A 128,478-nucleotide genomic window follows, 5' to 3' on the forward strand; every position below is an offset into this window, starting at 1 on the left:
CTGTACCTGTCATTGCCTACCTATCCAGCCCTTAGAAAAACATCCTGATCTTGTCCAGGGAGCAATACCAGTGCCAGTTACCTGCACCCGGAGACCCCATGGGTTTGGAGCTGAGCTCTGTGTTTCTGCTCAGCTCAGTGTCTGAGGCAGCAATGGCCTGAGCTGCTGAAGTGTGGGCACGGGCTGCAGCTCCATCTGCATGTACTGCACTTCTCGGGTTGGGAGAAGCTTCCTTGGCAAACTGGGAAGGAATCCAGCTGGGGAGCCGGTGTGATAGGAGCTGACAAGGCTGGAGATTTGATTTCTGACTGTGCGTGCCTATGTGTTTCTTGTGAAAGAAGAGGAAGGAGAGAAAGCCAGGCATACTTTGAATCCTGCAATCATTAAAACCAATTCCACTTTTCCTGCCCCTGCCCACCTCCTGATATGTGTGTGAAACAATCTTTACAGCTACACAGCCATCAGATGGTATCGACCCGGCAGTGGAAATTGCTATTGACTGCTGCTGGTGCTGCTCTCTGCACTTCCGTGGCTTTTAAAGCGACACTATCCAGGTGATTTCATTTTGCCTGTGATAAAGCCTGGGAAGCCGAGCCTGAAACAGGCCAGAATGGGGATGTGTGTGATGTGTGTGAGCAACAGAACGCTGCTCACTGCTGCACGGACAGGGGAAAGGTGTTAGAGCCAGTGGGGAGAAACGCTGACTCCAGAAACACTTGCCTAAAGGGGAGGGTCAGGAGTGTGCTTCTGTCTACTCCAGCAGGAACGGATTCCTGCACCCTGCTGCAGATTCTCCGTTTCAGCTCCACTGCTTAAAACTCTGCTGCAATTCCAGCATCAAAACAAGACCAGCCCCCCGCCCCTATGAAGGATCCAACCAGTCCTAGAGAGACTGAGAGACTGGATGCATTGATTTCTTGTTTTAAGGGACCCCTCTGATTCTGCATTATGAATTCTCTCTCATCTGCGTTAGTTTACAAAGGAAAAAGCAGGCCATAATAGTGTTTGCCTTTTAGCGCCAGTGGTTTGTGCAGCCTAAAGAAGTCCTTTCATCATGAAGCATGAGAACAGTGCTGCAGCTCAGAACTGTAAAAATGTGCATTTTGCTTCCTCTGAGGCAATTTAATTGATGGCATTTGGTTAATCCAGCATTTGGGGTTGGAGCTAATTGTGGTGGTGAGGGGAGGTGATAGAAGAACAGTGTAAAAGCTAAGGTTGGAGTCTGATTCCAGCTCCACAGAGTAGATGTGGTGGATACCCATTGCATGTCAGTGCTTGGTGGATTTGAGCACACTGCAAAAGATGCAAACACATTTTATTCTGCGGGTTTTGCTCTCTCTGAGAGGTAACCACAGCTTGTCCTTTCTGGCCTCCCTTTGGGACAACTGTGTCTGTTCCTAGGGAGGGCAGTGCACTCCCCCAGCTCCCTGCCAGCCCCCTTCCAATGTCCCACACTAACAAGGTGCCACTGGACTGCGGATGTGCCTTTATCAAACAAGCAGCCTTGAAGAGTTTTTCTTTCTTCCAGGCTCAACCTGCCTAAGTCTTTCTGGGGGGAGATACGATATGTGATTTGACAGCAGTTCTAGGTGAGATTTTTTCCTCCTGGGAAAGCGTGGTAAGAAATTAAGCTTTGTGGGTTTTCTGCCCAGTCGACCAGGAAAAGTGAAAGTCCTTGGTGAACCTGGGTTGGGTTCTGGAGGCAGGAGAGCTGCTGCTGTGATTTGTGGTTATAATCTCCTTCCTCAGAAGTGAGAAGCAAGCAGCTTTGACACCTCTGTATGACCTGGGAGCTACAGGGAAGCAGCAGTGACATGTTCTGGGAAGACAAGGTCGTCAGCAGGGGTGGTGTGAGCATCTTTGGTCCGGCTGACTGTACAGGAATCCAAAGAACAAGGAGGAATTCGTGAGAATTAAAGTGAAATCTTTGGTTTGGCTTGCTATTTCTAACGTAGCGCTTCCCAGAGTGGTGTGCTATACAGCAAGGTTACTGGGAAAGCAAAAGCAGCAGTGAAAATGGATGTCCAGTCGTGAAACCTATCTATCTGTCCTGCAACCTTCAGGGCCTGCCAAGGGACATGTTCCATGGGCTGTGAAGAACCAATATGGGACATGACCATATATCAGTGATTATATCGATCACTGTCTCAGACCCGCTCAGTCAAGGGCACCGGCACCTTTGCAAGGGAAGTTTTGCTCCTGCTCTGGGAGACAGGGGAGTGCACTGAATTTCTGGCAGTGGCTGCGTGAGAGGGGAAATGACCCTGTTTTAGGGAATGCTGTGCCCGTGCTCCAAACAATTAGTAGAATGGAGTTGAGTAAAGTACAGGAGGGACCGGGCTGATAATAAGCAAAGTGCTGAAATATGGGAAGTTGGGGAAGAAGCCAAATGAAAATGAAATGAAAGGCTAAGGTCCAATTTCGGCAGCTGCATAGAAAGAATGGGACAGCTGATAATAGGAAAGCCTGCAGGAACACTGGGTCAAAAACACCGCTGGAGGAAGCCATGGGAAAGCCAAGGGGATGATTTTATCGGGAAGCAAGATGGCAAATTAGAGTTGTTGATGACTGACAGCCACAGAGACCCAAGTGTCACACCGTGACCTCTCTGCTCACTGCTCCGTGCTGATGGCCAACCCAAGGCGTGTTGGGTAGGTGGGCTATAGCTTGGAGAGCAGCAAGTGTCCCCTTGGCTGGACGTCTTTGCACAAGAGGGGCAATTCCTATGGGATCACCTTGGAGTGATGAGCAGCAGCTCTTGCCTTGTTCACAAAGGTGAAGTCCTTCCTGCCCCTTCATTTTCCCATCTGTAAATGAAGGCCAGGGCCGTGCCTGTTTTGCCAAGTATCTGGAAAAGGGCTTGCTATGAAAACGAGCCCATAGTGCCCATGGTGAAGAGGAGCTCTTGTTTACCTGGCTTGTGAGGTCTCATGGAGAAGCTTTGGAGTACAGTCATGTGCTTGTCCCTCTAATGTGGCTTTCTCTTTTAAAAAGTACCGTGCAGAATGTGAGGCACACTCGATAAGAGTGAATTTAAGGGCTATTTCCTATCCTTTGGGGGACATCGGTATTGGCTGAAAGAGGGAAAAAGGCCGTTGTTGTCGAGTCTGGAATAGGCCTGCTTTTACTGGAGGAATCAAAGTGCTTTTGCTGATATTTCCTCTGATAGTTTTTACCTGACTTGTTTTCAAAACGCACGTTGAAATTTTTCAGTCCTAGGAAACCGTATTTCCTCGCTGACATTTAGGTTGGAGATCTGGAATGGCATCCAAAACAACTTGGCCAATGGCTGGCTACAATGTCAGAGCCCCAGAAATAAGGCCATTCCGCAGGGTAAGTCACCTGCTCATTTCTGGGAGGGCAGAGAATATGTTTCAGACAGTGCCATTTGCTTTTCAGTCACAGGCACTTTTGTGGCTGGGGGTGGGGGGAGCATTGCAGCAGCCTCCAAGCAAAAGCACGTGATCACAATTAAGGGATGTGTTGCGCTGTATCAGAAGGTAGCATTTCAAGCAGGGAAAAGACTGAATATTGGCTATAACTCATTGTAATTATACCATCTATTTCAAACATGTAAGTATGTTTGGTAGCACTTAACATGTTTATGTCAGCTATTGGGAAAAGCAGTTTTCCTTTTTGGTGAAGTTCTGACGATAAGAGTTTTGTTACTTGCATTTGAATAAGCAACAAGCAGCGAGTTCAGGCACAGTTTTATGAGGACAGAGGTTGATGAGTGGTTGTAGCGTGCAAAGGTTGTTTGTAGTAATATTGTGAGGAGGAGATGGTAATGGACAATGAAAAATAGGTGTATTTTAATAGAACACACCATTAGGATGTTGAAGTTGGTGTGATGCAGAGGGCTGGATGCGAGTGAGGCTGGGGATCCACTTCTGACTCTCCCGGTCCCAGATGAACACCAGCAAATCCCATCCTTTAACTGGGAAGAGCCATATTGAGCTCCTTTGGAAAAGGTCTTGCGGTCTGTAGATCAAGATGACTCCAAAAACTCAAGCACTTTGCTGAGGTCTAATGTGTAAACCAAGCAAAAAGCTTGAACGCTGATTTAGCCTGGCATGGTGAGTGAAGTCGTGTCTCTGCTAAAGTGGATGAGAAAAGTCCCTTAGCTTCTGGGGACCGGGATCCTTCGCCAGGGGAAATTATTCTGAGCCTATTTCCTTTCCCTTTGACATTTTCTGTCTTATCAAAAGCCAGATGAGTAAGGGAGAAGGATAATGACTGAACTGACAAATAAACAATCAGTTCAAAGAGGGGGGAAAAAAAGCAACACAACACTTCCAAGTAAATTTAAGAATCTTCTTTCAGAACCCGCTTGGAATTTCAGCCCTGCCACGTTTAACCCAAGAGAGACCATCCACCCAAAGCTCAGTGTGCTACCAGGGCTGTGGTGTGGCCTTGAAGAACAGAGAAGGGTGCCAGTATGGAGGTGTCTATGTTTTCAGACCCCAAAGCAAAAGAGCCCATGGAACTCAGGCTTTCCTCACTGAAAGAGCAATATTTAAGGAGCCACGGGGCAGGAGAGGAGTTTTCATCCCATCGTGATGCGGGTGTTGGGGATGCTGACGGGGACAGCGCTCTTGGCCTCAATTTCCCAGGGCTTCTCTTTGCCGTGGGAACGATGCATTAACAACAGCTTGCTTTTTCATTTAATAAGTAATAGGAATTACGTCACGACAGAGCCGAGATTTTAAACAAGAGGCTCCCATAAACATTTTCTTGAGGAATCTGTGATAAACCAAAGGCAGCCATAGACCTACTCGCAGGGAGACGAGCCGGCAGGCTTGGAGCCTGTCCATCTGCTTCAGCATCGCAACAAAACCACTTTGCAATAACCGCAGAGGAAAGGAAGCGACGCAGCTCGGCGTATCCACTTATACTATGTGTGGTGGAAATGTTTATTCTTTATTTCAGAAAGATTTAGTGGGTGTAGAGATAATAGAGAATAGCGCCTGCTGGTGTGCTGGGGAAGGAGGGGTGATGGTGCTTGGGCTTTAAGGGAGCCCGGTGTCAGCTCCCAAGGGGAATATTTTCAGTAATGCCTATTGCAATCTCATGCACTTGGAAGTGGAAGGAGACAGAAGAATGAAATGTGCTTTTCGGGAGAGGTGTTGCAAAGGCCCCAGGATTAGTTATCTCTGACAGGAAGGATTTTACAGACTCCGGTAGATGGCAAAGAGTCCTGGCCATGCCTGACTGCTCCTCCAAGGCTCCGTGCCGGGTGCCTGCCTTGGAGCAGCCCCTTTGGAACTAGACTAGACTTGGTGTGCGAGTGAGGGGATTGACTAAGTGTCTGAAAGGTTGGGCCTTTGGAGAGGAGTCCTTGGCTCTTTCTTCCTTGGATGAAGTTCCATTTCCTGCGCAGCCATGGAGATACTGAATATTTTCTCCTCGTTTTTGGCCTTTTCAACAACAACAACAACAAAAGACATAGATACATCGCGGGTGAAAAGCTGATGAAAAACATTGGCAAGCCAAGAAACAAAAAGGACGTGTCGAGTGAAACGCTTTGCAGCGACAAACATCAAAACATCTCGCTTTGCCTTCAACCGCTTCACAACAGCCGAGCGGCTTGAGAGGAAATTTCCAAGTGGAAAGCTGTGTTTTGCTTCAAATATTGGAAAGCGTTTCATTAGAAAGGAAGGGCAGAAGCAAAACAATTGCCTTGTTGTTATTATTTTTATCTTTCCCATAAGCTGGATGGCTCCATCCCCGACCTCAGCTGAGGTCAGGGACTGGGGCTGGGCCTTCCCTTGTGCTGAGAGAACAGCTGAGACCACCAGACCTCCATGGAAGCCACCTCCACGGCTGCCTGGTCTGGTGTATGGCACTGCACCAGGCCTGATGATCTCAGAGGTCTTTTCCAACCTTAACAGGAGGCATGGGGGGCACGGATTCACTGCACGGGAAGGCCCCACCGGTGGGACCTCGTGGGTCGGTGGAGGAGATAAAGCACAGCGAGGAGATGAGGATGGCTGAGGTGAGAAGGAAGGAGCTGCTTGAGGCACGGAGTGGGGGGACCAGGGAGGCGCCGGGGGTGACGGCGGGGCCGAGCTGCTGCGAGCCGGGGCCGTTGATGCCCGAGAGGCCAAGGAAGGATCCCGGCCTGCAGTACCGCACCGCGGCGCTGCTCGTTCCCACCCGCCCCAGGCCGAGGCCGCTTTAAGGCGCGGGCGGGGCGCGGCCCCCGGCCCACCTCTGAACCCGGAGATTGACGGGCGGCCGCCGGGAGGGCGGTGCGGCCCGTGTGGGCCGGCCTTCCCTCCGCCGCCGCCAATGGGGCCGGGGGGGCGGAGAGCCGCCGCTGCCCCTTCCTCCCTCCTCCTCGCCAACCCCCCCCCGCCTCCGTCCCTCCTCCTCGGGCTCCTCCGTGCCACTTTGAGGAGTCCGGAGCCGAACAAAAGCGGGAGGCGAGGGCCGGGGTGAGGGGTGGGTGGGGAGCGCCGCGTGCAGGCCCGGCCGGAGGGGAAGGCGCCGCTGCCGGGCGCGGAGCCGAGCGCGGAGGGTGGGGGAAAGTTTGGAGCCCACCCCCGCCGCGCTCCCGCCGAGCTCCGGCCCCGCGGCGCTGCCATCGCTGGGGCCGCCCCGCTCCGCTCGGCGCTGCGCTCCGCCCCGCGGCGCCCGCTGCCCGCCGGCCCTGCCCGCCCTGCCCGCCCCCCGCCGCCGCCTCCCGGGCCGCGCCGCTGCCCTGCTTTCGGAGTCGCCGCCGTTTCCCCTCCCTTCCCCAACCCCCCCCCTCCCTCCTCCCTCCCTCCCTCTTTCCATCCCTCCTCCTCCTCCTCCTCCAGCAACCAAAGGGATTTTTTTTTTCCCCTTTCTTTTCTCTCTCTCTCTCTCTTTTTTTTTTTCCTTTTTTTTTTTTTTTTTTTTTTTTTCCCCTCTCTGTCTCTGTGTGTGTGTGTGCGCGTTTTTTTTCCCTCCTCCTCCTCCTTTTCCTCTCCACCGCCGAGCTGGAAGGCAGCGTGAAGGATAAATAATAATAATAAGAATAAAAAAGCCAAGAGGAGGAAGAGGCTGCGGGGAGGAGGAGGGGGGGGAAGGAAAGAAGAAGAAGAAAGCGAGCAAGAAAAGAAAGCGCGGAGCCAGGCGGGCAGCCCAGCCGCCGCGGCCGGCAGCCAGCAGGGAGGCGGCGGAGCGGGAGCCGGCGGCCGGAGATGGACGAGCAGCCGCGGCTGATGCACACGCACAGCGGGGTGGGGATGCCGGGCCACCCGGGCCTGTCCCAGCACATGCAGGATGGACCAGGCGGGGCGGAGGGGGAGGCAGGCAGGAAGCAGGACATCGGAGACATCTTACAGCAGATCATGACCATCACGGACCAGAGTTTGGACGAGGCGCAGGCCAGGTGAGCGGAGGGCGGGCGCGGGGAACTTTACCGGGGGGAGGCGGCGGGGGGGAGAGCAGCCCGGCTCGCAGCCCTTTGTGCGGCTTTGTTGTGCGGCGGGAGGGCGGCTTCCCCGCTCCCCTCGGCTCGGGCTGCTGCTTCCCATCCTCGTTTCCATCGGAGTGGGCGTTAGGAAATAATTTTTCCTCCTTTTCTTGTAACTTTGGGGCAGTTCCTCGCAGCCCGCTCGCTCCCGCAGCGCGGTGCCGCTGCCCGGCGGGGCCCAGCGCCGGCTTGGCGAGGCCGTGCTTCTCTGCTGGCAGGGTGAGCGCACCGCCTGCCTTTCTGCCTTTAATTTCCTTACCCTATTCTTATTTCCCTCCCCATAAACCCCAGGGTATTCTTAGAGAAGGAGGGAAAGGAAAAACTGTAGGGTATGGGGTGCGAGCGAAAGTTGGGGAGAGAAGAAAACACCATCCAACTTAAAGGCAGGGTTTGAGGGGTAAATAATGGGAATTAAAGAGTCGGTCGGCCTTGTTGGGGTGCACTCAGAGTTCACCCAGCGTGAGGCCGAGGGGTGCAGTGCCACAACATCCCCTGCTGCTGGGAGAAGGCATGGAAGCACAGCACAACTTCGGGATAGCTTGCATGGGGAGCGCAGCCCTCACCCCACTGCTGGTGGTGCTCCTGGGAGCAGGACGACGCAGCACACTTTCTTCCCATCTATAGGGCAGAGAGAGCTCTCTTCTCCTGGAAGTTATGGGAATTAAGAGCATTTAGGGTGCTTCTTCACACTGGTCCAACTCAGCTGCCCAGACCCGAGCAGCCTTAAGAGGTGGTGAGGTTTTGCCTCGCCGGGCAATTCCTGCACCATCTTCATAAGACTTTTTGCTGCCAAACACTCATTATTTAGCAGAGGTCTTTGGCTTTGCATTTCCTGCACCCATCCAGCTATCATAGGGGTGTTCTGCTGCTTTTTTACTTCTTGTTGTTTTCCTCCTTAACTTTGGGGCTCGGCCTCTTCCCCGCAGTGTGATTTGCAGCAGGGCCCCACTGGTGCCCCTACGTGATTTGTGCACCCCAGTTCCTGCTCCCATCTGCTAAGGGGCGCACCGTGGCTCCGCGAGGTTTATCCACCTTTGGGGATGCTTCGTCGGCCGCATAAATCTCTCCCAACATGTTGTGGGTGGTGGGGGGGAAGTGGTGTGAATGTTTGCCAGATGTTCACATCGGCTTCGCGTGTTGTTTCGGTTGGTAAACAGAAATCCCGTAACCGGCGCCTGCTAAGAGCAGCCCTTCGTACCACACAGCCCTCGGCCGAGTCCTCATAGGGCTGCAGGAGGAACCCACAGCCATCCCGTGTTGTTGCTTTGCAGGCATCCAGCGGGCTGTGAAACCTGTAAAACCACCCTTAAAAGCTCTCCATTGCCCCAAACCTACAGGCGGAGGGCGGCCAGCCCCGCAACGCTGACCTGGAGAAGGGAGCATAGAGCGCATAGAGCGCAGTGCCACCGCTTCCCAGCAGCACCAGGCTGTGTTTTGTAAATACTTCCTGCCCCAATTGAAAGGAATTCAACCTTACCACCTGCAACGAAGCTGGGTGCACACAAGGAGTGCGGCACGGGTGCGGAGAGCCGGATTTATTTCTCCATCTGCGCGCGTGCCTGTGGCTGTGCGTGTCGGTGCTCCAAGTTGGGCGCTGAAATTGCCTGGGTTGACAGCTCTCAGCAGAGGATGTTTCAGCACTGGGGGGAGGTGAAGGAGGGGGGGGCTTTTCTTCCCTCTGCTATGCAGGATGAGGATGAAACACATGGCTGGCTTTAGTTTGGAGGTGGGAGACGGAGGTAGCCCGCCGCGGTGCTGCGTGTGTGTGAATGAGAGTTAAACCAAGCCTGGCTTCTGAGCTTCCTGGCTCGGGGAGCTGCTTGCCTTGAGAGCAGCTCAGTAGCAAATGCTGCATTGAAAGCCATTCAAAATTGGCCTTATTTCTTCCCTTTCCACTGGGGAGATGGCTGCTGGCCGCTCCGGTACTGCACCCCCGAGGTCCTAGCAGGGCTCTACCCCAAGCATCCCCCCACCCTTGGGGCACACCAACAGGCTGCTGTGAGTCTGGGGAAGTTGTGGCTGCACCTCATCCTAACCTCACCCCCTTTTTTTTTTTCCCCTTTTCTCTGCAGGAAACACGCTTTAAACTGCCACAGGATGAAGCCGGCTCTTTTTAATGTCTTGTGTGAAATCAAAGAAAAAACAGGTAGGGAAGCCACGCCGTTGGTTTTGCTTTCTGCTCTTTGAAGGTGTTATTCCACAAAGTTTGTGACCCCCCCCCCCGCCCTGATCCTTGTGTGTGGGAGTGTTTAAGTGGGGAGAAACAGCTCACTGGTATGCAGTGCTTCTGGCGCTGGACTCGACTGATGTGGTTTGTGTCTGCCGGGGAGAATAGCTTGGTTTAGTTCCTATTGTGGAGCCTCTTCTTATGTATTGTCTTTTTTTGGGGGGGGGAAGAGGAGGGAAATCAGTGCAGTTTCTCTCTTGCTCTGTTGGTATTTTTATGTTTTTCCCTTCCTTAAAGCATGGCACTGCTTTAAGAAAAATAATTGGCTGCAGAGCGTTGCGTGGAGGGGGGGGATGAAATAGTGCAGCGTTCCTGCTGTGCGTGCTAAGGTAAACCTAAAGGTTTCTCACTTTTCCTTTTAATAATTTTGAAGGAAGGGTTAAAATGCTCACGTCTGCCAATCATCCATCCTGGCTGGTGTAAGAGCAAGTTGTCAGCTGCCTTCAGTGAAAGCAATATATTAGATTGTTAGTTACTTTAGGGTACTGTTGTTTTATGACATGGGGTGTTCTCAGGCTTCTAAAGAAGCTAATGACATGAGAGCCTTGGCTCTGCCGTTTCCCACTTTCCAGACCTCCTACCATGTACTAACACACTTATAACACATCCCAGGGGGGCATTTAAATTTTAAAAGCAACAATTAAAAAATAGCAGTCATCAATCAAGGGTGATCTTAAACAACAGATGCTCAGGGAAGGACATTTAGCAACATGCACCACTTATTTATTTATTTGCCGGAATCCCTTTATTTTTTTTCCTTGTTCTTCTTTTTTTTTTTCCTTTATTGAGAGGAGGGGTTGGGGGGTGGAAAAAGGGCAGAGCAGGAAGGCGGTGTGGAGGGCTGACTTGTGCTAATGCCTTTCAGGGCCAACCGAGGGGTGCTCAGCGGGCTCTCAGCTGCCTGCTTTCAGCACGCGGCAAAGTATCCTGCTGCCCCCCCCCACTTTTACAACGAGGACTGTAACAGTCAATAATTCATATCTAAACCATATAAGCAAGGGCATGACATGAATGAAAGTGACAATAAATATGATTGCGCTCCGGGTTGATATACATTGATAGTTACACATAAAAAGGGAACAGCTTTCGGAAACCTGAGTCTGGGTCTTACTTTCTTTTTTCCTTAAATATATATGAAACCTCCTAGCGCGAGCAGCTGATTGAAAATACAATTACTTGACTTGTGCAATATATATGAAATGACTAAACGGGCCTATTGTTAAATGTTGTTTGTGCAGCTTGTAGCCCAGACAAAGCACTACGATGGCATTCAGCTCCAAGCCCTCACCGAGCAGCCCTTCGTTGTGTAGTTTGCACAGTAACACGCGATGGGTTCCATAGGGGAACCTCTGCGGAGTTGGTGCTGTGTGTGAAGTGGTGGAGGCTGTGTGCGAATACATTTTACGGCCGCTGTTTAGGATTTTTGCTGTGTGCCCCTCTCTGAAATAGGAGCTGTTGGGTTCCTCTCCTTCTTCCCCTTTTATTTTGCTTTAAGCAAAGAAGATGTTTGCTGGTGTGTGTGTGGTGCTGCGCTGTTTGGCAAGGTGACGGGTACTGATGCCAGGGTACTCATAAAGTTATGGGGTGGGGATAGGCACGGGGACTGGGCACGTTCATTGCCTTTAGCAGAGTGAAACCTGGTGAGGTGGTGAGCAGAGCTGTGCTGCTGGGGATGACTGATGTCCAGGTTGGGGCTGTCTTGCCTTTCTAAAACTGTTTGCTGCTGTTGTGTGTGGGTTAGGTGGATGCACTGCTTGCTGTACAGCAGCCTCTGAAGAGGCTGAATGGAGGTGCCTCTTGGAGCACTGTTTATCTCCCTTTGGATATGGTGAATTTTGCTTTGCAAATTAAAGAAACCTCCTCCCCTTTCCCCCTTCTGCATCCCCAAAAGTCACACTTTGTCAGTGAGCAAACGGCCAGATGGTATTTTTCTTTCATTATTGCTCTGCGGGCCCAGCAGTGGCGGGAGGTTTGCCTGCTTTTTCTGGGGCCGAGGGCCCCGCGTTCTCCCCTTGGTTGCAGGGTCTGTGTGTGCAGGCAGTGCCGTGTAAGCTGAGCTGACCTCTCCCTCTGCTCTTCCCCTTTGGGTTCCCTTTCTATGTCATGAGAGCTGCTGCAGGAGATGCCGTTGGTGGGCACCGAGGGGTTTTTGACAGTGCAGCTTCCCCCGGTGCTGTGGTGTGCGATAGCATTCGCTCAGTTGCCCGCTGCCTGATTTAAGTGACTCCAGAGCCTCACGGAGACTTTACCACCGTCTCTCGCAGCGTTATGGATAATATTTCATAGTGCTAACGTTGCCTGAGCAAACCCAAAGTGTCTATAAAGTTTTGCAGAAAAATAGGTTGTCTTTACTGGCCGAAGAGTTCCCTTCCGCGCTCAGCCCTTTCAATGACATTAAAGCACTTATAATCATTCTCTGGTTTCTTTTCTAAAGCCGAGCAGTTGGAAGCCATCAGTTGTGTTTTATCCTCAGGCTCTCTCCTTTGGGTGATGTTTGTTTAGAAGTAGTAAAAGTTGAGAGTGTTGGGGAGCATGCAGGGGAAGAATCGCCGCTTGGATCTCGGAGTCGCCGGCGCTCATTTGGTGTGCGTTCACTTGCAGTTGGCTGCTTTGTTATGAGCTGGAGGGGCAGGACTGCCTTCAAATGGCTGGCTGGCTTTTTGGAATAATAATTATGGAAATGGGAGGCATTGTTGTCCGGAATACAATCAATTGCTCCATCGATAGGGTTGAAATCGGAAATTGCATTGTGGATTTATAGAAAGTTTGAGGGCAGGGATGGGCTCTGACTCTGTCTCCTCTCCCCCCCACAATCCCGTGTGTTTTTTTTCCCCCCTTTTCTTTAAGCTGTTCTCTGCATGAGCAGAATAGCTAAGCAGAAGGAGCAAACAAGGCGTGCAGACGTGGTGGGGTCCTTGGATGGCAAACTGGAAAATATCTGCTGTCAAAATGCAGCGGCGTCTCTCGGCCGCGAGCCTCCAGCGCCCATCTCACTGCTGGGGACCGACAGAGGCGAGCGCAGGATATAGGGCTGCTTAATCTCATTCCTTCTCCTTAAGAGCTTTTCCTATCGTTTCACTTTCCCTGCTCTTTTGGGGGAGGTGAGGGCGTAAGGTGCACGGTACTTCTGTCAAGGCCTTGACTTCTTCCTGCAGAGCCCCTGCTTGGCTTTTCGCGGCGCAGGGATTAGAGTTGAGCAGAAAAGCGTGCATACAGCCAATGGATGGAATTTACTAAGTGGAATATTTATAGACAGCACTGATTAGCTGTGCAATTGTTGTCGAATAATGGGTTTGTTTCTTTAATTTTAGAACATAATAGCTATATAAGGTGCCTCTCAGCTACCTTTCCCCGCGCATTATCTTCACCAAACTTAACTCAAATCAGATCTTTGGAGGAGGCAGGATTTTTTTTTTCCCCCCTACTTCTTCATCCTTAACACCCCTTTGTTCTCTCCAGCTCTGTGTTCAATTAACACCCCCATCACAGAACTGTAGCCTTTTTTTTTTTTTTTTTATAATGTCTGTTACTGTATTTCACTTCTGACACCTCTCTTCTTATCCTTGCCTGCCGTTTCTCTTTAATCTAGCAATTACGTTATGAGGTTTCTTTCTCTTTCTGCCCTCCCAATGGAGGCACTGCATGAGGGGCAGCATGCTGTGCATGGGGCTGGTGCTCCCTGGGGTCTGAGAGTCCCTATGGAGGGAGAGCAGAATGTTTTTCCCCCTTTCCTTTGGCCCTGCTGAGGGCAAGGCCTGCGTGTGCAGGGAAACCTCTGTGCAGCTCCGGGTAAATTGCTTCCAGAAACCCAGTGCCTTGAAGGGAAGGGAATGTGCAAGGGCTGAAAGATAGGGATGTTCTGGAAGGGTTGAAAGATAGGGATGATGGTATGGGAGGGAAATGATGCCTGGGGGACGTTGGCTTGAGGGGGTTAAGCTGCATGGCTGTGAGGGGCCTAGCTGTGGGGATGGAACCCAGTTGCCTTAATGGGAATGCTCCAGTGCAGCCTGGTGACTCACAGGGCAGCAGCAGGCTGCCTCTGTGGGGTGGGACTCCTTTCTTTGAGCTTTCCTCCTCAAACAAGGTGTTGTCCGTCAGGGCCTGTCGAGGATGGGTAGCATCGCAGCAGCGTGCTTGCAGCGAGATTGCTCTTTCTTCCTTTTAATTTTGTATTTTCTCCCTCTCCCCTGGTAGCATGTGGCTGGAGCTCTTTGAACGGAGCGGGCTTAATTAGTTTAATCAAAATTGGCCTCCTGCAATTCACCAGGGCAGGAGGTGGAAGCGGGGGCTGCCAGCAGGCTCCTCAGCCCTCCCCTCAGGCAGCACAGCGGGGCCATGGCTGGGCCTTATTGCTCCGTGCTCTTTGGGGAGAGAATTGCCCAAATGTCAGGGCTTTGTTCTGAGATTGGGATGTATTTGGGGTGCCTGGTGTCAGATCAGCTTCCTTGGTTGCAGTGGGTGGGGAGGCCTTTGGGGTTGGCTGCTGAGCCCCCTGCCCCAGCTCATTGCAGGCAAGGGGCTGAGCCCCCTGTGCCACACATCCTCCTGTCTCTGGTTTAGGGGCAGATGCTGGAAAAATGCCCACATAAACCACGTCTAATGGTGATGTCCTCTTAAGGATGTGTTAGGGGTCTTCGGCATCCTATGGGTTTCTGTCCACTCCCCCTGTGAGTGCTCTTGGCTTCCAAGTGCTGTGGTTACATCCAGTCTGGGGATGGAGGGTCTGTTATTGGGCTGTGTAGCTCCGAACGAGAAACTCAGAAGATCTTTCAGGCCTAAATTTCTCCAGGGAAAACAGCTTGAGTTCCCTTATTTGAGAGCAGCGAAGGGATTTCCCCCTCTGAGCGCTGACTGTCTGCAAGCAGAGCTTTTTTAAACGGTCTCAAATGTTGGATTTATTCCTGTTAGCAGGCTCGTGCTCTGTGTGCTGGCCCTAGCTTCGAGGGCAGCAGCTGTAAACAAAATGCAGAGAAACTCAGACAGTTTCATCATGGTTTTCTTTTTTTCTCACTCCTCCCCCCCCACCCTTGTCACAAGGAAATTACTGCATGCAGCAATTCTTTAGGGGAGCAGGGTGGTGTTTTAAATGTAAATGGGTTTGTTTGCAGTGAGATGCACTAAGCTCTGCTGCTGTTCGTGCTTCTGCTGAATCAGAGCTGGGGATCTTGGCAGGGAGAACAGAGAAATACGGGATTCCTCCTTTGTCACTGGTGTAGCACCTCATTTCCCAGCTCTTGCTTTAATCCAGGAGCTGCTGTGCTCTCTGTTGTTGAAGCTCTGCAGAGGATTTTGTCATCTTCTGAGAAGCTGCATTAAGCATTTTCCTGTGTTTTTCCCTCCCTGTGTTTGGAGTTGGGGTGCTTTGGGATGCAGGGAGCCCATGCTGTTGGCTCTGTGCACTGGAGGGGCTGTTTGCAGTGCGTGCACCTGGTGCAAAATAAAACTCTCCAGGCAGCTGCAGGAGCAGAGGGTGAGTTAGTGTCCGGATAAGTGATATATGCATATATACATGTATATGTATTTTTTTTTTTTCCCTAGCTCTTTGATTTTTCTTGTTCCCTTGTATTCCTTGGGCAGTTTTCTTAGTTAACGAGTTTCTTTATTCTATGCTTGGTTTGGGGGTTCATGTGGGGGGAGCAGTGTGTTCCTGGAGGGCTCCCCGCTCCTGTGCTGAGTGTTTTGCTTCTGGCTGCCAGAAGGAACACTCCCTTGCACAGCTAGGATATATGCTTTCCTGCCTGTACAGCACCTAACACAAGGGAACTCGGTCCTGATTCGGCCTTTTGAAGGAGGTAATGTGATTTACAGCTGTGGATCTGGTTAATAATCTATAGCAGCTTCTGTATACTCAGGGGCTGCTTTTATTCCCAGCCAGGTGTTTGCAGGCTGGATCAATACATCCCTGTTTGCGTGGGGACAGTCCGTAATCTAATAAACCTGGGCCCTTCCCCTCCTCAGCTTGTGCACCTTGGCTCTCCCTGAACGTCCACACAAACTGTCTGGGTTTGGTTGCCCTGGCAAGTGTTCAGGAGGGTGGCAGAGCTGTTTGGGAACGTTATCAGACCTCCTGACTGCCAGTCTGGAGTAGCACGTGATGCCTAAATGCTGCCAGGTTGCATTAGGTGCCAATATAACAACGTCTGCCCAGCCACCCAGCTTAGTGTTTTGGAGGGCTGGGCAGTCAGCTGCTGCGTACGGTCTGTCACAGGGGCACTGCATCCCCCAGCAGCTGGCTGAAATAACACAAGGTGATGGGCACTATGGATACAGACTGCAGAAAGCCGTGGCATGAGGAGGCTCTGGGCTGAACACATTATGGCATGGAGCTATTGGGCCGCCAGCAGGGCCTTCACATGCAGCAGTGCTTGGGGTGGGGAGCTGCTGGGGCATTACCTGTGCTGGGATTGTGTTGGAAAGAAAAAGGCACTGAAGAATTATATCTCTTGGCCTTGTTCATGAGCCCTGCCCTTGTGTGTTTTTGTTGTGGTTTGTTTTTTTTTTTCCTTCTTAAAGTCAGAACGATGTGATCCTGAGACACACAGTCCTGCAGCCATGTGTGAGCTGTAGAAAGGGGTGTGCTGGGTGGGGAGAGCCTTTTGTGCCCTGCTGCAGGACTGGGGGCCGTTCTCTGGTCCAGAAAGAAGCCTGCGCATCTGCTGCCTGCTGTAAAACATAGCAGGTTGGCCCTGAATGCCGTCTTCAAGCTTTCTGGGCTTTCACAGGGCTTAGCTACTTCTTCTAGGGACACCCCAAAATGGGCTTTAGGAGGGGGGTTTTGCAGCTTAGGGTGCTTCTCTTGTCTCAGCAGTGTTTTTCAATCAGGGTCTCCTCCCTGTAGAGTCACCTTTTCTCTGCTCGCCTTCTGTTGGCCGTTGCTAATCTCCCTTCCCCAGCCCTTAATAGCTTTCTTCAGGCCTGGCGAGCAGAGCTGGGGAATGGAGGGAGGAATCCAGGCGATAGCTTGGCTGGGAAAACCTCTGCATACAGATTGTGCTTTACCAGCTGCTTCCCCCAGAGCTGGCAGTGCTGTGCTGGGGAATGGCCTTGCCTGTCCCCAGTCCATGCACTGAGGAGCATTTTGGGGAGCTGATGGAGCAGATCACAGCAGTCCCATCCAATGCCTTGACAGAACGGAGCCTTGTCACTGTCCTCGCCCTGACCAGCGCGTTCAGTTTGCACGGCCTTTTATTTATAGAAGCCTTACCCGAAATAGCTTTTTGCCTTGCCCTGAGCAGCCCGAAGGGTTGTTTTCCCACCCTCTTAAAAATATACAGATCAATTGAACCCCCTTGGACCAGGCAGCGCTGCGAGGAGTCACAACAAGCTGAAATAACTTTGCCATTTTACTTCAGTCTCGATGGAAAAACAAACAGAGCTGCGAGTGGACCCAGCCGGACTTTGCTGCGGACGGCTGGACTTGTTTCTCATCAGAGTCCAGACTGAGCAACTCGGTTCCTTGCTTCCCTCCCTTCTCTCTGTGCACGGCATTTTGTAACTACACATTTGGTGTAGCCCGGCTGGGCTGCCTCTCCTTGTTACCAGAAGAGGAAAATCAAGTTTCTCTCCTGGTTGGATAACATTTTCAAATTCCAGAGTGATGTCGATTAGCAAAATTAACAGTGGCAGGTTAAGCGGCAGAAATACCGTTCCGGTTGCTAAGTGTGCATTGTTCCTTGCTGCTCCTTTCCCAACTTCAGCAGTCCCAGTCCTGCACACGTTTCCGCACTGCAGGTTTCTTTCCTTCTAATCCAGTGCCGCTCTTTCCTTTGACGCTTGATACGCACGGGGCTGAAGCCAAAATGAAAGTGAATCTGCTTGTAACTCTCTGAAACGTGCCTTTCTCAACCCAGCGTTAATGTTTCGAAGCCCAAGCTGCTTGTGGGTGTGTGTCTGCTTGTTTACACAGCTCCTTCTTTTCTCACGCATGGTGTTTCTCAGGTGAAACGTTAGGAATGATACAATACCTGGCGCCTGCTGGTTGCAGCGCCTCTGGGTGGGTTGGGCTCCATGTTCAGGCTTCGAATGCAGCTCTTAACTTGAGCAGGCTCTATCCTTAAAAAGGTTGCAAATGTATTGGCTCAGTCCTGAGTACAAGTCCTGTGTGCCTGCTAAGTACCGAGGGCTCTGCATGTCTCTGCTCCCAGCACAGGGAGCAGGTGGCAGCAATGGTGTTTCTGGGGGATGTATTATCGCCCTAGAAAATCCTGGCTGCTGGAGCTGGTCAGCAGATGTGACGTACCGATCAGGATTGGTGATAGGGGGGTTGCAATATACTTTGCTAATGGAGAAAAATCCGAGGTGAGATTCACTGATTTACGCTTCCAGCAGTGTGGAATGAAGCAGCGTGAAGCGCTTTGCTCAGCAGGCTCTTAGCAGCCCGCTTTTCCCTTTGTACCTCAACTACTCCTTAACTTCATCACACCAATACAGGTGCTCTGTTTGGAGGCACAGAGCCTTCTGCAGGCACCCAGAGGAGCAAAGCATCTCCTTTTATCTCTGGGCTTGTTGCTTGGGGCAGGCAGCACTGGCTCCTGCAAAGCCCTGCTGTAGTGCTGTCCCCCAGTGACCACAAGGTCACGTAGCACAATGGCATATTTCCGTATATATTTTGCTCTCCCTCAGATAGTTAAACATGGTTCTTCTGGTCCGGGTGCTGCTGGTGGAAGTGTCCCGGGAAGGATTATCAGGAGGAGCGCGTGGGCTGGGGCTGCTCCTCTCCCAAAGGTCCCTGGCTGCTATTTGCACATCCTGAGGTCTGACTGTGGCTGGCATTTCCCTGCTTGGCTGGAATTTACTTTCCTTCTGGCAAGGGCATTCGGTAACATTTGCACACCTGGGCCGCTTAAGCTATGGAGGGGTTGGGGGAATATGGCAGAGAAGGTCACAGGGCAAAAGTGATCTTTTATCTGTGCTGTTCTTTATTGGCGGCAGGCAGCGGTGGGAGCAGCTGTTAGGCGCTGTGTCCTCCACCCAGCAGAAGGAAGGAAGCCGCATTACAGAGCGTGATGGTGCCCGTGCTGCCATCTGGGCCCTGCTGGGTTGGATGCTGGGTGGATCATTGTTGGCCCAGGCTGCAGAGCTCCGAGCCTGCTTGGTTTCTTCCTTTTTGTTGTGGTGATGGATCAGTTGGGTAACCAGGTCTGTGTTGCTGCGGGTGTTTAGTTTGTTTTACTTTATTTGTTTCCTATTGCAGAAGGCTCGTATTTGCATTCGGTGCCACTGGAAGGGAGCAGAGTGAAGCCTGGAGTGACAAAAGGGGGACATGGATGATGTGTGCTAGTGTGGTGGAGGTTCAGGAAAACCATATGATATGAGACTAGATAAAACACAGAGAAGGACGGAGGTAGAGGAAGTCCCTGATCTTTAAATGAATCTGAGGCTGTTACTGTGCAGCAGAAAGGTGGCAGAGTCCATGCTGATGGCAGGACAGGCTTTCTAATCCCTTTTCTCCTGCTGGAAGATCCCTCCTGCTCCTTGGTGTGGCTTGGCCATAGCATGCTATAGGCCTGCGTGGAGCTCGCTGGGTCCTGAATATCAAGGCATGTGGCTGTAGGCAAGGGCGGAGGACAGACCTGCCTTATTATATACGTAGGCTGTGATTGAGAAAGGAACTGCACAATTAGGAGAGGTCCCTGCGGTTTGTGTTTGAAAGGAGCTCTATTAGGATAATTTTTGAGCTCCTGTTTAATCAGGAGGCTGTCTGCTGATTAAAATGGAAACTGCTCGCTCAGGTCCTGAGCCTTGCTGCTGCGTGTGGCAGGCCTCCATCGCTCCGAGTCCCCTCGTCCTGGTCCCTTCTGGTTTCCTCTGATTGTATTTGCTTCTCCTATTAGGGCTGCGGATCAGGGTGCTCATGGGCTCCTGTTAGGTGCTCTGCCTGCCCACCTTCCAGCTCCTCTGTGTTAGGTGCCTCTGTGTGCTCCCTCTTAGCGTGTGCTCCTGGGGGACGTGGAGGAGGCCGACAGCAGAGGGAGGACCCCATGTTCCCAGCTTCTGCGTATTAGCTGTCTCTTTGCCTGGATCCTCTGCAGAAATGAGCTTGTTTCCCATTCCTCTCTTCTCTCTCTGGTCTTTGCGTGCAGTGGGTGGATCTGTGGGAGGGCTGGAGCTGCGTGTATCTTTGCACAGATGAACCCGAGCCTTGATCCTTTCTGCCTCCACGAGTCCCAGCTCTGCTTTCCCTATCCTGCCTGGTACTGAGCACTCATCCCCCTGAGCAGACAGGCCAGGCTGGAGCTGCAGTCAGTTCTTCCTTGGTCAGCTCTGCAGCTCTCTATGTCCTGCACTGGATGTGCTGGGCATTACACGAGGAGTACAACTTTTGTCTTGATCAGGACTGTGTGTTCTGCGTGTTGTGCCCTTAGTTAAGGGAAACCACTCCCTTGCCTTCTGTGGTTTTGCTGCTTTGGGCTGTTTTGATTGTGTACCACGTAGAGCTGGCTGATGCAGGGTTGTTTGACTGCTGATAGGGAGCAGTGAGAAAAGAGATGCATGGTAACCTACAGCACCTGGTGCTCAGCAGATCTCTTGTGAGCACTGCAGGGCTGCACATGCAGATGCAATAACTGTCCTCTGTGGTGTGGCACAGGGCTCTTCTTGATCCCCATGCTGTGGCACTGGGGGGATCAACTCCTTTTGCCTCAATAGCTGCAGTGTGAGTGCTCAGTTCCCCTGGTTGGTACTGGGGAGGGGATGGGGAACATGTTTTGGGCTGCCTGGCCCTCAGTGCATCCCAGTATCCTTCCTCTGTGTTTCCAGGGAGGTCTGTGTGTAAGACAGCTCTCAGTGCTGCCAGCAAGCTTCCATTTAACCGTGCCACTGTGGGCCTGTTTTTTTTTTTTATTTAAAAAGAAAAATAAATTTATTAGGAAATTCCCATTGGGTTGCTTTAAAAAGCGAGCCCTTGTGGCTGGCCCCTGGCCCGCCGCTAACAGATTTGTTTGAGAAAAGGCTGCGTTGGCATCCTGCTTTATTGAACATGCCTCCTGGGAAGGCGGCTTGAATATCCTTCTGTCTCCTCGGAGCAGGGAGCTCTCAGGACTGCCTGCCGCCATGGGGATGGGGAATGCTCCACACTCCCTTCCCCTCCCACCCCTTCCCCTTGTTCAAGGCTCTCTTCTTTTTTTTTCTTGGTGGAGAGAGAGAGAGCTCTGCATGGTGCGTCCCACTCCATGCGGCTTTTCTCTTTCCCCACGGAGTTCATCCAAAGTTCGTATCCAGACGATGAACAAAGTGGCTCAGACCTTTTCCTGACTCCTCACCCTTTGTCCTCATCACTTAGTGACAGACAGGAATCAAATGCCACAGACAGGCTGATGGGACCCGGCTCTGTGAAAGTGGGGAGGGGGAAAGGTCCTGGGTGGGTGCGGGCTCATCTTTATTGAGGGGTGGGGGGGAGATTTAAGAGAGCAGAGCTGCTTTTTTGTTGAAGAGCAGTGATATTTTTTTGGCAGAAGCTGGATGAATTTTTAGTGACAATAGAGGTGGGGAAGAAGGACCGGATAAAGTTAGCCTCGGCTCTTAGCTCTGGGTGTGCCTCTGGTTGCAGGCAGGGGAAGGAAGGGGCTAAGGGCCATAATGGATCTGAGATAAGGGTGCCTTGGAGGCAAGAATGGAGGTCACTCTGCAGATGAGGCTGTCCTTGGGAATGGGGCACAGCTCGCCTCTTGGCTTCGCCATCTCAGCTTGGCCAGCTTTTGGCTTGTGCTTCTCACTGCAAACTTAGAATCGTACTCGATAAGGCTGGGAAAGACCCCTAGCATCATCTAGGCCAACCATCAACCCATCGCTCGTGCCCGCTAAAGCATGTCCTTCAAACTTGCTCCTTTCTGCCTGCTGCTGCTAGATGCTGCAGGATAGCACTTACCTATCTCGTCCAACTGTCAGATGCTTCAGATGAATCCCGTTGATCCCTCTTTCAGGTGTCTTCCCCACCATTCACCTTCTCTCATCTTTCTTTACATGAAAAATAACAGCTTGGCAGGGATGTCTGGAAGATGCGGCTGAGGAAAGGGTGGCAGCGCCTCACGGCAGGGTTTTAGTGGGTGCTTTCATGGAAGCTGTGGCACCGAGTTTGGCAGGATTGGAAGCATGGATCTGACAAGCCTGCAGGCAGGTGAGGTTTCTGTGGGAAGGCGATCATCATCCTTTGCTGGGAGCTGCTCCATGAGGGTGCTGTGGTTCTTCAGAGGCTGCTTAAGTCATCTTGTGCCTTGCTTCTGTCTGCATGGCACAAACCTGCCTGCTTTCCTCAGGGGTTTTGGGCAGAGGGCTGATGTCCTCTGTTGAAGGTATGGAGCCTGGACAGAGATAGGTGGAGGGCTTCTTGTACTGTCACACCCCCAGGAGCACAAGGTATGAGGCATATTTGGGGCTTGGTTGCTCTGGGTTAGCCCTTTTTGCAGGGAGACACAAATATCCATCCCTTACGCAGACAGACTCCATACCTGGCTGTTGGAGGCCCTGCCGTGAGCTAAACATGGAGGGGCCCTGCATGCCTCCTTGCAGCACTTGTGTCCGTGCTGGGGTCACCTCGGAAGCAGCAGGAAGGGGCTGGGGATTTGCAGGCATTGCCCTGTTTTGTTCCCTGGTCTTGCAGAGCTTGCCTGGCCCCCAGCCAGCTGCTCTGACTCACAGGGCTCTTCTTGTGAGTCTCCTACACCCTCCATTACCCGATCCGAGCGCTTCCCAGCGTGTCAGCTCTTGCTGTTGTACCATCGCAGAGCAGTGGCCATGAAGGGAGCTGTGCATTTGCACGCTGTGTACCCACTGCAGGCAGGTGCTGTTAGAAGGGACTGAAGCGTGGCTCTCTGCTGTCCTGCTGAAAAAGCCCTTTGCAAAGCATCCTCCTGCTTTATAGGGCCTGGCTTTCCTGACCCCACAAACGGCACATGTGTCCTTAGGGGCACTTGCCCTGTATGTGAGGCAGAATAAAGATCTCTGTGGACGTTATGAGAAGCAAACTTGGAGGCTTGATCTCTTCTCTATCTCTTATCTCTGTGCTGTGTTAATAGCAGCAGTTTTGGGTGCTGTAGGTGGTTCCAGGGTGTCCTTTAGAGCAGTCCCGCAGCAATGAGGGAAAGGCTACTTCTGTTCCTATGTGCAACAGGTAACACTTGGAGAGGGACTATAGCAGTGGGAAAGACCTGAAGGCTCCTCCATTACTCTCCAGTCTCTGGTTAACACAGCGTGTGAACAGGAGGTGACAAGAGCCGTGTCAGAACTCTGTGTGCTGATGCTGCAAGCCCCGAAGTCCCTGTTGAGCAAAGGTGGGTGTGAGATGCTTGGAAATCCCCTGTGTTGCAAACTGGAGCCTCCTGGAGTTCTCGGCTTGCTATTGTGCTATGGTTTTTCTGCAGACTTTGTCCTCACCCCTGCAGGGAAGCAGCCAGGGAGTGTTCACTCCAGATCTCATAGCTCTCTGCTATGGTTGGTTTGGCAACAAGCTCTCTTGCATCAGGCTGGGCTGTGCCCAGCACCTTCCTACCATGCTGGGTGTGGGCAAGCTCCCATCTTTCTCCCAGGAGGAATGTGCAGGGCTGGTGGCTCTCCTGGCTGGTGCCAGCGGAGAGAGGAGCCCTGCCTGCCGCCAGCTGAGAGCGTGGGAGGACTCACTGGGTGAATAACTGTCAGCTATATCCCTGGCAAAGAGTTTGTGGTCTGCTTGGCGTGTGCTTGCCTCCCTCTCCTTTGGGCTGAAGAGCATCTCCCTGGGGCTGAGAGCATTGCAAAAAGACACTGAGCTGCTGAGCTGAGCTGGGTGGTGCCTCATGCGGTCTGGGTGGACTTGCTGTTGCCCCAGGAGGGTTCCTGGTGGCCTGGAAGAGCCCAGTTTGGATCCAAAGCCTGGGTGGGAGCTGGCTGGTGCAGGGATGGGCAGCAGAGGAGCAGCATCTCCCCTTGTGCAGAAGCATTAAGAGCACAGTATGTTGTCTGAGGTTTGTTTCTTCTAGTCTGGGCTCCCCATTTGTGAGGCTTTTCTGCACAGCCCGTTTGAGAGGCAGGGTATCCTCTAAAAACACTTCTCAGTGACTTAAGCACCTTTTCAACAGAGCTGGTGTCCGAGGGCTCTTAAAACCACTTCTCTGTGCTTGCAGGCTGCCCCTCAACAGGACTCATGTGTGCAGTCCCCCCATAATCAGAAGGGATTTAGGGTTTGGGGGCAGCTGTGCCACCTGCCTCCCATTGTCCCTATTCCCATCAGACACAGCAGCATCCCACAGGATGCATGCTCCTCGGCTGGCCCTTTCCTTTGGGGATGCAGCCAAGTCAGCCTGGAGCTGAGGTCTCTTTTCTGTCTCTCCCAGCCCCTGCTTGCCTCCTCCATGTCTGTGTCTTCCTGAGCCAGCCGGCTGCTGTTGCCAGAACCCCCGGAGCTGAGCCTTCGGGTCCCGGCCCCCTCCCCGCCTCTGCCCCAACATTTATCAGCAGCCTCCCTTCCCTCTGAGGCGCTGAATTCTTTCTCTGTGGCGTCATCCTCCGGCCAGAAGCCGCCCGTCCCTTCTCTCCCTTCCTCCCGAACGAGCCCAGAACTGCTGGGCAAACATTTTGCCTGTTGTTATTACAGTATTCCCATCTGCATACTTAGTCATAAACCCCTTTTAATTCCAGCCTTTTCTGGGGCGGGGTTAAGAGTTCAAACCCATCATTTTTCTTTTGGGGCTGGAGACTTACAAAAGCTGCCTGCAGCGAGATTGTTCTGGAGGATGGGCCCAAGAGTGAGCTTAGGGGGAGGGAGAGGCGCTGGGAGGGGACGGGGTGCTGGGGTTATGGACCCCCACCCAGGAGGGCTTTGGCAGTACTTTGCTGGCAGTCAGGCTGAGGGGCCAGCCTTGGTGTGGATGTGTGTGTGGTGATGGCATGGGGTGCTTTGTGCTGTCCCTCCCTGCTTGTTCATGGGAGGTGGATGGGGCTGGCCTCTGCTTGAGGAGGCGTGGAGTCTTGCCTGCTGATGGGGTTCTTGGGGTTACAAACAATGGAAGCATTCCCAGATGTGTTCAGCCCCTATAGGAGAGCCCCTCCAGGCACAGAGCGGTTGCCACTGATGCTGCAGTGATGCAAACGTTGCTGCTGGGCTCCTTTCGGCCCAGCTCAGCGTGTTCTTCCTTCAGGCTGCTGCTGGCAGCTCCAGCACTGGCCGCCTGCTTTGTGATTCCTTTGCTCTCATCCCGTGCTGTGCAAGCATCCCCAGGACCCGATAAGCCCAGGTGTCTCCTTAAATCTTGCTTCCTTGGTTGTGAGCCTCTTCCTTCTTCCTTATAGGCCTGTCTGCTTTCAGCTCCCTCTGTCAGAGGTTCCTGGATGTTAGCGCTTCCTATCAGCTTGATTGACCCTGGTGTGGGGTCTCCCTGCCTTCCTCTGAGCTGCTTGCACTCACCAGGTGGTTCCCATGGGTTAAGCGTCTTCCTGCATCCCACCTCAGCCCTATTACTTTCTTTGGGCTCACAACCTTGTGAGCTGGCATGGCTGGGGCTGAGTGTGGGATCCTGCTTGTGCATTTCCCCATCCTTTCCATCCCTGCCTTGGGAAGCGTTGCTGTCTTCCCCATTTCATTAGGCAAGAGGAATTCATTTATTTTTATTCCTCCCCCCCTTCCAAATTAAAAGGTCTTGAGGAGGGAATGAAATACGAATGCATATTTGGGTTGACAGAAACGTTGTGTGAATTTGTGCAGCTCAATTGCCCAACGTCTTTGAGCAAAGAAGGCTCTTTGGGTTTGCTTTTGGGAAGCATAAAGAAGATGGAAACGTCTCATATTTACATTTGTGAAATTAAGCCTTTGCCTATATTTTTTTTTATTAAAAGCATTTCTCTGCAATTTGACTTCAGTTCCCTGTTAGGAGAACCTTAAGGACAGCTGTAACTCTAGAGAGATGCTGCTTAGAATAACAAGTCCTGAAACAAACAGGTATTGGGGCAGCTGTTGGAAAAGCTGCTTTCGTAAGGCTTTCGCTTGGCTTTTGTTGTGCTCAGGTTAGAGGGTTTTCCTCGTTTATTTGAAGGAGGGGTAGGAACAACCCTTTTGTCAAAGGCATAACCTGCAACCGGGAGATGAACGCGGCCGAGCTGCGCGTTCAAAGGCAGGAAATGCCAAAGCCAAGTTTGCACGAACAACCTCCACTGTTCCTCCCTGTGCATATCCTGCCATTCCGCCTTTAATTGTATGATCATACAGTATTACCCAATTTGGACTGCATGATGGCTTATAATGTGTGGCTCATTCCCCTCCCTGCTTTTCTCAGATGAGCGGAGTGAGGGTTTTGTAGCACTGTGGAGACTGAACAGCCAAAGGGAAATAACCCAAACAAGCAGTGGTGCTTCCAGACCATGGTGCAGGGCCATCCTTCCAAGCAGTGTGTGTGGGTACAGTGATCCTGCTAGCTCTGGGGCTGTCCCAGGCAGGATTAGTGCTTGGAATTTGCATCTAAATTAGCTTTGCTGCTTGATCCCCTGCGTTACCCTGTGAGAGCTGCACTTCTGGGTGGAGAGGTTTTTAATTCTTTTTATTTCTCGCACGTTTGGTTGTTAAGCTGCTGTAGAAGGAAGAGGGCTTGTCACGTGGGTGAGTGGATGTTGGTGGGAGCTTTACAAAGAATCGCTTCTATAGCTGTCAGTATTGTGTGATGTAAAGAAATACAGGGCCTGGGCAGCTGTGTCTCTGCTCTTGGAGCTTTCAGTCCCTGATGGAACTCCTCATGGGGTACGGTGGGTCCTGCGTGGTGCAGCTCAAGCACAGCTGTATCTTGCCATCAAATCCCTGGGGGGAGCAATGGCCATCCGCCAGCACTGCTCTCCTTTTTCAGGGGGTGCTGCATGCAGTACTTGGGGTTTTGGATGCAGAGAGGTGAAACGCTGTCCTGAGGCCATCAGTGCTGTGCTGGGTTGGATGGTTGGGGCAGCTCAATGGAGGCCTTGCAGCAGAGGCCCAGCAGGGTGCACGCAGCGTTTATTATGTTTTGCAGGAAACTTACATCTCCAATTATTCCTTTTCCCTTAGAAGAATTGGGCTTGTGTGCTTTCTCTCCTGCTCACCTGTGCCGTTTGCCTTTCAGCCACCCAGTGCACAAATGACAGCTCACAAACCCATGCACCAGTAAATCTTAGGAGAGGTCACCCCTGTCTCTCCTGGCCCCGTGTGTCACATTGCAGCCCCATGATGGGGATGTGTGTTCCCAGCTTCTCCCTGCCCCATGGCTCCACCAGCGTGTCCTCATCACCGCTTCTTTACTCTCTCCCTCTCTTCTTAACATGTTGCCTGCGTAATTGTTGGCTGTTTGTCCGCTAATGATTATAAATTAGCGGCCGAGTGTATAAAAAGTTAATGAAGTTCTGTTAGTGGAACCATTACGAGTTCCCAGGCTGGCACGTACAGGTCGGCTGAGCCGGTAAGAAAAGCCAGACACTGCGTCCAGCATTGCAGGATATCAGGTTTCAGCTTGCTCACTCTTTCCTGCTGTGGGCCCTTCTTACATTTTTGTGTTATTTTCTTTCTGGATGGAGCCAAAGTTAAGCTCTTCGGGAATGCCTGAAGGTGCCCAAAGGTGGCAGGTGATGTTTGCTCTGCTCTTAAGGGAAAAGAAATCACCAAAATGCCTTTGTGTCCCCTGCTCGCTGTGCCGTTGTTTCCTCTCCTTGTGTCCCTCTGTTCTGCTCTATGCCAGCATTTCTTCTGTGCGTGAGCTTCTCAACTTGGAACCAAACATCTCTGAGCCCTTCAGCTTCACTTGCTTTGCCTTTAGAGCATCTTGAAGTGGCTGTTTCCATCTCAGCACTCGGTGCTCACGGTCATGCTATAAGAAGGCTGTGCACAGGGCATGACTAGAGCTCCTGCCGGTTAGAGCTGTCTGCCCGACCCCTCCGGCCTCCTTATTTTCTCCCATTTTTCCATCACTCAGAGCTTGGCAGGACTCTTAACTGTGCAGCCTGAAGTTCCTCCAGGTGGAGGCAGATTTGGTGCAGCGCTTGCTAAAATGAACCGAGTGGCTCAGGAAGATGAGATGGAGGAAGAGAAGGTGGCATCCTGCTTGCAGTGCAAGTGGGATTTTGGTGGTGCTCCTGAGGCTCTGGCACCCTTACTCTTGGGAGGAGCTATGGGATCGTGGCAGTGGGATTGTCATGAAGATGGAGCTGAATTCTGCATGCTTACATGGGACTTTGCTGAGAGCCTTGCAGAAGGTGCCATCTTTTTTTCCTTTCTCCCAGACTCAGGTTTTTCCCAGATGGGATTCTTTGCGCTCTCGTGGCTCTCTTCCCATCTTTAAGGGTGTTAACACTCGTCTCCTGGCCCCATTCCAGGCCGAACGATCGCTTTCGCCTTCCCTGGTTTCCCCCTGCTGCTTTCACTCGGGGCAGGCGCTGGGCTTTGTTCTGAGGGGCTGCTGCCTGTGCTAAGGCTGAGAGGCCTGCGTCCCTGCAGAAAGCACCCTGCTCCTCTGGGGAACTGTGTCATAGGGTTGCTCAGAGGATGGTGGGAACATTTTGGGTGTTGCTGAACCCCACAGCTGTGCTTCACGATGGGCTTGAGCCGTGCCGCTGGAGTAGTGGATGCTGGGGCTGGCCTAGCAGGCTACCCAAAGCCTTCCCTTTGGTTTGGCCGAGGTCCACGTGGGCGCCTGGCTTTTGGGATGAGCATTGTGAGCCAAGGAGGGGCAGCCCTGTGGGGATTAATGCTGGGAGGCGTGGGTGAAAACCAGAGCTGGGAGCTATGCTGCAGGGGCCGGGCGATGTTTGGCACGTGGTGGGGATTACAGACAAACGTCCTCCTGTGCGTAATGTGTCAGTGCTTCGTTTGGGGCTGGGGGCGGCTCACACCTCCCCTACACCTTGGTGGGCTTAGGAGAGGTGTGTGAGTCTCAAATGTTGGGTCTGAACCCTTCGGAGGGACACAGCAGCCGCACTGTGTAGCAGCAAGGAGCAGTGCGTGGTGATGGGATGGGGTGGGCCACGGTGGGGACCCCAGCCCCTCATGGGGGGACCCACGCCTCCTTCCCTGCGGCTGGTTTTCGGAGGGCACAGGCATTCCAGGAATTTGTAAGGAATTACCGGGCGGGTGGCGGCGGGGACGGGAGGAGGGGAAGAGCGGGAAGCCTCCTGCAATAGGAACCATCTGGCCTCAGTCTCTCGGAGCAGCGGTGCCTGGGATAAAGGAACTGATCGAAAACAGACATTGTTTGAGACAATAAAACCGTATTACACGTTAATGAGAAAATACATTGGAGAGCCGAGGGCCTGGGGCGAGCTGGGTGTTCTCCTCCATTTCCTCTCGACCCATGCGCAGCCCTGAGGTCGCAGGCAGCCGGCTGCTGCTTTCCCCTCTGCTCCTGAGTGCTGGGGCTTTGCCCCTGCAGCGCTGCTATAGGGAGAGCCACAGTAGCTCACACAGTGCTGGTGCCTAAGCTGGGGTTCATGCAGAGTTTGGACTTGGCATGCTTTGCTCCATGATTTGGTATCGGCTGCTTGTTGCCTTATGTCTGCTTTGAGGGGGCTTGCTCTGTTTGCACCCCCTTCCTTACTCAGTTGAACGTTTATGTCTGCAGGGCCTCAGGCTCCCACATCTCTCTCTCTAAGTAAATAAAGCAGGTTAGAGCCTGCTTGCTCGCCTTGGGGCAAGCAGCACAGCCTGCCCTGCCTGCATCCCCAAGTGGGGCCACCTTGATGGGAGCTGAGCTGGGCTGCCTGTGGGCATGCACAGGATGGACTCTGCAGTACCCACAGCCTTGGGGTGCTGTGCATTGCTGATGGTGTTTACGATGTCCTGCAGGTCCTGGTTTCCTCCTTGCTGGCTCGTGCCTCCACCTGAAGGAACCCCGATGGGATGAGCTGTCTCTGCCTTGCCTCCTATGGGGCGTGAGGTGTGCTCAGGTGGCTGTGGCTTGGCAGGGCTCCTCTCAGCTCTGTCCTTCAGGGTATGGGCCCTAGTGTTCCTGTGTTTCTTCTCTCTGAGCTGGGTTTGTGTGTCCACGTGTCCTCTGCTCTGCTTCCCCTTCCTGCAAAGAAATTTGGTTCCTTTAGGAAGAAAAGCCAGGAGAAAATTCTCACCTGGGGGAACTCCTAGAACCCAACCACTTGGATTGGCTCAACTCATCCAGGCTTCAAGTTGGGCTCCTAACCTCATGTCATCTTGCAGCTTGCCTTCCTGGCCTCCCATCGTGTAGTTTTTTCCACAGGGCTGACCCCTACAAATAGGTCTGAAGGAGGATAAATCAGCAGAAGCCTGCCCCTCACAAGCTAAGGAGAAGCAGTGATTTGGAAGGTGGGAATTGGGGAGAGAATGGGAATGGTGCTATGAGGGGAGAGCCTGGAGCCCGTAACTCCCAGCCCAACATTTTCCGAGATCTTTCTTCACCTAAGGCAGGAGCAGGGAGCTGACAGTCCACAACAATGGCCCCTTTTCTTCTCCAGCGCTGGTGTTTTCATAGTGTTGGGTTACATCCCCCTCTCACTGGGAGAGGGAGGGAGGGAGGAAGGGAGGGAAGGGGGCATTTATGGAACCTGACACAGGCTACATGATGTAATGTTATTTTTCAGTACTGAAACGAGGCAATTTTTCACTCAAGGTCAGCAGAATTTATGTCAAGCCCTGCTGGAGGGGAGGGAGCGTGGGCTGGGGGTACAGGATGGGGTCCTGCAGCCAGGCCCCTGGTACCCGCTCCGCTCAGAGCTAACACACATGTAACCCTGGCCCTTCCCTGCTCCCGCTGCCCCTTGCCTCGTGCTTGAACTTAAATATTTTAATTAAAATAGATTCTGCAGGGAGCGTGGAGCTCGGGAAGCCTGCTGCAGACCCCGCTCTCGGTGCTTGGGCCCTCAACATCTGTTTCCTATTGAAAGCTCTTTGGAAAGGAGAGCTCACCCCTCCTCCCACCCCGCAGTCTGAATCCCTTTGGAGACCCGCTTGCAGGCCTGGCTTTCCAGCACTCCGTCCCCCTTTCAGCCTTCCCCAGCCTCTCAGAGCTTGAAGTTTTGCTCAAACAAAAATAAACAGAGTTGATTGCAGGGCTGGCAGCAGGGAGGCTCTCATGCAGGGGCTTTGTCCATGGAGATGGTCCCTCCAGGAGCCATCGAGGCATGCTCTGAGCGTGGTCCATTGCACTTGGGTGCAAGGTGGCTGGGATAAAGCAGCCCAAGTGAGCGGGTGGTTGATGTGGGCCCCATGTGCTACCGGAGCATCACTGTGATCTTCCAGCAGCGTGCCTGTGTCAGAATCGTTCACGGTTGTAGGAGGCAGCTCACTGTGTATCTGCTCTCTGATGTAAAGGAGAGCTTCCCTGATGCAATGTGAGGCCTGGACGTGCTCCAGGAGCACAAATAGCGGTGGTATGCTGTTTATTCAGAGAAGTGCAGCCCGGGCAGTGCTGAGCTGCAGTGTTGTCAGCGCTGGGATTGCCTTAACGCTCCTTCCAGCCACAGCCTGTGGTGGGCCGTGAGGCTTCTTTCCAAAGGAAAACCAGTAAATGGTGACTGAGCCTGCAGGATCTGCAGGAGTTCTGGTACATTCCTACCAAAACACACGGGACTTTGCTGTGCTCCCAAGGAGAAACTCATCTGGAGCAAGGGCTGCCTTGTCCCAGGCTGGACAAGGTTGTATGGATCAATTGCTGTTGAGGCTTTTTGTTTCAGTTAGTTAAATCTTCTGTTTTGCTCGCCTAAGTCAGCCTGGTAAAAACTTCTTTCTTGTGTAGAGTTGCCAGGCTGCACAAAAGGGGTTCTGATCCTTCATGGCAAAGCTAATTCTCAGTGTGTTTTTAAGCTGTACTTTTGTAGTTAATGTCCGTGCCCTACCTGTGCAATGTCGCAGCAGAATGTGCACTTCCCTTGCATGGAAGGCTCAGCGAAGGGATTGGAGATTGAGGGGCAGTAGAAGGGAGATGGGAGCACCAGGAAGCTGCTTGGATTGTGGGTTTAAAACAGGGTTGTCTCTCTTCCTTTTCCTGGAACTTTTTCTTGACCCCTCTCAAATCAAAAAGCATTATCAAATGTTAGTGGCTTTTCTTTTTTCTTTTTTGCAATTGTTGCTTTTGGCTTGAAAGCCAGGAAGCAAACAAAAGCAATATGTGCCGTGCTGCCTGCTGCAGCCCCCCTCTCCCCAAAGCAATGGATGGCTTCCAGTGTCCATATTTCAGCTGAGTGCTATGGTTGGGGTGGCAGGAAAGGGAGATCGCTGAATGAATGCATCTGCCTGCATGGAAAGATCTCCTGCTCCTCCCCTGGCTGCAGAAGGACCCCAGAGCATTGCTGACCCCCTTGTGAAGGGCTTGGTGAGCTTGGTACCTGATGTACAAAGGGAGAATTGGATTCCCTTCCACCTCCCTGAATCCTTGGCAACAGGTTAGGATGGACCCATGAGACCTACGTGGTGCTGATGACAGGAGTGAGGCACGGGCACCCCGTGGCTCTCCCAGGTGTGGGGAATCCAGCCCCTTCCCTGGGACTCCCATTCCTGCAGGCTGCCAGCCGATCCCACATTCTCCTGCCCTGTGTTTTATCTTGCTGGTGATAGTTTCCTGGCTGTGATGCTCCTCTGGTATTGGGACCAGCTGCCGTGTGAGGATGCACGCATGTGCGGGGCGCAAAGGTTGTGTGTATGAATGAGTGAAAACTCAGAACGCCACGTTTATCTCATAGAAGAGGAATGTTTTGATGAAGCCTCGCAAAATCATCCATCATCCCCATGTTGTTCTGGCAGCGGCGTTGCCCACGAGGTGCATCCTGCCCATTTCTTAGGGGCAGGGGGGATTTGCTTCACATGCATGTGAGCGGAGCCCCTGGGCTGCCTTTGCAGAGCTGAAGTCTTTGTTCTGATAAAAGTTCTCTGCTGCTTCATATTTCCAAGCTGTTGCGGTGGCGGCGGCGATGTGAGCTCTCAGCAGCTGAAGAAAAGCTCTTGGTTGTTTCCTGGTCTCCCCCCCCTCCCACCCCCCAACCTTTGCATTAACATCTGGATGCAGATAAAGGCAGGCGGGCTGTTTTCACTTGCTTTGACTCCTTTGCAGCTTCAAATGAGAAACCATCTTTCCATTGGAGGAGCGGTGGCACAGATTGCGCTGGGGTTTGCTCCCCTCATCCTTCCCCAGACAGCGGCGTGTTGAGAACATACTCTGCAAACTTGGCACAGGCAGGGGGAGCGTAAGTGAAAGCTAATTGGAAGCAGCCCTAACTTACACTCTGCTGGAGCTATTTACAATATCTTTCATGCGGTGACTTATTGAGTTATTTGCTCAAAGGGGAGGGAAAAAAAAAAAAAGCCAACGCTACTTATTTATAGCAACAGTGGTAACCACTGATACATGAGCTGGCTTGGACATGGAAGCATCTGTCCTGGTCAAACCTTGGGCTGTTAATTCACATCCGTCACCCCCCGGCCTTGGATGCGTCAAAGCACACAGGTGTCTGTTGTAAATGTTGCTGTCTGGGTGTCCCATTTGGGAACATAAGTCCTTTCAGGCCTTTCTCTATGCTCCTCACCGAGGTCCCATGCCATGGTACCATCTTGGGCTGGTCCTCCAGCAGGTTTCATCTCATGTTGTTTCATGCCTGGTGGGTGCTGGTCTTCTGTCATTGATAGAACTGTGCTTGTTGCTTGGTTTTGCTCAGTCTGAGCCAGCTGGATGGAGGTGCTGGCTGGTGCTGCAGTTGTAGGTAGGGCAGAGGGAGCACTTCTGAAGGAGGAAGGGATGTGCATAAACCACAGTGTGTGATACTGGGCTCAGGGTTCATGCTGAGATGGTGCTCCGAGGTGGAGGGGTTCAGCTGGAGGTGCTTTTTGTGCCGTCATCTCACCATACCCGGATTTATTTCAGTGTAGATGTACAGAAAGCTCTCAGCCAGCCCATGGCTCTAAATCCCTGCAGACATCTTAGCCCAAGGCTGCGCCATGTGCTGGTTTGGGTTGATCTCCTATATGGCTCCTTGCCGTAACTTCCTTTGTTTCCAAATCCTCATGATGGTGGGTTCAGGGCCATCATTCCCATTTATCCCTGCCTTGCACCATCCCCAGATCACAGGGCTTTATTTAGGCCCAGGAGCAGACACCGTGTGTGTGCAGTATCTCCATGCTGGCCTATCTCCACATCACCTTGCTTTCCCAGAGGTTGGCTGCTGCCCTGCCTGCCTCCCCCCTCCTTGTTGTTATTTTTTCAGCCCAGCACTAACACTTTTGATGTTCCCAGCCTCCCATCTCTGCGCAGTTCCTGCAGCATCAGCCCCGTGCCTTTCATTACCGCGTTAACAAACTCGAGTCGTGCCTAACGAGGACGCCTCATACGTTATGCTAATGATCAAGAGACATGTTAATGATATTTTAGAAGCCTAATTAGTGGAATATATAACTATATGCAATTTGGTAATGGACTGTGACAAGAAGTTGTTAAAAGGGGGCTTGACAAATCCAGTTGTATGTGGCCTCAGACAAACAGTTGCTGGAAGAGATGAGCAGGAGCTGGGCTGTGCTGCCTGGCTGTGGCCAGGGGCTGGGCTTCGTGCCCATCAACCTGACTGACACAAGCTGCTTTGTGGCTCTAAATTTCCATTCTGCTTCTTGAACTGACGTGACCAAAGCTTCAATTTATGGGCACAGTAATTTTCTCTCTCCATCTGTCGATAGCTGCACGCATATGTATAAAATACAGTCGGGCTGCCTGTGTTGGATGTGCTGCACTCCACCTGCAAGTGAGCAGAGGTTACAGAGCAGCACCACATCTCGCGTGCTGCCTGTGTCCCATCAATGTCACCTAATGGCAGCCCTTCCTGAGATGCACACATAGAATCACAGGTTGGAAGGGACCTTAAAGATAGCAAAGCATCGCCCACCACCATGGTGGGCTCCCTGCGTGACCTGGGGCTTCCCATAGGGCAGCAAAGGGACTGCCCTCCTTTGAGAGCAAATGGTTAACAGTGTTAATTCCTGTTGTTCGTGAAGCAGCTCCAATTAGTAGATCTTGTTTCATGATATCAAGCCTAATCTTTGTCCTTTCTTAATGACTTCACGCTTTTCCCAGCTGTATCCTCAGAGATGCACTGTTTTGTTGCTTTGTGCATCTTTATATGCAGGGCTTCTCAAACCTGCCCTAAAATTAAGATTTTAATACAAATGCATTCTCATTTAAACTCTCGCTACTCCACAGAGCGATGGTGCTGAGGGATGCGGTCAGTGGTGGGCACGGGTTGGGGTTGGACTTGGGGATCTCAGTGGTTTTTCCCAACCTTGGTGATTCTCTGATTGTTTTGATGTGGGATTCAGCTGAGTTAGCATCACACATTTCTGCCCTTCAGCATGAACTGCCGTGTGCTGACCCTTATGGAGCTTCTTCCTAAGGCACCCCTTGATGGGCTGGGTGCAAGGAGTGGGGTCAGCCGGTGCTGCTGGCACAGAGATGTGCTTCTGTCTGGGCTGTGTGTGCTCCATGGGACCCTGGGCAGGGAGCAGGGATGGATCCGTGATCCCAAAAGTAGAGCGCTGCTGGTTGAGCTGCTTAAAGTGTTTGAATTGGGAATTTGAAGCCACTTTGAAGCTTGGAGGACTTTCATCCAGTTGGTTTTTCCTTTTCCCTTCAAATACATATATACATTTTAAAAACGTTGAAATTCTTCTACTTATTTGGTTTTTTTTTTCCCCCCCTTGCTAATAACTAAATTATAATGAAGCTCCCAGTGGGATCAAAGAACAAGAAAAAAAGCCCACCAAAAAAAACCAACAAACCCTCGCAGAAATTATTCCTCTTCCACCACCCCCCTTCTTTTTTCCTCTCTTTCCACTGAAATCCATTCTGCATAATAGCTCTTTGTCTTGCTCACTGATAGGCACGGGGGAGGCCAGGAGCCGGAGCTGAGCAGCGAGGCTGTGCAGAAGAGTTTGGGAGCTGTGCAGGTTGCTAGATGTGCCCTGGAGGGTCCTTACCCGCAAGTGGCAGGGCCGGGTGATGGTGGGGATCCGGGCGGTTGAGTGTTCTTCATTCATTGTTACCATCTCTGTAAGGGAAGGTGAAACGTGAGGGAGGAGATGCAGGGAGCGAGCTGCAGTGCTGCGTGTCCTCCTGGCTGTAGTATCCCACTGGGGTCCAACCAGCACCTAACTAAATAACACCAGATTCTTGTTTCAGGGTGATTGCGGGCTGTGTGCCGTGAGCCATAGGGAACCTGGCTCTGTGTGTGAGTACCACCGTGCCCGTTCAGTGCTGAGGCAGTGGGAGAACTGGGATGGCCCCATCCCGTACTCACCACAACCTTCCCATAGCTGGGCAGGTGCCATAAAGCAATGAGAATCTCTCCACTCTGTGATTTTATTCCACAGATCAGGGATCAAAGCAGAGGACTACACAGCAACCATAAAATTAACTGCTTTTTCAATTTTACAATGCTTTCAGTGATAAAGAATCATATAAATTTAATATTAATTAAACACTTAGCTTTTAACCTCCTCCTGCATCTACTTTTGGCTCCTTGTTGGGGAAGAATTAATTGGGCATCTTAAATCTTGCGTTACTAAACGCTTTGACGGGGAGGGGTTTCAGAAGCACTTAGAACTTGAGCAGAATGTATTTGCACCATCCGTCCTTCCACTCACCTAATTGAAAAAGGGCGGGGGCATTGATGGGGGGGTGGAAAGAAAAAGCTGGGTTTTATGGGGCTCTTTCTTAAAAGGGAAAAAGGCATAACTTATAGCTGCTCTTACAGGCCTTGCTTTAATTCAATCCCCGCCACACTTAACGCCCGGCGCAATGGAAGCGATTGATCTTGATCTATCGATCAGCACCGCGTGCTGCCCGCTCCCACGTCGGGCACGCGGGGATGGTGCAGACATCAGTGTCTCTCTCCCTGCCTACCGCTATGGTAATGTATGGTATTAGCTTCCCGGCCATTGGAACGCCGCTGCCTTTGGGGTAGAACCCAGCAAGCTGCTTTTTAGTGGCAAACAGCCCCGCTTCATAAATGCGCGAGGAAGGAATTGCAAAATAGCGCCGTCGCCATCCAAACCGGAAAGATTCAGTGGGAGGAAAGCTCCTGGAAATCAGTAATGTTGCAAAAGACCTAAGGAGCACAGCGGAGAGCAAATTAGATGTGTTATTTGCAGCGTGGCTTGGCAAAAAGAGTGCAGCGGTGGGCTTTCTGGGCTGCGCAGCCACACTTGATAGAGCAGCAGAGATCTTAGTTCCTGTTCCTAACTGCCTATGGCATGTGTCTCCAGACATCTTATTAATATCAGTAAAACGGAGATGGCTTTGCAACTGCATGTGTGTGGGGCTGGGGAGCTCCCGGGAGGAATTTTCCCTTCCTGGTGGAATCTTGTTAAGGTCCATAACAAACAGGGGGGATCTACCACTGCTGAGAGGAGACTGGTGTTGGCACTGTACCTCTGCAGAGGTGTATGGAGGCTCAAGCTTGGTAAGGACATGGCAAGGGGTTACCTGGGGAGCTGTATGGTGAACGTCAGATCAGACAAGGCATGAACTGACAAAGGCAGAAGCAGGTCCGTCCCCCATCCCATTCTTGGCTGATTGACCGCTTGTGTTTCAGGTTGGATATTAGGAACTTATCAGAAAGAGCGGTGAGCACAGGCTGCCCAGGGTCATCATCCCTGGAGGTGTTCCAGAGCCGTGGAGACGTGGCCCTGAGTGATGTGGGCAGTGGGTATGGTGGGGGTGGGCTGGTGATTGATTAGATTATCCTAGTAGTCTTCTCTAACCTTAATGATTCTCTGGTTTTTAAGGGGATCCCATACTAGAGGCTGACCCTGGAGGGGATGCTGAGCACCATCTGGTCCAGCACACTGGTGTGAGGACTGAGCAGTGAAAGGACCACTGACACACTGCTGAAAGGGGCATCCTCCATGCAGGGCAGCATCCAGACAGCAGCAGGGCCTGCAGGATCTTTCTTGTACCACTGTAGGCTGTGATGCCAGCCCTGGAAGGGCCCCATGGGAAAAGAGCTGCTCCGAGTGATTGATTGATCCTAAAATACTTGGGGCTGGATGGGTGGCAGTAGGGAAGGGCTGGGCAGCATAGAATGTGCTAATAACTGAAGTCGCCCCTGAAGTTTGGTATTGGCACTTAAAATGTCACTTGCTTCCGTCTTCCCCTGAACACACAGGTGCTGTGCAGGGCCTGGCGGTTCCATAAATAATCCTTAGCTACCCCAAATGCTCCATATGCAGCTGCAGAAGCACTTTCATATGCTTTATCCTGCAGGATCCATAAGAGAATTCATTGAGAAACATCACGGTGCCGGTGAGGGCTCTGTAAGTAGCCCTTTGTGCTGCAACTTGAGAGATAAACACTAAGAGCAAAGCGTGGCAGCGCTGCTCCCTGCAGCATTGGGCCAGGGAAGCACTGTGGGGCTGCTCTGGGCTTCCCTCTCCCCAGCGGCTGCAATTTGAAGGTTTTAATGTCTGTAGGATTGCTGGCGGCAGAGGAAGGTCTCGTGGGTGTAGCGGTGCCCCGGAGGCACAGATTGAGACCCTGCTGCCGTACAGGGGATGCTGCGACGGCGCAGCTTTGCACGGCTGGGGAGAGATGCTGTGGGGGAGATGTGTTGAGACCTGGTAGGAGACCGGGAGGGATCAGCAGCTGGCTTACAGCAGGGTGTTCCGCTGGTGCTAGGGGAGCTTCACCGATTCGTACCAGCTGGGACTCGTCTTGTTTTTCTGCTGCATGCCTGAAGCTGTGTGCGGGCAGCGGCGCGGAGCTGCTGGTTTTGGCTTGCTGTTAACCCCCTTGGTGACGTGTCGGAGCTGCCCGAGCGGTGCTCTCGTGAGAAGCCTGCTCCTGTGTGAGCAGCAGATACAAGGTGATGTGTGGGTGTTGGGCTGGGGGCTGTTGGAGGTGCTGTTGCTGCACCCAGGAGCCAGGCAGTTCTGCAGGGCTCTTTGTTCCCGCTGCTCCCTTTGCTCTGCTCATCACATCCCACTCCCTCCTTTCGTTTTGATGTTCTGCTGGTGCCGGGGCTATCATTAACCCTGCCTGCTGGCTTTCTCCCCGCTGCTCTCAGGCTGAGGCCTGCAGGCAGGCACAGGGCAGTGCTGGTCACTTTGCCAGCTCTGACAGTGGGGGGAGAGCGTCTGAATTTGGGTCAGTCACTGACCGGTGCTCCTCAGGGAGGGTCTGATTTCAGTGCCGGGTTATGTTTGCAGAGGCTCGCTGCTGCCTTGCAAAATGGGCGGGAGCTCTCGTTACCTGCTCCAGCTTTGGAAAATTAACTCTATGCTTGCAGTTTGCTCTGGGGAACTTTGCAGTCTTTTGCTCTTAATTCACGCTGTTTTCATTAGCTTCTCCCTTTTCTGTGAAAGTAATCAAGAGGACGAAGGCAGCAGACGGGAGGAGATGGCTGTGGAAGGGCTGATCCATCAGCGAGGGAATCAGACCTACCTGCAGACATGCGTCCCACGCAGGGAGGTGGGTGGGAGCAGTGCACGCCGTGCCTGCCCATGCTGCTGCCTGCCCTTGGGCACGAGTGTGCACACACACCCGGCTGTGCGCTGGCAGCAGGACCACAGCTGCACCCTGGCCAATAAATACGTACGTCAGCGAGCAATGCAGAGGCCCTGTGCTCGTGTTTTGGGCTCAAATCCCTCCCTGGTTTGTTTGGGAAAGGTGTGGAAGCAAGCTGGGCTTGATTTGCTGTTCATGCGCTGCTTTCAGGGTCAGGCTGCTTTTGGATGGGGTTTATTTGCACGTATTGTTTTCAGCCCCTGTCCCCACTGGCAGCTTGAGGTGGCTGTGGGGAGGGAGCTGTTTTTCTGGTTTGCAGCTGGCCGTGGGGCAGGGAATGAGACTCGCCTCTGCCTTGTTTCTGCTCCTTGGCAAGTCGGTGCTATTCAGACCTGAAAGGGGAGTTGGAACCAGCCTCGTCCCAGCATTGCAACACCTCCGGCCCAGCCTTCTGCATGCCACAGGCTGCCTGCCCAGCTCTTACATCCTCATCCTCCCCCGTGGTCAGTACTCTGCAGCCCTGACTGACATAGCAGTGCTTCCATGCGGTATTTCCACACGTGGAGCAGAAGGCCTCGTGCTGTGAGCAGAGCAGGAAGGGATCCCCACACCATCCCTGTGCCCTGCTGGAGCACAGCCCCATCCCCAGCCCATGGGGACATCACTGCTGTGTCCCCTGCCCTCTGCCCACCTCCCCCCGCACAACCTCCTCCCTGCCATCGGAAGGAGGGGAAGAAAAGGAGGAACAACCATATGAAAAAAATGTTAATTTATTAATCACGGAATATATAGCAGTTCATCTGAAATGCTGTTGCTATGCCAACACCCTGGGAGTTTATTTTCTTAATCCAGGAGTGAAGCGTTTGGTCCCCCGCTCTCCTGCTGAGCTATTTGAATATGTTGCTGCTGCTGCCGTATCTGTTTAAAAGGGGGGAAGGAGGGAAAAAGGGGGGTGAAAATAAAGTAGGCTAAAGCACCAAAGCAGTCAGATGCAAAGCAGTAAGAAGCCTTTCTCGGTGCGACTTAGTAAAAATGACACAAATTAATATACTCTACTTAAACCAGACCAAGATTAATGCTTCTCTTTCAGAGCAGCTTAGTCCAACTGTCACTCGACAAGCGTTCGTTGGACAAAATCAACACTAATCAACATTTATTCCTCTCTTGCCCTTGGGTCTGAGGAGCGTAGAGCGGGCTGCGCCATTCTCCGGCTCGTCTCGCCACGCTTTTCACCCTCCATCCAGCTTTGCCATATATCACCCTTCCTCTCTGTGCTTCTGCTTGTACGGATCCACACGCTCAGCTATCAGGCTACATTAGAGGCATGATAGATTTTCTGTTTTAATTTACATCTATTATATTACAACATAACGGATCTTGATTCAGTGGAGACCAGTGTCTCCTGTAGCCACGCTCTTTGGGAGGATTTCTGCATTAACTTATTAAGGCTGGTTAGAAAGTGGCTTTGGATGGACTCTCCTTCTCCTTTTCTTGCCTATGTGCTGAGCTGAGTGTGGCCGTGCTTCTCGCCTGCTGGGAAGGGCTTGACTTCATGGGCCTGCCCACAGTGGGATGGGATGGGATGGGCTGCCGGCAAAGCATGAATCTTTTGGGGGACGTGAGGCTCATCCTGTGGTGAGTGTCCCCAGAGCAGGCCAGGAGAACATGAGAGGTGATGGGCTCAGGTTCACACCCAACCACAGGAGGTTCAGGTTGGGAATGAGGCAGAACTTGTTGGAAAGAGCAGAGGTGCTTTGGCACAGGTGGTGCAGTCACCATCCCTGGAGGTGTTCAAGAAACCTGCAGATGTGGTACTTAGGGTTCGGTGGGGTGGGTTGATAGTTATCTAGATGATCTTAGAGTTCTCTTCCAACCTTAACGAATGATTCTGTGAGCATTATTAAGGCTACTCTTGTCCCAGTGCTGGAGCTCAGGCTGTGCGTGGCTGCCCACCCTTTCTAGCTGGAAGATGGAGCAGCAAGAGCCTGGCCTAGTGTTGGATCTCCCAGTATGAGGTAGGTGCTGATGTGCTGAGGATCAATTTGCTCCTGTTCCTTGAGGTTGTTCTGTGTTTGGGTGGGGTTAGGTGGCACTGAATCAGGTAGTTGCCCCATAGGTGCCGTTCCTCTTCTCTGGGTGTCCAATACATGACATGCACGTTGTCGCTGCCTCGTTTGCATGCTGTTAGTGATGACTCAGGTCCTGAGGACAGGATCCAGTTGGAAAGCAGGTGCTGGCTTCTCAGGTCAAACCAGAGCTTGATGCTTCTGCTGTGTGCCCTGTGGCTCTGTTCTGCCCTGGATCCTTTTAGCCCGTGTTGCTAATTCTAGCTAGAAAAGTTGCAGTTTCCTCTTTCTTCCTGCAAGCTTTGATACGGTGGCTTTCATTGCCTTCTCCTCCCGTTTCAACCTCCATCACATCGCATCCAGGCTGTTGGCAGCGTGCAGGAGTGTTCCCAGCCCGCTTGGAGCTGGTGGGATCTCTCCCCGCCTTCCTGTCTCCCTGCTGGTGTGAGGGAAGATGTGATTGATGCGGGCACTTTAGCACAAGTGCCATTTTCCAGGCCGTAGCTCTTGGCACCGGGAGCGCTGCCGGACTGGAGCAGAGGGAGCTGCAGGCAGCGAGTGCGTGCCGAGCGCTTTACGATGCGCTGGGAGGGGAGCACCCGCATCCCTCCCCAACCCTTAGTGCTCAGCAGTAAAGTAAATGATGCTTAGTATAACTTTGCACTTAGAGGACTTGCAGCTCAATTTGAACAAAAACAAAACTCCGGGAGCGGGAGGGGCTCTGTAGCGAGCTCTGCAAATCCACCTCGTTAATTTTAACAGGGGGAGGATGGAACGCTGCGGTGGGGGTAGCAGCAGCCCAGGGCATGGGGTGGGCTCAGGGCAGACCTCGTTGGGGAGCTCTGGCTGCTTCTGTGACTCGTAAATTAACCATCCCCAAACAATGGTCTTGGGCAAACGCTGCCTGCGCTGGGGAGCGCTCGCTCCAAGGCTCCCTTGGTCTGCTGGGCTTTGCCAGCTCTTCAGGGAGGTTTTTGGAAAGGAGATAACGTGCCCAGGAATGAAAGCTGTTTGTGAAGCACTTGGAAGATGGAAAGAGCTATAGAAGTGCTGTAATTAATAGGGACTGGCTAATTTAATGTTCTGCCTGGACATCATCTCCGCTGATATATATGTAAGGAAAAGCACCTCCATTAGTGCTAGGGAAAATCGTTCCCCCTCCTGTGCTGGGAATAAAGGAGCCAGATTTATTTCTCTTAATTGTCTCCAGGAACTGAAGTCCAAATGTCCCTGCATCTTGGATGTGTCTGAGACAGCAGAGCTGTGCACAGCGCCTCTGCTCCCATCAGCTGCCGTGCTGCCATGAAGGGACCAGGTTTGGGGCCAGGACGACCTGTGGGTTCATACAGAGAAAGCTGTGTGGGTCTGCGGCACACGGGACACTTGCAAAACTAAAAAGGTTCATATGCTTCCTGTTTGCAGCCTGAACGCCTTGTATTGAGCCAGGTTTGTGCTGCTTTGAATGGCTGCTGCTGCAGTAATGACACCTGGACTTCAGGAAGTCTTGCTTCTATTTTGCTTTTCATTGCTCTAGATCCTCTCTTTAGCCTTTTAGGCACCGGTTCTTGCAGCCATATCTCCAGTGCTGGTCAGCACAGCTCTCCCAGCCTCTCCTCCCTGCCTGCAGCTGGCCAGCCTGCTCTCCACACTCCATATATAGCTTGCAGGGAGGTTGTTGGAGCTGCTGCTGCTTTGTGTCCAGCTTTGGATGTGTGCTGCTCACCGTGTTCCCTTCGCCTGAATATGGTGTTGGGACCTGCCCAAGGCTGAAGGGACTGGCCTTATATGCATCGGAACATGTTGTTTCTGTATAGATGTTTTTATAAGGGCCGTAAACTGGGGCACTTTGCTGCACTGTGGGTTCAGGGGGAACTTCCAGGAAGCATTATATCCCAGCTCCATCTCCTGCATGCTTGTGTGCTGCAGGATAGGGGCTTAGGGCATAGGGAACCAGTCCCAAAGCACAAAGCCAGCCTGGAGCTTTCCAGCTGCCTGTCCTGGTTGCTCTGTGTGTGTGTGTGTGTGTGTGTATGTGTGCACAGGGTGACAGCAAAGCTGTACCCAGCAGGGCTCGATGATCACCTTCCTACCAGGGCCAGCTGGCCGCCGTGCTGCATTTTGGAGATGCTTTGCCCTGCTGCTGAAAGAGCAAAGGAGAGATCCCTCAGGAGCAGGGTCAGCTGGCAGCCCTGATGCTGCTGTGTGTCCTGAGCCTGAGCCAGCCCTCGGGGCTGCCTGTGCCTCAGTTTCCCCACGGATAAAAGCGATGTTCAGTCACTTTCAAACCATCTCTTTCCTTTCAAGCCGTGCTTATGAAGCACTAAGGGAGTTTTTGCAGTCTGTTGGCACGCTGTGGCAGGTTGCGGAGTGGTCCCAGCTGCTGGGCTGGCTTTTGTCCTTAGTGGTGCAGAGCTGGGGCTTCAACATCCAGCCCTGCTGGAGCCACCCTGACCCTTCTGTGCTTGGGGACCACCCAAAGGGCAGCTGGCCCCGAACCAGAGATGCTATGGTAACTTAATAGCGCCCTGCAGGGAGAAGCAGTGCTATAAAGAGGTACTGATTTAAACAGGTATTTAAGGAGCTGGGGCTGTGCTGAGGTGTCTTGCAGGCTGCTTAAAAGCTGCATGCAGTCCACCTTAATTGTCTGCCCTTACATGTTCGCAAATTGCCAGGATCATGTTCTCTGACGAGCCTCTGGCCAGAGGCCACAAGGATAACAGGTGCCTCCAGGAGGGGACGAGCCAACCCCAAAAGGCATCCATAGGCTGCGCCAAGGGGACCTGGGAGCCTGGCAGCAGGGTTTGCAGTGGGGTGGACGTGTGGGTCACAGAGGCTGCTCCGGTTTCACCCGAGGTGCTTTAAAGCCTGGTGACGCTGCACAAGGTCCCTGTGCAGCCAGCACACGATGTCCGTCCTTGGAGAAATGGGTTAGACACCAGAGATGGTGTGAAAGGCCACGCGTATCTCCTTCCCTGTAAGAGGGCAGGGACAGGCCCTCATGTGCAGGGGGCATGGCGGGGGCTGGAGGCTTCATGTGCATGTGGGGTGAGGCTGGGTTTGTGGGTTACCTGGCTCTGGTGGTGGCCTGGCCCAGCAGCTGGGGCCATGTCCCTGTATCTGAATGGGGGACACTGGGGGAGCTGGGTGGAGGTTTATGAAGCCAGACCTGCCAGCTGGGGACATGGGGGCCCCAGGGACACCGCCAGCCTGCAGGGTGCCAGAAGGTAACAGCTTTCTGTCACCGTGGTCTGGGCTTGGGTTGAACTTGTGACCCAGAGATAAAAGCCTGTCTCCTCCCTGCCTGGCTCCACTGCCCCTTTCCTCCAGTTACCCAGGCTCTCAGGCTCGCATCCAGCCTCGCAGTGAAAAAAGGTCACTGATGGTCGTGCCTGCCGTCTGCATCCCCTTCCACCTCAGGCTTTAACCACAAGGCCATCTGGCTCCACTGAAAGCCTCTCCTCCCTCATCCCCTGCTCCCCACCCAGCACAGAGTGAACACTGGTTGGCCTTTGGCTTTCATGGGAGCTTCTGGGGCACCCTGCTGTGGGGGCAGCTTCATGAAATTCACCTGGATTTGGGGTTTATTGGGTCGTGGGAGGGCTTAGCAGAGCAGCATAGAGCTGGGCGAGGGCTCCATGCATGTCCCCTCCCTGCCCACCCCATGGAGGACCCGTGGGGTTGGGGAGGCAGGAGTTGGGTTTGGAAATGTCCATTATATCTGCTGTTAATTTCGTGATTGGAAACGAAGCAACAAAGGGAGGTGGTGCAGCGTGGGGATGGTTTAACCTTGATAAAACAGTGATTTCACCAAGGATGATGTTCTCCCATCTATCTTCATCCATCAGGGCGCCGCTGAAATATGCTGATGAAGCCTGTGGATAGGAGTACAGTGCAGTTAAATGGGGCGTTGCAAACGCTCTCTGCACCCCCGTGACAAGGTGGTGTTACTTACTGTCCAAATTTAGTGCAGGGAACAGCACGAGAGCCGCGTTTTGCTCTGGGCGGGGGCAGGATGCGGCCAGGGCCATAGCCCTTCTGCAAAGGAAATAAAGGTGGCAGTGGCACCTGGGCCCATCCTTTAATTTTCCCTTTCCTATTCAGTTGCCACTGAGAGTCGCAAGCGCAGAAGCAATGAGCAAATTCAACTTCCCCATGCGGTTGTCTTCCCCTCCCCAGCAGATGGAGAATTGTGGTTGTGGAAGGGGTGTGCTTTGCAGGTAAGGAGGTGGTTGTGCTGGCTTTGGTTGAGCGTCAGCTGGAGGGTCTGCTTGGTGCAGGAGCGGGGGAGTCGGGGATTCCCAGGGCTTTGTTTGGCTCCATGTGTTGTGCCTGGGTGTGCTGTGTCGGAGCAGCAGTAATTAAGCTTTATTTATATGGGGTTTCCCAGCTTACGGGGTGGGAAGTCTGTGTACGTGGGTTTGAGTGGTGCTGCATGCAAACTTCTCGTCAAGTTGGGGGATTAGCAGCACAGGCCTGTGCGCTGCAGTCTTTTTTGGTCATGGATCTAAAGCTGGTTTGCTGGCTGCAGGAGGAGATGTGAGTGTCAATGTGGATAGGTCAGCAGTAACTGAGCCCTGTAACCCAAGCTGCTGCCCTACCCGGCCCTGCTGGGAATGGTGGCATTCTGCTGGTGTTACGGCATCACGTGTGGCTCCAGCTTTTCCAGTCTGGACTGGGAGCTGCTGGTGGCGTGGGGCCATCTCTGTGCTGAGGAACCAAGGGCTCAGTGCCCTGTCCCTGTCACTGCAGCTCCAGCCAGCTCGTCCTGGTGCAGCCAGGTTTTCTTCCAAGGAGCATTACCAGCAGGCCTCCTTCCGGACTCGTGTTTGCATTGAGGTAAACCTGTCTGCAGAGCTTCTGTGATCCCCAGGGCTCTGACACAGCTCCAGAGTTCTCCATAAATAACCCAGACGGGCAGATGCCTCCTGATGGACAAGACAGAAGGTTGGAGAGCTCTCTGAACCCAGAGGCTGCTGCAGGACCATCCCCAGCTCACCTGCATAAACTTTCAGCCTGTGGGACTTCTTCCCACCAGCAAACTCGCTGTTCATGGGTGGCTCAGACTTTGTGACAGCCTCCCTCGTGTGACATCCAGGATCTGGGGGCCGGGAGAGGCCAGGTTGCTTCAGGGCATAGCTTAAAGCAAAGCTGTTCCTTCCCACCACTCAGCCTCCTGTGTTCTCCTATTGCTGCTTCCACTCCTGATGCATTTGGGAGCATTTGGGGAAGGAAAGAAAAAAAAAAAGTTGACAAAAGAAATGAATTATGCATAAGGAATTAATTTCCTTGATGAATAGGGACTTACAAACTCAATTGCCATTCGCTTTCAAGGGATGCTTGGGGGGGGGGAGTGGTGGGAGGGAAGAAAAGCTGAGGATGGAGGGAAGGGTGAGTGGCTGAGCCTGGAAGTGTTCCTGGCCTTTGAGTGGACTTCTGGAAACAGCCCTGGGTCATTTAAACCATATGATGGGTCCCGTATTCCCATCGTTGTGTGGGGTTCTTCACTGGGGGGAAAATCAGGGTGGTGAACATCCAGCAAATCTGGCAGTGCATCTGACAACGAGTGCCATCCTTTGCTCAGAAGGGGAAGAAGAAAAAGGGCCAGATGGGGATTCAGCTGTTTTCATAAGAGGGGAAACTGAGGTATGTGTGACTTGTTGAGGCTGGGTCTGGATCAGGAGCCATGACAGGAGCGGAGCTCTGGGCTCCTGTGTTCCAGAGGTTCACCTCCTTCCCCTCCTGGGTCCTGCTGTGTCCTGGGAGCAGAGCCAGCAACCAGGAGCATTAAAAGAGCCAGAGTGAAGATGCTGAAAGAGAGCCATCTGGAGACTGTATCCAGCCAGAAGACGTTACCCCCAAAGCCAAGGAGAGAGCTCAAGCTCCTGATGGGGTGAGAGTATCCATCACCCCCAGCTGTCTGCCTGGTGGGTGATGGATGTGGGTGAGCTCTTGTGCTGTGTGCTGCTGTGGACAGGAGGTCTCCTCTCATGGTGGTGTGATGGGCCAGGTCTGTGCTTTGTAGGACAGCCTGCTTTTGGTGGCAGTCACCGTTGCATTGAGAAGCGTTTCACTTTGCAGAGCATCAGGGCCCCTGTGTCCCAGCTGTTGCCCTGGGAAGTGGTGGGTGAGAAGGCTTGGAGCAGAGCTGTGCTGAACCTCGGAGTCATCCCAAGATGGAGCAGAGTTCATGCTGGGAAGGCCAGCAGCTCTGTCTTCCTTGAGAGCTGGTTTCTCAAACCTCAGCATTCTTCAGAGGAGACTGTGAGGGAAGAAAGCTGGGGGCACTTGTGCACTGCTACCCCTGCATAGAGCCTGGGCTAATGCCCAGCCCACAGGAAGGAGGTGGTACAAGCAGGGCTCCAGCTGCAGGAGCCAGTGGAAGGGGCACGTGGGTCCTGCTGGGGTGGTTTAATCACTCATTTCTTTCCCTTCCCCATCTCCCCCACCCTTTCACTTTCCCAAGCTCAGGGCAAAGGGGAGCCGCAGAAAGAGGGCTGTGGAAGCTGTCGCTTTGCATTGAGCGGATGGGGAAAGGTCTCTACCTGCCTTATTTTGTCCCTTTTGCTGTCAGCGCTGACAGTGCTCATGTTTATTTCATCTGGCGTGGCGGCTGTCTCGTTTCCCTATCCTCCGATGTCATTAGCGCGCTGAGAGCGGGCCCTGCAGTGCTCAGCCTAATGAATTCCGCTGTGGCTCTTCTCTCCCCACCTCGTTACCAAAGCTCAAGGTGTCAAATTAAACCCGGCCTGGGAAAGGAGAGCAAGAACAAGGCGTTGAGGGGAGGTGGGGAGAGGAGAAGGGGGGCACTGCGTGTTGTGGGGGTTCACTGCCTTCCAGGTTTCCCATTTCCCAGCTGCTTTTATGTTTAAGCTGTTTCCTGTGCAGCTGGGATTTCTCCTTGAGGCTGGGCTTGGGATGACTTTGTCCTTGGCCTTGGGTGCCCTCCTGATGGGGATAAAGTGTGCAGAGACCCCCGGCCTTGCCAAAGCATCATTACAGCAGCAGGCCTCATCCTTGTCCCTGGCTGGCTTTATGGATGTCACCTTGGTGAGCACGGAGGATGTGTCCATGGGCTTCTTTCTTTCTCTATCCCTGTCTGGATCCACAGCTCGTGGCAGGAGGAGACTCGTTCCCACTTTAAATCCTAGAGATCAGCAGTGGCAGAGAGCCAGCTGCTCCATTCTGCTTGTGCTGAGCCAGCTGCACTTCATTAGCTGTCCTCTGCGTTGGTCACAGCGGCCGTGCTGGGGGTTTGGCTGCACCACCCTGGCTCTCAGGGCTGCTGTTGGCAGGAGATGAAGACCCCAGCTCTGCCTCCAGCTGCTTGGGCAGGCTTGGAGTGGGAGGAGGAAGACGAAGAGGAGGACATGCCAGACGTGGCTCTCCCCATCTCCATGTATCCATCCCACCATTGGGGTGGGTGTGCTCAGGACCCACAGGCTGCTGTCCCCAACCCTGGGGACACTGGGGATGGCTTTAACCCACTCGGGGCACAGCTGGGTGCGATGGGAAGTGAGGAGCAATTTCACGTGCAATTGGAACTGCAGGGGGTGAGTGGAGGGAGCAGCCATTTAATCACCTCGGCTGGCCTTGGGCCAAGACCACCAAGGTTAAAACACCTCTCTGATGCAGGAGGTGCCAGGGGAGTATTAATTGTCATAATTCATCAAGCACTTGGCACCTGGTGGCGTGCTGTCCGTGCACTGTCCTGCACTTGGGTTGGGGTCAGCATTGGGTGGGACTCTGGGCAATTTGGAGGCTTTACTGGGAGGTGGGTTAAACCTGGTGGCTCCCAGGGTAGTGGTACTAGGGGCTGGAGGAGGGAAGGGCCTCCAGAACCACCTGTCTGAGGGTGAGCATGGGAAGGTGGCAGGTTTTGTCTGTGCAGGTTGGCACACAGACTGGATATGGGTTCAGACCCAGCCTGATTCTCTCTCTGGCCTGGCCTTGCTTGCTTCTTTGGAAGGACTTGGTGCCAGGGAAGGTGCAGGGCAGGATGGCTCTGTGCTGTGGCAGTTTGCTGGCTGGGACACCTGGCATGGCGAAGAGGTCTGAAGAAGGAGTTAAGTGATGTGAATGCTTGCTAGAGGAACAGTCTGTGATAAAACAGAAATGTTTTCCCTGCAGGTATCTCCTTAGGGATGGCTCTTTGGCTAAGGGCTCAGCCTGCTGAAAGAAAGACAACCTGTGCATCAGAAAGGGGTGAGCATAGCCCAGAATGGACTCAGTGCTAGTATCAGTCTGTTACATGGAGGTACTGCTACTTTTCCCTTCCATGGGAAGCACTGAAATGCAACCAGTTGTTCTGATGTAAGCAGTTCATGTTGTATTCTATGTTTGCTGGGGGTAGTGTAAGTAGTAGGGAAATGAAAGGCTGTGCATTGGTTGGGAGAGCAGGAAGCTGCGGAGTGGAAATCACCTCTGTGACATCGGGCTCTCCAGGTGCTTCAGGCTCTCAGTGCCACATTGCATGGTGCATGCAGCCCAGGAGGCCAGAGAAATAGAGCAAAAAAGAGCCACGGGAAAGGGGGGACCCTTCCCCAGTGTCCCCACCAAAGCTGGGTGATGCTCATTGCAGATACAGGAATTGGCTCACCCAGCCACATGGCTTCTGTTTTTCTTCAGAGCACAGGAGCAGGGTTTGCACTCAGTAACACTTGCTGGCTCGGTACTTATTCCTGTTAATGCGGGAGGATTATTGTGAGATCCTCCTCATTAGCACAACGATGTGGTGCTTCAGTTCCCAGCTACCTGTCTCAGGAATCACGGGGCCCTCATTCAGTCCTCACTCAGCATTGCTAAGTGCAGAAGTGCAAAGCTTCTTGCATGGTAGGGTGCAGGGCACCCATCAGCATGCCTCAGTTTCCCCAGTGTTACAGAGGTTGACGTGCGTTTGCTGTGGCTCCGTGGTATGGTAGAGATGAGTTCGTTCAAGCACATTGAAGTCCTCTGATGAAAAGCACTGCAGAAGGACAGAGGCTTATTAATTGTTGTTGAGAGTATCTGTCAATCCGGCACGAGGAGCTGCTTGCTGAATTTCTGCTCTTTCCGTCTGGAAGAAGATAGTGACAGTATTGAGACAATCGGAGTGGGGCTGTCATTCGTATGGAAATCAGTCCTGCAGGCTGAAATCCTCCTGGTTTATAGGGGCTGTATATCCCAGCTGTGATGAGAAGTAGCTGCCCTGGTACGTTCCTGTGAAGGCATGGCTGTGGTTGCCGTCCTTTTCCAGGAACTTGCTGCTCTTTTGCCCTCTTTTCCCCAGCAGTGAAGGACAGAAGAGCTTCTTGTTGTGTTCAACTGCTGAACTTTCTTGTTGGCACCAGTTAGACTTGAAAGCTGCAGGTGCTAATGGGGAGCTGTCATCATGCATGCACAACCAAATGCTCTTGGGGGGTGATGAGCTTGTGCTTGACCCATGCCCAGGCTCAATTACTTGGAAAACCTGGGTTTTATTGCTCTGGAGAGGCTTCTCTGCAGGTATGCTGTATCTCAAAGGCTTCCGCACTCCTTGGAGCAGGCTCCCATGCGATGCACTCGGGCTCCGGCGCTGAGCCCGCTGCTGTTGAGCTGATGGGTCGCTGCCAGCCCAGATGGTCCGCGGGCCAGATTTCCTTGGCTGGTCAGCTATCAGCAAACCAAACGGCGACGGCTTGTATGTCCTACAGCAACTCCATCTGGCAGAGCAGGGGCGGCATCCCAGCTGTCTCAGCTTGACGTCAAAAATCACCCGCGGAGCCACGCTGCGGGTTTGTAGCTGTGGTTGAGCTCTCTGTATTCTTATGGGAGGGCTGTTGGAAGGCTCTGGTCTCCCTGGCCTGACCTGGTGTGGAGATCTCCCTTTGGTTGGGAGAGATGTGGGAGATTGTCCTCCAGTGATGGTGCATGGCCCAAGAGAAGGTAGAAGCAGCTCCCTTCACCCTCTCTGATCTCCAAGACATGGAATAAGGTTGCCCTCTATTTCTCTGGTGTCCTTTGAGTCTGAACTCCTGCCGTGTGAGTGCTGCCCTTTTGCTTATGACTTGGGGAAGGATCCTGCTGATGTTGGTGGAATGGGCTGCCAGGGGAGGGCGAGCTTTCCTCCCTCTCAACACATCATCACCTACTTTACCACCTAGCCAAGGGCTGCAGGGCTGAGGACTGATAGGGTCTAACCCTTTCTGATGGGTTGGATTGTCTTGCTGAATGCAATGCAGCCCAAAGTGAATTTGGAACTGGGAACTGGATGTTGCTGATGGTGTGTCTTGTGTAAGCATAGAGATCTCTATGCTCCGGAGCTGGGCAGATGGGTTGCGGGGGTGCTCCTTGGTGAGAGGTCTCAGTAGGACAGCAAAGTGTCCCTGATGTCACAGAGAACTGTCTGCCCTCAGACACCGTGTGTAGGTACTGACCACGCACAAGGCTCAGCTTAAGGCCCTCCTTCCTCCTGGATGGATGCTGCCTTGCAGCTGCACATCCACTGCCCCAGCCAGGCTCTGGGGGGCTCTTTTGGCACCTTCTCCACCCACGGCCAAGGGGGACAGACCAGGACCTCCCAGACTCATCACTTCCCAGTGTGAGCAGCCCTGGGTGCCGTCTCCTTTCACCCAGCTCCATCTTGCTCCTCCCCACCTTTGCTATGACATGGAGCATCTTTCTGGCAGATGAGCATGGCAGTGCCAGGCTGGGCTCTCGTGCCAGTGTGGCAACAGCCACAGCTCCCAGCTTGTTAGACTGAAAGAATGTGCCGTTTTAATTAATGATATGTAAATATCCTTGAATGGGCCGCATTTGCATATTAAGAGAGATTTGCGGAATCTGCGGAGTAATATATTTTAATTAAGGATTAATTAAAAATAATGGGAATTTCATTTCGCCTGGCAGAATCCGTTTAGATCTTAGCACACGTCTGCTCTGGAGTCTGGTCTGAGCGCGCTGCTGCCGTGGTCGGGGCTGTGACTTGGGTTCCAGTGCCAGTCCTCTCCGGGCAGGTCCCAGAAGCAGCAGCTGAGCTGGCAGTGGGGTGAGCGGACGGTCCCCTTGGCCACACCACCCGGCTGTGGGTTTTCGGGCTGTTTTTTGATATTCTTTATGGCAAAATAAGCAAATGGCTGTGAGACACGGAACACTAGTTGTGTTGGCAATTATGTTAATAGCATGCTATTAGGCTATGATTCTATATGAGCAATTGGGGAGAAGAAATGCCTTACTGAGAGAGAATGATACAACAGACGTCTGTCTTATTGATATAGCTCCAGAGGAGCTTTCTGCGTAATTACACTCGGCCACTTTTCAGAGGTAGGGGAGAGGCTGCAGCCATGGGATGGAAGGGAGCGTGGCCCCCGGGGGCTGGCCCTGAGGCAGGGATGCCCTTGCAGTGCTGCTGGCAGGGATTTGATACCCAGAGATGACACTGAGCCTCCAAACATCCTTTATGCTCAGATCCTGGGTGGATAGGTCCAGGATAGGTCCTGCCATTGGTGGCCCGGTGACTGCTGTAGGGCATGTCAAAGTTTGGTGAGACCCCAGAGCTTGGTTGCAGTGTTGGAGCCTCACAGGTTCCTGGTCACAGTTGTGGCACTGATGGAGAGTGGAGAGATGGCGCTCGGGGCTGGTGAGGAAGGGATGAGGTGGGCGGGAGGGAGAGCAGGGGCAGTGAGGGTGCTGCTCCCTCCATCCCGCTGCATTTTCCATACGCTGAGCTTTCTGCGGCGTATCGAATGCAAATGGAGAAAATGCAGTTTGTGGTAAGTGTCCGCTAATAAATAACCTCAGAGTCTTCTCCCTATCAGGCGGTGACATCCTGCATTTCTCTTCCCCGCCGCACCAGCCCAAGACATTAATGATGTGGTGCTCCTTACGGGATGTGCTGTCCATGCTAAGCATCTCCGGGCTCACAAAATGGTGGGAAGGGAGCCCGGCCCCAATGCTGCAGCCCCGGGCAGAAAGGTCAGCGCTGTCCCGGCGTCCCTCCGCCCCACAGAGCCGTCTGCTCCAGCTCCCAGTTGCTAGAGGATTTCATTAACCGAATGAAGTAAGAAAATAATCAATTTCAGATGTTCCCAGTGTTTGTGGTAATGGTCTCTCTAACCATTCTGATTAGCCGAGTGAAATGGAATTTTTCTTTTAAATTACAACACGTTGACATTAAATATAGGCAAACTTTGTGTGTGCAGGGGGGAGGGGACCTGCTTTTTACATCCATCCTATCCTCCTCCCTCCCTCCCCAGCCTCTGCCTTATCTTGCCATCACTCCTCCCCAGCCCTGCTGAAATCCCCTGTGACTTCTCCCTGCTGCCCACCAGGCCATGATGTTTTTTCCCCTCTGCTTGCTGCAGTGTTTCTGAAGGTTCGGGGTCCAATGTGTTGCAGTGCTTTGGGGCCTGGCCAGAGCCACGAGGTGGGTTTTTCCTCCTCACTTGGGTTCTGCCATGACCCTTTCATCTTTGTGGTTTTCTTCCAGTTCCCTGAGCTCCATAGTGGTGCTGTGTATTAGGGCCAGGCTGGGGCTGTGTCCCCAGGGCTGCAGCCCTTCTCTCACTGCAGGGTCCAATCCCAGCTGTGGGCCGGTTCCGGACCCATTCACCGTGCCTTCCTTCCCTACCCACACCCTCCTCTCACCAACACCCCAAACCAGCCCACAGTGGCTTTTCCATTATTAATATTTTTTTCCTTCTTATTTATTTTTCATGCCTTCCCCCCCACCCCCAACCCTTCAACCCCCCTTATTCCTCACCCGATCAGTGCATGGCTGCAGCATGCTCTCACTATGGCTGTGTGTGTGTGCTCCTGTACCCAGCCCAGTGCTTGCACTTCTCCTTTTGATAAGCTGTCATCCCCGGGCCCTGAGCAGGGATTTGATCAGAGCACTCTCTCGACCCCGTGGAAGACATTAAACACCCTCCCAGACCCTTTCCTCTGCCTCCATCTCTGAACCTTTCACTCTCCTTTAATGAGAATTTCTCCTAATTATTTCAGTGGCTGCAGCACAGGGACCGCAGTGTAGTTAGATCTTGATACCGGGACGTGACTGTTATGCTGATAAAGGCAAAAGATCAATAATTTAGGCCCTGGCGTTAATGGCAGAGCTGAGAGCTTAAGTGTCTGTATTCAGGTTCAGTCCTGAAGATTCCAGGAGTATTAATGGTTTCCAGAGGAATTCCCCCCCTTCCCCTCCACTTGTGCTGCCCTTGCTTTTCCCCCAAGTCCCGTGTCTTTCTAAAAGCCCCTTTTCTTCGTGTTTGCTTTCATTTTTGCATTCCCTTTGCAGCTTCCCCATCATTGCACACCCGCAGCTGCTCTGCTCTGCTTTCCACTTGCCCTGGAATTGCCCTCCTGCTTTTGGGCTGGTGGTGTGTTAGAAAGCAAAGTGGGGGGGGGAAAGCATTAAAGGGCTGAAAAATAACAACCAATAAAATGCACAGGAGAAAAGCTGGCTTTGGAGATGGCAGCACTGACCCTACTCTGGAGCTGAGCCATGGGTGTGAAACGCTGCCTCAAGCCACTGATGGTATTTTCTCTCCCTATGCAGTATCCCTGGGCTGCCTGGATTGTGCTTGGATGCCCAGGGTGGCACGAGAGGAGTTTGGTGGGACAATAAGGGAGAGGGGTGGGAAACATTAACCAGTTTTCCTGGTTAAGCACTTTCCTCCTTGGCTTTTTTTCCCTAGTCTGTTAGTACTCGAGGATTCAGGAAATACTGAGTTGATTTGAAAGATGACAAATGATGAAGGGAAATTGGGGGATAAAGACTGTTATTTAGCCACTAGCGGCGATGCCTGGGAAACACTGTTATATGCATTAGCTGGTTAATGGGAATTTTGCCTGGGTTATCTCCATCCTGATTAGGGGATGGATGCTGGGGGGGCTCAGATTTCACGACCTTCTGGTCCATGTGGTGGTCTATGGTGAGCATGAGGGGTTTCTTGGGGTGACTCAGCACCTCCTATCTCAGGTGCACAGGGTTTGAAGAGCTGAGCTCTTCTGGTTTCCATCTTTTCACTCTCAGCAGAGGGTCCCATTGGCACTGAAGAGACACTGTGCTCCTTTGCATCCCTGTACCCTGGCTGGGCTCAGGCAGGCAGTGAACGGGAGCTCAGCAGGACAGTGCTATGGTGCTCAGTACAGCTGGCCTCTCCTGTTCAGCTTGCGTTGGCAGGGCAAGCCAGAGTATAAATTAGTTTTAACTTATTGTAGTCACTGAAGTATATAAATATAGCTGGAGACATGCAGGGAGAACATCTGGCCAGTGGAACAGTGTTTGCTGGCTTTCGTGTGACTGTGTTATTTGGAGTTGGGAGCGAAGAACCTTTAAAAGTGAATTTTTTCAAGGAACGAAAAGGGTTGAAACAACATCTGATTCCACTCTGTTTGCAGATATTGATATGTACGTGTCTATGTATTTGTGAGTCAGTTCCCTACTGGTGTTAATCTGCTGCTCAGGCCAGGAGCTTGAGCACCATCTTTAAGGTCTCTTCTTGCTTTTCCTGGTGGGTCTCAGCTTCTTCTCCAGGGCAAGAGATTTTTCCATTGAGGGCAATGAGGCACAGGCTGCCCAGGGTGCTGTGGGTGCCATCTCTGCCTACAGCCAAGGTCAGGCTGGATGGGCAGTGAGCACTAATGGAGCTGTGGGTGTCCCTGCTCAGTGCAGGGAGCTGGACCAGATTTGCAGAGTCTCAGCAAAGCTTCAGAAGCCATACAGGACACACACAAATAGCTGTAGTAGATTTTATGGCCACCAGGATGTTGGTAGTGAGCTAAAGGAGGATTCCCAAAGCTGTGCTGGTATTTGTTGTGGGTAGCCCTGGGGAGCGGGTATTTGTATCTGAAGTGTTAATGGAGAGGCTGAATTGAATCGTGCGTGCCGTCGGGGGAGCAGTGAAAGCCATTTACAAAAGAAGCCAAGAGAAGATCAGTGGAAATGCACACAAACCCCTAAAAGTCCCAATGTGACGCCTGAATAATCGCCCATTTGTCTGGGGAAAGAGATTAATCCAGCCAGGGTTGAGTTTAACAGGATTATTGAACGTGGGAGGGGGGACAGAGGCAGGGGAACAGGAGTATTTTCCATACTGCTCCAGTCCATGGATCTGCCATTTCCAGGAGCCCCAACATGGCTGGGAAGCTGTGGGGTGAAGGTGACAGCTGGGCATGTATGGGTTGGCTGTAGTGGGGTATCTGGCCTTCGTTTCAAAGCAGAGATGGGGGTGTGGGAGTGGATGTGATGTATGGATGGGGTGTCTCTCTTTGGAAAAGCCAAGGCAGGGATTTGGGAGGCGCTGCTGGGATGGACACAGCCCCTGTAGCCTCTACAGGAGAGCACGAGACTTGTGATGAGGCCAGGTGAGCCATCAGGGATGCTGATGAAAGCCTGTCACAAGGGGTCCTGAGGGCAAGGAGCTTTCTGTCCTTTGGTGTTTTGCTGCCTGGTAGCTCTGATCCCAGCAGCTTTCCTGTCTTAAGCTGTTTTTTAGGCATTAATGTGTTTTCTCCTTTAAGGAGCTTTTTGCTCTCAGAAACAAGCAGGCACATAGACAAGCAGGGAGACAGTTCTGCTGCCTCTACAACATTCCCACAAAGCAGATCACACAAAGTAAAGCGAAAGGAGGAATGTTTTTATGGTATCGCCTGCATTTATGTGGAGATAGATAGGGGCGTGTGTCTGTGTGTCTTTGTGCACGCTTTGTAATACAAAGCAACCCCAGAGCTGCTGATGCGCTCTCAGATACCGGAACCTCTTTTAATTCTGTCCCTTGTGTCTGAGCAGAGAGTTTGGTGGGAGCAGGGGCTGGAGCTCCACTGTTCCTTTAGGGATGTGTCAGTGTATTTGAGGGGAGGGGTGGTGAGAAGCAAAACCCTCAGCAGGCACGTAAATGATGTCACTTCTTTTTTTAAAGGCCTCACTTTCCTGTTTCACAGTTTCCATCCATTTAACCCACAGATCAGTTGTAAAAGAACCTGTCATCCAGCAGCACACGTGAGAGCAATAGCAGGGATGTTGCCTTTCCAGCCCCTTTCTCCTCAAGTCAACATGCTCCTCTCCTGCAGCAGGACCCATTTTTCCCTGCTGGTGACAGACTGGGTGGTTTGGTAACTGTTTTGGTTTGGTAACTGTGCCTATGGCAGGGATTGGGACTGAATGATATTTGAGGTCCCTTCCAACCCTAGCTGGTCTATAGTCAAAGGAGAGTCAAAGGAGAGCTAAGGTGGCAGTGCTGTGTGTGATGTCTGTGTGCAGCAGGTGTTGGTGGGATTTCTCCCCATGCCCCTTGAACCCAAGGGAGGTTTTGCACCCTGAGCAGCCTGTGGTGAGGAGTTACTGCAGCTCGGCTGCACTCTTACAGCTCCTTGTAGCTGCAGACACTCCTGGAGCCTGTTTTGCAAGGAGAGCATTTGTGGGTATGAATGAATAGTGTGGTTGCCTTGGCTGGGGGGGCTGCCTGCCCCTGTGCCCCAACCCGCAGCCCCCTGCACTGCACTGTGCTGAGCTGGGGATGAGTGATGGGGGCTCAACAAAGTGTTTAAACACCAGAATGGAAATTAATGTCCCCTCATTGCTGGTGAGGCTGCCAATACATTACGGCAAGCACCTTCCCAAAGTGAAATGAATGTTTGTTTATCCTCATGAAATATACATCAAAACATGTTGGTGGGAGAGGTTCCTAATGAGGGACGGGGCCAGCTTACCATCAATTCCCGGCTGGGAGCAGACGCTGCTCCCTTGCTCTTTCTCTCCTCTTTCCTTTCCTCTCTGGCCTTTATTTCTGAAGCCCAACCTGTCCACAGCTGTGCATCCAAAAGCATTAATACGGCTTTAATGAAAACTCCGCTTGATCTGTCCAAAGATATTGATGAGTGGTCCTCCATCGTATTCATCTTCTCGTTGTGGGAGGAAATGAAGGCAGTGAGTGCATGGGGCTACCGGTGCCACTCGCAGTGCTGGCAGAGCAGCATGGGGACCTCACCACACCAACCTCAGGCACCTTCCCCAGTTCTCAGCCTCTTTTTTGTGACCAGAAAGAAAGCGATCTCTTCAGCTGGACTGCACGGTTAAATTCCAGGCCGGTATTTAACATTTGAATCATTAAGTTGCAGCCAATAAATCCATTACTGTTAATTATATTGAAGGGCCTAACGATCCGTCAACAGTATTCTCCCATTGATTTCCATTCACATCGAATGGGCTTCTCTCTGTGCTGGGGTGTGTGTGTGTGTTTGGGGTCTGCTCTCCCCCTTCCTTGCAGCACTGCAGCAATGCAGCGCAGCCGCTCGCCCCGCTGAGCCCGCTCTCCCCACGCACAGAACACTTCTCGATAGGAACAAGCTACATTTCTTTATGGCTTATGGCAAACTGCCTTGATTACTTCTACTGTTGTACCCATTATGTGAATTAAATATGTATTCAGTTGCATGCTGCTTGCGTTGTTATTGCAGGGTGACATATGGTAGTGACTCAATTAGAATGAAACTAGCATTAGATAACCCTTCTGATTACATGCATCCCAGCCCGCTCGCCAGCCTGCCGCCGCTCTGCCTGCTCCCTGCCCATCACCAGGCCATGGGTCTCATTGTCCTCCATCGTCTGCACCTGAGCTTCAGGTATGAGCATCCCGCCTGTGTACTGGATGAGGAGTTTGGATCCCACCTCGTGGCGTCCTATTGCTGCTGGGTTTTACTTTCTTTTGTGATAGCAATGGAATTCTATAGGTCATGTGGGTACCCGAGTGTGGGGGCTGCTCTGCTGTGGCACCACGGTGTTTGGGGGTGTCCTCACAGCAGCAGCAAACAAGGCTCCGGCTTAGGTTGTTGCAAGGTTGCATCTGGCAGGTAAATGCTACCACGCGTTTTGTAAAGGGGAGGAGTTGAGTGGTTGGTGCTGTTTCTTTTCTCTTTTCCTCCATTTAAAGTGAGCTCCAGGTGAGAAATGTCCTACAAACCCAGCCTTGTTGCCTCTCTTTGCTGGGTGGCTTTGTCACTGCTGCCCTCTGGTGCACGCAGTGACCAGGTCCCCGGGGAGCCCTAGCTTGGATCTCAGGGTGCTGGGTTAAAACTGTGGGTTTTGGGGTTTCCTCAGGTACCTCCTGAGCTGCAGAGACCAGCCCAAACCTCATGCATCCTGCAGCTGGAAACTGAGCCTTCCCCTGCCCCACATGTACCTGGAGTTTGGAAACTGGGTCAAAACAGTGACAAAAACCTGCACGCCAAGCTCAGTGGCTGGGTCTGGCTGCCTTTTTTTACCCAAAAGAACTATCTGTGTGCTTGCCAGCAGAGGGATGGGAAGGCCCAGGCTGCTTTACCCTTAGTGCCACTTGAGGTCCTCACGTTCATCAGCACACAGCGCTGATGCTGAGCCCTCCCTGCAGCTCCCAAATCCCCTGCTTTAATTTTAGAGTTTTTGTGGATTGTTTGTCAGCAAATCCTGACTCCAAAGCAAATAGGAAATGGATTAATGATATATTAACTGCAAGGCGGTTCTGGTGGCAGATCTCAGCTCGCTTGCTGTTTGCAGGCACCCCTGGTGCAGGGGAGCTCCCTGGCTGCACACTGGGGTCAGTGGGATCAGCACAGCATCTCCTCTAGCACTGGGCAGAGGGGCTTTTCAGAGCCCTGTAATGACTGTGCTCAGGGAGCAAATAACACGCTTGTCAGTGACAGGGCTTAGCTAAATACAAATTTTATCTGTGTATGTATATAGCTATTGAGGGATGTTTGTGAATGGAAAATAATAGAGTTCAACCCAAAAAAAAAGCGTTTGTGAGCTTTTCTCACATCAAAGCTGGGAGTTTGGTTTGTGGCTTGTGTTTGTTGTTCATTCTGTGTATTTCTCTTGCATGTTCCCCCTGTAAGTGTGCCTGTATAGGTATATATGTGTACACGTGGGCCTGCATGCATATTATGCTGTCAGACCTCTGTGGGAAGCTTTATTCTTGCTCTTGCAAGTGGGAAGTTTCTTTTTTCAGAGCAATGAAAGCCCAGAGCAGAACCAGGAGATGTGGCAAAATCGCGGCTTCAGGAGCCCTCATTGTGCATCCCCTTCCAGCCCCAACTCTTAGCCCCAGTCCCACTAACTCCCTGTGTTTCCCTAACGTGAAGCTTAGCAGGTTGCTTGGTGCATTCTCCCCCAGCCTGGTGCTTGCAGGGCGAGCTGCTAGAGCAGGGTCTGGCCCTGTTTCTTTACCTTGCTATCTCTTGCCTTGCTTTCTGCTGGGAGGCAGTCAGCTCATACGAATGACTGACAGCAGGCAGTGTCAGGCCTTGGCAGGTGTGTAAACAAAGGAGGGAACAGTTTTCTGCTCTTTCCTTCTTTTCTCTTATTTTTTGGGGGAAAGGCTGGTTTCAAGCATATGGGTGAGGTGCACGTGGTCACATGCATGTCCTCATTGGGGCTTGCAGTGGATCTGATAGGTTTCAGATGGGTCTCAGCATAATTTTGGCACCCTGGGAGCTAAAGAGACTGGGGAGAAGGATAAGCAGGAGGTTATTGCCCATGTTGCATGCTCCCCACCAGTTCCCCAGTTTCCCAGCCCTTTTGTTTCTCACCATCCCACACATTTCCTCCTTCTCTTTGCTGTTTGCAGAGCCTCCCTGCGCTGTTCTCTGAGCTGCCTGCCGAGCTGAGCCCCAGGTCTGCAGGGCTGTCAAGGGCTCTGTCTCTGTCTGATTGATGGGAAAAGTCCTTGTGCATGTATGTTGTCTTTTTCCCTATGAAAAGCACCACCTGAACGGGTCTCTGCTGGTGGAGCCTACTCAGCTCATTAGCTTTAAGCCAATAACTTCATAGTCCTAGCAGAGGAAACCAAAAATAAGGCAAAAAACCCAACACCCAAACAACCCTAAGATTATGGTTTGCTGAGGATGCTCAGCCCAAGGGCCAGCGTGGCCACAGCAATGCTGCTCCTTCCTGCACAGAGCTGCGTTCAGGGGGATTTCACAGCAGTGAAAGTAGATGGGAAATAACGTGAGGCCGCTAAGCCGGGTGTGGATTATTAAGTGGATTAGCAATTCCTGAGCAGGGGCTCAGGGCCATGGGCCGGCTCTGGGAGCAGGAGGCTGCGGTGAGGCCTGTGTAGCATCGAGGCCCCGCGCCCCAAACAAAGGCCATGGTGGGGGGTTGGTGCAGCGTGTCCCCTCCCCACAGCCCCGGGATGAAAGAGCAGGGTCAGAGGGTTCGGGGCTGGGGGCAGCGGGGCCCTCTTTGTCTGCACAGACTGCTGTTGGGGGAGGAAATTCCCTCCTTCCCTGCATGCTTTCTTGGCACTGCATGCACATGCTTCTTTCTCTCCTCCCACCCCCCTTTTTTTCTTTTCTTTTCTTGCTTTCCCTTTCTCAAATATATATATATATATATATATATATAAAATAAAATAAACCCCCAGCAGAAAGCAAGCTGTGATACTGTCGGGCCTGGCGTTGATGTTATTTATTTTCCTCAGTTGCTGCTCTGGAAGCCCGGAGTTGACAGAGCGGTTTTGTAGAATAGAAACATTATAGACTGTTACTGTCAGAGTGTTAAATGTGATGGATAGAGAAATACAGGAGAGGGAGGGGACTTTATACTAGCCATGTCTGCCGGCGAGGGTGCTCATGGGAGAATAAACCATCCGCATGTAAGAAATGAATGAGGTAATGTGGCGGGAGGTAATGGACTCTCACAACACGCGGAGCAGGGATGTGGTGCTGCCCGGCCTTAACCCTCGCTGCTCTGCTGTGGGGCTCACACCCGTGGGGCCATTGGATGTGCAGGGACCATCAGGGTGCAGTTGCCAGAGCCGGGTGCTCGTTAGCCAAGCCACTCATGCTGTATGGGGCACAATGGGCTGCTGCAGCATCCTCTAGGGTACGCTTAGGGCTCTGCTGAGGGTGGCATGGAAGCCTGGCAGCCCCTCGGCTGCACTTCCTTACCCAGCAGCAGCCATGGAGCCCAGCTCTGTGCCTCAGGTGTTGTACCGGGGTCCCAAGGGGTCCCAGGCCATCGCCGTGTGGTTGCAGTGCTCAGGTTGGAATGCTCTCGGTTCTGGTGTCTGCAAGCAGGCTGAGAGCCTGGCTGCGGGCAGGAGCTGTGTGCTGTCTGGCTCCTGGCTCCGCCTGCATCTCTGAACTCCTCTTCTGGTTCACATAAATGGCTTTTCCCATCGTCCACGTAGCTATCAAATTGCATTTTGAAGCCTAATGAGCACTTGGTGCTCGTTCCAGTCTCTCCTCGCTCTCCTCATTACAAAGTCTCTCCGCAGCTCCTCTTGTTTTTATTGCCTTTGCCTGAGCTGTGTGTGCCGTGGCTTTTTGCACCGGGGGGTCACCAGGACACCCCTCTCTCAGTGCTTCCTCCTCTGCAGGACGAGGTCGGGCGGCAGCAGCAGGGCCAGCCGGGTACCAGGCCTGCAGCGCTGCCTGCCCCTCGCCTTCACGCTCAGCTGGCCGGCCGCACCAGGTTTGGCGTGGCCAGCGTGTGTGAGTAATTAAATTACTTCCTTGCGCATTTCACCCTCGCTGACTTTTACCTCGCATCTTATCTCCGGCTCACGGAGCTTCGGGCGCGCGGCCTTGCAGGAGCCTTGGTGCAACAAGCTAACCCGCGCTGCTCGTGCTCTCCTCTTCCCGCTGGCTCTTTCTGATGAGCTACACAGCAGCGAGCCTTTGGGTGCGCCTTTTGAGCTTCAGGTTGAAAAAGATGATGGTTTTTCTTCTTCCACCTCTCCAGCCAACTTTTAGTCCTTGTGTTTGGGGGAATCCGAGAAGCACCAGCTGTACTCAGTGCTTTCCGTCGTTGGGTGCGCGGCAATTGTAATAGATTAGCGAGGCGTGTTTTCCTCTTCCTTACAGGCGCTGCTAGTTAATCTCCGCAGTATCGTGTCCATCTCGGTGCTTTATCCTGCCTATTTATCATCACAGCCGGTACTGAAGTGCGGCTCACCAGTCTGTGAATCCGTGGCTCATCTCACTCCATTTTTTAAAAATAGGGTATGACACTTTGTGTCCTCTGGTGTAATGAGAGATTGAGCTGCTAATGAAAATATGCAATCATTTTATTTCGGAGTCCCTGCAGAACTCTTAGACAGGTATTATCTGGTCCTGGTGACTCCTCATTTTTCATTTTCCAAACGTGTTTTAGCGTCGCTTCTTCTGACATCTCAATCACCACCTGTGGGATCCCCACACTGGGGGCAAACCATGGGATCCTCTCACCTGCACCCTGCGCTGGAGCAGTTGTTAGTTGGTGCAACAAACAAGTCCAGGGCATTTCCTTGCGTTTGCCTGCAGCTGCTTAAAGATTTGAGTTGGATTCTATGGGTTCTGAGCGCACGTTCACCCAGTTGTTGGACAGGGGGAGGTGTCTGGGTGCTCTGTCCCCAATAGCCCAACATTGGATCGCTGCTACTGGATCCGTCTCCGGCTTCCAGCATCAGCAGAGAGGCAGGACGAGCCCTGTTCAGCCCAGATGTGTTCTTCAGGTGGGTGCCAGCACACGGGGGTGGCTGCAGGGCTGGCAGCAGTCAGCCAGTCACTTAAAGAGCTTTTCCCCGCTGCGCTCAGGAGCAGCCTGCAAATCCCTTTTTTATTACAGGTCCTTACATCTCCCCGTTCCCTGAATTACACTGGAGCCAGTTGAGAGGAAAGGAAGAAAAAAGGAGAAATATCCCCTTGTTTGTTAAGGCGTGCTTCGCTTTCTCCCCGGGAAGGAAGGAAGGAAGGCTGCTCTCCAAATCAGCTTGATTTGGTAAACTGCTTCCAATGCAGCGTGTCACAGATAATTTATTCCCGGGTGCTGTAATCTGAGGGAAAACAGATAGAAGGACCTGTAGTCACATGCGCACGCACACACCAAAAGTTAAGTATTCTTGCTTTCGCTGACAGTACAAAGGTGTCATATACGAGAAGGATTGACACAGACCAAAGGGTCTTGTGGGAAATATGATAATAACTATAAAGAAGACAGATTATTCCCCAGTTGCCAACATTCAAACCTTTTTACAGTCAGTTCAAACATATAAAACTTTATTGCTGTAGCAGAAAGGGGAACAATTTCTGGTTGCACAGCTTTCCCAGGGCTGGGTTTATACTGTCTGTGTTATTGCTCTATAGTGGCATTTTAAAGTTTATTGAACAAGACTTTTACAATTGAAGGAAGTATATAAAACTGTAAATTTATTAGATTTTTCAGGATAAGTGCCCTTTCTAGTTGTGCTCAAGAATTCGGAGCTACGAGAAACTGCTAGTTACAAGACTTATTAATATTAAAGACTGAGAGAGTGCACATTTTATACCTTAACTGATCTAAAAAATAATATTATGATATTACTGAAAATCTGAGCTGTCACGGAGCGGGGTGTGCGGGGCGTCGCTGTGTGTATAAATATTCCACAGGCCTGGATGTGTACAGGTGCGTGAGCCGGGCTGTGCAGGTAGGTGCTGTGTGTGCATCCCCTTGCACCAGCATGGAAGGAGATGTGCGTGTTGGAGTGCGTGTAGATAGACAGGTGTGTGTTTGTAAATCAACATGTCTTGGTTTTATGTGCGTCCAGTTCCTGTATCACGCAGTGCCCATCAGTGAGGAGCCTGGGTGCACGTGGAAGGCTTTCAGATAGCACAGAAATACACCGGGGTGCCTGCATAGATGCGATGGTTCTGTTGGGGTTTGATTGCATGTGGTGCAGGTGGGCACCTCTGCGTTACTCATGTGTGGACATCTGCTGCGTGTAAATTACTCCATTTATACCGCATCCAGAGACCCATCTGGGCTTCTGTGCTGCACTCTGCTGTCGGGTGCTGTGTCTGGAGGGCTCAGCTTGCCCTGCTCTGCTGCCCGCTCCTCAGGGCTGCGGCGGAGTGCACAGATAATGAATGGGAAGGGACGGGATTCTCGGGTCTGCAGATTTGCTCAGAGCTGCTTATGCAGCAAAACAGGGCTGTAATGCTGCTGGAGACAGCAGAACCCTACAGAGAGCCTGTCCTGCCTGCGGGCCGGTGGGAAGCCCTGTCGGCTCCCTGTAGGAAGGTTTGCTCTCCAGCTTTGGCATGATTTTGCCTCAGTGTTGGTCTCTAAGTTGTGCACGGAGCTCCACCTGCCCACCCCAGTGACCAGTGTCACCGTGGGGACGTATGTCTGTCATGGGGTGGCCCTGGGGCTTTGCTATGCTGCTGTCACTCTTTCACGGCAAGGCATGGCCACCATCTCTCCCTCCATCCTCTGGTTGCTTTCCATCCTGTTCCCGTGCTAGCCTCTTTAATTAGTGTTTCTATTAGATTTAGCTAGGTTTTAGCTGGGGAGAAATAATCTCCCTGTAATTGCAGTATCTGCATGCGCGTGTTGAGGAGGAGGAAGAATATGAATGAGAAGCAGTGATGGCTCAGCACAGACAGGCACAGCTTGACCATGGAGTATCTCAGTGCATGCAGAGCGGTCCTGGCAGGGAGGTGGGGTGGTGCCAGTGGTCCTGCCAGCACCCTGCTTGTCCTCCAGCCCGGGGCACAGTGGGGATAAATCCTGCTTACGGAGCACAGCTGCTCTGCACCACATTGAGGAAAAGCCTTTTTTCAGCGTGGGTATCTGTGATGGCAACTTGGAAGGGCCGCGGGTCCTTTGGAGGCTGAGAGGGAGCGAGAAGAGCAGCACGGAGCAGCAGCGAGCATCGGGAAGTCAATAAGCCCTGAATCTTTTATGAGACCTTGGATATTCTGATCACAGCTCCGCTGGCACCGAGAATGGAATACAGATTATGTGAGAAAGTGTCCGTGACTTGAAGCTCAGTCCTGGGTCTTCCTGAGGTTTTTAACTTGCCTCCCCAAATTAACACTTCTCCAATGGTTCTGGGGGGGTTTCCCCACTCCCTTCCTAGAAGAGAGGGAGCTCAGTGGTATATTGGGGCCAGGGCTGGCTGGGGAGGTTCTGCTCAGAGCCTTATTCTGCGTGTTGTTAATAGCAGCAGCAGGCAGAGACACAGCGCGGCAAGCTAAGAGGAAGGAAAGCCCTCGCATCCCTTGTAATCCTGCACTGCACAGCGCGGCGGCACCGGCATTGCAAGGGTTCCTGCTGAATTCATTGCAGGTTTGGAGAGGACAGGAGAATGGAAGAAAATAAGGAGGATAGGGAGGGGGAAAAAAAAATCCCTTGCGCCGAGATGAATTTATGCCTAAGCTTGTCTTGGGAATGCAAATGTGTTTAAGACTCTCTGAGCTAAACCACCCCTTTTGGGAAGAGGGAGGGGGGAGAGGGGAAAAAAAAAAAAGAAGTATGACACGGAAAGGACACTGGGAGAATGTGAAATGAGGGCCTGCCTCCCCTCCTCCAGCACCCTGTGCTGCTGAAACAGTACTGGGGCTGGGATCAAGGGGGTGGCCGCAGCAGGGATGGGGGCTGCAGGATGCTGAGTGCTGCAGGGGAGCCCCCTCACAACGCCTGTGTTTGCAGGGCTGTGTGCTCCGTTAGGGCCCCTTTGCTGTCCCTCTGTCTGGTATCGAGAGGCATTTCTGTGCCCCTTGGTCCCCACTCTCCATCCTGCTGAACCCACAAACAAATAGGCAGCGATACTTCATGGCATGGTGTCTCCTCCTGCATCAAGCAAGCTCTCCCAATGGGCTTGGGAAGAGGGGAGCACAGGCAATGGAAGCAGCTCACTCTTCCCTGCTCTCCTGGCTGAGCTGCAGCGGTCCCATGGGACTGGGTGGCAGTACCCATGGGAACGAGTGGCAGGGCGCCACATACGTGTTCCTTGTGCCCCACAGCAGTGGGGACCAAGCAGGGCTCTTGGAGTGGCAGTGATGCTCACCAAGGGTCTGCAGAGCACTGTGGGGGCAGCTGGCTCCCTGTGCACCCCTGTCTGTATGCAGGTGACTTGCAGGTCCCCATCTCCCGCTAGATCCAAGCAGAATGGGGAGAGGAGAACTGCAGCAGCGAGCAGGAGGGAGGGGGGTGCAGAGGAGAAGAACCCACTGCCAATTGGGCAGTTGTGTCTGTTGTCTGGAGGCTGCTGCTAACCACTCGTTACAATTAAAATGAAGTGTCCGTCAGCGGCTATCTTCGCTGTGTGGCCCATATGTTTCTGAGCTGATACTGTCCGGATTATTCTGTTTGGGAGAACGATAACGGCTGTTTATAACCTTGGCAAAGACTGAGCCCTAATCAGGCTGGAGCACATTTTCACTGACTGGCTGATAACGGGCTGTTAGCTGCCTTATCGCTGGGGAGAGATAGGCCAAAATAAGCAGATCTGTGAGCACAGGAGCCCAACCAAGAGGCACATTCTCTGGCCTGGCCTTTATTTTTAGATGCTTTTCCCCCCGTCCCTTCTTGTTCCTGGCTGATTTCAGAGAGAAGGGGGGATTATTGCAGCAGAAGGGAAGGGAGGTTTTGTTCGCATCACTAAATGGGATGGCAAAAAAGGCATGCAGTCATCGTGCGGGGTGTGCTGTATTGCATCCCATGTGCCCACTGCCCCATGAATTACACCATGCCCCAAAGCACCCTGGGGTACATGTATCTCCATCTTCAGAGATGCTCAGAGAGCTGAATGTTCTGCTGCAGACACCACATTGGGAGCTGGTTACACAGTGGTGCTCAGGTGTGTAACGCAGCACCCTCCACAGTGAGGGTGGATGGAGCATCCCTGTGCTGGTGCAGAGTTCAGGCTGGTGCCACAATCCTGGCTGTGCCATCCCCTTCGTTGCCACATCCCAAAGTTGTTCCTTGTCTCTGCTCTCGAATCTTCCAGTGGAAGCGGTCCAGCGCCCGGTGCCGCTCCTCCCTCCCTCCTTCGCTCAGGCTCCGTACTCTGCCTTGAAGTCTCAGGCAGGTGTTCAAATAAATAATGCAGCTAAAAATACCTTTTGGCAGCAGCTGGGAGTTCTCATGAGCGGCGCTGGGGCACTGGGAGTACAGCATCCCGGCTCTGCAGGCAGGTGCAGCTATGCACTCCAGAAAGTTAGAGCAAGATTTGGGGGCACAGGGCTGTGCTCCCCCCAGAACAAACTGAGATGCTTATTCAGAACAGCATCACTTTCTGCCTGCTGCCCTTTCCTAGGAACGGCCCTGTGGCTCCCTGTGGTTTTTCCTCCTCCATTCACCCACATGGGAGCCCGCACGCCGGTGGGTGCAGATGGCTTCATCTCTACCAGAGCCCGTCTCCTGGCCTTGCACGGAGACCTTTCGAGATCTCCCCTGGCAGCGAATGGTTGGACGCCAGATTTAATTATCGCATCAGGAACATGGCTGGGGGCAGAGCATCTTTCAGTTGGCCACAAACAAAACTGACCTTGGTTTTCCTCTCGCCCAACCAAAAGCAAACTGTGTGCTGTGGTCAGAGCTGTTCCCATTGCAGTGTATGGAAGAGGAGGGCTGCCAGGCTGCTCCCTTCCCATACTCGCATGTTTTGGGGTGTGCCATGTCCCTGACATCAGCAAGGGTCACCCTGCTGTCCTGCAGAGCTTCTGCCCTTTGAGACCTGGAAGGATGGTGAGCTAGAAAACCTCCCAGTCTCAAAGGAAGGTAATGGCGTGTTTTTTGGATGTGTTTGGGCCCATTCCAAAAGCAGAATAAGATGGTTTTGGGGTGAAGCAGCAGAAGGCTGCTGTGCATCCCACTGGTGTGGTGGCTTCCCAATGTCCCCAGGGCCGTGGGGTTCATGCAGCTCTGCAGCCCTGGAAGCGCGGGCAGAGCTGCGTGGCTGCCACAAGCCAGGGCAAGCTGACTGTTCCCATCTCGTCCTGCACAGAACAAACAGAGCTCAAGGTAAAGCGCTGAAATTTCACCATGACCTTTTCTTAAAGCATTATAATCAAGTTGAACGTTTCCAGTTGTCCCACTAATGTTTGCCCCATGGGAGCAGGCGTCCTGCTCTGAGCAGGATGTTTGTGGCGAGGCCACACGTGCCCCGGGAGCTAATTGCACTGGATGCCAAACCAGCGCTGGGGGCGGGGAGGCAGGGGCAGAGGGCTGGGGCTGCTTCGTGCCTGGCGCTGCGACTCAGCCAGGGGAATGAATGTGCTCAACACTGTGCATCTGCTTCAGCCTTTGCTCTGGGCTCTCCGACACATGGATTGTAAAGCACACACCGCCTGGCGCGTTGCTCGGCACCCGTAAGGCCTCACAAGTGCGATTTCAAGGCGCGCGGGCTGCAGGATGAGCATCTCCTGCCTGGTGGGTGACCTGGGGCTGGTGCTGGAGGGCACTCTCTTGAGGGTTTGTGTGCTCTGGGAGCCTTCCCAGCACAGCACAGACCTTTCTGGGGTGGAGGATGGGCTGTGTTTATCATGTTGCATCCTGGGCTCAGCATCCTCCTTGTATCTCGTAGCCCTTGAGTGTTGTGCACATGCATACAGGTGCTGCCCCAGCATCCGTATCCCTCAGCCAGCGCTGCAGGAGATGGCACTGCCGGCCCCAGTGAGAAGGAGGTGGCAGAATGAGAAGGGATAAGGTTTAAATCCAGCCACCACTGCTCCCCACTGACCCCCAGCTGTGGGGATCATCTTCTCAGCATTCACTGTAACCCACAGCTCCCGCCCTTCCCCTGCACAGGGGGTCCCTGCCGCTGCCTGAGAGCCCTGCTGGCACCATGACATTTAGCTCGGCTGCCTCACCCCATCCATATGTATGAAGGGAGGTTGGTGAGGTTGGCCTCAGCCTCGTGACCTCCACAGACAGCGAGCTGCTCTGCAGGGCTTCAACTTGAGATTTCTCATTGAAATGTTCCAGCAAGCCCTGTTCGGTCCTGCTGCCTCCTCCCCTGCACTGGGCAGGGGGTGGCCAAGCAGGGCATTGTGTCCTCGGGGTCCCAAGGGTTTGTGCTGCACAAGGAAGGACAGCACTGGGAGATGCTCAAGAAACCATAGCATGGCACAGCCAAAGGGTGCAGCCAGCGGTCCCCCGTGGTGGTGATGTCACCTCCCTGCCCAACACTGAGGTCCCCGGGTTGGGCCCTGGGCACCCTGTCCCCGTCACATCCCCTTGCAGGCTGTTGTTCCTGCACAAAATGGCTCCACGGGCCCGCAGCCTCCCCCTCCCCAAAACTTGGTGCTCTTGGGTTCTCTGCAGAGCTGTCCTCTGTTCGGTTGTTCCCGGCTGTCAGAGGTTATATATATCCGCTCTGTTCATGCTCATCCTCTGTAACCATTTTCTGCTACAGAATCTTCTGGCTGCTCGTTGAAGCCTTAATCCGTAATGCAGCGATCAATGGGTGTGCGCCTTTACCACTCGGATGCTCATTTTTTAATCCCCACTGCCTCCTTCAATGTCATCCCTTCCCATTTTTCTTTATAGAATTTCAGGTCTACTGTACCTGCTGATTACTTAGCGGAGACCGCTGGACATCTCCCTTAATTAATTCCATCGATTTCTCAAATCCCACAAGGTTTGGGGTCCTTAGATTTCTGAAGCAGCTAAATGGAATGTCTAAATTCCGACATTTTCCCTCTATAAATTGTTTTGCCAGGGAGACGCTGAGAGGCAGCGTTCTGGCTTTATTTATTCAGAGCCGATCCCGACCCCAGAGCTGTCCCTGTCCTCACTGCAGGCAGTGGACGTGGCTGTCCCTTGATGCCCCTCTCCATGTGGCACCCTATAGACCCCCCAACCCCCCACTGCTGGAGCCTTGGGGTGGGAGCAGAGCTGCTGGCAGGGCCCCGTGCACCAGAGGGGCTGGGGAAGACTCTGTTGCTATGCGCAGGGAGCTTAATTTTATTATTGCTCTCTGCTATTTAATGTCTGTCTCTCAGGCAGCTGGTGATGTTTTAATGAAGCTGGAATCGTAGAGTCTGTAGCGCTGGGTGAGCGTAAGCTGCCGAGTCAGAATCGAATTAATAATTCATGAAATTAAAGTGTATAATTAATTCGAACCGTGCAGATGAGGAGGGACCCCAGTCTTTGGGCTGCAAGGAGCAGGCGCACACGTGTGTGTCCATCCACACAGCCCTGCCCCTGTCCCCCAACTTGGGCTTGGGCTGTTCTGAAACGCAGGGACCCGGTCTTGCCCTGCCTTAGGGGAATTTTCCTGCTTGAGGGCACTGATTTCAGATTAAAACTTAGAATCACAGAATCATTGGAGTTGGAAGGGACCCTTAAAGGCCATCTGGTCCAACCTCCCTGTGGTGAGCAGGGACACCTAGAGCTCCATAACGTGCTCAGAACCCACCCAGCCTGACCTCCACAATCACAGTCCCGGAGTCATGTTGTCCTGGTGAGTAAAACCCAATGGTACTCAGGTTGTGGCTCCTCCATGTAGGAACCACTCTGAGTAACCAGCAGGCAGAACTGTTACATCCTGGGCTGGTGAAGGAGCAGATTGCTTTCAGTCTGTGTGCAGCAGGACACAGTGATGAAGATGTGTGTCCACCTTGCAGGAGGCTCCAGGCTGCTCCCCATTGCATGGATTTGCCAGCAGTGAGAGGAGCAGGTACATTTGGGGGTGTCTTTCTCTAAGGCGTCGCTGTGTGGATGGACATCTCCATCCTGGGAACTGCTGAGGGGACCCGTTCACCATGTGAGTTGTTGCTGTGATCTGTGCCCAGTGTTTCTGCAGGCATTCAGAGCCATCCAAACCTCCTGGCCTTGTGCGGATGAATCAGGACAGCACAGTTTACTCCCTCAACTCTTTCTCTTAGCATACCGATACCACAAACCATAGCTGGGCCTCTTGTGCTCTGCTTCATCTCACTGTCTTGTGGTTTCTTCATTGTGAGAAAGGGAAAGGAAGGATTTCCCCCTCCCTGCAAGCATGACTGAACATAAGCAAAGGCCTCTGAGGCTGCACAGTGCTGGGAGAACATTGGGTGGTATGAATAATAGCCTGTCCCTCTTGCTGATGTGCTCCACTTTGGAGCACAGGTCTGTTGTTGTTGTTATTATTATTATTATTACAATTATTATTGTAGCTGCTACAAGACAGGATGTGGGGAAGCTGAGGCTGCTTCTGCAGCTGTGGCTGTGGGGGGGTGGGCATTTTGTGTGCCCTGTAAATGTCCCCTACTTCATTGCCATGGCCTCATATGGGGCCAGTGCCACTGCCCAGGATGAGCTGGGGCTGTAGGGTGGACCCAGAGCTGTGGGTGCCCCATCCTTGTTAATGCCCAAGGCAGGATTGGGTGGGACCCTGGGCAGCCTGATCTGTAACCAACCCATGGTGGGGCTTGGAACTGGATGGGCTTTGTGGTCCCTTCCAACAGAAGCCATTCTGTAGTTCTCTGATTCTGCCATCCTCATGTCCCCATCTCTTCCATCCCAGCTCCTCCCTGCTCACAGATTCCCAGAGTCCCCCAATAAGGGCAGCGTGTGGGGTGACATGGGGGGGTGGAGCAGGGCAGGATTGGAGGTGCAGGGCAGGAGCCCAGCTGAAAGGGTTACTGCAAACAAAAACACCATGCAAATGAGCTGCCTGCAACAGGTAGCCTTAATCAGATGCTGTCAGATGAATTCAGCATCTCTCCGATTGTCGCCTGCGCTAGCCTCCCGTTCAGAAGCCCTCATCTGCTCCAGATGTGGTTTAATTTACTGCGACTTGGCTAATTACTGTAATTAAGGATTAATTGCCATTAATTATTCACACATAAGCTCATCGCCAGTCAAAGAGCGGAGCCTTATGAAGCCTGCCACAGCAGCGAACATGAGCTCTGCAGCCTGGGTGGGCCCAGCAGGTCGCGGTGCTGCGGGGTTGGTACCCAGCTCCAGCCCACGGGTCACCCCCTGTCCCCAGGTGGGGCGGGGGCAGCTGGCAGCCACTGCTCGTAGCACTGATAATGAGGCAGAGCAGGGCTTTGCTGCTCTAACCTGTTTCCAGCAGGCTGTGGAAAGCTGCACCTCAGAGCATCCCTGTTGTCCCAGCAGGATGCTGAAGGGGCAGCGGTGGCTCCCAAGAGTGAGCTGTGGGCATGCCGTGGGGCACAGCTTGGCAGCAGCACGTGCAGTATGAAGGAGAAAAATAGGAATGATTAGATGGGTATTGTTCTATTAGATCTCTGCCTGCTTGCCATTGTGTCTCAGCATTTGGAGATGAAACATATTCATTTAGCTCCCAGGATGAATGGTTTTAATAAGGGGAGCACGATGAGGTGGGGTAGTCCTGATGACTTCAAAGACCCATTAGCTCACCCCCTGAGGCCATTCCAGTGATGACGTGGGCCGTGTGGCTATTAACACCACCATCAGGACAAGTTTTCTGCGTCCCTGCAAATCCTTCAGCCGGGGGGAGCGTGTTCGAGAGCCCAGTGGGAGACGTGTATTGGCCATAATCAGATTGGGGCGGCAGGAGGGGAGGGCAGGGCTCTGGCACTCGCCGATGCCACCCAGCACCCACTGCTCTGCCACCACCTCCTCTGTGTCCCCAAACTGGGCTCGTGTCTCCAAGACCTCGTTACCCGGCGCTCATTAGTTGTGTCGGGGAGATCCGGTGCCTCTCTGCCTTCCCACCCTGCCTGGGCTGCTTCATTACGCTCTGCCTCCAGGCTGGCGGTGACCTGCTTAAGCCTCCGATCACCCTAATTACCGTTATTAGGAGCATCTCTGGGTGCAGGGATGGGGACACCACGCTGCTGCTCTGCACGCCGGTTTGGGGCCGGGGTGTGCGGGGGGAGCGGGGTGGGCCCGGCTCAGGCTGTCAGCTCGGCTCAGCCCGGCTGTCAGGCGCTTGGATGTGCAGGGGCTCATCGCTCTAATTGACACCTTCCCCTCGCACCCCATGCACGGTCATCCCAGCCTTCCTCCTGCCTTCATCCCTCTGCTTGGCTGTGTGTGGGAGCAGTGTCCAGCCCCTGCAGCCCGTAACTGGGAAGGGAGCCTGGGTGTTCATGGCTTATATCAGAGCAGTGCCAGAGAGGGAGAGGCATGGAGCTGCTTTGGATGGAGGCTGCTTCCAGGAGTGTGGCAGCATCCCTCGGATGACAGCTTTGCGTGCTGATGTTCTGAACACAGGAGCATCCCGTGTGGGTTCCCTTGCTCCTGTCCGAGGCACTGCGGAAATGCCTCGTGTCAATGCTCTGAGGTCATTTCTGCCCATGGAAGGAGCAGAGCCCTAAAACCCGCAGGATTTCTGGTCACGCCTTGCTGTTCTGGAGGCATCTCGGTGCACGAGGGCTGCAGAGCGTGCAGGGGCTGTGTTGCGAGGCCTTCAGAGCACACAGAGAATGCTGGAGGGGGAGCTGGTGAGGTGGTTTTGTCTTACCCCGTGATTCCTGCTCGTAGAAGCCAGGATGGGGTTGCTCCATTCTTCCTTTCACTGTGACCCCACTCCTGCAAGCATCGCACCCCAAATGCCACTGAGATTTCTCCTTTGTGCACCGAGGAAGGCATCCCCAGGGGTCACCTGTGTATTGTGAGCCGAGTTCCTCGCAGGCAGTGCAGAGAGATCTCTCATTGACTCTGCTGTCTTTGTCATGTATTTATTTTAAAGTTGGCCCCTTTGATGTCTGACTTTGCGGCTTGCTTTATGCCAGAAGGCTCGGAGCAGCCTGTGTAATTAGCCCAGAAAACGCCGCTTTCATGTGGGCTGGGGGACCCAAGTGGAGAATGGGTTTTGAGGGCTTTGTTCTGCGCGGAGAACTGTTGTTTGGTGTTCGGTGGGTTTCAGCAGAGCTCTCCTGGCGCTTCCCTTTTTTCTCCTTCGCCGGGTTGGAGCTCAGCACTTTGGCAGTGAAAGCACGCATGGTGAGCTGCTGCCTTGTAGGGCTGTTTTGCTCCTATACTGTGTTTTCAAATAACAAAGTGCTGCCCATTCCCACCTGGCAGTGGGCACAACCTGTCTTCCTTCCATGGTGGCAGTGGGACCAGCAGTGAGCGCCCAGGGGGGCCTGCAGGGATGTCCCCATGCCATCCTCAAACCAGAGCCAAGGCACAGAGCTGCCACGTGGGCGCAGGTATCTCCTTCTGCCTCCCTTCAAATCTCAACATATCTTTTGCTAAGAAACCTCGTGCCATCTTCCTGCATATACCAACTCCCAAAGCTCAGCTTCACTCTGCTCTTGTTGGGGAATGAATTGGATACGGTGCAGCCCAGTGTGGGGCACGAGCCCCTTGCATATGGGTTATCCACGGCAATCCTGTGTTTAGAGCACGTTAATGAGCGCACGGGAGAGCGGGGAAGATGGATCGTTTATGGTTATGATCTGGCTACTGTCAAAATAACGTGTTATTTTGACGGTTGCTTTGTCTTTGCTCTTGGAGAAATACGGAGGTAGTTTCTTAGCAACAAAACTGTGTTCTCAAACAACACCAGTGAAAAACAACCCCCCAGAAGAGCAGCGCGGGGGGGAGAGGCAGGGAGGAGAGTGTTCTCCAGCACGTTCCCTGCCCTTGGTGCACCCACAAATCCTATGGAGAGCACTTTGTGTGCACCCCAGGGTGGCAGTCCTGCCTTGGGGACATGCTGGGACACCGCAGCCTGGCCGGCCCAGCTGGGTGGCAGAAGGAGGACAGGAGGGAGCTGCCTGCAAATGATTTGGCAAAGGTTTTTGTGCTCAGTTTGGAGCATCTTCTTTGAAGCCAGCGCCGGGTCTTGTGTCTGCGCTGACGTTGGAGTCCATGAGTGCAAACGGCTCCTGCAGCCAAGTATCTGCCAGGCTGTGTCGGGAGAACTTTTATCATTTCTGTCACAGACATCACAACTCGCTTGTCTTACCATACATCTTCCTAAATGTGACAGAATATTCAGCTGTTATTAATTGAATACTCTCTAATTTAACTGCTTAGCAGGAGGAAGAGCGACTGGTTTGTTTCAGCACAGAGAGCTGACGATGGGAGGATTTGGGGTACCAAGGGGTGGTTTGTGGATGAAATGGGGCTTTCGGGCCGGGCACCCCCGTTGGCATGGGAGGTGGCCAAGGAACGTCCCCCTTGCATTGGCCTCATCTTGCTCCAATGTGTGCTGTGCTCCTGGTTCCGTGCCCAGGTACGGTCCCATGTAGCACAGCCCACTCTGGTTGTGACCTGGGAGATTTGGCAGCTGTAGGGATTTGGGGGGAGGGCTGCAGAGCCCCTCTGCCACCCCGCACTGGAGGACCAACCAACCCTGTCCCCCGTCCTGTGCCCACCATCCACTTGTACACATGTGCCCGTGTCTCTGTGCCACTCACCATGAAAGTTCAAAGCCAGAGTCAAGTTTATTGTTTCTATCTCGTTTACTTTAAGTATAGTTTTACACTTTATTATATGCTGTGACATCTTAAATGGAGCCTGTCACTCCATCTTGACTACTGCTAGGGGCTACAGCCACTTACTGTGTCAGGCTTTTCGGCAGCCCTGATTAACGATATCAAAACGAATGGATCCCAGCACAGGCACAAGCACGAAAATCAAGGGGTGATTTGCATATTCAAATTGTGCACTGCATTGAAAGGATGCAGCTAATGCAGGTATTGCACCCATACACCCTACGGATGCAATTGCACGCTGCCGTACATGACATGTGCACGAGCTGTTCAAGCTGTTGAGGTTCGTGCACACATAGGTGTGTTTATTTAGCATCTTCAGCCAAAGGGAAAAAGCATTTTTCTCTGAGTTTTCTTTCATTTCCCAGGACAATATATCAATTAGGATAGCTAAATGGAATAATATTCTTTTCTCTTGGTAGCCCATTGGAATATATTGCAGGATTACCCAGGCAAGAGGTTCGTTAGTTGTGTTTTTTCTCCTAAAGTAGCATTTTGTTCGGTTAATTCATGCGCTAGAAAAACAAACTTTCTGTTCTTCCAGTCCAATCTCCACTTACAAGTCAGGTTTTTGTAACCCTGTCATTAAAATGCGAGGTAGCCTACAGTAATTTGAATATTTCATTCTGCCGGCTGCTAATGCACTCTGCATTACAGATGGTACTTGCTCCATCCTTCTGGACTGGGTTCAATTATAAATGAAAGTAGGGAGCTGAGATTTGTCTTTTTGTCTCTGCTTAGTTGGAATAACACAATAAAGCTTGATGGGTAGGAATTCCTCAAGCTGCCTCCTCTTTGCCTGCTACGTTTCCTGTGCAGCTTTCAAGCCTAGCCTGGAGTATTAGGGCTGGCAGTGGCAGAGTTCTTCACCGTTCCTTTGTGCCTCAGAGGCATTGCATCCTCTTTTTGGAAGCTCAGTTCCGTCCCTTTCCATGCCCATGTCCCCGTCTGCCTCCTGAACATAGGGCAGGGGTAGGGGACACGCTTGAGATGCTCTGAGGACAAGGAGGGAGGATGCTGCATGGATGCTGGGGTGCTGCAGGCCTCCCCATCGCTCTGCCTGGGGATGCAGCTTCTCTCATGATGCGTCCTGTCTTAAATCCAGACCAGGGTGACAGCCATGTCCTTTGCTGTGGGGCACAAGGCAGCCCTGTTCCAGCCTGGGGCTGCTGCTGCAGGCTCTTCCCAAATCCCCTTGCAGTGATGGGGCCCCTGGAGAACCAAAGAAAACATTTACCTCTGCTTCATGATTAACAAAAGGGGGGTAGCAGGGCTATAGCCCAGCTGCACGGCGGCTCTCTATTACATACAGATGCCTTTTGCGAGCTCCTTCCTCATCTCCAAACGGTAAAAGCGATATTGCCAGGGGAGTCGGAGGAGGTGAGGGCAGGGCTTTCAATTTGGTTTTACATTTACAAGGACCAGATGGCCCGCTGGAGATGATCTTTGATCTGGGACGCAGCCGGAGTTTGTTGAAGATTTTTGCTCCCTTTTTTAATCTCCTGCCCGTTTATGGCGTGGGCCTCTCGCAGGAGGCTGGAGGAGCCGGGGGGCTGTGCGTCAGTCTGTCTGGCCAGCCCCCCACCTCAGGCTTGGTGTCAGCCCCAGCGCCTGCAGGGAGGTGGGAGAGGATGGCTTTGTGGTTAAAAACCCAACATCGAGCTGTCCAGGGTCATGGATCATCTCCTTGCTGCTTCATCTCCTGCATATTTCTGGTTGTGTCCCTAAAACTCTGCCTGATTTTGGGAGAACCAGCCCAGATCCTGTTAAACCATGGCCCCACAGCATGGAAATGTGTGTCAGTGAGATCTTGCTTGGCAATATAACTAAACAGACACAGACGCCTTGAAACAGAAATGCCATTAATTGATCCTTTTTAACGATTTTGCTCCATTTTCTCTGGTGTCTCCCAGGCACGTGGAGATGGATGGTCTCCTCTCCTCTCTCCTCCCCACCCTTCAGCAGCAAAGACCCATTTTGGGTATCTTTCTTCCCCCACATGTTTCGCATGGAGCCGAAGCAAACACAGCCGATCCTATTTCACAAGCGCTTGGACTCTTGCAGCATTCTCCCTCCTGTCCAAACAGATCATTTACAGAAGGGGCCTCCATTTAAAAAAGGAACTGAATGTTTGGAGCTGCTTTCTGGCCTTAAAATGCTGCTGACCGGCTGTTGCTTTGCCTGGCCCATTGTGGCCAGGCCCAGCAGGTTGCTGTGGTGGCACAAGGGGCTGAGCATCGCTCTGAGTACATCCTCATTTGTTTGCCCAAATCCCCAGCAAAACTGGACTGTTTGAGCATCAGTTTGCAGCTGTGATACGTTTGGGGCTCAAGTGGGAGCTGCATGTTGTCTGTCCCTGCCTGCTCTCTTCCTAGATCTCTGTCTGGATGTGGAGGTGATGGCTGTTTCTGCTGAGGCCTCTGGAAGGTGCAGCCCTGAGCCATGGCTCTGAGAACTGCTTGGTGCTGAGACCCCCAGCTTTGGAGATTCTCTCCTGTGCCTGGCCCTTGGCCACTCCTTTCACCTATGACTCCTTGGCCTGGCTGCTTTATATGGAGAGCAGCAGGCATGGCGGGGCAGGGAGGTGACCTTAGCAGGAGGAGAGCGGCTGGAAAGCTCGCTTCCTTCTGGGGAAGGCCTCCCTTTGTTCCTCCCAGGCCTCTGGGCCTGGCCTGGGGCGGTGGGATCGGGACCCCTGTCCTCAGAGGGGCTGCGGAGGCCCCGGCTTCTCATTAGTAGATTCAGCTCATTCAAAGGACTGGTTTCTTTTCAGCATGGAGAATTCATATGCAAAGCGCCACACGGAGCAGGAGGCAGATCCCAGCCCAACTGGCATTCAGGGCTCTTTTTTTTTTTATGACTGGACTTGTCCTCCAAGCAGTCCCATCTTTTGTTTGCTGATTTGTTCCTGCAGGGCTTAGAGAATCCCACATCCACTCCCAGCTCGGAGCTGAGGAGTGTTTCCATGTGTGCCATGCCTGAGCCATTGGGTGGGTGCAGTGGTTTGTGCTGCCCTTTGAAGAGTCCCTTCTTGGGACTGTGCTCTGTCACAGGCTCCAGCAGATTAGGGTGAGGTCCCACCACTGTAGGCAGATCCAGGATGCTTTATTGTACCCCAGTGTAGCATTAACTGGGCTCATGGAGTCAAGTTTATGTACCCAGCTCACTCACTGGACATACACTAACCCACTCAGCGTGGGGAAGGGCTGGAAAGAAGCAAGCAACGTGTGCTCATTCTGCTGCCCAAGGAGTCACACTGCTCAGGGAATCTGGTTTTCAGCAGTTACCAATTCAATGTGTTCGGGGTGTTTTGGGTTGTTTTTGTTTTGTTTTGTTTTTTGTGGAAAGGGCTATTTTAGGTCACTGTTCAGTTTTGGAGGATATTTCTTTCCACTGTGTTAGTGATCATTTTCCAGACCTTTTGAGCGTTGTGCTGCCAGATTATCTCTCTCTATGGCAACTGGTTTGGCACTGGGGAGGAGCTGGGAGAAAACTTGAGCAGATTCCCCCCCATCCTGCGCGATCCACTTCTCCCTTCTGCAGCTTCCATGGCACACATGAGCTGCACCCCCCTGAAGTGATAGAAAGCTGCTGTTGGGATATGAGAGATGTTTTGGCATGTGATAAGTCCCCCTCCTCCCATTCTCCACACTCCAAAATTACAGTGTGAGGTTAGTTCAGGCTTTTTTTTTTGGTGTGTGTGTGTGTGTGAATTTGGGTTGAATTCAGGAAATAATTTGGCCTCTTCCGTCCCAGAAAGATACAGAGTTATTATTTTCTGAAGCACTTTTTGATTCTTTTGAAGCTGACCCAAATTTTGATTAAAAAGAAAAGGAGGGAGGGGGAAAATTATGACATGAAATGGAAAGAGATTTCTTTCTTGGTTCAGGAAATGCTTTCTGATTGATCTGAATTTGGGTTGCAACGCAAGCTGCTCAAATGTGATGTGCTGGAGCATCTGATGCTTCTTCTGTGGTCATGGCCCTGATGGGTCTACTGAGGCTTCTTGGCCATGGCTGGAGTTGGCCTCAGGGCAGGGTGGGCCTTTAATCTGAGCAGACACGGCACTCATGGATTCAGTCAGTTTCGCAGTGTTCCTCCTTTCTCCGTGAAATAAATAAGAAGATGCACAAAAAAGCTGTTTTGCCAGCTGAAATTTTCCATGCCTCATCTCATGGCAGCCTGTTTTGGAAAATCTGAGCAAAATCTGTTCATCCATTTGTAAGTTTTGGAAAGGTTGGAGAGAGGAGGGGAACTTTGATGTCAATTGTAAGAAAAAAAAAAAACCCTAACTTTTCTTAATTCCCACTTCCTGGAAGGGTGTGTGCCTGCGTACTTGGAAATAGCAGCTTCCATTCATGGTGGAAATTAGCACTGATGTTTTGATGCTGATTTTCTCCGTTGCTTTGCACGGTGGACGTACCCAACTGAGGTCTCAGAGGCTCTGCGTTGACTTAGCATGGAAACACTCCACCTTGTTGGCCGTGATTGGTGATTTTACAGGGCTGTGACTTCGAGATATGCAGTTTAATGCCTCTCCCTGCATTGGTCGAGCTGTCTCTCCACGCTGGCCAAGGTATGGCCGTAGTTTCTGTCAGTATATTGAACGTGTGCTTGATGCAGTGCGGGTACATTGGCTTGATTTACGCAGGATTTCAAGCTTCAGGGCTGCCAAGTTAGGGAATTCTGTATTTTCTTTTGTGTTTGCTTTGTTGTTGCAGAAGAAAGCAAGCTGCGCATATACTTGAATAGAAAAAAAACCAGCAGGAATTTAGGTAGGTGTGCAGTGATTAGAGGCTGCATTGAAAAGCCAAGTTTGGGAAGAGCAACTGAAGGCCATGCCAGCGTGGATCAGCTCCAGCTGCCCTGGGTATGGACACACACACAGGTGTGAGCCCCAGCCAGCCACAAGCCACCCGCATGTGTTAAGTCCTTGCAGTTTTAACTGTCCTCAAATCTGAGGCAGATGGGAGTGTTTTTTGTACCAGGTTCAGTGCTGTTGATCTCAAATGTTCACAAATGTAGAACTAAGCTCCAGGGAATATTGAGAGTAGCTTGAAATAATGTGATTCGTTAGTGGTTTTGTTAGCACAGTGTTGGCATCACGGCAGTCCCTCTGGTTGCTGGCTGTTGTTTCAGACCTAAAAGCTTTTAGTTGAACAGCGAGCTGGTGTAAATCCTGAAGCTGGAGCTCTCTGAACCCAAGCAGATACTGTGAATGGTACTTAAATTGCAAAGGGTGGGAGGAGAGTTGTTTGATGGGCACATTGGAGTTCCTGTGTTCCCAGAGGAGCTGCAGTGCCATCACCATGCTTATGGCACATCCCAGTCCAGGAAAGAGTTTGGGCAGGACCTTGTAGTAGCCCCGCGGGGCTCTACAAGTGGCATAGCTGCTCCCATTTCCCCATGGAAAAGTCATGCAGGAAGCTCACAGCCGTGGCAGAAGGATCCTTGCTTCTCCTGCGAATGCTGCTGGCTGCGTTGTTCCCCCCTCAGTACATCTTAGGCACAGTGGAGGCAGGAAAGAAAACCCTTCTGAAAATCACAACCTAATTACTCCCATCTGCTCCGGCACGGCTTCCCATTTCTGCCTGCCAGGATGCTTGTCTCCGATGCTAAGTAGCACATTATTTTCGATAAGTTGCAATCATTTACTTGAAATTTCCTTCTCCTTTAAACATCCCCCTGGAAAGGCACTGCAGCAAGTTGGGAACAGGCAGGAACAGCCAGGAGAGAAGCCATTTAAAAGCATCCCAGATTGGTCAGGAGCCCTCTGTTACTCCTTCAAAGCCTGCAGTTTGCTTCTTTCCTTAGTTGGCTTGTGTTGGTGCCCGACTCTTATATCACCACCTGGCTTGGCCTCTGTTCTGCCCCACATCTGCCTGTCCCCAGGGCATCGCCATCCTTTCCCTGGGCTTGACCTGGTGCATGAGACCCACTGCTATGTGCTGGGTACACTTGGTTGGGGGTCACCAGCAGGAGAAGGAGAACATGGCTCTGTTAATGTGGGAGGCAGAGGTGGGGGTGGTGGTGAGAGGAGGATGTGGTTTCAGTGATCCCCAGCTGCTGGTGATGGTCACCCTGGTCACCAGTGGCCATGGAAGGGCCGTGCTCAGTGCACAGCGAGCGAGCTGAGGGATGGTTTGCAGCAGTGCAAATGGGGACAAGGAGTGTGGTTTTGCTTTGATTTTAGAGTATGGATACATTCTATTTACGTGTATTTGTGTATGTGTATGTATGTACGTACATACAGAGATGCGTTGTGTGCCAGCAGGAACACTCAGCAAGGGCTGAGCACCCTCTAGTGGCATTTGCTGCCGCTCAGGGCTGCCAAGCCTGCAGAAAAGCAGCCAAGGACAGAAGCTCTGCCACGAATTTGCCTCCCCCAGCCCCAGCTCTCGGTCGTTATCTTTCCTTTGGCTTCTCCTTCCCCTCTGTTTAATCAGGAGCAGCAAATGTTGAGCACTGGGGTAGCAGGCTGAGGGTTGTGGCCGCTTGGGAGCTGCATCAGTTCTATACAGACACACTGCCCATCCCATTTATTTACCCAGCAGCATTATTCCACCTGACCCCCCGCCCTAGCTGGGTTTTGGGAACACATATCCAGGCATACCCACATACACAGGGATCCCAGTGCTCCCGCTCCTGCAGCACAGCGATGGCACGGCGATGGCCCGTGCTTCCCATCACAAAGCAGATCGCCAAACATAAACTAATTAATCACTTGTGCCTACCTGTCAGGTCAATGATTCCCGAGATTTTTAATCTAAAAATATTTCCCTTTTGAAATCTGGATGCAGCTGTTTCGACAGCTCTCGTTTTGATTTGTTTTCGGGTTTGTTTTATTTAATGAGTGTTTTACCCGAGCTGCATTCCATCTGTATTTGGGCTTTTGATGTGCTTCAGTTTAATGTTCTCTTTTAATTGTGAGATAGGAATTTATTCCCTTCATTCCATAGCAAGTTCATATGGCGAGTGTTGTCACTTCTTCCCCGTGTGGAGGAGCAGTGATGTCAGCACATGCAGGACCCATCTGCTGGGGACTCCTCTTGCTTAGAAATTGACCCCTGCTCCCCAGTTTGGTGCCGTGCCCCCATCCTTCTTCTTATAAATAATTGTCTCTAGGGTGGAGTCGTTTAATATTGGTCTTTTCCAACCTTGATGATTTCGTGATCCTGTGATCTTTAGCATATTTCAGAGCCAGAAGGAACGCGCTTCTTGCTTGGCTCTGTTTCTCATCTACTCTCATTTTACATCTTACTGGCATCTGCCTTCAGATATGTTTTTAAACGCGGTGAAAATCACTTGCTCTTGCTGCTCCTGCTGCGGCCTGGGGTTCAGAAGGGATGGGATGAGCATCCCAGGTACCTCAGGCACTGCTTCCCTAAAGCCCATACGGCATCATACAGCTCCAGCAATGCAACAGCTTCCACGTGAGGGATGCTCACACTCTTCCACCGTGTTTTGAGTCCTTGTGACAGATGAGACAGGAAAATACAATTTGCTTCTCTTCTGAGATGTCTTTTTTGTTGTTGTTGTTGCCTTGTCAAGGATGTATTTTATTCCGTGCAGATGCGCACACCTGTTTGTGTGCACGTGGAAAGCGAGGGCCACGGCTGTGTGTGCAAACAGCCGGCAGGTGGGACCTTCCATGTGATGAAACGCCTTGTGTTTTGCATGGGTCTGCAGTTGTGCTCATGTATCCCCCCTCAGCCCAGTCTGCAGGCAGAGCAGCACCCATTAATTGGAGGAGGGAGACACTCCAAGAACGACTCTTAGTGGGAGCAGTCATTAAAGCAGCGAGTACGGAGAGGGGAGAAGAATTCTCTCCTTGGCAAGTCGTTCTGTGCGGATTGATTTATTGGTGCCCCTTTTCTTACGGTTTTAGAATTCACTCAAATGACCAGATGCTAAAAAAGGCCTTTTGAAAATGATGCATTTTATTTCATACATCTTATTAGTATTATTTCCTTGAGTGGCTAAAAGCTCCATGTGCTTTAGCTTCACCCGTATATAGAGACATGGAAACTGAAGCATGGCCTGTCCTGTGTTCTGTGCTGCTGCCTCCTCCTCCTGGGGCTGAGGATGTCTGGGCAAGCTGAGGTTTGGGCTGGAGCCTTTCCATCCCGTGCTTGAATTGGGAAGTGGTCTCTATTACTGATTTCAGTAAGTTTGGGTACATTCAGCGTGGTTTTGGTTGGTGTTGTTGGAACTGAACCGAGAAAGGATGTGGTTTAGTGGGCACGGTGGTCATGGGTGCATGGTTGGACTAGATATCTTAGAGGTCTATTACAGCCTTAGTGATTCTATGATTCTTTGGTTCTGTGAGAGCATCACGTCGGTGCAGATGCGATGGGAAATGCTGCAGGCTGCGAGCGAGCAGCTTTGCTGTGTGTTTGCAGCAAAATGCAGCTTTCTGGGTTACTTCTGATGGGAGGCTCCTGCTGCTTCTGCCCTATTTCTAGAGGGAAAGGAGCAGGAATGGGAGAGAGAAATTGCAGAAGCCGGGGGTATCTCGCAGCTTAGGGCTGTGCCACATGGGTCACCGTGCACTGACCCTCCATACCTGCACACTGGACATCTCTTCCTTCCCTTTGTGTCCCCGCAGTGCTGAGCATCCGGGGAGCGCAGGAAGAGGAGCCCACGGACCCGCAGCTGATGCGGTTAGACAACATGCTGCTGGCCGAGGGTGTCGCGGGCCCTGAGAAAGGAGGGGGCTCTGCTGCTGCCGCCGCTGCCGCTGCTGCATCGGGAGGAGCCGGATCCGACAACTCAGTGGAGCACTCCGACTACAGAGCCAAGCTGTCCCAGATCCGGCAGATCTACCACACGGAGCTGGAGAAGTACGAGCAGGTAACAGGCTCATTCATGGCATGGGATGCGAGCAGCACGGTGCTGCTGCCCACGCCAGGCAAACAGCCTTGGACCACTACTGACATCTATTGTTAGCAGAGCGCGGGCAGCGCAAGCTGTTGCTTTGTACAACAGTGGAAATGTGTCTTCTTAGCACTAGGACAGCTCTTGTTTTGCGCTGGGGTGTGCAATGAGAATAGGCTCAGCATGTGTTCCCTCTTCAGTTTTCCTGCTTCTCCCTTTGCATTTGGCTAAAAATTAGCACTGTTGAAGGGGACTCCTCTTTGAGGCAGTGGCCTCATTGCAGGCAGTTTTCCAAGGACCCTTAAGCTTGAATCAGAATCTCTCTTGTGTATTACTTCTGCTTGGAAAGTTCATTTTCCAGAAGGGGAAAAAAAAAAAGAAAAAAAAAAAAGAAAATGTGCCTTTTTTCTTGTGGCAAATGATTCTTTAAAAACAAAAAAAAAGAAGACAAACTATTTGGGTCATGAATGCAGCTATTAGTAACACTGACAATTGCATGAGAAGCTTTGCAAGCCAAAGCTCCGAATCGCTTTCTTTCAAACACTTCCAGATGTTTTGCAAAGCTTTTTTCCAGGCTGCACCACTCGCTCTTGTGATGAGTGTGGTTTGTACCCCAAGCATCCCTCCTTTTGGGTGGAGAAGCAGAGCATGGCCTCAGCGTTACAGGCACTGTGCCATGGGGCGAGGAGGGCTGGCAGTGAGGGGGTGCATGGCGTGGGCTGACCTTTGTGGCTGTCCTCAGCCGCTGCTGCTGCTGCCCCAGGGCAGTGTGGCCGACTCACGTGGCTGGGGCACAAGGCACGTCGCAGCTCATCCTTCAGGCTGCAGAGGGAGAGGGACCCCATGTCCTTTGGCATCCCAGCCCAGTGAGAGCAGTGGGAAGGGCAGAGCCCTCCCAGCGCCTTCCCTCTGGCTTGTTCCTTCTCACAACCCATTCCAGTGTCATTTTTACCACCAAGATGCTTTGGGATCAAATGTGCTGGGCTACATTTTTACAGCTGCAGGAGGCAGAGCAAGAACCACCGCCCTGCAAAACCAGGGGTTGGAATGGCTCTCCTGACCTCTGTACCCCCTCTTTCTAGCTCTGTCTGGCTTCACACCGTGTCTGGCTGTCGCTGTGACAGCACAGCACTCTCCTGCAATTTTCCTTTAATGCTCTTATTTCACGCTAAGAGGAGACAAGCTGAAATTGCTCAGCTGTCTGGGAGCAAAGAGTCACTGGGCTCAGAGCTCTCATACCCAACCCCACAGCCCAGGCAGGTCAGGGCTGTTGGCTGTAGGGTTCATCACCTGCCCATAGGCTGATCCTGGGGAAGATGTGCTGGTTGAAAGGTTTGCGGTCCTCTGATTCATCTGTAGCTCCTCCAGCCCTATCCAGAAGTATAAGGGCTGGGACATCCTGACAGGTCCTAGAGCTTCAGTTGCTCCAGCTCCCATCTATGGGATGTGAGAACATACAGCTGACTCCAGCCTTTTGCTCTGTGTACATTGGGATTTTCTCCTCCAGTGAGAGGAATCCATGTCCCCTTGAGAGGCAGCACTCCTTTGTGAATCTACCCTAACAAACCTTAACAACTGAGGCTACTGCCTGCATCTCCTTCTTTAGCTGTCTGCTCCTGTGCTCTCCTTGACACCATCGAATGACCTTCCGATCCTGGGGTTTCTTTTGCTTTTCTTGCCATCCCAGGCATGCAACGAATTCACCACCCACGTGATGAACCTGCTCAGAGAACAGAGCCGGACACGTCCCATTTCTCCTAAGGAGATTGAAAGGATGGTGGGCATCATTCATCGAAAATTCAGCTCCATCCAGATGCAGCTGAAGCAAAGCACGTGTGAAGCCGTCATGATCTTGCGCTCCCGATTTCTGGACGCACGGTGAGTTCACATTCCCAGACCTTTCTCCACACCCACTGAGCAGCCTTGTTTGGTCCTCAGGGATAGGGAGGCTAGGCAGCCCTAACTTGGGAAGAAATAGCTGACAGTATCCAGCTATGAAAGGAACAGACTTTCCCAAGGTCTTATCTGTGGGTGCTTTCTCAGCACAGAGCAGTGCAGAGCAGCACTGACATCTTGTGCTAGCACAGCCAGGTGTTGGGGGTCACCTTCCCAGGTGCAGGATCTGGGTGCTGGCGTTAAGAGACATGACTTGCTTTGGAAGGTGCTGAGAGAGGAGGCCCCAGCAAAGTGCAGATGGGGATTCCTGGCCATGAGTCCGCTGCACCCTGTGCTCCCAGGAGCTGGGGAAGATGGGAGGCAAGTAGGGAAGGTCAGAGCATTGAAATTTCCTCTTAGAAAGTGCAGTGATGCACTGGCATAGGCTGCCCAGGGAAGTGGTGGAATCGCTGTAGTACTGTAGTACTGTCCCTGTAGTCATGAACCGTGCAGATATGGCTCTGATGGTTAGTGGGCATGGTGAGGATGGGTAGATGGTTGAACAAATAATTCTGTGAAAGTTATGTTCCTGTTTCTGGAACTCTGGTACTGATTCCTTTTTCTTCTGCTTTTCCTTTCTTCTCTATAAGGCGGAAGAGAAGAAACTTCAACAAGCAGGCTACGGAAATCCTGAATGAGTATTTCTATTCCCATCTCAGCAACCCTTACCCCAGTGAGGAAGCCAAAGAAGAGCTAGCCAAGAAATGCGGCATCACAGTCTCACAGGTGAGAGAGCCCAGAAATACAGCAGAGACAGCTGCTGCTCAAGGGAAACCAAACGCCTTGAAGGGCACTTAGACCTCAGTCTAGTTACTTATGTCCCACTGTTGAGCATTTAATTACTAAATGGGATCAGAGTAGACTGGTGAGTTGGAGGGTAGACAGCAGACTTACCGTGGGTGAATTTGGGAGAGGGCTTAGATGGGATGAAGACGTAATGTGTGTGACTGTGTGTGCAATCAAGGTGTCAGCAGCACAGAAGTAATTCAGCACAATGCATGGAGGCAGTTTTCTCCTCAGGGAATCAGTACTGGTTTGTAACAAGAGCTCGTTTGAGCTGAAAGACTGTTCTTCAGGGCAAGTGATTTTTGAAGGCAGTAGGAGGAGTTGAGCAGAGTTTGCCTGTTGAGGCAGAAGGAACAAGGTCCTGGTGGGAAGGGGTTGGGTCAAACAGGCCAATGGTTAGAGTTAGTGCTTGAGGAGAGTGGGCTTTCTCAGGGTCATTTTTCCCTTATTTGCTTATTCCTCAGAGAAAGGTTGGTCAGTAAAGACAGACTGAGTTATTTCTGTGTATGTGAAGCAGCCGTGTACTTCCTGGAGTCTTTAGTTATGAACTGCTACAGGGATTTTTGAGGAGCATCGTCGGTCCTTGAAGTGTTTGGCTGTACATTACTCAGGCCTGCCCTTTGTTTTCTCACTTTTTGGAGCAAGCCTCGTGACTGAGGGCCGGAATGTTGCCTCTGGTAGTCTTATCCTCGTGTGAGCTTAGCGCTCCCTCCAGGCTCCTGTTGCACTCCTCGTCTTGGGCCTCCTTCCAGCCCCAAGGCACATGCCTGCTCATCACTTGAGTAAACTGAAGACAGCGGCAGCATCTGGTGTCCTTGTGAGAGCATGTCTGCCTTCAGCAGGAGCAGCAGCATCCGAGGGTAGGAGTCGTCACTGTGCTGAATGCCTGCTGTGCCACTCTGACTGCATCCCCTGTGCCAGAAGATCCAAGCATTGATTCTGTCCAGAGTTACCTGCAGGAGACAGGACATATTGGCTCAAGTAAAACTGCAGCTGTCCTGATGCTTCCCCTCTCACTTTTAATTCATCTGTTCACACTTACAACTTCTCCCTGGTGGAGAGAAAATGCCCGGGAGAAATACTGTGCTTATGAGCTAAGTGGGAAGCTGGAGATGGAGCACACTGCCATTAATGAGAAAGCTGGACTGAGAGGTGGAATGGAGCTCTTAACAACCTGTGCCTGCTCCCAGTGCCATTGAGTATTCAGTCCCAGATCTGGCTTGGGTGCTGATCTGAGTTATTGCTTTTTGCCTCCCTAGAGTCTCTGCATGTTACATTTTCCTTTTCCTCCTATGCAGCAGCAGTAGGTGCAATTCAGTACCAGGTAAATTGGTGGATGAAGCTGCTTCTCTATAGAAGCTGCTGAGCTGTCTGTGAGCTCTCCAGCTCAAGTCAAAACAATTTCCATAAGATGAGGAAAAAATGGTGAGCTTCCCAGAATGAACATCCAGTCTTATCCTCTCTGACTTGGCACCAGGGCGCTGTTTGAGGGAAGGGGCACTTATGAGCTGCTCAGCAGCAGGCAGAGAACATCCTTTGAGTCTCATCGAAAAGGCTGATCTGTTCTGAGCCCCAGCTCTGGTCAACCCCAGGAAGAACTTCTGTTGGAGAATTACAGCATCTTATGGCCTTTGCCCGTCTCCATCATCCTGTTGAGCTTCCTAAAACAAGGTCAGGAGTGACGGCAAGTCTCTGCTTAGATACCTGCACACAGGAAGACATCCCCCCAGTTCTCTGTGTTGCTGAAAAAGAAGCTGGGAGCTGCATCCCAGACCCTAGGCTGAATCTTCCCTACATCTCTGAAGTTGTTGGCTGCAGCAGTGAAAAGATCATGTCAGCAAGGCACTGACTGGGATTTGGGGAGCGCTGGGTGTATGATGGTTCTGGAGTTTCCCTAACCTTTTCCCTGGAGGTGCAGCCCTGGCAGGCTACTGCAGCCCCATTTCTCGTACTCAGAGCTTCCTATTGCTGTGCTGTACATGCAAACTTTGGGATGTTTGTCCAGACACCAGGCAGGATGGCCAAGTGACTGTTCTTTGAGGCCTGCATAGCACTGAGCCCAGATTGTCACCTCGCTGGGCTTTAAGGATCACCTGCTCACACCTCTCCTTGGGGCTTTTTGCTGTCATGTTACATTCCTGCAGGCAGCTCTCTCCAGGACTGGCAGTAGCACAGCTGCACTGCTTCTCTCTGCCTTTACATCCAGCCCATCATTTTCAGCCACCTCCAAAGGACATGCTTGTGCCCTGGGACTGAAGTTAGGCCTTAGAGCAATCCCCTACACATAGGGGACAGGCACACAGCCCTGCCCTGAAGGCACCAGATGGACCCACACATCCCCCTGTTCTCAGGTATCCCCACTGTAATTCAAGGGATTGCTGTAGGTAGAAGGTGCTCCCTCCCATGGCTGAATGGATGGGGAAAGAAAACAGTTACAGTGCACTGTTTAACTTAAACTAATCCCTTTTCGTCACCCAGGTGCTCTTTCTAGAGCAGAAACGTTAACGCCTTTGTCTTTTCTTAAACTCATTCTAGGTATCAAACTGGTTTGGAAATAAGAGAATCAGGTACAAGAAGAACATCGGGAAGTTCCAGGAAGAAGCCAATCTTTATGCTGCCAAAACGGCTGTCACGGCTACCAATGTGTCAGCCCATGGAAGCCAGGCTAACTCACCCTCAACTCCCAATTCAGCTGGTTAGTTTTGTTTTAATTTATTTTTGGGTTGTTGATGTTTGGTTTTCTGTTTGTTTTTCCCCCATCCCTCTAATGTCTCTCTCGTTTTCTCCTTTGGGTTATTCCGGTTTTTATTTTGTGGTTTTGGTTGGCTCACTTGTGTGGTCTTGAAAAGGAAAAAGAGAGATGGGTTTGGTTCTTGGGGTTGTTTTGGGAGGTGTGGGGGGATTTGTTTAAGCTTTTTACTTGGTTCCCCTTCTCTGTTCTGGTCTTATTTGAAAAGCAATGTGATCAGACTGTGTGAGTGAACGGCGATGTGTTGGGTTCTATGCACAGAAACAAAAGCAGAAAAATGACCAGAAAAACAACAACAAAAAAAGGCTGGAATTGTTAACTCTGGGAAGAGGGGAAAAAAAGGGGGGGGGNGGGGGGGGGGCGTAAAAAAGGAGAACAAAATCCTTGTTCCAATTGTTCCATTTCACTGAGGGCAGAAAGCGTGAGTGGCCCTCATTAATAAAGCCCAACGTTTCTGGGATGTCTGAACTCATGCCGTTTGGGGGTTGTTTGGGGCAGATTTCTGTCTATTGCTTTTCTTTCTGTTGTGGTTACCTTCGATTGCGTACATGATGACGTGTACATCACCTGCAAGAGTGTGCTCTGTGTGAATTTTATTTTCCCTTTGTGTCAGGATGATCCCAGGAGACCTGTGGGTCACTTTGTTCCCTTTCCCCCTTTTCTTGCCCATTTGCTGTGGTTTCCATCTGTTTGTTTTGAGGGTCAAAGGCACAGCGCACTTTGCCTGGATTTCAACTCCTCTGCTAGAGAACGATCCTCACTTAATCTGTAGTGGCTGACTCCAAAATGATGCCAGGCTGTGGTTGCCATGCTCTGTTCTGGTTATGCCCAGCTCCCAGGAGTGATGGAAAACTGAGACCTGATGAAAAGGAACAAAAAAAAAGGCAATTTTGTGGGTGCCACGCACTTACCCAGACAAAGGGAAAACCAACAGTGTGTTTTCTATTTTTTCCCTTTTCCTTCCATTGCTGTAACTGCAGAAGATTTAAATACAGTTTGAAAAATGTCATCCTTACTACCTGCTCAAATGGCTGAGGCCCGGCTGTAGGAAAGCCTAGAGGACAGAAAGCAGAGCTGTATGTGCTGGGAGGTTGGTTACCTGCTGATTCCATGCTGCCCTGCATACACAGCTTGGGCCCACGAGGCACAGCTCTCCTCCTGTTCTGCCTTTTTCAACTGGAGTCAGAACCAAAGGTGTGGAAGGGCAGGAGAGGAGCTTCAGATGACCCAAATAGGTTTGGAAGTGGCTTGTGGATATAGGCATTTCCCCTGTGCCTGCCCTGTTAAATAGTGCTCCATCGTGAGTCTGTTTCTTTGACGTCCCCACAGGCAGTAACATGGCTGTTTCAGTGATAGATTGGCCGGTACCCTGCAGTAAACAGTTGAGATATTCCCTGGATTACACTGTGCTTTCAAGGAAGAACAAACAGCCTTGTTATTAACATGTAAGAATGAGCTCCTGGGTCCTCTTTCTTGCTCCCTTGTCCACTCCCCGGGAACACCAACCCCTTTTCCCATGCTGAGGCAGTGCTAAAGCAGCTTGTTGATGCACACAAGCTCCTGCACCTTGAAGGTCCTTGCTGTGTTGGAAGCAAAGTGTTTCTGAGCTGACCATTCTCCTTGTATGCTGCAGCAGTGGCAGAGCAGGGAGACCCTACAGCCCAGTCTCTAGGAAAGCTTGCAGAGACAGTGGGATTGGATGTCCTTATATCCTCTCTTGAGAAGACAGCTGAAAGGACCTTGGGACTTGATCTCCAGCAGTGGCACCCCAGGTTGAGATTTCCCCTGCTCAGCCAGGCATGCCTATACTGTTGTGCTGTAGGTGCTGACAGCCAAAAGCACACCTGTGCATTCTTGGGATGAAGTACCTGTCAGAGACTGGGAGGGTGGCACCAAGGGTTGTGAGCCATCCAGGTGTGCTGCGTTGCCCTGGGAGGAATGTGGAAGTGCATGAAGAGGCGAAGGACTGAGGTGGATGATACCTCTCCTTTAATATCATTAAAGGTCTTTTTCCTGTTTACAGATCATTGGCAGGGACTTTGTTGAGGAGGGAGCCTGAACAAAGACTAGATTCACTGGCAATCTGTAGGGTATTCTGGTTTGAATACATGACAGGGCAAATGGAAAGAAGGGGAGCAGACAGAGGACAGGTCATGAGAAGGAGGCAACCAGCAGTGTAGTCCCTGGAGGGCCATGATGTTGGAAGAGGAGGTGGAACTGGATGTGTTGGGACCTGGGACAGGAGCTAAATTCATTTCTGCTGTGGTTGCACGGACCCATCTGTTCTCTACATTGACAGCCATGTTACTGGAGCTCAGTGAATGGCTACAGTCAGTCAAAGAGATTGGCCACACATTGACAAGGGCAAGGGCTGCATCTGGCTGGCCATCTGGCACCTTCAGCACAGGGTCCCCCACCCTCAGTCACCCAGGCCTGAATGTCAAACACCTTTTCATCCTGAATACACGCAGTTGGGTTTTATCAGCCAGATGTTCAAATAAGCTGAGATGTCTGGCTCATTTGGGCTAACAACTCCCCATCCTCACTTTGATTGTATGGACAATCTCAGCACAAAAAACCATGTGGCAAACGAGAGCTGTTTTATGAGGACTGACCCTTTTGCCAACCAGAGTCCTGGAGGATTGCACATAGGTGATGATATCCAGTGAAATCTTCCATGCAGAGCTGCCAAAATTATCCAGAACTTTTTGGTTTTTTGAACTTACGTTTTTATTACCTGATTATCCTTCTGTTTTATCAAAATCTTCATCAGGCTGATGGCTGTATCTTCTCTGCCTTCCCCCATTGTCATGGTCTCACTGTCTTCAGTGTTGCTTGGCAAGTGAAAAAGAACAGCAGGTGTCCTGTGGGACCAGCCCAGGCTTATGTTTGCTTTTAGACTTTGTGTAGATTAAGGGACTTTGTCCATCTGAGCTGCTTCATGGTCCATCATCTTCTTCCCTTATATTTGGCCGTGGTAGAAACAACAAGGAAAAGTTACATTAAATTAAGCATTTTTGGTGCATATAGGTTGACTTCTGACATTGACTTTAATTAGGAATCTCATGTACACAGCCAGAGTTGATTTCAGTGGTTCAAGGTCCTGGATTTGTCTCATTGGTGGTAGGTGGTAGGACTAAGCAGCAGATAAATATGAGAAGTAGAAGAGATCTCATTGTTGGCGTTGCTTTGATGTAGGCTTTCACCCAATAACAAGATCCGAGTGCCAAAGCATGTTTCTTTTTAAGCATTGCCACCACGTTTTCTGAAGCTGGTGTTCTGATGGGAGTTCACCTCTGAGGAATGATGGTGATTAGATTTGAGTTAGATAAGATGTGTGGATGCTGAAGATGGACCATTGTTTCACACTGCTATGAATGTTTCTTTCTGTTTTCTTTTTCCTGCGCATGCAAGCATCAAAGGCCTTACACATGCCAAGTTCAGAGATCTTTCATTGTGGGTCCACAAGCTCGAAGGTGGTTATTACATTTCACTTCTCAAGGAATTCTGTGTCAAACTGTGACCACTGTGGTGTGTTGCCAACAGAGCCTTGCAGAGGGACAGATCAGATTAAGGATGGAGCCTCCTCCAGCAGACAGATATGACTTGTTTCTGCAAAGGATACCAGTGTCTTCATTTTGAGGACTCTTTGCCTTTTTCCTTCCCCCCTTTTCCACCCCAGTGCATCAGTCCCTCATAGCTGTGTCTCTGAGGCTTTGGGCCATTGTAATTTTCATACATGGCTAGCACATAGGCAGCAGAGTGCTGAAACAGCAGAGTAGCAGCTCAAAGGGCTCTCTGCAATTATGGCTCTGATACAAATGCATCCATACATGCGGGCCATTGGTATGCGCATATTTATCTTTGCATCCACATCAGCAGCAAGACATATTTACTGTTTAGATATGCACATATATTGTAAAAATACCCTGTGCCGATAGCAGTGTATATCTTGTAAGTGACATCTCCAGTGCTCCTCATGGTTTCTAAGACACCGGTGCTCTTCAGAACTAGAGTTTGTGATTGTTTATTTTTATTTCCTCCTTCCCAGTCTCAACTTTAAGGGGCAGGTTTGTTAAATTGCCATTAAGACCAGATACGTTTATGGTATTTTTATATGTTGTTGTTATTATTATTATTATCTTGTTTTGGTAGGGGAGGAAGGTGGAATGAAATGTTGCTCTGCTTGGGGGTAGAGTGATGGTGGAGTCCTGTCAGATGCTCAGGGCTTTCCAGGTCCTCTTTCCAGCTCTGACACTGATTGCTTGTGTCATCTCAAAGGGTTTTGCTCACCTTAAAGTAATTGCAGGATATTCTCTGCTTCTTGTGAGGGTTAACTGCAAAATCCTTTGGTTCTCAGCCGCTGTAGGAGCACAAAAGCCATCACACTGCTCTGGGCTTTATGCTGGTAGTCAAAGTGATCATTCAGAAAAGCCAGTAGGAAGCAGCTATTTGTATTTGAAAAGTGTCCATCTTCACCATCTTCACGCTTCAGGTTGAGCAGTGTCGGTGGGGAATGTCCTCAGTCTGCCAATTGACATCCATAGCCTTTTGCCTTTAGAACCTGAGAGGTGGGGAGGCGACAGGAGCTGGGTACCGGCTGAGCAGGGAGGTGCTGGCTGCAGCCCTGCCACCTAGTGCTGCTTTCTTCACACAGCATTGGTGCGTTGCTCCGCCATGTGCACCCCTGATAAAAGAGTCACTTGCAAAGAGTAAGATTTGCAGTAGGGCGTCATGAACATGAACTCTGACACATTGGAACAGGTTGCCCAAGGAGGCTGTGGATGCCCCATCCCTGCAGGCATTCAAGGCCAGGCTGGATGTGGCTCTGGGCAGCCTGGTCTGGTGGTTGGTGGCCCTACACATAGCAGGGGGGCTGAAATGAGGTTATTGTGGTACTTTTCAACCCAGTCCACGCTATGATTTTATGAACTTAGACCTCCTACTTGCAGACTTGCTCCCTGAGCCTTCTTGATGTTGGCTCCCATCCGGATCCTTCCTGGCTCATCTCCAGGGCAGAGCCTGGGGACTGCCCAGAGGATTTCTTCCCTCTCCTCCCCAGCAGGGGATGGAAACTGTTGGACATTTCTCAGAGCACACGCACGAGTCATAGTTGGGCAATTCCACCAGGACTGTGGTTGCCAATCTTCCAAGCTGGAAGCAGCAGTGGAGATGATGAGAGCGTATTTTGGGTTGGAGCTGAAAGCAGAGCTGACCTGGGCCCCTGAAGTCTCTCCTTTCCAAGGCTAACATCATGTATATAACCAAACCTTGCACGTTGAGCTGTCTCACACTTAACGCGCTGATCTGCACGATGAGTTCTGAAATAATCCCATAAAACCTTTTTATTTATTTTTAACCTCCTTCCCTCCTCCCCTGCCTTCCAGTTACACAATAGGTTTGTTTCTCCTGTTCGGTAGTCGAGGAGATGCTCAGATATCTGAAAGCTGGAAGCGGGACCTTTTTTTATTTTTCCTTATCATCTCTTGGTTGTTGTTTTTTGTTCCTTATCTCACCCAGTTGCCCTCGCCGTTATTGTTTTTTAACATAACGCTGGCGACTGGTGCATGCAGTGGGGATTTGCTTACAGAGCTCATTGTTCTGGGGCAGCTGGCCCCATGGGGCTGGGACGCCCACATACTCTTAACAGCTTGCTGTGCTGAAAGAAGGGTGCCAACAAGATCAGTAAATGGGAGCCTGGCCTGGGTGCCTTCATGTTTTTGTGAACCTTCGCTCCTAGTGCGTTGTGCTTACCCCAGGGATGGATTCTGATGTCCTGAAGACAAACCATGCACCACTCTCTCAAGGCAGCTCTGGGCATGGAAAGGGGTGGTGCTTGGATGTGGTCACCCAGCAGAAGGGCCCCATAAGGCTGCATGGCCTAGACTTACCCACTATGAGCTGAGCTTCTCAGAGACAACGGCAGCATGGGCCTGGTTAGCTGTGCTGAAGTGGCTTCTGCTTTTGGTAGTAAGGCGTCTTTGGGTAATTCTGTTCTCCAGTGCAGTCTACCGGGTAGACATCTCCAAAAATTGAGATCTGCAAAGCTGCCTGAGGGATTTTGATGCCCTGAAATAAAGTGAAAGAATGGGCTGTCTAAGACCTCCAGGCCGGGTTTTGTTTATCTCAGTCCAGAGCATGAAGAATCTTTCCTCCAGCTGAGGAGCTGTTGAAGAATGTTCTTGGCATTGAGCTGTAACAACATGTGGCTTTGAATAACCTCAAGAGTGCATCCTTTTTTGTTGTTGGATTTTTTTTGCTTGCTCTGTTCTTCATACTACTAACCTGATTGTGTGTTTTGTGTTTGTGGTTGCTTTGCATGTTGTTTCTTCCTCTTGGCTGAGAGTCATGGGGTGGATCTTTTTCCTTTCTGTGATTCAGGTGCCTCACTCTTTCCTTTCCAGGTTCTTCTGGTTCTTTTAACCTCCCAAATTCTGGGGACATGTTCATGAACATGCAGAGTCTGAATGGGGATTCTTACCAAGGGGCCCAGGTTGGAGCCAACGTGCAGTCACAGGTAGGGACCCATCCGATGTACTGCCAGTGAATGCATTAGTGTTGGAGGAGCCTTTGATTGTATTGGCACTTCTCCCTCCCGTCTGAAAAGAGCAAATCTCAACCAGCACAAACGAACCAACCAACACTTAAAAAAAAAAAAAAAAAAAAAAGTAAAGCAAACCAAAAAAAACAACCAACCCAAAAAAAAGAAAAAAAAAGAAAAAAAAGCAAAGGCAACAACCACCCAAAAAATCAATCAAAAAGAAACCAAAACCGAACACCCAACCAAACCAACCATGGTCTTGAGGAGACTTGCCCACACTTTGTGAATGCATTTGGCTCTGGCTTGATAGTCATAACAGGAGGAAAGGAGATTCAGGAGAACTCAAACAAAAGCAAATGAGGTCTAGGTTCGGCTTGCTTTATTATTCCAAGGGAAGGGGTCAGATGTCTGGACTGGTGTCTCGTTTTACATGGCTTCCACTTACTCCTTTGATGCCAAACCAGGTGTCTGCTGCAAGGCGAGAAATGTTCAAATACACAGCTAGGGTTTTGGGGTTTTTTTTACTTTTTTTTTTAAACTAAAAGTCACCCCTCATTGTCTCCCCATATTCCCAAAGTGCAGGCATTCACACTGCCCATGTACACAGCAGCAAGACAGAGCTTTGAGCAGCATTACTGAAACATCAACCTATGCTTGAAGAAGAAAGAATTCAAAGTAGCTGGTAGCTCACTCAAATCTTCCCCTTCCTACCTGATGTCCAGATATGCCATGAGTCTTCTCTCTGGTGTCTAAGGCTCTGTGTTGAGAGATGACAGCCACTCTGATATGTTCACAGTGGGCAAGGAGAGCTTTCTAAAGCCCACGTCACTCCCCTCGCAGTGCTGGACACAGGGATGCACGTCACTGTTTGTACCACTGCTGGGGCTGGGCTCAGTGGAGGGAGAGGAGTGAGGCACACAGAGGTGAGCTGACGGTGCCTTACCATGGTAGGTATATTCTCTCAGGACCCTCCAAAATGGAAGGAGAAGCTGTCTTCACCCATCTCCAGAGATCTCCTTCCACTAATGTGAGCTCAAAGTGTGGAAGGAGATAGGGGTAGGACTGTGGGTCCTTGGGCACGATGCTGGAGCTGGTCACAGGAGGTGCCAACCTGTACTTGCCACGCTGTTCTCCCTCTCCGCTATTGGTGTCCAAGGTCTTGGGGCCACCAAGAGTGTGACGGGGGTAGGCCACCAGGGGAGGCAAGGGAGTGCTCCTCCAACTTGGCTATCACCATGAGTGCAACCACAGTTCTTTTCCCCACCCCCTCTTTAATGCATACCTTTATCAGTGCTGTCATTATTGCTGTTTATTTGTTTTACCGTGCCAAACGTGAACTGAAGCGGCTTTTCCCACTAACCTTTCGTTCACTCTAATTTGTGTCTTTGTTGTCGTTGGTCTGTTTAGGTGGATACCCTTCGCCATGTTATCAGCCAGACAGGAGGATACAGTGACGGACTCGCAGCAAGTCAGATGTATAGTCCGCAGGGCATCAGTGTAAGAAAAAAAACAACAAAAAAAAAGGCTTGGGTTCTTGTTTTATTTTTTTCCCTCCCTTTCATTTTTGTTCTCTCACTACCAATTATTTCAAAGCCATAGGGCTCAGAATGCCACTTAGTAGGACTTGTCTTTGCTTTTACGGTCACCTAGTTTATTGCTTCTGTATCGGTCACGCCAACGGCAGAGCTTTGCCCACAAAAAAAGTGGCGACTGGGCAGGCTCTGTGCAGGCAGCTGGCGTCGAGGACTGTCAGAGCCGATCAGCGTTCGCGTGGCACCTGCGGCCACATGCGTTCGGCTGAGAGTAACTGCTAAACAGGTGACACCTCGCGTAACCGCAGTGGGGAATGTCACCACGAGCACCCTGGCCCAGAGATGGCTCCACGCCGATGAGGCTGATGGCAGCATCCTTCAGCGGCCACCTAAAAATAACCCATCCCTGGCCAGCGTCTGAAGCAGGGCTGGGTGGGCGGGAGGGGGCTGAAAGCATGGCGATGATGGAGTTGACGGCGGTAATGGTCATAAATAGAATGAGAAGGGGAAAAAAATACGAGTGCAACCCAAGGAAACCTCGCCCAACCGAACTGGGGGAGGATGCGAGGGGGAGGGAGGGCTTTGGAGCATCTTCTCCTTGTTCTTGGGTGCGCTGGCGGGTTCTGACTAGCATGAAAATTCGTAGCGACAAGCTGTGTCGTACAGGGTGAAATCGATCAGACACACACAAGGAGAACCGAGTGTAGATTCGGGACAGCAATCCAACTTCATTTCTCAGATCAATCGTCCACCATCTCAGCAGCGGTGACAGCAAGCTGGGAGAAGAGGGCAGCCTGGAAAAGGAGGCTGTGCTCGCAGAGTGGGTGGTGGTGGCGGTGGTGGCGGTGGGGCTGGCGAGGGGAGGAAGATGGCTGTGGCCTGTGGTCAGTGTGCTCCACAACCCCATTGGGTGGAGAGGAGGATGAAGGTTGAGGTGGGGCAGTCTTGGGCTGCACAGGGAAGTGATGGGTGCCATGTTGTGTTTTGCTGCCTTTGTAGCTCACAGGAAGACTGAGAGAGTATTGTCTTTGGGGAGAGGGGGTCAGGCCCAACCTTGGCTTTGGGCTTGGGCCAACAGCAGCATGGGCTGCTCCAGCAAAATGCCGCCTGCGGCGAGGCAGCCAAGGGACGCCCAGGGAGCTTCAGCTCTGCCAGCCGGCGTCAGTGGCTTCCTGTCAGTTTGAAACAGAGGCACTGAGATGGAGATGTGATACATGAGGAGGCATTAAAAGAGCTTCCTCGCAGCCTCCAGCCCTTCCCTGCCTCTGCTTTTCATTCAGGGACGGGAGAACATGGCCTCAGCTGCCAACCATGGGGCACCTCACCCTGCCACATCTCCCTTTGAGTCCCTTCGCCCTCCAAGGAGGGCTTTGCCATTTGACACCTTTCACCTGATGACCAACTTGGGGCTCTTGGTGTCTGAAAGACCATTGCTGACGTGGGGAGACCCCAGGGGTGGAAGACAAAGGGGCTGCAGGATGGGGGCTGCGCTCCCCTCTCCGCTGGGTGCCGGGGCTTAGCAGGCAGCTTGACGTCACGAGACAGAGCCAGGGAGGATTTGTGAAGTAATGTAATTGAACATGTGCAGATAATTATGTCTCATTACATAAGCCCGTTGCAAAAACGGTGCTTGGAAATGCCACATGAAAGAGCCTATCGTTCCACATTAACTTCTCTGTGCGCTGAATTTATTCCCTTTCTGGCTTTTTAATACTTGAAGAGTAAATGAATCGGAGGCTGATCATGATAAGAGATGATACTTTTGTATAAATTAAAATACCCCCAAGGAAAGAGGCTGAGCTGATTATGGTTGCAGTTGGCTTGGAAAATAACAGTGGGCTGGTTTAAGCCAAAATTTGGGGGGGAGGGTTGCTGATGGGGATTACAAGGCAGGGAGTGGGATGAGGGGAGAGGGGAGAAGAAAGAAGGAGAGTAAAGTTGAAAGCCAAGTAGGACATCAGTGGATGGACTCATATTTCTGGCAGCCAATGGTGGTCATAATGGGAGAAGCACTGGGAGTTGGTGAGCTGACGGTGACAGCTTCCCAAGTGGTGACCCAAGATGAGTGGCACGTGGTGTTGGCTCGTTTCTAGGAGGACAGGAACCCAAAGTTGCTTAGAAGGGCCAGGCTTGCGAAGGATGAAGGTCATAAACAGTCAGGGAGGCAAGCGGGTAAGCAGCCCACCCAGTTCGGGGGAGACTCCTTATCTAGTTAGTGTGTTTCCCCATATAACATCTGGAGCCAGTCTAGAAGAGAGCAGAAGATTTAGGAACCATCTTCTGGGTTACCTTTCTTTCCCCAGACCCTTTGCTTGTAATAGCATGTCTTCCCATCCATCTGGATCCCAGAGCATTTGGCAGCTCCCAGCTGAGTGATCTGCCACCCCTGCAGCCTGGCTGCCTTCTGGGACATGCTGGTGCTGGGTGAGGTCCCAGGTTGGTCCGTGTAGGCAGGGGCTGTCTCATAGCCAGAGCAGTGGGCACGTTCTCCCTGCCTCTTCTCAACCCTGTTAAAGCTGCAACAGTGAAGTGGGATGCAGAGGAAAGCTGCCAGTAATGCAGAGAGCTGCGATCCCTGCTTAACCCGAGCATCCCTGGGAGCTGCTGGAAGGAGATGAGCCGAAACCGAGTCAAGAGCCCTGTCACAAAGATCTCTGCACGGGGCTGAGGTTAAGTCATCCCTGGAGCCCGTCAGGTCTGGGAAGGCAGCAGCAGGTTGCCCAGCTCCACCGCTGTAAAGCTTGGCAGGGGAGACAACACGCAGGGCTCGCCTTCCTTGGTGGAAGATGAATTTTTAAACGCGTGCACGTCGTGACAGCTGAGGACAGAAATACACCCAGAGCCCAATTTCCTCCGTGGTTCTTCTGTGAGCCTGTCTTGCTGGTTGCAGCGGCTGACAGCCCGCCCGGCACTGTCTGTGCATCGTTAGCAGGATGATCAGCCGTGTCCCTGCCACTGGATCTCCGTGACCTGCAGCGATGGCTGAGGCAGAGCGAAAACAGCCGGCTTCACATCTCTACGTGGAGATGGTGCTGGGCAGCGCATCCCCACAAGGTCTCTTTTGGCCTTGCTGGGCTTGGACTCAAGTCCTCATTGACTACACCTGGGAAGGGGATGTCCCTGTATGTGTCCTCCTTGCTGTGTGCACAGGGAGCTCTGTGCTTGCTCCTGTGGATCTGCCTGTAAACACGCCGTTAATGCAGACTGGGTTGCTGCAACGACTCTGATCAGTCTGCTAATTAATTAATGGTTTATAGTCATCTTCAAGAAAAATCCTGTCAGAAATTTCTTTCTGGACACCCAACTCCTCCTTTCCTTCTCCCCTTTCTGCCCTCCATCCCTAACCCTCTAATGAAGAAAACCAAGCAGGCTAGTTTATAAATCATGGAAAAGTCTAACACGGGAGGCTATTTTTAAAGTCAGTCAGTGTGCAGTTTTGATTTAAAAACACCGTTCTGCCTATTCACAGAGCAGTGTTTGTCATTGTGATGGTGGTGCTCCATAGCACAGTGGTTGTACATCCACACCTGCCAGCTGGGAGCAAGGACCACAGGGACCTTCAGTGGCCATGATGGCTGTAGGAGGTGAGACCTCCTTGTTCGTGTGAGACCCCTGGCAGCTCAGGCTCAGGCTGCCCAGGGCCTTATCCAACATGCCCTTGGGCACCTCCAGGGATGGGGCACCCACAGCTCTGGGCAGCAATGCCAGCTCCTCACCACTCTTTGAAGCCTGTTCCCCTCTGTCAGACTTGGTGTCTGGTTTGTTGGGAGGCTGACCTGACTTCCTGGCCCATTGCTGGCAGGACAAGGATTTGACCACGTACAGTGGGATGTGGCAACAGGCTTTGTGTGAAGCTGCAAGCTCCTTGAAGAACTGGCAGAAAATCAGCCCCATGCAGGAGGCCGGGCTGGGAGCCAGCCAGACTTGCTGGAGGAAAAATGCTGTGAGACCTGCAGAAACCAGCCCCAAACCCAGTTACTTCAGCAATCCATCACCCTGGCTCTACGCTTGGACAACCACCAAGGCCACGGCAGTGCTCTGGCACCAGAAGGTGACATTTGAAGAGATGTCCTGGAGAACATTGGTGTGTGTTTAGCTATGTCCCCCCTGCAGGAGTCAAGAGCCATGTGCAAGGCTCCTCACAGGGCCCCCTCCTGTCATCACTTGGGCTGTTATTTGGGACTAGTCTTGCTGGAGGACGGGGAGGTTGTGATGTGTGGGGCACCTTCACGGCCAAACCCATGGGAGCAGAGGTCAGCTCCTCCCCAGCAGCATCTCCTTTTCCCACTAGGTGGGACTGAGGCAACGATCAGGGCACAAAACCACCTTTTCTACCAGAGGTGAGGGCTGGCTCCCAGTCTTGAGGCCAGAAGGGCTGTCCAGCGTTTTGGGGAGACAGGGAGAGAAGCACTGGATGTGGAGGCACCGCAGCCGTTGTCTGCAAGATGTTCTCCCCCTCGCTCCTCTCAGCCTCGGCAAGGCATGAAAAAGCCTCTAAAAATAGTGCAACACAATAGGGACCGAGCCCTGCTCTGAGCGGCCCCCGCCGCCTCTCCCCCCTTCTGCTCGCTGTAATGACCCTGCAAACACTAAATGGCATCTGAGTGCATTAAGCAGCAAACTCTCCGGTGACATAGCAATTACGGCTCTGAAATAGATTTGGTGCGTCACGGAAGATAAGGGTTTTGAAAGTTTCTGTTGTGATTATAGCTTGTAACTCCAACAAATAACAGGCTTCGTAATAAGAGGCTGCCAGCGCCGCTATTGTGGTTCTCTCTCACTGATGGCACGTAAATTGCTATTAATGTCCTAAGTGTACTTGAATATGCCAGTCTCTGGGCGGCGGAGTTGGCTCTGTGTCTCTCTCTACACGGCCTGTCATTGTGGGGCTGATAATCTACAGTAATTGCTGCCTCTTGCAGTGGACCAAGACGTGGAGAAGGGTGGGTGCCATGTCCTGGAAAGCAAGATGTGCAGTGGGGCCGCAGTGGGCCACATGCAGGCCTGTGGGTGAGACCGTATGTCCCCCAAACATTGCTGTGTCCCCCCTCCCACAAGGTCTCTTGTGGGACTGTTGGGTCTTGATGGATGCCCTAGAGCAGGAGGCACAGAGATGGCCAGAGCAGGCAAAGCAGCCTGGGCATGTCCAAAGCGGGATGGCTGCTGCTGCTGGCTCAGCACAGGCAGGAGTCGGGGTGGATTAATTAGCCGAGCACTGAATCAATGTCAGAGTGAGCAGGGGAGGTGGGGGCAACATCTGCTCCTCTCCAAAGGGGTCGGCAGCCAGAGAAGAGCAGCTTCTGTGAGCTGTTGTGCTTGGCAGTCAGGGCCCTGCGGCCAGCTCTGCCCTGCGGAGATCTGGGGCTTTGCGTGGGAATGCACCCATTAGCTTTGGGAGGAAAACGTTGCCTGCCTTTGCTGTGTGACCCCTTGGATGAGGAGGATGCTCAGCTGCACCTCTGGGTGGGCTTCTCTGCTGCCAGCTGTGGTAGGACAGTGCTGCAGGACATTGGGGCAGCATCAGGACCAGTGTATGTGGTGTAAGTGGGAGCTCCAGGTTGGATGTCCAAACCACTGAGCCTGAGGAAGCCAGGGGGCATGGATACGTTGCACTCATAGGACGATTGTGTGCTGATGTACAGCGCTTGTTCTGCGTTTCCATAGCACTTGGGTCCAGATGGAGTTCTGGGAAGGGGTTTCAAGTTCAGAAAACAAAGATGTTTAGTTGTCTGCTATTTTCCTCTTCTATCAGGAAGGATCCTTTTGTGGAGCTAAAAACCATCAGAGTTCAGGGTTTCTGCAGAAACCCATACTTAGTTTAAAGAGCAGAATTTCCATGAAGGCTTGAAATTCATCAAAACTTTGGTTTCCATTAGTGCTATCCTGAGCTGTTCTTGTACTTTGGGTGTCCATAATGAGGTGGGGGTGGCAGAGAGGGGGATTCTTACCCTCCATCCCTAACACCACTCCGTTATCCAAGTGGAGACCTGGGGTAGGCAGGGACATTACAGTGGGGCTGTGTGCTGCCATGACTGATGTCTGCCTGTCTCTCTCCCCACAGGCTAATGGAGGTTGGCAAGACGCTACTACCCCATCGTCGGTGACCTCCCCCACAGAAGGCCCTGGCAGCGTTCACTCTGATACCTCCAACTGATCTCCCAGCAAATTGCATCCCTGGCTGAGCCAGCCCCGGCGGGGCAGGAGGGGAGGGGGCCTCTCCTAACACCGCAGCAGTCAGACTGGAGGTGAAACCAATCAGCACACAGAAGAAGACTCCTTCTCTTCTCTTCTCTTCGTCGGGATGCTTTTTTCAGCCAATCTGGACACTTCTTTATACTCTCTTCCCTTTCTTTTCTGGGTAGAAGCCGCTCTCCCCCCCTTGCCGCCGCCACAACACCTCCCTCCCCCCACCTCCCCACTGAAGGATATTTTGACAGCTAGAAGGATTTTAAGGAGGAAAAGCAAAAACCAACCACCGCCACGCCAACCGAACCAAAAGCAGTGCATGGCCTCGCACTGAGCCAAAACCAAACCTCGGTCGGGTCTCGCTCCTTCTCCACCAAGCTGCCCCGCTCACTCTGTTCCTCACTCGCTACCTCTCCGTAGGAAATGGCCTCGGCAGCCCTGTGACCTGCTGCACCTTCACCTCGGCTGCTGGACACTGATTGCACCCATGCCGTGCCCCAGGAGCCATCCCTGTGCACTGTGGGCTGCAGGGCAGGCATTGCAACCCTGCTGTGCGTAGGAGCTGGAGCTGGGGGCTCCCTACTACTTTATGGAGGTACCAACCAACCCACTGCCAGCCCCCAGGCAGCATTGCTTGCCCTTCTCTCAGCCCTGCTCTGCCGCTGCTCCCAAACGCATTGGCCCTGAGATGTGGCCCCCTGCCACAGTCCCTCCCGGTCACTGTTCTGCAGTGCTGGTGGAGAGGGCAGGAAGCAGAGGCAGGTGGGTCACTGCTGGTAACCAAAGTGCTGAGCATGGCCATGGTGCTTTATGTGATCAAGCATAAAGTAATGATGGATGGAACATGAGCGGTTCTCTCACCTAGGGAGGCCAGCAGCAGATATAGTTCTGCAGAGAGCATTGTGTGGTGTTAGCTCGTGCTTCCCCCTGCAGGTCCACCAGAGGGAAAGGAGAACGTGGGTTTCTTGGTGAAAGGGTTGGTGGCCCCCTCTGCATCCCCAAACTGTTGCCTGGTTCATGGGACCCCACAGGCTAGATGCGCTCTGGGTGCCTTTGGAAATGGGTTGTACAATGGCTTTGCTTGAGGGTGAAGCTCTGCAAGGCGAGTGGACATCCCTTTGGGGGTTGTGCTTCCACTGTGGCTTGGAGTTACTCAGAGAAGGGGCATCTGAAGCCCTGGGATATACCGTGGGGTTTTCTGCCCAGCTTTTCCCATCTGTTTTAGGAACAGCTGGTGATGGGTGGAAATGGGACTTCATCCTGCTGCAACGGGATTCTGGGCAGCAGGAGGGAATTGCAGTAGCACCCGCTGCCTCATGTCATGGGTAGTGGGCAGCACTTTGCTCTGTCCGGCAGCGTGGGGCAACAACCTAACAAACCTTAAGGCCTCCCAACCTCAGCTCACGTCCGCAGCTCTCACTCTGCCCCACCAGTATTGGCTCCTTTGAGCTGGGAATCAGGCTGGTGCAGAGCAAACATTTCACATTAAAGCTCTACCAGAAACATTTCCACCCTCTCTGCTGGAAGCAGCAGCACTGGCCCCACAGCCCAGTGCCAGCAGCTCGTGGTGCCTCGGGCGCGGCCCTGGGGACGTGGCTTTCCATAGGGCCTCCCAAGCGTGCAGCCAGTGACCTCCACATCAACAAAATGTCGATGCCATGGTTGCTTCTGGATGGGTGATGGGACGAACACGCCTCCCACAGCTTACAAAAGGGAGTGAATGCCCCAAATCTTGAAAGATTCAACCCAAAAGGAGAGACTCCACGCCGCCACAGTCGGAGAGGGCCAGGCTGCGGGCAGCACATACAGCACCCAAGGCGTAGGGCTGCCTCTGCCGTGCTTTGCTTCGGGGCATGAAATCCACAGGGCCAGGAGCAAGTTGGTCCCACGCGAGGACAGCACCGAGGACAGCGCCGCTCTCCCTCCTCCATGGTACTTGGCACCCTCAAGGTTGGGTCGCGTCGTCGGTCATTCTCCTTATGTCTGTGCTATTTTTTAAGTGGTTTTACCCCCTCTCTGCCCATCCCCTTTCATTACACCCCCCTCCCGGCCCCCCCCCCCCAAAAAAAAAAGTGTTGTGGTTATTTTAATTATTTTTAATTTTTATTATTTTTTTTTCTGCCCAGAAAAAACAAAAACAAAAAAAGACAAAAAAAACAACAAAAAAACCCCTGACTTCGATACCAAAAAGAAAAAAACAACAGGAAAACCCCACTAAAAACAAACAACAAAATGAAGCAAACAACAAAAAAAAACCTCCACACACAAAACCAACCAACAAACAAAAAACTGCAGAAACTTGGGAAAAAAAAAAAGAAAAAAAAAGAAAACCACAAAAAACTCGAGGATTCTTTCAGCTTTATTAACATTTTCCATCGTTTCTTGCGATTCGTGTCTCGTTCTTTGTAGTATTGATGATAAATGAACATTTGATAATGAATGTTCTTGTATATTCAGATAAAGGAGAAAAAGAAGAAAAAAAACCCACAAAAAACCACAAAAAAAATTTAAAAAAGAAAAAAAAGAAAAAAAAAAGCCACAACCCAGAACCAAAAAACGCAGGTCTGAATTTAATAGTGTTTATAATAAAAGGATGAAACACGGCCCTCTTAGCACGCAAAGTGGAGCAGGAGGGGGTGGGGGGGGGGGGGGGGTCCATCCCTGCTCTTCCTGTGGCAACAAGCGCTTCATTCCTGTATAGTTTATAACATCAGACTACCTACATTCATCTCCCTTTTCGTTTTTTCCTTTTTTTTTTTTTTAATTTTTTTTTTTTATTATTTCCTTTTTTTTTTTTTTTTCAGTTTTCTCGCATTTGTGAATTAGTTCCGGGCAAACAAACGTAGAGTTGTGAGCACTCGTTTCTTATTATGCGATGTTTAAAAGAAGTGACGGTAAATTTCATTTTGTAAGACTTTAAGAAAAAAAAAAAAAAAGCAAAAAAAAAAAAGGCTGGTTGGAATAGTGAGCATTAATAGGTACATTCTAACACTTTATGTTTCTTAACATTGAGACCCAGAAATTCCTTTTTTTGGCGTTATTTTTTTTGGGGGGGGGTCTTTGATGATGATGACTTTCTTTTGACCTGTCTGAGACGATGGCCTTGCAGCTTTCCCCCTCCCTTTGGCTTCAGAGCTGGGATCCAGGTGATGTGAAAAGTGCTGGAGGTGTTGTTTTCTTTAGGGGGGGTCCTTCTCTTCTCCATGAGTTCCCCACCTGTTTGGCTGCCCAAGACCTCTTGACAACCGCTTTGAGTAGATGCCCCAGTGGGCTGCAAGGATGCAGCTCTGAGCATGCAGTTCTGATGCCTTAGGGTCACATGCAGCGCTGAGCTGTACAGAAGGGATAGGAAGCCATGAATTCTCCCCCAAACTCCAGCTGTGGGCTTCAGTGCCCTTATTCTTTGCCCTACATCCTTCCCTCACCATCTCTCCATGCATCTGCTCCAGAGCTCATCTTGGATGCACCACTTGACTGAACTCAATCCAAGAATAAGGGATGGGAAGCAATAGAGGTGCCAACCCCCATTGCCTTCATACACCTTGAGTGGTTAGGATGGATCTTATAGGTGCCACCAAGCTACACAGCCCTGGGAAGGAATAAGAAATGAGGGAGAGGATGCAGCCAAAGCACCCCCGTGTGTCTCCCAGCATTGCATGGCTGCAGGTGGGGCTCATGGAGAAGAAATCTCTTCTTCAAAGATGGTTTTCCCCATTCATCCCCCCAAAAAAACCAAACACCTGAGCTTTTCACATCACTGGACGGTTTAGGGTTCGGGGTGTTCTTTCTACTCCCGAGGTTTCCTGGAGTCCTTTTGTTTTCGTACACCTTTATTATTTTTATTATTATTATTATTATTATTATTATTCAGTGGATGTAAATCAGATGTTGCCTGGGGGGTTGGTTTTGTTGGTTTGCTTTTTTTTGTTCTCCTCGCAGAGCCCTTTCTGTCCCTTGTAAAGATGATGCCGTTGTTCTGAGTTGCTTTTTCTTTTCTCCTTTTTATCCCCCATCTTCCCCATCTCCCCCCCTTCCCCCTTCCCAATGGATTCCAAATATTAAAAAAAGAAAAAAAAGAAAAGAAAAAAAAAAAAGGACTCTCTGTTCCGACCTGGTTTTGAAACTTTAAGCTTTTCTGCTTCTGTAAAGAGAAAAGGCCTCTGTCTTTCTGATCCCAATTGAGACTTTTATGTTCTATGACGATACTAACAAGGTGTAGGTTTTACAGTTTCCTGATTTGTACTGGTAATGCATATTCCAAATAAATAGTTTCTTTTGTTGCAAAAAAAAAAAAAAAAAAAACCTTTAAACTAATACTGACGTATTTTTGGGGAACGAAAAAGTGAAAAGTGGGAGCTGGAGGGGAGAGGTTTGGGTTAGCCCAGAGTGAGGCATCACCCCATCCTCATGTCTCATAAGGACAGCTCCGGACCAGGGTGGGGGCTTCTGGCAGCCCTGCACTGGTGCTGATGGCTGAGGGGGGGCTCAGCACAACCCCCAGGGGCTGTGATTTGCCACTGCCTGTGGTTTCCCAGTGCTTTCTGGAAAGCAGGGTGGGATTCAGGATGTGGGATGCGGGATAAGGTACGGGATATGGGATGTGGGATGCAATGCAGGATGGGATGTGAGCTGTGGGATGTGTGATTTGGGATGCGGGACGGATACCCTGTGTAGGGTATGGGATGTGGGACATGGGATGCAGGGTGTGCTTCGTGGGATACGGGATGCAGGATGTCAGCCAAAATCCCTACCAGCACAAGGATGCCCGAGCTCTCCTGGCGTCGCTGCCTGCGCTCCCCCGTGGGTTTCTTGTCAATGATTATTCAATCTCCGGCCTGACCTTTCTCTTCTAAATAACACGGCAATATCAGTGCAGGCCAGCCTCCAGCTCCGGCTGCAAATTAACTGTATCGCTGGCTGCAGCAGCCCCTCGGCACCAGCGCTGCAAAACCACCCCAGGCATTATCTCCCTACAACGGTGCTCTCCTAATACCAGTTTAAATATCATCCTGCTCCCAGCTGTTTCCTTCTAATAACTGCTCATCCCTGCTCCCTCTGCAGAAATGCCAGGTCTCAGTGGGCTTCACCAAGGAAATGGCCCCAAAAAGCCTGGCCTGGGGGTGGCACACATACTGGGGAATGCCCCCATCCTCATCACAGCCACCGCCTGGCACAGGGCAAGGTGCAGCACTCCCGGTTATCCATAACTCCCCCCCAAAAATATCCGAGTGGTTGGGAGGCATTAAAGTTATAGTTGGCAGTAAACCCCGTGTCTGTTTGCTGGAGAATTTAATATATTGTGGGAAGTTTTGCTCATAAAAGGTGATTGTTATGTTTTCTCCAGTTCACAGGGAGTCTATAACTTATGGCCTCCATCAACAGGAGTGGGTCTCGCCTGCCTGCCCATCACTCTTTGGGGTAATTCTGCTTTGTAGGGAAATATTTCATGGGAGCTGCAGGCAGAGCCCTGGGGTGGGCAGGGGACAGTGGTGTCTGCATGGCACAGTGGGAGTGGGGCATAGGGATGGCACTGCCCCCCTTGGGCATCATGAAGGCTGGGACAGAGTGACACAACCTGGAGGGAGATCCACTGAGAATGTGTGCCATACCTGTTAATTATTGCTAATGAGGTTGAGCTTTAGTAGCTTTAGAGGGACACAGGAGTGGGGTAATAAAGTGTTAGAGTTGATATAGGGGTGAGATGGAGGAGGACGAGGGCTGGGAGGAAGAATCCCAATGGGCACAAAGGTGACAAGTGATGGTCCACGCACCTTGTCCTGGGTATTGGAAGCCATCTCCATGTTCTCAGGTCTCCATGGGCCCCTGAAATCCTTAATTTTCCACAGTCAACCCCATTCACAAAGCACCCTGGCAAGGGCAGGGAGCCCAGAGGTGCTTACAGATCCCAGCTAATTAAAAATGCAAATGAGAGCCAGAGCTCTCACCTTGCAGAGGTGCAAATTTTGCAGGTTGGCTGCACTCCTCCCTCGCAGGAAGGTTTGGGGTGGTCTGTCCTCTGCCTCAACCTCCAGCATGGGCAAAGGAAGGGGGGATAGAAAAACCATATCCAATGCCACCACGGGCAGAGTCACCCTCAAGGCACGAGCTGCTGTCAGCACAGGGGGAGTAGAGGGGCTCCTCTGGCCCCTGCTGCATCGCTGTGTGCAAAACCTTTCCCCCCATCCATAAAAAGCCCCCCCTCCGAGCTGGCACAACCGGGGGCTGTCACCGCATGATGCCCGTGGATGTGAATCACAAATGACATTTCATTAACGGCTCGGATAAAGCTGCTTCCCTCTTTCCTGCGATGCCCAAAAGCTTTTGCACAAATGCTCTTCAAATCCCAGTCCAACAAAATGGAGCTGGAGGGGCTGTGGGTTGCTGCTGGAGGGCAGGACTTACTCTCCACCCTGCCTGGCTTTGGGACAGGGCAATGAGTGGAAGCAGTACTAACAAGCCATACTAAATGCCACTGCTGTCCCGAGCTGATGGCCCTTGTCATTGTTTCCTGTCTCTGATGGGAACATGGGGACACCAACCCATACTAATGGCCCTGGAGCCACCAAGCTCCCACTGGGGACTGTCCCTCTCAGGCAAGTGGTGGATTCACCATCCCTGGAGACATCAAGAACCACAGAGATGTGGCACTGAGGGACACAGTGGGGATGGGCTGATGGTGGACTAGATGATCTCAGTGATCTTTCCAACCTTAATGATTTGATGGTTCCCAGGGACAGAATCCCCAGCCAGCGGGGTGCCCCAACCCCGTGGGCAACAGGGGTAGGAGGATGTGGACAGAAGGGTATCCACATTCTGTTGGAAGAGATGTGAGCTCCCCAGCCAAGCACTATGGTGAGCATTGAATTACAGAATCATTCAGGTTGGAAAAGATCATTGAGATCATCAGGTCCATCCACAGACCATCTAGTACAACTCAGCACACCCATGGGCAGTGCAGGGGTTTAAAGCTTGAGCTCCACACCTCCACAGGATACAGAGTGGGAACAGGGATGGCCTTGCCCACAGAGATAGGTGCACAGCTGGACACCGCTCAGGTCCTGCCCCAGCCAGCTGGGACCTTAAACAACAGTCAGAGGGCTTGTGCCCCTTGGGTCCCTGTGGCACCCCAAGCATCCCAGGGGTGGGCTCTGCATGGCCACCAGTGTGGCTTTGTGTTGCCCAGCACAGGGACCTCTGTCAGGGCAAACGCTGCCTTCCATGCGACCGCCGTTGATGTTATTCGGCTGGACAGAGGGATGTCTACGCGAATCATTTTCAACGCTATTCCATATTCATAACGGGCTAAATATAGGGGAGCAAAGTGGGACCTGGCGGGCAAAAAGCCCTCCCCGTGGTCAGCGCGGATGACTTCTCTGCCAAGACGAGATGCCAGCGCCAGCCCCGCCGTCCCCGTGGGCACCGTGAGCTGAAATCCCACTGCCGGCAGCACTGGGACGCGGAGCAGGTTTGGGGCCCCACTCCTGAGGCCACCTCCCAAGGATGTCTCAGCTGGCCTACTCATGGCAACGGGCAGGAATCCACAGCGTGGCCCGGGAGGGGTCCACCACCCCGTGGGCGTGTTCTTCATTAAGCGAGAAGGTTAATGATTGCAATTATGTAAAAGGCGAGCAGCTAAATGAGTATAAATAAAGCTTTTTCTCGGGTGCAGTGTGGGGGCTGGCACGGGGCTCCCAAGGGAAATGTTCTCTCGGGGATGCAGCTGAAGCTGTTCCCGGTGTGAGCCACACTGAGAAGAAATGCAGCAAATAGTCAAAAATAGCCCCTTTTTCCTTATAAAAAGCCATAACAATATGCAGTAATGTCAAACCCAGCAAGTAGTACTTGCAGCATTATTGGGTAACTTGAACGTAAGATGTTGTACGCAGTAAACGATGGTTGGGCTTGGTGATGTTAGAGGCCCTCTCCAACCTTAATGGTTCTATTACTCTAAACCTGTCTGTGTCTCACACAACAAAAACCAGAGGGGTTTTCTATTCATGGGCTTGGATTAACGTATTTTGGGTGACTGTTGTAAGAATAGGTAAGCATGGCTCCTTCCAGCACAAATCCATCAGCCTCCATGCTGGGCCTAGTGTATGCATAGCATGAGTTTGGTGACAAATGTCCAGGACACGGTGGGCTCTTGTGCAAAAATAGAGAAATTCAGGCATAAACACCCAAATCTGTGCAGCCAAGCAGAGGAGGGATGGAGAATAGTGTTGATGGGGTAATATTTGAGAACACGGTTGTAGTAAAGAGGTTCAATGCAGGGTCTGCTGGTGTCCTTGGACCAGCCCTAACTGACTGCCCCATGGAAGGCTGCGCCCTCCAGCATGGTTTCCCCTTGGGAGAAACTCAGCCATATTATTTCCTTGGGGGGAAAATAAGAGAAATTAAGATGTTCTGTGACTTGTGGGAAAAGTAAAATGAATTGCATCCCCTACACTGGAATAGATACATGGCTTTTTTAATAGATGAGGTCATAAATAAATCTGCCTGAGATTTTCCAAGTTTTCATTCATTTTTGAGAGAGAGAAATTATTTCCTTTCCTCCATCAAAAAAGAAAACTCAACATTCCCATTGGGAGTACCCAGATCCCCAGCTTCAAACCAGTACCCAAAACAGTTTTCCAGCCCCACTGCCTGCAGCCACCACTCAAAACCATTCCGAACCTGGGATGGGAGCCTCCAAAATGCCTTTCAGTTCACCTTTAGGATACATTTAGTAACTCACCTTAATATTGATGCCCTCCTTACACATTGCTGCAGAAGGAATTGCAGCTGTGGCCAGCATAATGATATCTTCAATATTAACAGTCTTCATCTGTCAAATCTCCCTGGCATCTCACCGGGCAGAGAGAGAGAACTTCATTGTCCTCCAGTGCTGCCCACTCCATGGAGAATGGCTTTGGAAACCCACAGCTCCTTTTGGAGAGCATCTGAGTGTTGGTTCAAGACTTAGCCCTGCAGAGGAATGGAACATAGGAAGGCGTCACAAGCATGTGGTCATGAGTAGGTGCCATAAGAAAGCTCAACCCATTGCCCTCCTCCTGCCCAATTCACCAGGCTGGCTGCTGGCACTGGGCAGAACTTACAGGGCTGATACGAAGATCTGAGCAAAGATCGTGACAGGAGCCCCTCCAGTTCCATCCTGGTCCATTTGGGGGCACACTTGCTGAGCCCATATAATCCCTTCTCACCATGTTGGCCCCAACTCTACCTCGGCCCCAAAGTCCAGCCCCTCACAAGACACAAAGCTGTGCCAATTCCTTTGTCTCCAACATCAACCAGGATGGTGCCACAAAGGTATCACCAGCACCAGGTTGAACCTGACCCACGGCTGAAGGCCCTGGGCAGTTGTGGGGCAGGGACTGCACCTCCTGGCACAGCCACCTGCATGGGGAAGGTGAAGTGAGATAAGAAGAGCTTTTTCTGCTTTATCCTTTGTGCTACGTGGGCCTTTTCCTCTGGGTAAGCACAAAGTCTGCCTCTTTCCTTGCTATTATTAAAAGTCAGGGCTCCAATCCCTTTGGGAGCAGGGAAGGCAGATAATCCCTTCTCCTCCTGACCTTATTTCTCTCCTCACTTTGCAAGGTTATTGCAGCTCCCCAGCAGCGGCTGCCCTGCACAATATGCTCCTTCCTTTCAAAAAAAAAAAAAAGAAAGAAAGAAAAAAAAAAGAAAAAAAAAGAAATCACATTATTTCCACCAAACACGCCCTTAAACCACTAAACTCCCACCCAATTCCTCCTTTGTGAGAACAAACAGCTGAAAGCAGTTTACTCTTCCCCATTGCTGCAGACATCTGTCCCCGGGGCTGAAGAGCTGTGTGAGCAGCAGAGGGGGGTTTTGTCTCTGCTCACAAAATACCCCAAAATATAGGGTTTAAAATCGGCTAAGGGGAGGATAGACCACAAGGAGGGGGCTGCATGGAGCTTCCTTCTGCTTTGGATACACCCTTCCACGGCAGGCTGAGCGCTGGTACCGACGCTGCTTTGGGGCTGGGATGTGGCACTGTTGTGTGTGGCTCCAGCTACCTCTAGTGGAAAGCAGGCAGAAGCGGCTGCACACGAAGGGCGGGTTTTGCTTATTTACTTCATAGCACTTTCCATCCACCTACTTTAAAGCCTCAACACAAGATTCAGCTGCGAGATGTGCTTAAGCCCAGCACTCTAATTGCAAATACAGATGCGTGCAGCTAAGACATAGAATCATAAAGGCTGGAAAGACCTCTGAGATCACCCAGTCCAACCACCCAGCCACACCTATGGCCACTCAGAGCATGTCACTCAGTGTGATATCTACCCTTCCTTTGAGCACCTCTATGGAGGGTGACTGCACCACGTCCCTGGGTAAGGATCTCTAATACCCATCTAGCTTGGGAAAGCCCTTCAAGTTCACCACATACAGTCATCAGCCCAGACACTACCGAGTCCCATCACCAACCCATGGCCCTTAGTGCCATGGCCACTCAACGGCTGCTCATCCCACCCAAACCAGAAATCTCTCTTCCATGTCCTTCCTGTTTGAAACCCAAACCAGTACAACTTAAATCCCCCTGAAACGTGCTGCAAAAAATGGTTAACGAGCTCAAATTGTCAGGGACAAGTGGGGCTGATGGGAAGGATTAGACATTAATGAGAGCCATCTCTAGAAGCATCCATCACTGCGCTTTTGTGAGCTTCTTAATGCAGCGGGAACTCTGCCATGGCTGGATTCCTTTTATTTCAAGCAAAGATAAAAAGCTGGAGATGGATTAATCTCCATCTTTTAATTAATAAATTAAGAGACAGACGTCTGCAGAAACTTCCCTTGCCCCATGTCACACCCAACTCCCAGTCCCACTTCAGCAAACGACCAGATTTATCCCAGTGAGGACCAAACCATCCTGCAGCACTTACAAACCTTTGTCATTCAGCAGGGATTTTTCTCCCAAAGTGCAGGGAAGGAGAGGTGACCCCCCATGGAATATCTGAAAGGGGAATAATCCCACCTCCCATTGCTATCTTGTGTGTTGTGTTAGTATCCTTCCATGGGGGTTCCCATTGCAGCACAGTGCTGGGCTCCATGCCATCCCTCCAGGTCCTACCATCAGGGTGAGGTGTCCCATGTATTTCTGTAGAATCGATCTTGCTCTGAGGCTGCACAACCCATTTTGAACTGGGAACACTGTAGGGACACACATCACCTCTCCTTTCTCCTTGGGTTGGGACACGATTATCTTCTCTATCCTGTAGTTTCAAGACCACAAACCTTGAACAGACATTTCTCTAAAGGGAAGTTCCAGTTGGAAATAGCTCCCAGTTTTAAACTGGAGTGTTTTCTTAGAGCTGCAGCACCTCTAGCCGCAGGAATTTCTGGGCTTAACAGCAACACACAGTGCAAGAGAGAGAAAGGAGAGGCTGAAACCAGAGGGGGCAAATTCGGAGCAACCCATGCAAAACCCTTCAAAGGGAAGAATCGGGCTGGAAAGTGGATGGTATTGGTGTCTCCCTCCTTTGACTGTTGGGTTGGGCAGAGTTTGCCATCTCATAACCCGTCCCTCCGTCCCTGCGGTTCCGGTCTCGTCCAGCAGAGGGAGAGCCTGGCCCGCAGAGAGGGAGGACTCTGAGCTCAGCGGAGCGACGAGCCGAGATTGAGCGGAGATCGTATGATTTTAGAATGGCCTAAAGTGGAACGGACCTTAAAGATCACCCACCGAGCTCCAGCACCTGCCGTGGGCTGAGCTACCAACCACTAGATGCAAGAACTCAGCTGCACGGGGCCCTGCTACAGTCACCCACCACTGCAAGGGTGACACAGCCAAAGGGACAGACATGGACGTGGGTACAGACCCTGGGTCTCTGAACCCACCCCATGCAGGTGAGGCAGCTTTGCTCCCGTGTCCCCTTCCAATCTGTGCATGGGCAGAGGAGGGTGAGCTGCCTTTATCTGTGCAGTGCCAGGTTAGTGCCAGCATTGTTTCTTCCTTTGGATTGAAGTCGGTGTAGTAATGGTGGAAGGGACAAAGTCCGGCACAGCGAGCAGCACAGTGCCCACACTGCTATGGGCAGCATTGCATAGAATCGTTTGAGTTGTAAGGGACGCTTAAAAGCCACCTTGTCCAACTCCCCTGTGATTAACAGGGACACCTACAGCTCAGAGCCCCAGCCTGACCTTGAATGTTTGCACAGCCCCAGGCATCCACCACCTCTCTTGGCAACCTGCTCACAGGGAATGGGCACCCAGTGCTCCACACCAGAGCCACAGGGCAACCATTGCACAGTAGTTGTGCTGTGTCCCTCCCAGCACTCCCCTGGTACCCTGCAGCAGCAATCCTGCACTGCACGTTGTGAGCACAGACCAGATTCTACATCCTTAAGAGACTCCATTCTTTTCCAAACAGACACAGAGCAGGAAACCCCACCAGCTCAGCACCATGTTCAGAGTAAGCCGTGCCTGCAGAATGAGCAGGCATGAGCTCCCCAGTATGAGCCCTCCTGCCTCTCTCCAGCTCCTGTCTATTATCACCGAACTTGTAGGAACTTAATTATCTCTGAGACCTCTCCCACCACCAAACGTGGCCAGGAGCACTCACAAGATAACGAAGGCAATGGACAGGCAGCACGCATGAGCACTGTCTCCTCCACCAGCAAGGTCAAAGCCATTGCAACCCCCCTGCCAAAATCAAGGGCAGGGTGAACCTTCCCATCCCACAGCCACAAGTGGGAATTGGGGTGAGGACGAGGCGAGGGATGCTGGTGCTGGCCATCAAGCAGCAGGGCCGGTAATAACCTCATTATGAGGTTGGAGATGCTGGGAGGGGTGGGGAGGGATGGGGGGGCGGGTGCAGATGCCGTCCTTCTGCCGTCCGCAGCTTGCGGAGCCAGAGAGTTGTCAGCGCGTCTCCTGCCTCTCACCTTGCTTCTCATTAGCTCCCCGCAGCGCTGCCGTGCGGGCAGATGGGGCAGGGCCGTGGCCACAAGCCGCTGCCGGGCTGGGGGCTCACACACCACCCTCCCACCCCCTATTTCTGAGCTCCATCTCAGGATGGAGATGCCCAGCTGTCTGTCCAAAGCATGAGATTTCTTTGCTGAGTGATCTGCAGGCAGGAAAGCTTCCCTTGCACAGAGCAGCCAGGTGACCCCCCTAAGGTGGGGATGACATCCTACCACAGCCCTCCCCAAATAAGGTCACTAGTTACTTTGGGTGCCAAGGGTGTTTTGGGGCAGCCCCAGCCCTACGGCATGCAGGATGATTTATTATAAGAGCAAGGCAAAGGCATGTTCAGATGATGGCTGCCCCAGAGATGCTTCAGAGGGATCAATGAGCCATGGCCAGGAGGCACCAGCAAGGAACAAGGCAGAGGCATGCAGGGCTGCATGGTCAGCAGGTCCAGGAGACCGTGTCCTTGTCACCAGCCCAGCGCCCTATGTATCTCTCATCTTCCCAAGGGGAGACACCTCACTCCATAAGAAGAAAACAAAGCACTAACCCCTGTATTTACCCATAATGAACAACTCTTCCAGGATGAATGGATGTTCCCAGCCAGAAATGCCTTGTCCAATAGCACAGCATAAACATCTATTGACTGAGAAGGCTCCTACATTTATGACTTACTGATGGCCCTGTGGACCACGTCAGCAGGGGTTTCTGTTCCTGTGGGCTCCTAACACCATGACTTTGGGTCATGCCCTTGCCATTCCCTTGGGCTCCCAACACCATGGCCTATGGTCATGCTCTTCCACCCAGACCATCCAGCCACTCTGGTACCACATCTTTGCTTTCAGCTCCCCAATACCACCTGTATTAGGTGTGCCAAAACTCTGAGTCAAGATGCTGGGGGAAGGATGGGATCATCCCTCTGTGCCCCAACCCCTACTGGCATCCCACCTCCTCCTGAGCCCATCTTTTCCATCCATACTCATCAACAGAAAGCTCCAGCTCATTTCCTAATCATGAAGGTGTCTTTTCCTCTGCCAACATTTCCTAAAGGAATCCAGCACACCAAACTCAATGCATGCTTTTGGGACAGAACATGCCAGTTTTTTCTCCTTTTGTCAGCACAGGCTGCAATGCAAGGGAAGGAGATTTGAAGGCATGCGGTACCTGTGCTCAGCAGAGGGGGTGCGGCCATGTGTGCAGGCGTACAGAGCTATTAATTAAAATTGCTCAGTCAGATGCTATAGAGAGATTAGTTGTCACATTGTGTTAATGGCAAGCTTGGCAATGCTGTGAGAAGGGGCAGGACTGCCCGCCGTCCCCTCAGCTGTTCAAGTGCCACGTTTATACCCAGCCAGAATGACTAATTGGCAGGTTTTGTCTAACAGAAGCCCCCTCGTTATTGGGAAGGGATCGGTGCCTTAATGAAGGAGAGGCGGGGAGGGGACACGTGGCACCAACCACCGAGGTCCCATGGGTGGGGACAGCTGCAACCCCATCCATGTGGCAAAGGCCCCCTTGGAGCTGGAAAAACCCAGTGCCATGGGCTGCCCAGCACTGAGAGCAGGATGTGGAAACCTGGATGGAGCCACGCTGCTATTTAGGTGTGCAGCACCCACCAGTCTCTACAGAATGCATGATCCTTGAGGCTGTGTTGTGGTTTGAGAAGTTGAGTTTGGGAGAAGACAAAAGTAGGGAAACTGAGGCATGGAGTGGCTGTGGCATTACCTAGGCTGCATCCAGGTGTTTGCATGATGCTTTCAGTTTGGTGCCCAGCAGCCTATTTATCCTGACTAACACAGAGCTCACATACCTGTTTCACTGCTGAGTAGGCGACTTCCTTCATCTCAACTTTTCCTCCATTTTGCAGATTCAGGCTTTGCTAGAAGACAGCACAGAGCATATGGAAATGCTGCCAGGGAGCAACAGCCTTCAACATGATCAAAATGGCAACATTTAGGTGTTTTACATACACAACAAAGCTGAAATTCCTGCATTGCTTTAGAGAAGCTATTCAGCACGACATCATTTGAACTTATAACCATAGCCAGGTGGAGTCACTTCACCCCAAATCAGCTCTGAGCTGCTACAGCTGTTACGGCTGCCCAGCTAGGTCCTCATGCCATTAGCTCATTATCTCCACCCTGCAGTCATCAGGAGCCCCAGCTGTTTCACAGCCAGGGCTGAGATATCCCCACCTCCAGTCTACAAGCTAGCTGTCTGTGTGGAGACAAGGAAGTCAAAAAGATCACCAGCAATGCTGTTTGCTCCCTACAGCCAGGTTTGGATAGGGTATGTTGGTAGCTGGAGACACACAAATGCCCAAAATATACTATTGTCTTTCACATGTTTAGAGAGCCTGGCCTTAAGTGGCTTTAAGAAGGTCACTGAACAGTACACCTATAACATCGTAGAACTATAGAAGCATTACAACTCAAAAAGGTCTCTAAGATCACTGTGTCTGCCCCCAACCCACACACAAAATAAATAAAACTAAAAAATCCCCCCAAACCAGTGTTGAACCCAATTCCTCCTTCTGTTCTTTACTCCCCACCACTCAGTCATGCACTGTCATCTCCTGCCCAGCAGTTACCTGTCACAGAAGACACTTTGTTCATGCATTTGAGGCCAACTTCTAATCACTGGATGTAATAGGGCAAGATGAGTGATAGATTGACACAATTAATTTCCATGTTCCCAGTGGTAACATTGATTTTAGGGCACTCAGTCTTTACAAGCCACTGAATGCAATGGAAAACTTGGCTCTGATCTTTTTGGTAGAGGTCAAAAGGGTGTTCAGATCTTAGGAGAGCTCAACTGTTTAAATACTCTTCAGTGCCTTGACTTCTACCCCACTTGTGCATATCTAGGAAGTGCCTCTCAGTCTCCATTTGCTCAGGAAAAACCTACAGGCACACAAATCCCTGGTCCTATGTGAACAGTCAGAGCTTTCTTGAGCCCATCTACCGAGCATGTGGCGGTTGAGTTTCACTGGACACTGATCTTCCAGCTCTAGACTCACTTCCCTTCCACAATGCTCTAACCAGAAACTGATGGTGATCAGCCCTCTCATTTATTACAGTGGAAGTAAACCTTATACTTACTCTCACTAACAGGGTGCTTGCCCCAACTGACCCAACAGATCTGGAAGGCCATAGGAGTATCACAGGCAGACATGAGTGATCCATTAGTGGGTGTCAAGGAGACAAGTCCCATCTGGCCTTGACACCACTGGGAGATGCTCAGAGACAGACTCAGAAGGAGCCTGTTTGTGGTTTCATGATTGACGGCAGGTATCCAAACTTCAAATCGACTAAGAATAAAGAAATAAAGGTCCACAGATCCTCAGCCCTCCCTGAAGCACACAGTCATTGTGGCCTGTATTTATCCAGCCCTTCCTTCCATAAATTCTTATAGAATAGCTTCAATCCCAAATTAATAAACTTTCCCATGTCCCTCTTTGGTATCTCAGGGACCCACTGTCCCCCCAGGCACTGAACACATGCTGAATTTGCTGTCATTTTATCATATCTCATTTTCTGCACAACTCATCGTGTATCTCACAGTGAAACCACTTCTCTAAGAGAGAGCTTCTTCATACTGTGAAAGTGCATGCAGCTACTTTGCAGTATGGACATGCTTGCAGAGATCCTCCTTCCTACCTTTGTAAAGCAATGACCCAAAGAGAGGAGTTCAGCAAGCTTTGGACATGAAGCATTGAATCTGGCAGCAGGCAGAGAAGACAATTACTCTCACATCTCAGTTGCCTTCTTGGAGTGAAAACCACAGCACTCAACACAATGCTGGGCTCACCAACCCACTCACCACTCTTCAAGGTCCTCAAGGATGCTCCTTACCCCAGCACACCTGACCTGTCCCTGTGCTGCCCACCACTGCCCCTTTCTCCCCAGCACTCCTCCATGCCCTGCTGTGGAACAATGCCTGCTCTAAGAAACCACCCCGTGAGCAGGCAGCCCTGCTATGTGCGGCATCCCCGCTCGCCAGCCAAGCTGGGAGATTCACCTGTGCAGCCCAGACAGTGAAGAATTGTTTGGAGCAAAACACTGTGCAATCAAGTGGAGATAGCAGAGGCAATGGGGTCAGGCAGGCTGCCTGGGGCATCTTTCATCTCCCACGTCGGGAGGTGGGGTGTAAAGTGTGTGCTGGCCGGGGCTGGGGCAGGCTGAAAGGCAGCCTTGTTCTGCCAGCTATCTGCCATCTCTCTGATGTCACACGTCGCGTTTGGGCAGCTCACTTCAAAGGCCCCTTTCTGGTGCTCTCTCCCTCCCCTCGCCCCTTTCTCTTTTGGGTTCGGAGTTGGCTGTTTGGGGGGATAATAGCCTGGCTTTCCAAAAAGCATTTGGCTGTGCAATTAAATAAAAAAAAGACACTTGAAGAGCAGCCGCCCAGGTTAACCCAGATGGAGGTTGAGACGAGCACCAGGAAACCAAGGGCTCCCATTCTCTACTCATGCTCAAGCGCTCTGTGTGTAGCAGCAGATTCAGACCCATCACCTCTGAATTCTACAAGGGTGTCCAAGCCCACAGCAACAGGGTGACAGCATCCCTCTCTGCAGCTCTCTCTGGGTGCCTGGAGGCACGTCCTGCAGGCAGGAGGCCAAAATAGCAGCACTGCATTGGCCATGCCAGACATGACATCTTGCTGGGCTGCAGCCTCTTGTTGAATGACGGTATCTCTGCCAAGCTACACAAACTTGTCCAGTGCTGCACAACAGAAAGATGGCATTTCCAAAGGCTAATAAGACTCTGGATCTAAGTTACCTGCTGGGAGAACGTGTGTCCCATTAGGCAAAGCCTTGAGAAACCCAAAGGGAACATATTCAGACGCACTCTGGGACAAAGATTCTGGCCAAAAGCTGCTTCCAGTATTTTGTCCTAAGCACGCAAAAAATCATGAGGCTTCAACTAAGTATTGGGTGACTTCTGCCCTCTGATTTTGAGAAGTTTGGCAAAGGCAGTTTCAAAGTTTTTTCTGCAGCTGGGTCAACTGGAAACTATCCAGTGTAGTAAATATCTTCCTGCACGTTGCCATGCTTCCAGGAGATGGGGATTTAGAAAGCAAAAAAAATCTGTGGGGAGATTGGGGAGTGGAAGAGGGATGGGGCCCAGCTTAAGCTGCAGCACCATGGAGGGACCGACATCAGCCCAACCATTGCTGGGGGTAAAGAAAGTCACCAAGCTTTCCTCTTCACTCATAGAACCACAGAATCATTAAGGTTGGGAAAGAACTTTCAGATCACCAGCTTCAACCCCAGCCCATCCCCACCTCTGACCACATCCCTCAGTGCCACACCTTCATGGTTCTGTAACACCTCCAGGTACAGTGACTCCATCACTACCCTGGGCAGCTCATGCCAGTATATGACCACTCTTTCTGAGAAGGATATTTTCCCAGTATCCTGCTTGAACCTCCCTCGGTAGATAATGTTTTAGTCATGATGGCAGTAGTAGGGGAAGGTGCATGAACACTTATGCACACACATGAACAGCACCACAACCCCCAGAGGTCACTTCTTCCTGCTGGCAGCAGTGGAGGTACCCTTCATAGCAGCCATGTATGGCTTCTGTCCCCAAACCAGGCATCCACAGGAGGATTTAAGGGGCTCGCACAACTTACCGGCAGGTATTAAAAGTTCACTGGGGCTGTAATAGCAATCTGTCAGCCTGCTGCTAATCCTTCTTGACAGAAACTTTATAAGAAGCTGAAGTGTGTTAAATAGTCCCGGAGTTTGAGCCGAGCGAGTTTGAGGAAGGCAGCTTAAAGCCAGGTCTGCTTTCCTCGGACCCCAGACCAAGAGCCCAAGGGCTAGGCTGGGGCTTGACCCCCCTTTAAGGCTCTCCTTGCCTGGAGGAGAAAGAGGAGAGCCCTACAGAAGGCACAGAGCTGCACTCGAGCATCCACGGGCAGCTGGCACGCACCGGGCGATGCTCCCGGCCGCACAATAGCGGCTCTGTGTGCTTGCAGGACTGTCCGATGCACCTGCGCTCACCTTGGAGTCAGGAATGCGAGTAATTCACATCTGCAAATCCTGGGAAAGCCATTAGCAATGAAACTGGATCCGCTCACCCCGCGAGGGAAATCTGCCCAGGTCTGTGCCGAGCTGTGGTTCTGAGGGTGGTTTGGTTGTCACTGAGACCTGGCAGGGTTGTGTCATGCATGCAGAGTGACATTCAGCACATGGATGCCCACAGATAGGACAACCAGGTGTGTTGTCCTTGGAAAAGTGGCTCACCCAGGACAGCTGACCAATAACCACCAGTACACAGCCCAGCAGAACACCAGGGTCACAACCCGCAGGCGGTGAAGGGCAGCTCCCCATCCATCTTCAACACAGCAGGCTGTGTTAGGGACCAGCAGCTGAGATGCTGCATCCAGTGGGTTCCCACACCACTGAGGCTATGAACGCATTGCAGGAGTAAGTTTGTGTTGGCACTGCTCTGAATGTTCCCTGCAGTCACCTTGTTCTGGAGCAGATGGCCAACTTTCATCACCATCTCTGTATTTCACTGCTGTATTTCCCACAGACTTCCCAAGCCTTATGCCTTTTAGAGAAGAATCCTGCTCCCTCAAATTGATGTCCATGAAGCAGAAAATGCCACAGTGAATACAGTTACCATTAGGGTGACTTGAGAGATCCGCACAGAAAGGAGCTTGGGAGTGGGACATGTGTCCTGTAGGGGCTGTGGTCTGGCACAGAGTCCCCACAGCATCCCAAGAGAGGTGGATGCAAGCCAGATCACCTGTTGCAAGCAGGGATCCTGCAGACCTCATGCTCAGGAAGCACCCAGAAGCCATCACCTAGGAGCTCACTAGCTGGCACTGTCATTCACTTTCCAAGTCCCCATTCCCCCCAGGTACATTGTCATCATCCTCCCTGGGTGCAGAGTTGTTCCCAGGTAACCAGATCCCAGCAGCTACAAAGCCCCTACTGTACTTACCCTGATGTTATCAGCTGGGGCTGGCCCAGCGCACGCGGCCAGGCAACACCTAAGCTCGGATGGCCTGGGCCTGTGGGGTGAAACAGGACCCCTTACCCTTGACACACAGTAGCTTTGAGGATGTGACAGGGAGGGTTAAAACCACAACATCCTTGCTGCACACCAATGGGTTTGGGGAGCTCTTTCTATCAGCTCCAGCCCTGTCCAATGGACTCTCCACTCCCAGCGATCTGGCTGCAGAAGCCAGCACAGCCTCAAGCATTTGTCAGCTCCTCCTGAGCTCCTGGCTGGAGGTGAGCTGGTTGTACCAACAGCAGATCTGTGTTTTGAGGAAAGGAGAAATTAAGCAAGTTGGGGAGACAGCTGTTAAACTGCAGGAATAATCAATTAAGAGGCAATTTCACCATCTTGATGAAGCTTGTTTGCACTTAAAAGCCTTCTGAAGCAAGTGATTAGCCTCTAATTTATGGGACATGTAAAGCCCAGGGAAGAGACAAAACAGCTCAGTTTTTACAGCCATTTCTGGGGTGCCATAAGGGCACTGAGTCTCAGAACAGCTCCCACCTTTGGGCTTTGCAGGTCTAGCTCCTTGCCACACCAATGCATCTCTCTGGATTCAGTGTCCCCTTCTGGCAGCATCAGGATGTCACCGCTCCTTCCTCACTCCCTCCACCTACTCCAGGAGGAGACCAAGCAGCCAGCAGGCAGTTATATCTTCTGGCACGTTCCAGCTGATCCTTTTGGAAGGGTTTCTCTGGTCTCCTCTCCCCACACTCCTCAGGGGCTCTCCAGTTACTTCCCACATACCTACATGTTCCTGACTGCACAGCCAAACCCTCCAACTCCCGGACACCAGCACTGAGTTGTCAGGACAACATAATCAGCCACCCAAGGCACAGGCGTTACGCTACATCTTCAGTTCCATGACCTCATGCTGTATTTTCCACACGATCCATGCCTCACTCAGCAAACAGTTGGGTTTTCAGTATTTTCCATATCCTCCTCCTGTGCACAGCCTCAGGACCCACCATGCTCACATGTTATTGAGCCTGTGTTGAGCACAGTCTTGTTTCCTTACAGATGCTCTTGGGAAAGCACTGAGACACCAGTGGATACCTCCCTTCACAGCCCCTCCTCTCTGAAGCAGATACTATTGCAAGAAACAGAGCACAAGGAGAGTTAGAACTGCTGGGGGCCAGGTTGTTTCATCCATCTGAGTTGCCAAAGCTTGGCTCTTCGGAGCACTGAGCCTGCCTGGACTCTATCATAGTTCTAATGAAGGTTGGTCAGTACGGGGTCATAGGCTCTTCACCCCACTTGAAGCCACCAAGCTGGTGAGGATGCAAGGATGTTGCCCACTGGGGTTTACCACCAGCTTCCCATCTGTGGCGGGGGGCTTGCTGCCCATCCCCGTGCTCTGGCAGGGATTCACACCGCCCCAAGCCTGTGATCCAACCCACCAAGCATCCTTTGAATGAGCCCCCTGTTCTTGGGGTCAGGCCGAAACCTGAGCTTCCCTCTGAAGCAGCAGCACAGAGGGCCTGAGGCAGTGGGAATCTGCTGTTCTTCACCGAAAGTGCTGTCAGTATTTGATCAGTTGGAGTGTTTTGACATGGTTTGCAGTTGGATACGCTCGTCCTCAGCCTGTGAACTTATCTATGTCAACCAGGCTAGTGCACGTCAGCCTCCACGCTGGTGTCTAGGAGGTCTACAGCTGACAGGATAACCTTTCCATGACCAACACGTTGCCACTTGGAGGAATGGAGACAAGAATTCAGTCTGATCTCCAACTAGATAAGAAACTACTATTCACCTTTTTACACCTAAAGAACTCCTTGCCCTTTTCCTGCCTTTTCTTTGCAAGTCTTTGCCGTTTCACAGAAGCTTCTTTAAGGGAGCGTTCCTTGTGGCTAAGCAGTGGAAGAAAATGACTTTTAGCAAATGCAAGTCTCAGATCTGGACAGCTGGTGTTACCTAGGATCTTGCTCACAGACCTACCATAAGGCCAAGGCACTCGTCCTCAGTGGTTTGAGCCATATCATGTGTCACAAGACACAAGCATTTTCTAATGATGGGTGACATTTTATGCCCAGAACAGCATCGGTTTAGGTATCAGACATCTGGCAAATGATTTCACTCTGGAAAGGTGTCAGGAAAAACCAGAGCCTTTTCTTTTCCCACCAGGAAAGCACCATTTGCCACCTCCCATGTCTGATGGCAGGGAAAGACCTTGCCTGTGCCTTCCCTGGGCAGATTTCCGAGACAGCCTTTGCTACCAAGGTCACACTTTTCCAGGAAGGCTGCTTGCTCCTGCTCCATGTCTGCACATACCTAGAAATACCACCACAGTTAAAATCTCTGAATGCAAATGCAACCAGTACTGGCCAAGACCATTTTGAATTCCTTCCCAGTCTGCCTCTGCCCCAAGATCCTATACCATCCATTCACAAAGAGAGAGTTAATTAACATAGTATCACTCAGCTTGCTCTCGCCTATCGGTATCATCTAATCAGCGTCCTCAACTGAAAGGCAATCTCTGGCTTGATCTTGGCCACTGAGCAGTTCCTGAACAGAGAAGGCTTTGTTCACCAAGTCACTGGGGATGCGAAGGTCGGCTCCCAACCTCATCCTGCTGTTGCCCTTGCCTTGGAGAGCGAGGTAGAGCCTGTTTTCATGACCTTGTTCATTTCTTCCTGGGCTTGACAAGTAGCTGCCATTCACCCTGGGGAGTTGCTCTGTGGGCTGGGAGCTGGCCCAGGCATGGAGCACTGCATGGCAGCGCAGCACCACAATAGTCCACCCAATGGGGCCAGCCCAAGGTGCAACAAATCCACTGCCCACCAACACCCCAGCAGCCCTGACAAGAAGTCATCCGTGATTCCTGCTTTCAACACTGTGACTAAATCTCCTCAGAAGATAAAGTCCAGATGGTTTTCCTTGTCAGGAGCAGTCCACATCCCAAAATAAAGCACACCATAACATCACATCCGGGTGGACAGGAGGATGTGTGCACTTACTGGATTGTACCCTTACAAGATGGACTGTATCAAGCACAAACCAATTGGCAGAAAAAGGGTAGGCTTAAGACCACAGACTCTGCCAGATGACATTCTAACCCCTTCCACAACACTGATCCCAAACAAATATACGTGCACACTACGTATATAATAATTCTACCCATGTATATGCACATGCCTTGAGATACTGTTATTATATTGCCACTACATTTTTGTAAGATTTTGAAAGAAGTAGGCAAGCTGTCTGTGTGACAAGGATTTTATGGGGGGGCTATTCTGGGGGAAGTTAGTTATTTCATAAGTATAAATTGATAGTTGGGCTGACAGAAAGGCAGACTGATGTAGGTGAACGTTTTTCAAATAGGAGATAGCTGTGGGTGGGGAAGGCAAACCTTTCATCTTTAAAGCTTTTTTTTAATTTTTCCTTAAAAAATTGTAAAATGCAATGGTTTAAGAAACATCCAAGCCAGGCAGTTTTTAAGGCAACTTTAATAATCGTGAGTGGAAACATTCATTTTTCTTCTGCTGTTAACCCAGCCATTATCTACACCTGGATCCTGCAAATCAGGCTCATGTTGGCTTCATGGCAGCTCCTCCACACCACACATCCTCTATCCTTCCTAAAGACCCTTTCCCACAAGCAGCCAACATCTTCACTTTTGTCCCACGGTGAATATCACCTCACCCAGACCCCCTCCACCCCTCCCAGCTCCAGACA

The 128,478-nt window shown here is 51.7% G+C and overlaps 1 protein-coding gene across 3 annotated transcripts; it reads left to right on the top strand.

The window, feature by feature from the left end:
• Positions 1–6,866: 6,866 nt before the first annotated feature.
• PBX1 (PBX homeobox 1) lies at positions 6,867–106,876 on the top strand. 3 transcript variants are annotated; one of them, XM_015869741.2, is made up of 9 exons: positions 6,868–7,360; positions 9,517–9,590; positions 84,866–85,110; positions 86,822–87,012; positions 87,660–87,795; positions 90,391–90,550; positions 97,009–97,121; positions 98,553–98,642; positions 104,739–106,876. In XM_015869741.2, exons 1-9 carry the CDS (start codon positions 7,170–7,172, stop codon positions 104,829–104,831), a joined length of 1,293 nt encoding a protein of 430 aa, XP_015725227.1. In that variant the 5' UTR covers positions 6,868–7,169; the 3' UTR covers positions 104,832–106,876. The 3 variants fall into 3 exon arrangements, with proteins under 3 accessions (XP_015725226.1, XP_015725227.1, XP_015725225.1); XM_015869739.2 differs by lacking the exon at positions 97,009–97,121; XM_015869740.2 differs by lacking the exons at positions 97,009–97,121; positions 98,553–98,642 and having other exon boundaries at positions 6,867–7,360.
• Positions 106,877–128,478: the final 21,602 nt, after the last annotated feature.

This window comes from Coturnix japonica, chromosome 8, assembly GCF_001577835.2.
Source record: "Coturnix japonica isolate 7356 chromosome 8, Coturnix japonica 2.1, whole genome shotgun sequence".
NCBI classification, from domain to species: Eukaryota; Metazoa; Chordata; class Aves; order Galliformes; family Phasianidae; genus Coturnix; species Coturnix japonica.

Coding starts and splice junctions, on each gene's coding strand:
- PBX1 (XM_015869741.2), top strand. CDS start 7,170: ATGGACGAGCAGCCGCGGCTGATGCACACGCACAGCGGGGTGGGGATG. Junction 87,013..87,659: donor TCCCGATTTCTGGACGCACG/GTGAGTTCACAT, acceptor CTTCTCTATAAG/GCGGAAGAGAAGAAACTTCA. Junction 87,796..90,390: donor GCGGCATCACAGTCTCACAG/GTGAGAGAGCCC, acceptor AACTCATTCTAG/GTATCAAACTGGTTTGGAAA.